The sequence below is a fragment of the Coenobita brevimanus genome, chromosome 107 (genome assembly GCF_032717465.1).
Source record: "Coenobita brevimanus isolate Jiangsu-jjx chromosome 107, ASM3271746v2, whole genome shotgun sequence".
Taxonomy (NCBI): Eukaryota; Metazoa; Arthropoda; class Malacostraca; order Decapoda; family Coenobitidae; genus Coenobita; species Coenobita brevimanus.
In genome coordinates this window covers 5391618-5513877 of record NC_137060.1, presented here as the reverse complement: position 1 = coordinate 5513877, position 122260 = coordinate 5391618, and the positions used below count along the sequence as shown (strand labels likewise).

The 122260-nt window shown below is 41.1% G+C and overlaps 2 protein-coding genes across 3 annotated transcripts; one reads left to right on the top strand and one right to left on the bottom strand.

The window, feature by feature from the left end:
- Nucleotides 1-8796: 8796 nt before the first annotated feature.
- Nucleotides 8797-65832, bottom strand: LOC145416803 (pyridoxal phosphate homeostasis protein). Its single transcript, XM_080285728.1, has 7 exons — nt 65738-65832; nt 50885-51034; nt 41605-41673; nt 35438-35579; nt 22693-22835; nt 13738-13836; nt 8797-10810 (listed from the first exon to the last, which is right to left on the bottom strand). Exons 1-7 carry the CDS (start codon nt 65825-65827, stop codon nt 10742-10744), a joined length of 762 nt encoding a protein of 253 aa, XP_080141854.1. The 5' UTR covers nt 65828-65832; the 3' UTR covers nt 8797-10741.
- Nucleotides 65833-66215: 383 nt separating this feature from the next.
- Nucleotides 66216-99007, top strand: Ssu72 (Ssu72 CTD phosphatase). 2 transcript variants are annotated; one of them, XM_080285700.1, is made up of 6 exons: nt 66216-66270; nt 71900-71983; nt 74315-74458; nt 77670-77809; nt 96040-96158; nt 97663-99007. In XM_080285700.1, the coding sequence occupies exons 2-6, from the start codon at nt 71907-71909 to the stop codon at nt 97762-97764; spliced, it is 582 nt and encodes a 193-aa protein (XP_080141826.1). In that variant the 5' UTR covers nt 66216-66270; nt 71900-71906; the 3' UTR covers nt 97765-99007. The 2 variants fall into 2 exon arrangements, with proteins under 2 accessions (XP_080141826.1, XP_080141827.1); XM_080285701.1 differs by lacking the exon at nt 66216-66270 and adding an exon at nt 66406-66436.
- Nucleotides 99008-122260: the final 23253 nt, after the last annotated feature.

Sequence of the window (122260 nt, the reverse complement as noted above, 5' to 3'; positions counted from 1 at the left end):
AATACAATCCATCACGGACGAGGGAATCACTTATACACAAGAGAAGGATATTTGTGAAGCACTAAATAAGAATTTCCAATTAGTTTTTACAGAAGAAAAAAATTTTGAGAGGGACTATGTGGAACATGCATGTCCACAGATACTACCAGATATACAAATAGCACAAAAAGTAATATAGGAGGAGTTAAGTAGATTAGACAGAGGAAAAGCAAGTGGTCCTGATGAAATTTCATGTTGGGTACTACGAGAATGTGCAAAGGAGTTAAGTAAACCATTATTTTTAATTTTCAAGAAATCCTTGAGTCAAGGTAAACTACCTGATATTTGGAAAAAGGCAAATATTGTCCCCTTATTCAAGAAAGGAAATAGACAAAATCCACTCAACTACCGACCAGTATCACTGACCAGTATTGTAAGCAAGGTATTTGAAAAGCTTTTAAGAAAAGCTTGGGTAAACCATCTAGAAGAACACAGTATGATAACAGAAAGACAGTTTGGTTTCAGAAAAGGAAAATCATGTGTTACTAATCTGCTGAGCTACTATGACAGAGTAACAAACACAATACAGGAAAGGGAAGGATGGGTGGACAGTATCTATTTAGATTTCAAGAAAGCTTTTGACACAGTACCACACCAAAGACTTTTATGGAAACTGTACCATCAAGGAGGAATTCGAGGCAAACTGTTTTGTTGGATGCAAGACTTTCTCATAAAAAGAGAAATGAGAACAGTACTAAGAGAAAACTACTCATCATGGAAAGAAGTGACTAGTGGAGTACCACAGGGTTCAGTGCTGGCACCAATTATGTTTTTAGTGTATATAAATGATATAAACAGTAACAATGGAAATGAGAGCTATCTGAATATGTTTGCAGATGATGCAAAAATACAAAGGAGAATTACTAACACAGACTCTTATAAAGAGCTACAAGAAGAATTAAATAAACTTCATGAATGGAGTAGTACATGGCAAATGGAATTCAATGTGGACAAGTGTCATGTAATCAAGTTTGGTAAAAGTGGAAAAAGACCTGATTGGGATTATAAGTTAGGAAATAAAACCCTATACACATCAGAAAGAGAGAAAGACCTAGGTGTGATTGTCAATAACAGATTATCTCCGGCTGACCACATCAGCGAGAAGGTACGGAACATGTACACTATCTATCTATCTATCTATTGCCAGACGCCTCAATCCCGTTTGGGGTGGCCACAAACAAATCGCCTCCAAGTCGCCCTGTCCCCCGCCATTTCACTCCCCTGCTCCCAGCTCACACACCCTTCTCTCATATACCTCTCCACCCCACCCCTCCATCTCATCCTCGGCCTCCCCCTCCCTCTTACCCCTCCACCTCACTCACATACACTCTCTTCGTCAGTCTTTCACCCTCCATCCTCTCCACATGGCCAAACCACCTCAGTGTGTTCCTCACAACGCTTCCTATCACATCCACATCAACACCACAACGCTCCTTTATATCCTCATTCGTCAGCCTGTCTCTCCATGTGACTCCACAGGCTCCTCTTAAATAACTCATTTCCACTGCTCTCACTCTTGACTTGTGTCCTTCCAACAACGTCCAAGCTTCACATCTGTACGTTAGAGTTGGTATCACAATACTGTCATGTAGTAACTTTTTCACTTCCATGCTCACTTCCCTGTTTCTTATCACTGCTTTCAAGGAACCAGCAACCCCTGGGGGTAGGGGGGGTTTTCAAGAATACTCCCCCAGTATCCCTGCTTGTCGTAAAAGGCGACTAAAAGGGTTGGCGGAGGGTTAGTGCCCCTCCCCGGAAAACAACCAACTAAAAAAACAAACAACATGTACACACTGCTTGCAAATATGAGAATAGCATTCACATACATAAATGAAGACATGCTAAGAAGGATAATAACATCATTCATCAGACCAACCCTGGAATATGCATCAGTAGTCTGGAGTCCTCATCTCAAAAAGCACATAGACAAGATTGAAAAAGTTCAAAGGGCCGCTACAAGATGGATACCAAGCTTAAGGGACCTAAGATACGAAGAAAGACTAAACTGAATCTACCATCACTACAGGAGCGAAGGAAAAGAGGTGACATGATAATGCTATATAAGTGCATATCAGGGAAGGAGAAAATAGACATAAATGATTACTTAACATATGGAGAAGCATCAGCAAGAGGACACTGCAAAAAACTGCATAAGAAGAGAGGTGATAAAGACGTAAGGAAATTCAGTTTCCCAAACAGAGCAATTGATCAATGGAATGCACTACCGAATGAAATAGTGTGTGCCAAAACAATTCACAAATTTAAGGATATGTACGATAAATATGGTTTAAGACACGGGACAGTACGAGCTTGACTCATTCCTGTAAAGATACAATTAGGTAAGAACAATTAGGTAAGAACATATATATATATATATATATATGGTATACCATATAGAAAGTCCTTTTTGTTGCCTTCATATTCTGCTTGTCCTCAAAAGCTTACAGAAAAATGACCTACAAAAGTTACACTGCTACTTAAAGGGCTGATTTACCTCAGTTTACAATATCAGTTGCTTGGATATACGGTACTTGGAATATTTGGAAAAACATTAATAATGAGGATTTACTGTTTTGCACATCATAATGAAGCATTATACTTCATTTATAAAAATACAGTACTGTACTGTATATCCTAGATGCTATACTGGTTTGTACAATATAACAGAGTACAATGCCTGTAACAGGCTACATTGTTATATATTAAACAATCCATTAACCACTTCAGTCTGACAGCATGCCTTCTGCTGTATTCTTGCCATCTCCAAGTGGTTTTATTTAGCCAGTGAGAGACTTTCTGAACTAGAAGGGTTAGATATAGCCCTTGAAATAGAGGGGTTAGATATAGCCTCAATCAACTCCATCCGTAACCTAAGTTGGATAAATACCATCTGCTGGTAGCAACAGTGAAATGCATAATACATTATCAGACTGAAGGGGTTACTACAGAGGGCTGTGATGTACAGTAATGGACTAACAACCACTGTCAGAATCAGCGAAGCTGAGAGAGGCCTTAATTCTGCACTGCCATTATCTGTCCAATTTACAACCGGATGTCCTAATCCCATATGGATGGCTGTTTGTCTTGAGTTATTTGTTTTACAGGAGGGGAACTAACCCTCTGCCAACCCACTTTTTGACACACAAAGGAACACATGGGTTGGCTATATGGTTATCACCCAGCATTACTGTAAATGGTTTCCTGGCTTATAGGAAACCATTTGGCTTATCACTCAGTGTAAGGCCACCTGAAAAGGGGAAAAAAAAAAGAGAGTAATAAAAGTGACAGGAAAGATGGGAGAAATAGGAAGTGAAGAGGGCAGACACAGAAAAAGAATGATAAAGGTGAAGGAAGAAGTGGGCAGCATTACATTGAGTGTGGATGATGGACTTCCATCATCATCGTTATAGCTTATTCATTTGGGCTGGTAATGTCTCCCATTTATTGCAGGAGATGGTTGTCCTGTACCTGCATATACTGATCAGCATTCAGTATCATGTTTTTAGAAAGGAAGCACAGGCATCCCTGCCCACTTTCCCACTAATACAACCCACACTGTCACTGTGTTTGACTAACACTGCGAGGCCTCCTTATCCGACTAATATGAGGTACTCTCATCAGACAACATTGCTGTCCTCCAATCTTCTGAGGTCAAAGCTTTGTATTTCTTGCAAAGTCAAGACATTTCTGGCACATTTATTTGGTCAGAAGTGGTTTCTTGGCTAGAAAGCATGATGGCTGGATCAGGCCTTGCTGCTGCCAGTGTTGGATGGTGCTGATAGACACACACTGTAGGATCTTGGGACAATTAACCTTGAGATGTGCAGCCATAATATCAGGAGTTTTAAGCACCTCCTGTAGAAGACTGTCTGTAGCCTTAGTTGTCTTGTGTTGTCATTCTGGATAAGGTTTTCTTGACAGAGCATTTGGTGGGAGGCCAAGGGTACTATACTCACTGATCATTGCAACAATCTGGTTCATTGTGCTGTTTCTTTGGTAGGGATGTTCTCCTGCTTCCTGGCAAGAATACAAGCCTTTTCCTCATAGTTAGGTCAGTAGCACCTATATTTAATCACTTCAGTGCACACAATAACATCAAGTACGGAAGGAAGCAATATCCAAGGATTCTGGCTAAGAATGAAATCTGCAGTACTATCCAAGGTACCTCAGCTAGTGGGTGACTGAGTTAGGTTGAAATGCAGCGTTCACTTGAAGCAAGACTAGAGGGAAGCCAGATGTCACTAGAGAGAAATTAAGCCGATAGCATGGCGTGCATTGGAACTGGAACAGGCCGCTCCTGGCCACTGTATTTTGAGGCAGAATGGCAAGTGTCTTGTGTGAAGTCTGAGTCCATAAATTCTGGGATCTCTCTCAGCTTGGCTTAAACCATACACTTTAACTGAATATAATTTGTATTCTTGACTGCATGTTTTAGTGTACATATTAGCCTATACATAACTTAGAGACCTCATTAGAGCAAAAAAATTATAAGATGGTATTATATTCTTCAGAATGTAATTAATTTGATATAAAATACATTTATAATGTATGCAAAGAGACAGAGTGCCAAGAAAAGTCTTTGACCAATATTCTCACTGGTTAACCCGCCGCATGCCAGTGCCGTTTTAAACCGGTTTAAAATGAAAATATTCACTGTGACCACATTTTTCAAGATTCGCGGGTAAAAATTGGCAGGCATGTATGTTAACTGTTCCTCTATCATGCCCCAGATGGTCAAGGCCAAACACCCACTCACTTCCCCCCTCACACTCACTCTGCCTGTGAGTCTCACCCAGTGCTGTACATAGTGAAGGCATGTTGTACATATTTTCACGTAAGTGAAGGGACTATACACCGTGAAATCAAGTTGTAAATATTTTCTTATAAGTGTAAGAACTATACATCAGTCAGGCTGTAAATACCTTCTTGTAAGTGCCAGGACTGTTCATAGTGAAGTCAGGTTGTACAGTCAACAAGAGTTCCACCTGGACCACCTTGTTGCGGGATATGGCTAACGTGGCAACAGCGCGTGTGTGTGAGTTCGTGTGTCCATGTCTGAGAATTTATTGAATTATCAAGCTTCATCCTCTTCTCCGTATTATTATATGGTCATTGTATTATGCTGTGATATTGGCTAATAATTACTGTGTGATTGGGATACTGAGCTGTGCACTATGCTATTTATAAAGTCTGATTTATCTAAAATAATTCTTTTATCTTGTAGCGTGAACCACGATACAGGTTGAGTTGTGGTTCAGAAACAGTGAGCAAGTTCACCCATAAATGGCGCGCTGTTTCTGAACCACAACTCAACCTGTATCGTGGTTCACGCTACAAGATAAGAGAAGAATTATTTTATATAAATCAGACTTTAAAAATAACATAGTGCACAGCTCATTAACCCACTCACACAGTGTTTATCAGCCAATATCACAGCATAATACAATGACCATATAATAATATAATATGGCAAAGAGGATGAAGCTGATGATTCAAAAAATTCTCAGGCATGTACACAAGAACACACACATGCGCTGTTGCCACATTAGCCATATCCCACGACTAGGTGGTCCAGGTGGAACTCTTGTTGACTGTACCTATCTTCAGATAAGTGTAAGACAATGCATTCACAGTGAGAGAGACACGCAAATTGTGGTAGATGCTGAAGTAATAAGTAATCAGAAAAGTGTGCTGAACATTGCTATACCTTCCCAACTTAAATACCTGAGTCTACCTTACACAGAAAACGGCTTTCTCTCACCTACAGTACGTGGCGAGTGTGAGAGAACAGGAATACCTGCATACAAGTATGCAGGACTCAGTAAAACCCATTTCTGAGCTTTGGTGAGTATTTTGATGGTGAAATTCGTTGTTTTCACATCAAAATCTATCATTATAGCCAATTAAAAAAAAAAAAGGTAAAAAAATGGCCAGTATAGGAGTGACCAATAGGGCTAAAAATAGCTGGCACGCGGCGGGTTAAGAAAGCTCATTATCACCTTTTCCTAAGTAATTTATTTTGCTTATTTCACCCTTCTGTCCATCTCAGTGTCACATAAATCATTCTAATACACTAAGCACAGATAACATACAAAAGAATATTAATCATCCATATCCAGAAGTAAATTGCTAAGGAAGAGGTGCTACGGAACATCCATAACAAGTAAGAATATGGGCCTTTGGGAGTGAGACTGAGGGAACTGTTGGAAGAGGCAGACCAGATGTGGTACGGAAGAAGAAAGTGGAACTGTTCACTGGTGAAAGAAGAGAATGAGGAGTATTTGAGAAAGTGAGAGAGGTATGTGAGGATAGAGTAGCCTCGAAGTGGTTCTCTAATGGCCATCCTTTGTTGTGGGGTTCCTGGGAGGTAGCAAGACATCAAAGATTACAATGACAATGATAACACTGAATTGCTGAATCTATCTATAGCCACATGCCTTAATCCTGCAAGGAGTGGTCACAAACATATTATCTCCATGTCACCTTGTCATTTGCCACTGCTGCCCTCTCTCCAACTCACATCCCTCTCTCTCATTCTTCCATCTCATCCTCAGTTGCCCCATCCCCCTCCTCACCACCTCACTCACATCACTCTTCTAGCCAGTCTCTCATTCTCCACTTGATACAAGATACTAACATGTAGAGAACTGAGGTTAATACAAAGCACTGAATAAAACTTAAGATTAAATATGAAATAAACAATTAGTGTACTGTATTTACACATCTTCAATACAGTCATACTGCAAACAAACTTAGTCATTATCATCATCATCTTGACCTTGTTTTTCCAGCTAATAATGCCTGGAGTAGCTATAATTACAACTCTACCAAAAAGTATAAAATATGCAGTATCATCTTTGGTTAAGACAAAGAGGATTTGAAGGCATGTTAGCGGTGAAGTCTATTTCAGAAAATGCTAAAATTTATTACAGTACAGTATTAAACAATGATGATGATGATACAATGGTAATCTACCTCTCTTGAGCCAGACACCTTAACCCCATAAGAAGTGGCCACAAACAGGTAGGGGAGGCAGTAGCTGAATCAGTAGAGAGTAAGCCCGCAGTCCTCATGGACCCAGGTTCAAATCCCTGCTGGGGCAGGGAGCAGTTTAAGGATTTATATATCATTAAAGCAGACAATACTGATCTCCCAGATGACCCACCAACGTGACAAAAATACCCCCGCTAATACCAGTACACCAGTCCTGCATGAGACAGCCTTAGCATGTATTCAATATGGACGGTGGGTGTTAGTGCCGAAGTGGTGACATGTGGAGGTGTGTGGACATAGGAGAACTACTGAGCTATGGTTGTGGGCTATGAAGCCAATGCCCAGAGTCGCCTCCATGTCACCCTGTCCCCTGCCATTTCACTGCCCTACCCCCAACTTATAAACCCCTCCCTCCATATACAGTACATCTCCACTCCATCCCTTCACCTTCTTCATTGGCCTCCCCCTCCCTTTGCCTCACTTCCACCTCACTCACATACACCCTGCTCATTAGTCTCTCACTCTCCATATAGCCAAACCACTTCATTGTGCATCATCATCATGATCCGAGCCTCCCTTCTCACCCTAGGGCAGGGTAAGGAGTAGCAACATCCAGATAGCCAAAGTTTGCCAAATTCAATGGGCCACGCTTCCATTCACTCATCATTCAAGCCCTCGAAATCCTGGCTCCATAATAATATAATAATGTCTGGTCTTTTCTTTCTCAAAAGAGCCATTCTTCCAAAGTAATTTACTAATTCTCAAAATACGTTTACATGTTTTGTTTACACCTTTAAAATGACAAGAACTGTAGCATTATTCATATAAAATACAAACTTCATTTGCATGAATGGCAGCATCTAACCCTGTACTCACCCAATAAAACATCTTACCCAAGACTGTAGCATCCTGAGAGGAGAAAGACTCCTTAAAACATTCAACAGAAATTACAGAATATTATTTAATATTAAATAATGGATTAATACAGGTGAACACATGTTTGATGACATTAAATTTATCCCATACTTGAAGTGTTTTGTCAGATATGCAACATATAATAAAACAATGTTATTTTCTGGTGAGGATTACTTTTTGTATGTGTATAACTAAATCTCTAGTTAATCTCAATACAATGACAATAGAGAAAAAGGATTCTATATATAGAACAATCCCAGATACCCATTATCCAGATAACCAGGATTATCAGACAACCAAGAAGATTCATGGACTGGCAAATACGAGTTTATAAATAAAAATATAAGTGTGCACCACTCTGAATGCCCACCCCTGCACAAGATAGTCATGTGTCACGTGAATCTGAATTAAGTTGGGCGATTTGAAGTGAAGACATTTCTGGTCAAGGTCATTTCCTAGTTACTCCTCTTCCAAACCCTCCTCCCCCCTCTTTCCTACCCTCTAATGCAGTCACTCTCTATACCTCCACAAATCACCAGTCAGCTTACTGCCGCCAGTCAGTAAAAAGGAACTCTTGCTGTCGTACTGTTGTACTCTGGTAGTGATTTGTACACTCCATGATTCCTCAAGTGCAAACTAAACTTAAGCAAACTGTGTTCACCTTGAAACAGAAGCTGGACATATGATGTGAACATTATAAGACACTTATAACAGAATTTAACACAGAAAATTCAAGACTTTTGATATCAAGTCCCAGGGTCCTAGGCTCATGGAATTTTTCATGAAAAGCAAGACAAATAAATCCATTAAAAAAAAAAAAAAAAAAAAAAAAAAAAAAAAAGAGCATACTTTTCATCAGCCAAAAATGTGTGGTACCAGTATGGTTTTTTACCTAATGAACTGACTCTAACTAGCCACGTGCATGCAGTATCTTACAATACTGGGGTAAGTCCACTTTGTTAAATATTATTATTTTATTGACAAAAACATGGAAAAACAAAGTAAAGAAATAAATCGAGCCTTTTTTGGTGAACTGATGACTTGGAAAGAAGTGGTGTAAGTGAAATTATCATGACTCCCTTGTTCACTGTTGCATATACAACCATGACCCACCTACTTCTTCCTCACCTGACTGCTGTCGCTCTGCCCTTTACTCATCATTCAGCTGTTTTGCAGATAATAAAACAGATATGTAGGAACTGCAAGCACAGTAATTTTATCCAACAACACAAACCTTTATTTCTGTCAGCTAGACTTTATCTTCTCTACCAGTGAAAATGCATTCTAAGATGAGGTTTCTGCACCTCAGAAAATGGACTTGCACTAATGCAAGACTCTCCAATCACGTGTATTACGTCTACGGGGTGTGTTGAACAAGGTTATGTTTCAAATGGTATCTGTTAGTTAGGGCCTGGATACAAATGGTATTGTATATACTGTAATGATATAGCCAATGTACAGATAAGAGAATACAGTATATCAGATATCCAGGAAAAATTGGTAACCAGGAAGGTACTGTATATTCCCCAAGCTTTTTTTTTTTCTTTTTTTTTTTTCTTTTTTTTTTATGTGTCCGACTCTGGGCAAAGGCTGTAGGGCCTATCCCAAGGCCAAGTAGGCCTCCTACACACCTCCACATGTCACCACTTCAGCACTAACAACCACCGTCCATACTGAATACATGCTAGGGCTGTCTCATACAGAACTGGTGTACTGTACTGCTATTAGCGGGGATGATTTTTTTACGACATGTCAGCGGGTCTTCTGGCAGATTAGTAAAGTCTGCTTTTATGAAATTTAAATCCTTATACTGCTCCCTGCCCCAGCCTGGAGTCAATCCTGGGTCCATTAGGACTGCAGGCTGCCTCTCTACTAATTTGGCCACTGCCTCCCCCAAATTGTACTGTAATATGTTGTTGTTGCCTAACCCCAGTCTGTCATGCCAAGAAGAGCAGTCAACAACAGGGATGCAACTGATGCTGTGAGGCTGTTCTGCAAGTACAGTACAGTACATAAGTTGTGCAGGGAACCAGTGCCCCTTTTTGACAGACTGCGTCTCACTAGGGTTGGCCCAAGGTTCTTTCCATGGCAGTGTGCAAGGAAATATGAAAATGTTTAGCTCTGGGTAAGATGCTGCAGCTGCTCCATCCAGGGTGCACAGCACCAATATGTGTACACTCCTCATCAGCACCACTCCATATACCTTAACTAAAAGCCTCTTGCTGTGACTACATTCAGTGACAAAATCTACTTAATCTCAACAGTAATGGGAAAACATACACTGAGAATGCAGTGACTGTGCTGGACTCTGCCTCACCTGGTCTGATGGATCCTATAGCATCCATACTTCTCTCTCTCTCTCTTGGAGGCATGTACACAAGCATGCACTTATACACACACAACAGTTTCTGACTTCTCATGAGTACTGTACAATATGAACCCTTGTTACCCTCTACTGATGATCTGGCACATTAATTTCATAATACAGAATCTATCTATCTATCTATCTCCAGACATCTTGATCCCGTAAGGGGTGACCACAAACAAATTGCCTCCATGTCGCACTGTTCCCTGCTATTTGCTGCCCTCCCTCCAGCTCACACCCCCTCTTTTATATACATGTTCACTCCACCTCTCCACATAAATTAATACAATGTACATCATACTAAGTGACACACTATATAAATTATCCAAAGCTGATATGTAATGCTGGACTATATTTACACTTAAAATTCCATTAAAATATTCAGTACTGTATATGAAGTTAAATCTTGCTTAGAACACACAAACATGATTATTTCTTGACTGCCCGAGCACCAAATATTGTGCTTCCAACTCTCACATTGGTGCTGCCAACATGAATCTGAAAAAAAGAAAATCACCTTTACTTTTTATCGAGTTGTTGTTGATGCTTTACATAGGTCTAGGTGGCTGACAGCCATCAATTCACTCTCACTCACTCACTCACCACTCTCACTCACTCACTCACTCTCTCTCTCTCTCTCTCTCTCTCTCTCTCTCACACACACACACACACACACACACACACACACACACACACACACACACACACACAGCTCGGTGTTGGCGCCAGTAATGTTCCTGATTTACATAAATGATATGGTAGATGGAGTGAACAGTTACGCAAGTCTGTTTGTTGATGATGTAAAGATCTTGAGGAAGGTAGAGGTTGAGGAGGATTGTAAAATGCTGCAGGAGGATCTGGATAGGATACATGATCGGAGCTGGATGTGGGAAATGAAATTTAATGTAAAGAAATGTAAAATATTGGAAATGGGTAAAAGTACCAGAAGGCCATCACTGAATTATTTGTTGGGTAATGAATTAATCACAAAAAGTTTGAGCAAAGAGAAAGATCTGGGAGTGCTGATCCAAGATAGTTTGTCACCTGAAAAACATATTAACAAGACAGTTAGAGAGACATATAAACTCTTGACTAACATAAGAGTGGCATTTCGTTATATGGATGAGGAGATGATGAAAAAATTGATTGTGGCCATGATCCGTCCCAGGTTAGAATATGCAGCGGTAGTGTGGTCTCCACACAAAAAGAAAGATACAAACAAGATTGAGAGGATACAAAGAACAGCAACCAAGAGAGTCCCCAGTCTGGCAGATCTGTCATACAGAGAGAGGCTGGAAAAGCTGGATTTGCCTTCCTTAGAGGAAAGGAGAAAGAGGGGAGATATGATTGCAGTGTTCAGGACTATGATAGGAGTAAAAAAATTGACCGAGAAGATCTGTTTATATGGGAAAAGAGAGCAACAAGAGGACACGGAATGAAATTGAAGTCAAGCTGCTTGAAGGATATCAAGAAATATAGCTTTCCTTATAGAAGTATAGACCTGTGGAATAGCCTGGACAAAGAGATTGTCCAGTCTAAAAACTTAAACAAGTTTAAAACTAAATTTGAGTTACTGAGAAACAGCGATGGGAACCCACGAGCACAGCACATTTCGTGTATGTCACAATTAGGTATATTAGGTAAATACATAAATATTTGGAACGACTAGACGAAGAAGTGGTGCAGGCGAAAAACATTCATGTGTGTAAAAGTAGACTAGATAAATGTACATATGGAGACAGGACAACACAAGCATTGCTCAATTCCTGTATACTACAAATAGGTAAATACAAATAGGTAAATACACACACACACACACACACACACACACACACACACACACACACACACACACACACACACACATACATAAATACAGTAGAACCTCTCTCATTCAGACTATATGGGGGGAAGGGTTGTCCGAATTAGCAGATTGTCCGGACCATCAGGATAATCTCCAGTTCATACCAAACTCTATCTACATATGGTATGTTTGTTAATTATTAACATATGTGGCATATGTCAACCCTACGTAACTGCAAAAGATGAAAGGATACCGGTACTAAAATAACAAAACTAATCATGTAAGATAGTTTTGTATTGCATAATTTACAGGTAAGGCCATGACAAGAAACTAGCCTACATTTTAAATTGTAGTAAGTGACTAAGGCCCGTGTAGGCAAAAAAATAAATAAATTAATTAACTGTAATATTTGGAAAAAAAATAAAACTTATGTAGGCAAAAAATACATTGTCATCTTTGGCATATTGATAACACCCATATGGGCAAGAAGCTAATGTTTGATGTACAAGTAAAGCACATTTAAGTACAAAAAATAACCTACAGTAATCACTAAACACTGCAGAATATTCTGACCCATTTTTGTGTAAGCAAACTCCTCCTTTTAACACCTTTATTCATTACAGAAGCTACACTTACATTCAGGGGCACGGTAAGGAGGATTAACTTTTGAAATACAGCGTAAAAATATAAATGGTTGGTGAACTAGTTGATGGAACAAATGCTAGCGTGTGTTTAAACAGGCGCCCATGTAGCGACCTAGCGTGATCCGAGACTAAACGAATGACGATCGCTTTCCGCGCTGATACTGAAAATGACTTTAGAATTACTTTCAACATATTTTTGGAGCTTATTATTTTTAAATTTTGTCCGGATTAACAGAAATCTGGATTAAAGGGGTCCGGACCAAAGAGGTTCTACTGTATATTTACTCATGTCTTAGTCCCAAGGGGAGAAGGGAGAGATCCTCAGTGCACCACATCGCACGAGGATCAACTGCGCAGTGCAATCAACGACATTTGCAGCAGCGCCCGACAGCAGAGCTGGTATACCCTTGCCACATTATAATGGACCCATCCCCTTACCCGCACCTGAACTGATCAGCTGATCAGACCAAGTGCGAGAGAATATCCCCTCAGGGCTGTGTCACCATTTATTCATTCACAATTTCTCTCCAATCATTCCTATCGTGCACAGGCACTATTTAGTGAAATAAAACTACTATTTCATCATCTTCAATACTGAGCTGCAAAACAGATTAACACTACAATATGATGCTAGTCATGAGGATGTGATATGAAAACAATGATAACCCTCGGTATGTCTTATTCTACCACTAAACTGCAACACGAGGCTAACATTAGAATATAGTGCCAGTCATGAAGAAGTGCCATGAAAACTATGATGAGCCTTAGAATTCCTAATTCTACCAATGCACTGTAGCAAGAGGTTATAACACACAGATAAGGTGACAATCATAAAGAAGCACTATGGAAATGATGCAGTCTATCTAATTCAGCCAATGAGCTGCAAAAGAACAAAAAAAAAATCTCTGCCAAATTAAAATTAGGTGTACAAACAAGAGCAAATCCTACAAAACTAAGTGCGATAGTATAATACTCACAGCATGTTCAAAATCATTAGACATCCCCATTGAGAGCTCTATTTCCTTTGGCTCCTTACACTGGGCCTCACATACAGTAGCACGGCATTTCAGTAGCGTCTGTAAATGTGTATATAGCATTACACTTTGTTCTTTTACATAAAGACAAAATTTACATCATGCTTTCCCTTAACAAATCCCCATATTGGGGTTGGGGTTGGCCATGGTACAACTGTTTTCTATGGAATGGAAGCTACAACAAGTGCAAAAACCAGCCAATTACTTCTAAACTGTTGCTGGAAGCTGTTAGGGAAAAAAAAGGAACATGAAATGCTTAATAAAATTTGTGACAGGGTGAAAGGCTCTTGACTTTGACTGTGAAAAGTCACTCACAACAAAGATCACTGTACTTGTGGCTGAATGTCCACTGCCTGCATTACAGAACATCCTTGGTATAAGTCACACTTTTCTATATTATTTGGTATGAACCCACTAAATTCAGGGATGTCGTTTTCATATTAGTCTTGCCATCTGATAATTCTATTCAGTCTAGGATATATTTTTCAAAATGGAGGATTACATCTATCTATCTATCTATATACCTAGGCTGCTTCCTCCAAGGAAAGGGAGGTAGCCAAGACAGGACGACACACTCCCAATTTACTCATCCACTCAAACACATTCATTCGCATCTTAGCCCCAAAGGGGAGAGGGGACTGATCCTCACCGCACCACACCGCACAAGGGTCAACTGCACAGTGCAATCAGTGACATCCGCAGCAGGTTCCGACAGCAGTGCTGGTTTACCCCAGCCACTTCATAATAGACCCATCCCTTTGCCCGCACCTGACCTGATTAGCTGATCAGACCAAATGCAGGTGAATATTCCCTCAGGGCTGTGTCATCATTTATTCATTCACAATTTCTCTCCATTTATTTCTGTCACGCACAGCCACTCTTCCTTGCTCAACAGACATCCCTCTCCCATCCAATGCTCTCTCCACACTGTCCATCCATCCTATTCGTGGTCTCCCTCTCAGCCTTACACCTCTTACATCAGATCTAGTTATCTTTTCACCAATCACTCATTATCCATTCTCTCCATATGCCCAAACCATTGCAACACTCTCTGCTCGACACGATCAGCCATCTCCCAAACAACTCCAGTTCTCCTTCACACTTCATCATTTCTCACTCGATCCATACGCATCACTCCACACATACTCCTCAGACACCTCATCTCCATTACATTCAAACTTTTCCTCTCTGCTACACCCATATTCCACGTTTCAGCCCCATATAACGCAGTCAGTACCACAACACCCTCATACAGCTTCTCTTTACATCCATTCTAAGGGAACGACATCTAAACACTTTTTTCATTCCTCCAAGCACCTTTCCTACATATAACTTTAATATACCCTTTCAATAAGTGAGGATTTTCCTACAGTTAGTTCCATAAAACTGTCTGGCAACAGCAAGAATAAGTTGTTAAGCCCTGTGAAAATTACAGTATCTAAAGGTATCTCGGTTGTTGATGACTGAGTGGGAAATGTTGTCTGTGGAGACAGATGCCTGAAATGTGTGAAGGAGTGTTACTACCTGGGAGATAAAGTCTGGCCCCATTTTGCAATAGGGTTGTGTCAAGAGAAGACCTATTGCATTACGAATTATCACACAGCAAGGTCAATACAGCATGGGTTCAATGGGGTTAGGGAGGATGATCTCGACTACCAAGTCTAAAATATCATCATCATCATCATCCGCACCTCCTTTCCCACCCTAGGGCAGGATGCAGAGTAGCAATGTCCAAACAACTCAAATCTGTCCAATCCAATGGGCCACATTTCCATTTACTCATCATTTAAGCCCCTGGAATTCTGGCTCTATCGGATATGCCAAAAAATTCACCATGTTCTGTAGTTTCACATAAACGTATCCGACAGAGTCAATCCAGACGTCGCCACATTAAAAAGGGGTGCCAAAATCCCTGATCATGCACTTTTCCTCACAATATTCATCCCGCCAGCTCGATCTCTTGTCAGTTCCCTACCCTCACCGACTTCCAAACCTGTCTTCCTCACACACTTATCCACCATATCTATCCACCATATCTCTCCAACTTCTCCTTGGCCTACCTCACCTCCTTCCTCCTTCAAATTTGCTCAGATATACCTTTTTCACCACTCTACTGTTATCCATTTTCTCCACATGACCATACCATCTCACTACACTCTCTTCAATTCTGGTGTCCACCAACTTCCTCACTCCGCATCTTTCACGAATCACTTTATTTCGTATCCTATCCACCCTCTGTACTCCATATACATTCCTCAGCAGTCCTATCTGCACTGCTCTTACTCTAGACTTTTCATTTTCATGCCAAACCATAGTCTCACATCCATATGTTAAAGTTGGCATTAACATTCCTTCATGTAAGCCTCATGCAGCTGCAACATTCAAGCCTCTGTTCTTATCAAGGCCTTCACTGCACCAGCTACTTTTCTTCCTTGTGTCACCATACTTTCAATTTCTTTGCTCATTTTCCTCTCTTTTCTATCACAGTACCCAGATATTTGAACTCTCTCATCAATCCCAGTCTCTCTCCATTCACTGTAACATCATACTGGGAGTCACCTTCTCTCTCTATAACCATCACTTTACTCTTTTCTACATTTACTCTTAACGCATGACACTCACAGACATTGCAAAACTCTGCATTAGCCTACCAAGTTCCTGTCCGGTACTTGCAAGCAGTACTGCATCATCAGCATACACCAAATCTGAGATTTTACCTCCATCACCATTCATTGCCAAAGCAATCCCTCTCTCCATTACTCGTGTTTTTACTTCTTTAATCACCCCATCCATATATACACTAAACAACCGTGGGGACAACACACAACCTTTGTCGCATGGCCACACTGATCGTGAACCATTCAGTTAGATGCCCATTAACCCTTACACATGCTTCAATGCCATTACAAAAACTCTTGACGGCACCTAGCAGCTTACCATCTACACCGTACATGCGTAAAACTTTCCACGATCCTTCTCTATCCACTTTGTGGTATGCTTTTTTCCAGATCCATGAATGCCATAAACACCTTATGGTTCTTCTCACAAGCCTTCTCTGCTATCTGTCTCACTGCAAATATTTGATCCACACATCCTCTGCCACTCCTAAAGCCACCCTGTTCATCACTCACTAGGACTTCTGATATCTCTCTTACTTTCTCTATAATAATTCTTCCATATACCTTCCCTACACTCAATAAACTTATGCCACGATAATTCTTGCACCCACTTCGCTCACCTTTATTTCTGTACAGGGGTACAATCACAGCCTTTTTCCACTCTGCAGGCATAGTTTCACTCATCCATGTCTTCTTACATATCTCCAACAAGCACTTCATTCCACTCTCTCCACTACACTTAAGCATCTCTGCATACATCTCATCAATCCCAGCTACTTTCCCATTTTTCAGCTGCTTCACAGTGCTCTTCACCTGTGCCAGTGTCATGTCTCCCAGCACTGCATTCCTTCTCTGCACACACCCCAAACCAATCATGTTTACAGCCGCTCTGCTCTCTCTATTCCCATTCATCAAGTTTTCAAAATATTCTTTCTAAAATAACCAGAAAAAAAAAAAAAAAAAAAAAAATCTGCCACCCATCTGAAGTTTTTCCTATGCCAGTAGGCCTGTAAGATGTCACCAAATCCCCCCCACCCTCCGGAGGCTGGGGGACAGTTGGAGGGCGTGGATGACCATTCAACATGAAAAGATACAGTATCACTTCACTTAATATCACAAACCTCACTATTTGTTAAGTACCTGTGCTGTTATTTGGCGACAGCAATGGTGTTTCAGTGGCTTTTCATGCACAAAATAAAATGAAAGGCTGATGATCACAGCCAATGTAAACACTGGGCAACCATCTTGGCCCAGGCAACTGAGTAGAAGCCTGTTATGGGGATGATGGTTAGGTATGGCTGACATGATTTCCAAGTCAAAAGTTTCAGTACTTCACATACAAAAACGCATCACTTCACTTAATACTGCACAGTGCACTATTTGTTAAGCATTTGCACTGTTATTTGGCAACAACAATGGTGTTTCTGGGGCCATTCATGCACAAAATAAAACAAACGGCAACAATCACAGCCAATGTAAACACTGGGCAGCCATCCTGACTATGCCACTGAAACGAAATCGTGATCAAATTTTTTACGTTGTACTGAGACATGGTATAATTCTTGAATTATCACAGTAGCGATTTATCACATGAAGAGGCTGAACTGTATGCTGCGCGTAGAAGGAGCACAAACAAATTCCAAAGCTTAAACAACAAGTGGTGTGAAGAGGCTTAGGGTACTGTAGTCTCCTGACAAGGAAGGGACTCAGTTTTTTGTGTAAAGGGAACTGTCACAAATTTGCAAGATTGTGAATTTATACAAATTTGTGACATTGTACTTTGGTGGGAAGCCACGAACTCTAGTGGACGACCCACTGTGTATCACTCAGTTTAACCGTCCTTGAATGCACTTTGATTGGGATGGTTTTTCAGAACATTCGTCACTGCTTCAAAAGTGAATGTTCTTAGTCATTAGTGCTTCGCTGAGTGACTTTATTGCGTGTGTATATCGTTCGCCCAGTCTCTGTTGTCCACTGAAGTTAGGCCACGCACACTTCCGGTGAACATGCCCATTTCTTACGCTCTTGTACCCGACTTGGTTACATCAGTTAGTGTTGGACAAACATGGGAGTAAGGTGTCGAGCACAATGCAGAGACCAGGACCCCCATTGTAGCGGCTAGTCTCCAGTTCGATTTCCCACATCTCCCCACTGAGTTGGTGATCGGCTGTAGTTGGACCTTAGCAGTGAATTGCAGCGCCTTAGCAGTTAGAGACATCCAGCCTCTTTGCAGCTATAGCTCTGTTTCCTCCACTGACCAGTATTTTCATTCTTTTTCCTAGACTTAAGAGTATTTAGCTATTTGAATGCGAGTGAGTGAGTGTATTTCCTTTGCTTTGATATTGAATTCACTTTGAGATTCTTGTAATGTAAATTTTTGTTGAAATTAATAAATTTACAGTTCCTTTCTTTGAGCTTAATGTAAATGTAGACTCGTGTCTGATTTCTCCACATTGTGCTTTCTGTAATTTGCTTCTCTCAGTTTGCACAAAATTCCTATATTAATCACAACTGGTATTTAGGCCAGTTCTTTGGTATTAATTCTTAAATCCGTTGTGCCAGCTAGGAGTTCGCACTGGCAAGATCCTGATCATTATTACTGTATTAGTATTAGTTATTGACTGTCAGAGGTAAAGTCACTTTCTCAGAGGCCAACAATACTAATCATACAGCATTCATGAATGATTTAGTCTCCACTGTGTACTGTTGAGAAAGTTTATAAAATTCTCGTCTTTACAGCATCGGCAAAGTAAGCCAGCATAAAGTAAAATTTACTACTTGATTTCACAAGTCAATTCCTTGTGTCAACCGATGAATATAACGTATCAGCATTTTATTCGTATTTCCACTTCCTCCCGTGACAGGAACTCCCCACAAAATCACGTGTGAGAAGTGTTATGCTGAATGACATTGAGAATTAGCCAATGAAATCAAAAGATGCATGCACACTGAAAGGCATTGAAATCAGAATGTTGAGATGAATTAGCACAGCATCATTATATGACAATTGTATCAACAAGTGATGCAAATCGGCAGGTTAAGATGGTTTGGGCATGCTGGGAGGAATGGAGGGGGTGACTGGCTGACAAAGGCTACAGTCATCAATGTGGTAGGAAGAATGCTGAGAAGCAGACCAAGGATGACTTTGAATGAGATCCTGCAGGGGGATCTTCAGGGCAAGGGTTTGAGAAGGGAAGTGGCTCAAGATTGGAAAATACAGACAGCTGTCATCAGGCGAAAAAACCTACACAAGCTAGCATGGTCCACGGTCTCTAAGGTAACACAATGTAAGTACTGGATTCATTCACTGGTACTTTCCATTTCTAGTAAAACACTATAACGGTATACAAGTTGTTAATCTTAGTGTCACAGTAGCTCTGAGCAAGATTCAGGCAGGTCTTGCTTAAGTCCAGGATAAGTGCAGACAAAACTGCAATAAGTGAGACTCAGACAAACATCCTTCTGGTTCATGACTGAGGAAATGTAAGCACAAAAAAACTGATAAACAAATATGAACATAATATACATAAATCCATCCATTCATCATCCAATCCTATGTTGCCCCATGAGGAGCGGAGGAGCCTGGGGTTAGGCAAGTTGGTCCTGACATTTAAGATGAGAGTGACTGGCCTCACTCATCCCTGGGTGGCATTACATGAACAATAAACCCCAACCACCCCTTGGATATAAACCTACACAGGCTCAAACTGACTGGGGCGCTATAATTACCCACTAAACTACCAGGCGCCACAATTTGGTTATATGGTTACAACCCTGCACAGTAAATGGTTTCCTGGTGTACAGGAAACCATTTGGCTTATCACTCATCAATACAGTAAGTAAATACATACATAAATAGAGCAAATGACTTCAAACACTTTTACAATCAAGTGAAAAACAGTGTTAATTCATCAGCAACAAAATAAACATTTACCAAATACTGCAGGCAGATGGTGAAGAAAAAGACCTATGCTCCTAGGAGGAAAATATGAAAGTTGAACAACCATGTAATATGGAATACATTCTATGGTGAGATGAGCAGAGTTGTGACTGAACAGGGAGCTCCTGACAAAAGTATCAATGAACAGTACAGCACCATGAACAGTCTCCTCAGATTTACTGATTTAGTGTGTGGGAAGACAAGAGGCCCCCCAAGACATATGGTACATGGTGGTGGGATGGGATGTAGATGCCACAGTTAAGGAGGCAAGAAGACTTTTCTGGGAATGGAAAAGGGCTGGAAACAGAGAGGAATACTTGGCTGCTAAGCAAAAGGCTGGAAAGGAGGTACACATGGCAAAATCTTAGTCTCAGAGACTTTAACTGGATAGTCTAAATAGTGATGAAAGGAAGAATATGTCATTTAAGATAGCAATTCAGATGATGGGGAAAAACAGGAATATCATATGTGAGCAGTGTGTGAAGAATAATGAAGGAAAGATAGTGCTTAACAGTGAGGATATTAAAGATGACTGGAGAAAGCATTATAACCTGTTGCTGAGTAAGGAATCTGACTGGAACAGGGAAGGTTTGGAGTCAGCAGATCCAGTGTCTGGTCCTTGACCTTTGAATGATGCTGTTACTGGAAGCAAGGCAATAGGTATGACACAGATGAGGAAGAAGGCATGTGTGTCTGAGTTAACTGCTGAAATGCTGATGGCCTCAGGAGATATGGGAGTGGGTATTTTACTAATTTGATAAATACAATTATAAATGAGTGTGTTGTTCCAAACAACTGGCTGAAGAGTGTGCTGTGAATGTGTACAAGAGGAAAGATGATGCCCTAGAAAGAGGAAATTATAGAGGCATGAAACTTTTGGACCAGATAATGAAGGTAATGAAGAGAGTCCTTGAGGGTGTGACTGGGAAGGTACTGAATGTTGATAAGATGCTGTCTGGGTTAGTGGCAGGCAAGGGGACCACTGATGCCATATTCATTGCCCAATGGCTTCAGAAAAAATTATATATGAGGGAAAAGGGAGCTGTACTTTGTTCTTGTTGACTTAGAGAAGGCCTTTGACAGAGTCCCTAGGGAGGTGGTGAGGTGGGCAATGAGAGCCTGGGATCAGGGAGTGGCTGGTTGCGGTGATTATGGCTGTGATGTGCGTGCTTGCACCCAGGTGAGGGTGACTGGAGATTTGAATGATGAGTTTTCTGTGAATGTTGGCATGCATCAGGGGTCAGTCTTGAACTCATTACTGTGTGTCATGGTGCCTGAAGCCCTCTCATATGACTTCAGAAATGGACCCATGCGAAATGTACAGTATGGTGATGATTTGGTGCTGATTGCAGAGAATGAAAGGGAGGTGGAGGAAAGATTTAGGATGTGACAAGATGGAATGGAGAACAAGGTTTTAGAGTAAATGTGGATAAAACAAGTGATGATATCTAGGGCTGGTGGCAGTGCTTTCAAAGCAGTGGGAAAGTGGCCATGTATGGTCTACCACAAGGGTGTGGAAAGTAACTCCATCCTGTGCAGTATTTGTGATAAATGGGTGCATAAGGGATGTGGTGGTATTAGAGGTAGACTACAAAATAATGCTGGTTTCATGGATATGGTGTGTCGCAGAGAGTATGTTGAGATTGTCAAGTGTGAAAGGACTGATCTTGCTGTAAAGTCTCTTGAGTGTGTGGAAGAGTTTTGTATTCACGGGACATGTTATGTGCTGGAGCTAGCTCAGTGGCAAGTGTAAGGAGTGGTTGGAGGAACTTCAGGGAGCTGCTGCCTCTCCTGACACTGAGAGAGCTCTCTCTCTGTGCTAGGGGATCTTTGTACTGTATATAACATGTGTCAGGAGTGTAATGCTGTATGGCAGTGAGACCTGGGCAGTAAAACATGAGGATATTTGTAGGTTCAGACATACAGAAATGACAACAATTAGAGGGATGTGTAATGCGTCCTTGAATGTGAGGCCTGGGGGGATGGGGAGCTAGGTTTATGACTGAAGAGCTCAGAGGAAGCATGGAACTGGAGTGTATTGTTGTTGTGATCAGATGGGGTTAACTGAGATGGTCTGGGCATGTGGAGAGGATGGAGGACAGTAACTGAATGCAGAAGTGAGAAGTGTGAATGTCCGGGGTATGGCCATGAGAGGCAGACTGAAAAAGACCGGGAATGAGGTCCCAGAGTGTGATTCAGGGATAAAGAATTGAACAGGGAGGCTGCCAGAGATGGAGTAGCATGGAGAGCAGCCATTAGGTGACCAAGGCTGGTACATGCAAGCATGTTGGAATCTTTACAAACAATACAACAACTAACTGTGCATGGTGTATTTGTTACCTGAAAGTCTGGGTTAGGTCCCTGAGAGAGGTCATGGTCAAATGCTCCGATGGTCATGATGCCAAGCAGCTCCAGGTGTGGGCATGACTCGGTCACATGGCTTACCAACTTGTTCACCTCATCAGGCTTCACACCACTCTTATCTGGGGAAGGACAAGACTTGTACTCTGTTGTCGTTGTTAAGGCCCCAAGTTCATCTGATATGTGAACCCAGTGGACTGAAGGCTAAAATTACCCTTTTGCAGTCTATCAACCTCATTTTGGGGAAACAGGAAAGTATAGTAGTTGAGGGATGTTAGTAAAAGTAGACAATGAAGCCATCTGGTTATATCAGTGCCAGTGCATTAAGGCATCCCTCCACAGCACAGCCCAAAGTCTAAGTGGTCAAGCTAGCTTTGTACTGCCTCTTCCTAAGTTATTTATTTTCCATATTAAAACTGAATATGCTCTTTTCAATTTAACTTGGCCCAGATATTCATCATTTTGCAACTTATTTCACGTAGCTCAGTGGCAGAACAGGACAATATTATGGCTCCACATTCCTTCCATTGCACTTCTTCATGAGTACCATCACTTTCTAGTGACAATACAGTAAAACCTCGATATAACAGACTTCAACAGACTGCAATTCGCTTTTACTGAAATCGAGGAGCTACCAGACTAAATCCTTATACAGTCACTGCTCACATAACATGCGATCAGAGAGTGCGAAACTAGTAATAACAAGGCCCTTTTTTCTTTAGTCCACGAAATGGTCAAAATGCGATTTTAACAAATATTACACGGGTGAAGAAATTGCCCATTTCTTAATCCGCCCCGTCCCGGAGACGTGAATTCACGTCCTCACGTGATGTGCACTCATATCCCGGTGACATAAATTAACGCGGCAACATTGCAAGGTCCCTAATTTGCACAATTTTCAATTTAATTTGCACAATTTTCAATTTTCACGAGTGATTTTTGGCACGTATACACGGGACACCTTCCTCTACAAGATGCCAGGCAGGGACAATGCCTTACCCAGCATGACCTCCTTCCCCCCTTGCATGCCCTTTTCTCAGCAATTCACCTGTTATCAGTGACCTGGCCAGTAAAGCCATGTCATGCCACGGTACGAAATTCAGGGCCAGAGTGATTCCCCAATCGATGACAATGTGGAGGACAAACATTAGAGGAAGAAACAGTCAGAAATGATGATCAGGTAATGTGGCAAAAAAAAAGGTCAGGAATGGTGATGAGTTAGTGAGTGAAACAATGCTCATAATGCCTATATTACCGTTTGAAAACCAATATACTCTCGTACTACATATAAATTCGTACCAAATAAATAAATAAATATCATTTATGAGTGGTGTGGAATAGTTATCCTACCATAGAACTCGTTTTCTTTGCAGCCAGCCTGATAGAAAACCCTGTAAGGTAAGGAGGTACTCCTACCTGGATCGAGTATTTTAAACCTCAGGTGAGAGATTTCTCTATGAATTTTCGATGTTTCTCTCCAAAAGCGGATGTTTGAGCCAAAAAAAAAAAAAAGGTCCAAAAATGTCAGGACTGGGGCGTACCACTGCCCAGAAAACGTCGGGATGGGGGGTGTTAAAAGAATGTAGTAGGCTGCTACAATAATGAAAACGCGGCCTGAGGCCAAAAATTATAGAATATTTAGTCATTACGCGAGAAAACTGATCAAAACACGGTAAAAAACAGACAAAACGCGGGCAGATTTAGTCAGAGTGCGCGTTGCATCTGCCTGTGATGTATCCCCTGATCCTCCCTCCCTCTTGGCAGTTTGCCCAGACCAAGCCACAGGTTATGCCAATTTTGCCAGGTACTAAAATATGTGTATGAGATTTGGTACTTACAGTAGTGCTAAGCACGTGTGGTAACACTTAGAAAAAAAAAAAATGACAATCAATTTTCTGTTACTGATCTGTGATGAGCATAACAGAAATAAGCTATTTAACTTTAAGAAGTGGCACCAGCGACCATACAGGACTTGTCTTCACGAAACTCCAGTACGTATTAGACCTACACAGTGCACAAAACGCACTCAGTCACGAGTCTACTACGAGCCCAGAAAGAAGTGCTTGGATTTACTTACAAATGGGCAAGCCACAATATTCGCAGAAATTTAGAAAAGCGTGGCTAAAAGATGAAGAATACAAAAACTGGCTTCTCAAGGTCCCTGGAGATGACAGAAATGGATTGTAAAATTTGCATGTGTACGTTGCAAAATTGTGTGACCTTGAGAAGCACAGAAACACAAACAAACATAAGAAAGCTGCAGAGCCTTTTAACCATTTAACCGCGGGCTTGTTTTGCTTTTTCTTGCAGCTCCCGCGTGCATATTCGCGCTTCGATAGACTCTCTAAAAATATTTGCCAAAAATCAGTTATTAGTCCTAGAATAAAAAATCATATATGCTTATGGCACATACCTTCAGCTTTCTCCTGGGGTGTTTGTTGAGCCTTTGTCGAGTACCACGGGACTTGTGGAGACCTCTGAAGTTGGGTAACAAAGCCTCCACTTTACACTTCCCGACAACCTGTAATATGATTACCACAGTCTGATATTATCACTAGAAACACTATTCTATGATTCTCAAATAGTTTGGAATCCATACTCCAAAAAAAAACACTGTGTAAGCAATGAAAATTACGAGGGCGTATGACCTTCCCACTTGTGTTAGTTCACCGCTGGTGTTCTGTCATTTATTATTCATAAAAACACTCACAGTTTATATTTCTATTACTATATAACACTTATATATATCTACAGTCTTTATCCATAAGTTTCCTTCAGTAATAGTAGTTTATTGTCACTATAGGCACTCAATTTCTTTCAGTAAAATACGTAGCATTCACTTTCTCATCCTGTATACTAGCATTGAGAGTGAATGTCATTTTCACCTTCACTCTCATAACTCATAGTATTCATACATGCTAGAGTGAAACTTTCACTTTCATTACTCCTAGTATATATACTCGTATTCTTATAATACTACTCATTTACATTTCTATTTACGTTCTCTATTTTATTTACGTTATTTACATTTCTATTTTATTTACACTGTGTTATGCACTGTCACTTGAAGTAACTTATAAAACTATTTTCCACTGTTCACATATAATTACATTCATTCCTTTCACTTGGTGTTTACACATTATTTACAATTCCACTTGCACTGTTTTACTCAATAGAAAGATCGTAGTCACTCTTTTATCAATTGTCAGCCCTTTACCTCTTTCCACACGAGGTTTAATAGGGGGTAAAGGTCACAGGGCCCTTTGCATGGGGCTGAAAAGCGGCGGAAGTTAGCAGGAGCAAACAGACGTACCTTCACTTTCAAAGATGACAGTGAACTGATAGTGGTGGCCTCCTGCCGCCTGGCTTGGGTGAGTGCAATACTACCAACTTTAGCCTTGTAAGACCTGCTAATATATAGCAATGAAATGACTGGCAGGAGACCAAGACAATACATAATAAATTAGGTAGTTCCAGGTGAATGTAAATATCACTTAGGCTTCTCCCTTCCCTCCTTATATGTATATTTATTATGAAAATATATTATACGGCATATTTCAAGGGGAAATAAACAGCGAAAATTAGCGAACGAGTGCACGTGAGGTGTTGTCAGGTGATAATTAGCCAATTCCAGGTGTATGGCACTATCACTTACCTTATTTCTTTTTTGTATATATTATTTGGTATAAGAATAGGGCATAGGGCTTATTTCAATGGATGAAATCAGTGGAAAATTCCAGGGAAGATTTACTTAGCGTAGAATACAGTGTGGTGGCCTGCAATAATTAGGTAGTTCCAGGTGAATGTAAATATCACTTAGGCTTCTCCCTTCCTTTCTTATATATATTTTTATTACGAAAATAGATTATACAGCATATTTCAAGGGGAAATAAACAGCAAGAATTAGCGAACGAGTGCACATGAGGTGTTGTCAAGTGATAATTAGCCAATTCTAGATGTATGGCACTCTCACTTACCTTATTTCTTTCTTGTATATATTATTTGGTATAAGAATAGGGCATAGGGCTTATTTCAATGGATGAAATCAGTGAAAAATTCCGGGGGAGATTTACTTAGCGTAGCACGGCCGGGCAGGCGAGAGGATAGGGTAATGGAGGGGAGGTAGGGAGGGGAGTCAAGAACGGGGAGAAATGGCTAAACTTTCAACAATGGATGGGAGTACAGATGAGATTAGGAGTGCTGACTAGTGTTGGACATTGGCAGTACTGATAGATGATACAAGCCACCACTTGAAAGCCCGGGTGAATTCAAAATAACACAGAATCACAAAAGTGACCCCCTGCGGTATGATCCCTTGCTCCCAAGCGTCACGAAAGTGACGCCCCGCGGTTAAGGGGTTAATAGAGTGCGACACACAGTTCTCCCATTTAAGAAACTTGGTGAAGCAAAAAAAGTGGAAGGAACTCTGGCCATGTTTGACCAATTGATTAATATTGACCTATTTTTTCAATACAGTGTACAAAAAACCGCTATAACTTGATTACAAAAATGGGGGGGGGGGGGAGAGTAATATCAGCGACTTTTGATGGAATGGTTAGCGACATTTTAACAACTTTTAGGCATGAGCATAGTGACATTTGAAAATATGGGTCGGCAACCCTGATTCCTGGGCCACTCCAGCAAACCCTCTGCTCATTCTCTGCCTCCACACGTGCTTTGTGTTAACTTTGCTCTTTTTTTTGGCCACCTGACCCAGCCTAACAATGCAACCCTACTGTGACTTAACAAGACGGTGGAAGAGTTTGACCATGGAGCAGATGCATGATGTGATCAAGTGGAAAGAAAGAGGAGAACGTAATTGTGCCATCGCCAAAATGTGCCAAGTCAACAAGTTAACTATTCGTCTGACCCAGCTCGTTACGATGAAAAGGTCCCTGGTCACGTACTGCAACCGATGGGAGAGGGAAGCAACTCCAACTGACTCTATAAATGTACAAAGGACTCTGTGGGGCCAGCATGGCCAGAAGACCGTGCTGGGTCCTTCCCTGCCTTGGAATCCCACTCCCCCTCCCCCAAGGAAGCCCACAAACTCTTCAATTCAAGGTAAGGAATCCTCCAGTGTTTGTGTGAACTGAAGTAATTTTTAGGTAGGCAAATGTCCCAGGAAAAATCCCAGAATTGTCCCAAAAGGTGAAGCTGGGGCTGGCTTGGGTACCATGAAACCCTTTAACATGTAAACATATAGCTGTATAATGCGGAATTTTCACAAAGCGGGATCTACCAGGAACAACATTCGCGCGTTATGTGAGCAGTGACTGTACGGTCTATTGGAAAAAGTCCGATAAAGCCAGAAGCAGTCCGGACTGCCTGACCACTTCAGCTATGTTCACCACAAAATAAGGTAAATAAAGACATGTTTATCAGTGTACAGTACAGTATTATTATATATATTATATCATATGATCATTGTAGTGAATGTATAATACAGTACAGTACTGCAATGGTAGTGAAAACAGTTTAACCCTTTTGTGCGCGGATAAGTTAATAGTTTTGTGGGACATGACACGCTGGCTTTTCTCCCCTCCGCCCCTGCCCGCTGCGCACTCCAAAAATGTGTATTCTCGGCTTATTTTCACCACCAAAACATATTTATTTTGCCACAAAACCCACATATTCCTATTCGTTAATGTTTGTTCTACACGATAAGCAAAAAAAACACACAAACAAAAAAAACACACACTATACGTACGTTAGGGCTGTGTGAATAAACATTCCAGAGAATACATCTCACTTCCCAACATCATAAGTCAAATGTTTACTAATCAATCTCCACATGTTATACATCATTGGAAAGAGAATTTTGTTTGTTTTCGAATGCCAGAGGTCCCAATTTGATACGAGGTATGGTGTTCGAGTAATAAGCGAAAAAGTAAAACCCATTTCTGACAGACAACAGATTTTTTAATTCAGGGAGCTCTAGCAAAAAACTTTTCTTGCCACTGTTATGTTTTTATCATCCTATGCAGAATTTAACTGGCTTTCGTTTGAGCCCACAATGGTGATCCTAGGCCTCATAGTTTTCGAGAAAAATGAAAAAAACTACAGTGTACCCATGCCGTGTCGTGACTGAAGGACAGTTTCCTGCCTTCCTCTAAGCTACTGCATGTATTTTACCAATTCTTTGTACATTAGATATGCACACTACATTCACATGATTCACTGTCACTATACTTATAGATGAATACTCACATTTGGTGCAGGGTAGAGGCAGTGTAGTTGATTAGAAACAGTAGCATAATCTTCGTTGGGCCAACGGCTGATAACGACCAGGATTGCTTCACAAACACCAAATTCCCTATTGCAAACATGAAATCTAATCACAACAGTGCCCAAACACTATACACATGCACTGCTGGTACAGGGAAATATGTTGCATAGGGACAGAATTGGGCAGTACCTTCCCCACTCACGCCTCATTTGGTACTGAACAACCTGTCCGCTCTCTTACTGGCATCAGGACCCGCAGTTGCCAACTCATTACTTCTGATGAGGAGCAGGGAAGCTATGACGCCTCCAAAAATGACGTCGATCGGTTGAAAACTTTTCCTCTGATGAAAGTTTTTATGCTTTAATGACACCAAAAGCGTCAACAAGTATAGTTGCAGCCACATCCATATGACGACAAATGCATCATTGTGCACGGAGGGGTTAAAAACTGTTGATGCGATCCAGACTAATGTCAGACATATTGGAAAAAGTCCGGGTTAGCAGGGGGAAGTCCAGATGTCCCTTTTATTGGAATTTCACTTTTTTCGGAATGGTTTGGGCCCCAGTTAGTCCATTATAGTGAGGTTTTACTGTACACTGTTAAAACTCAAAATTTCAGACAGGGAGATGGCAATATCAGGCTAAGTCAATGTAAAGGGAGTACAGGAAAGCAGCCAAAATGCTATGAGGCTCACCCCCAAGTAAAAGGGCAAGAGGGGGCAAAGGGAGGAAGTGAATTTCAATGGGAGGAACACATGCTGGGGCTTAACCCAACATGCCAGGTCAGTACTTTGTGGAGAGGACAATCATTATCACATACAAGCTTGACTGACAAGGAAAGCACCCAAACATCCCCCTAGACTGAACAGTACAACTGTCAATTTATGACCATGTCCCTATTTCAGTTCTAGGAATAAACAGACTGAGGCAAGGAGACTATCAACATAGTCAGCATAAGTGCCAAAAGAGTATACTAGTAGCTATTCTGATTTTATGCTACTAAGGCCTAGAAGCCAGGCCCACTTTCTGTGGAAACTGGTGATTGGTTGATATCAAATGTTCAGGTGGCTACCCATATATTCATACTAAATGTGTTCTTAGTTTGTAATCAGGCCTGTATTACCCTTCAGTAATGTTAATAATCAAGAAAATGGACATAAAAATAATATGAAGGAATTAGCATTTCACAGAAGATGCCAAAAAAGTTAAATATGTACTAAAAACTGTCAAAGTCAAGGATACAATTCGTTTTTGAATGAAGCCTATTCACTATTTCTTTGTTTTGTATCAAACATAAATTTACTATAAACAAATGACACCAAACATAGAGTACAATAGTCTGTGAAAAACAGTGTGTGTAGTCTAGCTATATCCCAAATCATTATATAACTGATAAAAGTCAATATCATTATAGCAATCCCTGGGAAGGATAAATGCTCAGGGGAACAGCCAATCACTCGGCGGGAAATTAAATGTATACCACAAGCCAGCTGATGTCATCCTGCAGCTGTCAAGTGTCAAAACCTGATTAATTTCTTTAATTACCCAGTTACATACTGTACATTGCAGTACCAGTAAGCCTATACTGTAATTTAAAATGCATGGTAGCTTATAATTATGAAAGCCATATAATTAACGACTACCTAAATGACAGGGAGTGGAAGTACCGACAGTGAGTGTGTATGTACAGTACCAGGCTGCAGTGATACACCCCTGCTCATCATGGAGAGAGAAAGAGAGAGACAGAGCGAGAGAGAGAGACAGAGTGAGAAAGACCTGGGATAGCAGCAGGATGGTGAGTAGGGAGGGTAAGTTGCCTGTCTGATTTTGCGATACACTGCTTATAATGATATTTATAATATGAGCAGCAGAAAAATCTACATTTCAAAACCGTCATCACTGTGGCTGTTCCTTTTACCACCCCATGGACTCCTGAATATATAAATGATTTTTGTGAGTTATACAATGATTTGGGATATATATTGTCGTCCAAACTGTAGTTCACTGAATATTGTACCTTACGTCTGGTGTCATTTGTTTGTTCCTACAATTAAAGAAATTAAGAATAGGCTTCATTCGAAAGTGACCATGCATCCTTGACTTTGACCGTTTGTGGCACCTATTTTTTTTTTTCATTCATTCATTGCCAGACGCCATGTATCCCAAACGGGGTGGCCAAAGGCTTAGAGTTAATTGTTTTACAGGGAGGGGCACTAATCCTCCACCAACCCCACTTGACACGTACGGAGAACGCACCTATTTTACATTTTTAATATCCTCTCTAACATGCTAATGCCTTAAAATAATTTGCATTGTCATACTCCTAATAAATAACATTACTGTAGAGAAAATCTGATCAGTTTATGAACCGTCAACTCATTTAATACAAATAAAAGGGGAGCTGCATGAGCATTTTGTATGGACCAATCAGCTGTTTTCAGACAGAGAAAGTGGGCGTGGCTTCTAGGCCTTAGTAGCGTAAAGTAGGTATAGTAGTTGTAGTCTCTGGTTCATCTGGATGTAAATCTGGTGGACTACAGACTGAAGTCACTCCTCTCCTGCAGCCCATCATCCTTCTGTCGGGGGACATGGATGGAGCTAAGAAACGTTTGTATGACCAGGCAGCTCCAATGCCAGGGTATATCGGTGCTATCACATGAAGACATCACTTTCCAACACCATGAAAGAGGATACTGAAGCGTAATGGCAGAATACATCACTAAGGAAGAGGTGCTAAGATGTCTCCAAAGCCACTTAAAATACTACCTAGATTCTACTACAGTCACAACTCACAACATAATGTTTATTAACCTCTTGCTGGCTATGCAGATGCAGTTACATGAAATATTTTTTGTGATAGTACACCAGGAAACCATTTACTGTGCTGGGTGGTAATCTTATAACCAAATTATGGCACCTGGTGGTTTAGTGGGTCATTAAGATGCTCCATTCGGATTAAGCTGGTGCAGGTTTATATCCAAGGAATGGTTGGGGTTTACTGCTCGCATAATGATACTCAGGGATGAGTGAGGCTGGTCACTTTCATCTTAACCCGCCCCATCCCAATGTTTTCTAGGCAGTGGTACGCCCCAGTCCCGACATTTTTGGACCTTTTGTTTTTAGGCTCAAACATTCGCTTTTGGTGAGAAACATCGAAAATTCATAGAGAAATCGCTCACCTGAGGTTTAAAATACTCAATCCAGGTACGAGTACCTCCTTACCTGACTGGGTTTTCTAACAGGCTGGCACCAAAGAAAACAAGTTCTACGGGAGGGTAACTATTTTATCCACTCATAAACAGTATTTATTTATTTACTTGGTACGAATTTATATGTAGTACAAGAGTATATTGATTTCAAACAGTAATAGAGGCATTATAAGCATTGTTTCACTCACTAACTCATCACCATTCATGACCTTTTTTTGCCACATTACCTGATCATCATTTCTGACTGTTTCTTCCTCTAATGCTATGTAAACTTTGTCCTCCACATTGTCATCGATTGGGGAATCACTCTGGCCCTGAATGTCTTTATTGGCCAGGTCACTGGTAACAGGTGAATTGCCGAGACAATGGCGTGCAGGGGGGGGGGGAGAGTTTATGCTGTGTAAGGCATTGTCCCTGCTTGGCATCTTGTAGAGGAATAGAGGAAGGTGTCCCGTGTATACATGCCAAAAATCACTCGTGAAATCACTCGCGAAAATTGAAAATTGTGCAAATTAGGGACCTTGCAATGTTGCCGCGTTAATTTACGTCTCCGGGATATGAGTGCACATCAGGTGACGACGTGAATTCACGTCTCCGGGACGGGGCGGGTTAAATATCAGGACCAACTTGCCTAGCCTAGGGCTCCTACGCTCCTCATGGGGCAACACAGGTTTAGATTATGGATGGATGGATGGATAGCAATATGAAGCACGGCAACAAAAAAGTATGGGAAGGAAGGATATTCTCTGATGTTTGGGAGGAATGAAAAATATGGAAGGCAGGAAAGAATGCTGGCAGGGGATTGTCATCAGACTTCTGCTTATGACAGTGTGGATTGATAAGGAAAGTGAATAATGTGTTTGTCCTGATACTGTATATTACTGTTCATCTGGTTTATAAACCTGCAAAAAACAGTATTTTTTCCATAACTCAAAACATAATTTCACCATTACACCATCAGAAGGGCACCCGGAGGGAAGAAGCTTCCAAGCAGAAATACCACAAATGAAATGAGGCACACACTCATTTACACTCTAGTTCATGGAATCTTGGCTTCATCTTGCACACTTACTTATCAGCACATACTGTATTTTTATGGTAATTTTTTAAACATGTGTTTTATATATACCTCCCAAAAGGTGTCTAGAAATTAAGCACCTGGAAGAAAAGCACAGTAGCCTCGCGTCCAGTACAGTATTTTTGTCAGACAGTATTACCATACTGGACTACATTCGTACTGGACAAACAACAGACCTTATGGCAAAAATGAATAATGTCAGACAAGCCTTGAAAAAGTTCCCCCCAAATTCAACTTAACTACATTTTGACACAACTAATATTTTACCAACCTTTAAGGTGAGTGGTGATGGGCTTGGAGGGGGAAGGGAGAAGGATTTCTGAGGCTGTAAAAGGTCCAATTGACCCCCTGGAGGAGGGCCTTCAGGATCCTGAGGAGGCCTCTCTGCCTCAACCTCCCTCATAAATCCCTCGTATTCACCCACTGACACATCGTCATCTTCGTCATCAGGGGGAAGTGCAATACTGCAATTTGACTGGCACACGTCATGAGTCACAAGGAAGGCGTACTGGACTGGCCCAGCAGTGCTAGGGAAACATTCTTCGGTGTTGGCCATCTTCCCAAACGCGCGCGGGTAATAGTACTGGACACAGCACGTCAGTACTAGAGAAGGACTCCTCGAATTTGGCCCACTTTGCGCAGCCGATCCGTACTGGCCAAGCAAAATCCATATTACAGTAATAAATGTATCTGTCTATCTATCTATTGCCAGACGCCTCAATCCCGTTTGGGGTGGCCACAAACAAATCACCTCCAAGTCGCCCTGTCCCCCGCCATTTCACTGCCCTGCTCCAAACTCACACACCCCTGTCTCATATACCTCTCCACTCCATCCCTTCATCTCATCCTCGACCTCCCCCTCCCTCTTCCCCCCTCCACCTCACTCACATACATTCTCTTCGTCAGTCTTTCACCCTCCATCCTCTCCACATGACCAAACCACCTCAGTGTGTTCCTCATAACGCTTCCTATTACATCCACATCCACACCACAACGCTCCTTTATATCCTCATTCATCAGCCTGTCTCTCCATGTGACTCCACAGGCTCCTCTTAAATAATTCATTTCCACTGCTCTCACTCTTGACTTGTGTCCTTCCAACAACGTCCAAGCTTCACTTCCATACGTTAGAGTTGGTATCACAATACTGTCATGCAGTAACTTTTTCACTTCCATGCTCACTTCCCTGTTTCTTATCACTGCTTTCAAAGAACCAGCAACCTTTCTTCCCTGCTGTACCCTTTCAAGCACTTCACCCTCCAAACCTCCATCCTTACTCATCACACTACCCAAGTACTTAAACGTACTCACATTTTCCAATTCCTCACCATCCAACCTCGCTGTACATTCACTGACTTCACCTCTCTCAAAGACCATCACTTTACTCTTCCCTACATTCACCTTTAGATTCTGTTTCTTACACACTCTCCCAAACTCATCCACCAAGCCTTGTAGCTCCCCTTCGTCTTCACTCAACAACACAGTATCATCTGCAAACAACAGTACAGGGAGTTTCCAAACACTATCCTCTCTCACCAGGGCCACTCCAACATCCACTACCCTACCTTGTACCTCTTTTATTACCCCATCCATGTACAGATTGAACAACCATGGGGACATGACACATCCCTGTTTAAACCCAACTTTCAAAGAGAAAAATTCACTTAGTTCACCATCCACACGCAGTGCAGCCTTTGCACCATCGTACATACTCTTCACAGCATTCAACAACTTCCCATCTACTCCATATATTCTTAACACTTTCCACAATCCTTGTCTATCCACCCTGTCATAAGCTTTCTCCAAATCCATGAAAGCCGCATACAACTTCTTTCCCTTCTCTAGAAACTTTTCCACTAAAGATCTAAGAATGAATATCTGATCTACACAACCTCTTCCCTTCCTAAAGCCTCCCTGTTCTACTCCAACTAATTTCTCTGTTCTTTCTCTAACTCTGTCAATAAGTATCCTACCATACACTTTTCCTATTATACTAAGAAGACAAATGCCCCTATGATTACCACACAGTTCATTTTCCCCTTTTGCTTTGTACAAGGGAATAATTATACCTGACTTCCAATCCTCCTACCTTTTTTGCCGACTCCACTGGACGAGAATAGTACTGGACAAATGCGTACTGGATGTGAGGGTACTGTATAATTTAGCCTTGCAATCCTGTCATTCAAGACCAGCTTAATAAGATACTTACTCTCTTCTCCACTGGTGTTGACTTGAACAAATACTTTTAATTTCTTGCCTCTTAGGTACTTCTCAACAGAGCTGTTAACTGCTGATGCAATCTTGTCATTGTGTATTGTTTCAATGCAGAACAGATTTGGTATTTCAACAACCTGCAAAGTGGACAAATAATGTTTTGTTACATGTATCAAGAAAATGTCATGTTCCTACTTTCATTATTCATAAATGACCTAAAGCATATAAGGCCTAGGTACAGTCATGACCAAAAGTTTGCTGCCACCTCTCTCTGCCAGCTGTGGCAGTGAATGGTATTATATGAACTATTTTTATGTGACATCAACATGAAGCACACACACACACACACACACACACACACACACACACACACACACACACAAAAGTATGAAATGCACGAATACTATCTGTATTTTGGGAAGGAACAATGAATATGGAGGGCAGGACACACTGCTGAGAGTGGACTGTCAGGGAACTTGTACTCATGGTTGGCTACCACAACCTGAAAATAAGTTAAATAAGGCCAGAAAATGCATCTGGAATTGTCAGACCTAGGCAAAACTCATGGCTGTCTACCATTACCTAATGCACAAGCTAAATAAGGTCAGAAAATGCACCTGGAAATGTCAAACCTAGACATTACATTAATTAAATTCTATTTTTTTTTTTTCTTTAATGCAAACAATAATGGGCATGAGGCTTACAGCCTGTAACACTGGTTCCTTTCAAATTTAATTAAAGGAAAAGATCTGTTTATTTTGAGATGCCAGGATACATTTAGTTTAAATGACTGTACATCACAGGCCGTGGGAAAACAGTTCAGAAGTTGGAGAGAAAAGGACTGACTTATTTATTTATTTTTTCTTTAACGCAAGAAAGAAGGAATGAAATGCCAGGAACCTGCTGACTGTTCCCCCCAAGAAAAACACAAAAACAAGATAATAACTAGATGCCCCTCCAAGGAGGGGGAATCAAACCAGCCGGGAGCCGATACATACCTAATGCGGCTCAGAATATGACCTTTACCTTGACCTACTTTCGTCAATTTGGAACTCACAGGAGATTTTCATCCCTACTACACAACAGTAAATTCTGTGATGATATCTTAAGCCGCTGTGAAGTTATCGTGCGAACAGACGCACAGACCTTGACCTACTTTCACCAACTTTGAACTCGTAGGAGATTTTCATCCCTACATCTAGTAGGGATCTGTTATGATGTGGCAGGGGTAAACCAGTTCTGCTGTCGGGCCCTGCTGCGGATGTCACTGATTGCATTGCGCAGTTGACCCTTGTGCGGTGTGATGTGGTGAGGATCTGTCCGTTCTCCCCTTTGGAGCTAAGATGCGAATGAATGTGTTTGAATGGATGAGTAAATGGAGAGTGAGTCGTCCTGTCTCGGCTACCTCCCTTTCCTTTGGGGGAAGCAGCCTAGGTATATAGATAGATAGATAGACTACATACCAGTAAATTCTGTGATGATATCTTACGCAGTTGCGAAGTTATCATGCTAACAAACACACAGACCTTGACCTACTTTCACCAACTTTGAACTTGTAGGAGATTTTCATCCCTACTACACACCGTAAAATTTTATGATGATATTTTGATCGGTTGCAAAGTTATCGTGCTAACAGACACACAGACTCTGACCTACATTCACCAATTTTGAACTTTTAGTTGATTTTCATCCCTACTACACACCTGCAAAATTATGTGATGATATCTTGAGTGGTTGCAAAGTTATTGTCCTAACAGATAGACAGACAGACTGACAGAAAAATTGAAAACAATACTGTACTAGTTTTGCTATCGCAGCTGGTAAAGAGCCAAATTAAAGATACGTTCAATGCGAGATGCCTGGACATATTGCATTTGAAAGACTGGAGATCATAGGCAGTAAGAAACTCAGACAGAGGGAGACAGGTCCAGAGTTGACCTGTTGCATACATGAAGGACTGGGAGTAACGGTAAACTCTTGCATTAGAGAGTTGGACAGAAAAGGGATGAGAGTTTGTTGCTAGACGGGTGCTATGTGCCCACCACAGTGGTGGAGGGATGCAAGCAGACAATTCAGAGGAGCAGTGACCAATGAAGTGGCAACAGAAGTGATAATGATGCAACAACATGGCGAAGAGAGAGAGGTTGAAGGGGGCCAGTAAGCGGAGCAGAGTTAATGAGATAAAAAGCCTTTAACTCCACCTTGTTGAGGATAGTTGTATGTGGGGAGCCTCCACACACACAAGAGCTGTACTCAACACAGGGGCCAAGAAAACCAGTGCATAAAGTCAACAACTGTGCAGGTGTAAAGAAGTCATGGAGTCGGTTTAGCACACCCAATCTCTTGGAAGCAGATTTTACAAGAGAGGTAATATGTTCTTTCCAAGATAAATCCCAAAAGAAAGAAACCCTCAATTCTTTTAAAGACGATACAAGCTTGAGCTGGATATTGTTAAAAATTAGAGGGTGCTCCTGTGGAAGATTCTGTCGGGTTGATGGATCTAAGAACTGAGTTTTTGATGCATTAAAAACAACAAGATTATTTTTATCCCAATCTGAGATATAAGCCAAGTCAGATATTTTGTGTGCCATAGCCTCATCCCTTGTCTGTTGAAGTAACTGCTAAGATGGACGCTGCGGGAAGTGAATGGAAAGGTGGAGGGTGGAGCCATCAGTGTATGAATGGATAGGGTTAGATGTACAGCTTAGATCACTGGTGAATAAAATGAAGAGAGTTGGTGATAGGACACAACCCTGAGGAACACCATTATTGATACTTCTAGAAGAATGATGGCCATCTACAATAGCTGCCATAGAACAACCAGAAAGCAAGCTAGATAGAAGAAAAGAAACTGTAAGGGGGCAGTTTGGAAACTGAAGATTTATGCCGGACTCAATCAAAAGCCTTTGAGATGTCAGGTGCAACTGTAAAGCTTTCACAAAGGTCCTGAATCGAGAATGACCAGGAGGCTGAAAGGTAGGTGAGAGGATCACCAGTGGAACATCCCTGGCAGACCCCATACTGGTGATTGGAAAGCTTATGACAGGAAAGGTGCTTTAAAGTCATTTTGTTGAGAACAGACTCAAAAACTTTTGAAACACAGGATGTTGAAGCAACTGGGCGATACTTAGAATGATGGGAGTAGTCACCCATCTTTGAGACAGGCCGAATGAGAACAAACTTCCAGCAAGAAGGAAAGGTGCAAGTTGATAGACAAAGGTAAAAGAGTTTACCTAGGCAGAGTGTAAGCACATAAGCACAGTTCTTGAGAACCACAGGAGGGACCTCATCAGGCCCATATGCCTTACTAGTATTGAGGCCAGTGACAGCAGAAAATACATCAATTGAAGAAATTTTAGCATCAGCCATGAGGAGGTCAGAGGGCGGAAGTGATGGAGGAACAGCACCAGAATCGTCTAAGGTGGAATTGGAGGAGAAAGTCTGAGTAAAGAGTTCTGCTTTATCAGTAGAAGAATAGTTACAGAGCCATTAGTATGGAAATGAGGAGGGAAGGATGATGAGGTAAAGTTGTCAGAAAGGTTACTGGCAAGGTGCCAGAACGAGAGGGATGAACTCGAGCTGGAGAGTTCAGAATGTATTAGTACGAGTGAAATTATTTTTAGCAGAGCAAAGAACAGACTTAGCATAATTCTGGGAAGAAACATAAGAGAGGTGAGATTCTGGGGGGGCTGGCTCCATTACCATTTGTAGGCCTTCTCCCTGTTGTGGACAGCATTAAAACAAGTGTGATTAAACCAAGGTTTTTTTGCATTAGTCAAGGGATATGAAAAAGGACTGTATGCTTCCATGGACTAGAGAATAACCTTTGCAATGCACAGGGCACAATCAGATGGCTCTCAGCCATGGAAGCAATAATCATTCCTGGGAAAATCAAAGTACTGTACTGCCTGAGGGCCACCCAATCAGCAGCTCCCAAAGTGCCACAACCGACTCTTCTTTGGAGGGTCCACAGGCCTTACTGGAGTGATAGGACAGGTTTAAGAGGATAAGGTTGTGATCGGAGGAGCCCAACAAAGAGGAAAGATTAATAGTGTAAGCAGAAGGATTAGTTGTAAGGAAGAAGTCAATTATGTTGGAACTCTCTCCAAGGCAGTCAGGGATATGGGTAGGGTGCTGTACAAGCTGCCCTAAGTCATTAAGGAGAGAAAAGATGTAGACTGGTTCGCCAGGTGAATCAGTGAATAGAGAGGAGGGCGAAAGGTGGTGCTGAACGTTGAAATCTCCTAGAATGGAAATTTTGGAGAAAGGAGAAATGGACAGCATGTGTTCCATCTTAGAAGTAAGATAGACGAAGAATTTTTCAGGAGAATTAGGGGATAAGTAAACAGCATAGATATATTTAGTCAGAGAGTGACAGGAAACCCAGAGCCAGAGAGTAGAAAATTAAGAGAACACAAGAGCAAGATCTGTCGTTGTGTACATATACACAACAGCCACCTTTGGCTTTGAAATGAGCATAGAGAAAGTAGGAGGATAATGAGAAGGGTTTGCTATCAGTCGTCTCAGACAGCCGAGTCTCAGTGACGAAGAGAATGTGAGGTTCAGAGGAAGAGAAATGGTGTCCAGTAGAGAGAAAATTAGAGGAAAGGCCACGAATGTTGCAGAAAAGAACATGAAATGAGTCAGACAGCGGTTCCATGCATCTCACTTGGCCGTCACAGGGAGGTGGGTGGATGGTGGGGGCTTTTATGGTCCCTCCTCCCACAGGACTTTAAGGTTGGGTGTTGCGATGCCATTTTTGCTGATGTTGGAATAGGAGGTGTGGTGTGTAATGTGTGTGAAGTTTGGTGCTGACAGTTTGAGGAAACTCTATAGGAGAGTATACTGGCCTGCTCTCTGTGTTACAGAAACACTGAAAAGTTCAGCAAAGAAGTACTGTCAGAAGCTAGTACTGGGGGATGATGAAATGGGAGCTCCAGTTCTCCCTGTCTTCAGCATTCCATCCACTTTGGAAGTACCACCCTGTGTGAATGGTGCAACAGCCTACTCCATATATGTGTTCCTTACTTCAATATATGTGCATTTCATAACAGAGAAGATCATCCCCATCTTGCACAAGAGGTTGGGTCCCTATTATTTCTGTTCCCACCAACAATAAGCTTTCACAGAATGGAAGATCCTCGAGAGATATGAGCTGGAAAGATCAGTAAAATTTCCAATGTAACATCCGTCTCCAGTCTTTCAAACGCAGTGTGTCCAGGCATCTCGAAATGAATGGATCTTGAATTTGGCTCTCTCTTGTATTTTGTTTTTCTCTTGGAGGGAACTCTATTGCGGGATCATGGCCTCTGGTTCCTTCTTCCTCGCATTAAAAGAAAAAAAAAATGGCTATAGTTTTCCACCTTAGCTTGGGATACATTTTTGTCCTTTTGGAGCCTATTTCCTGTTGCTCAGTGACTGAATACAATGATATACTGTCCTATGCCTGTATCCTCCTCATAGCACTATTTTGTGCATAGCATCATATTCTAGTGCTGCAGCTCAGCATTCTAGATACAGTACAGTGAAAGGATGGCAATATCAGGCCAAGAAAATTGGACAGCATATATTGTCGTTCTGATGCAAAAACTTTACAGTAAATAGAACCTGCCTGATAATTAGGTGCAATATAATTTTATCTGTAAGTTTTTACCATAATGTCTATCTATCTGTCTATTGCCAGATGCCTCAATCCCGTTCAGGGTGGCCACAAACAAATCGCCTCCATGTCGCCCTGTCCCCTGCCATTTCACTGCCCCGCTCCCAACTCACACACCCCTCTCTTATATACCTCTCCACCCCAACCCTCCACCTCATCCTTGGCCTCCCCCTTCCTCTTCCCCCCTCCACCTGACTCACATACACTCTCATCGTCAGTCTTTCACCCTCCATCCTCTCCACATGGCCAAACCACCTCAGTGTATTCCTCCTAATGCTTCCTGTCACATCCACATCCACACCACAACGCTCCTTTATATCCTCATTTTCCAGCCTGTCTCTCCATGTGACTCCACAAGCTCCTCTTAAATAACTCATTTCCACTGCTCTCACTCTTGACTTGTGTCCTTACCATAATGTACTAATGAAATATACAAAATATTACTGCACAGCTCAATATTTAAAAAATATTAACACATTATTAATACGGTACTAAAATCTTACTTTCTTAACTTTGTTTCTCTGGAGTGGACCAATCATGTGCCATTTGATGTCTGGACATTCAGCCAGTATCTGAAAGAGGACAATGGCATACTATGAGAATGAAGTGCAATACTGCACTGTATCTTACACACACACACACACACACACACACACACACACACACACACACACAGGAAGTGTATAAATTACTGGAAACTCAAGATGTAAGGAAAGCCCCAGGACCTGATGGAATTTCTAATTGGGTACTGAAGGAATGCAGAGAACAACTGGCGGATAAAATTCACAGCTTAATTGTATGCTCACTGGAAGAGGGGAAAGTGCCAAAAGAATGGAAGAGGGCAAATGTGGTACCAATTTACAAGGGAGGAAACAGGGAAGAACCCCTGAATTATAGACCAGTGTCTCTAACCAGCATGGTCGCAAAATTGTGTGAGAGAATCCTGAAAGACAGATGGATAAAATATCTGGAAGAGATGAATATTTTGGCTGAATGTCAGTTTGGATTCAGAAGTGGAAGGTCATGTGTTTCAAACTTGTTGAGCTTTTACTCAAGAGCGATTGATGCGGTACAGGAGAGAGATGGTTGGGTGGATTGTGTGTACTTAGACTTAGAGAAGGCCTTTGACAAGGTACCTCATAAGAGACTAATGTGGAAACTAGAATATATAGGAGGACTAAAGGGGAAACTTCTGGAATGGATGAGAGACTTTTTGAGAGACAGACAAATGAGGACAGTAATAAAGGAAAAGATGTCTGGATGGAGGGAAGTAACAAGTGGAGTCCCTCAAGGCTCAGTGTTGGCGCCAGTAATGTTCCTGATTTATGTAAATGATATGGTAGATGGAGTGAACAGTTATGCGAGTCTGTTTGCTGATGATGTAAAGATCTTGAGGAAGATAGAGGTTGAGGAGGATTGTAAAATACTGCAGGAGGATTTGGATAGGATACACAATTGGAGCCGGACGTGGGAAATGAAATTTAATGTAAAGAAATGTGAAATATTGGAAATGGGTAAAAGTACCAGGAGACCATCACTGAATTATTTTTTGGGTAATGAATTAATCACAAAAAGGAGAGAAGAGAAAGATTTGGGAGTGCTGGTCCAAGATAGTTTGTCACCAGAAAAGCACATTAACAAGATAGTTGGAGAGACTTATAAGCTCTTGACTAACATAAGAGTAGCATTTCATTATATGGATGAGGAAATGATGAAAAAATTGATAGTGGCCATGATCCGCCCCAGGTTAGAATATGCAGCGGTAGTGTGGTCCCCACACAAAAAGAAAGATATAAACAAGATTGAGAGAATACAAAGAACAGCAACCAAGATGGTCCCCAGTCTGACAGACCTGTCATACAGAGAGAGGCTGGAAAAACTGGATTTGCCTTCGTTAGAGGAAAGGAGAAAGAGGGGAGACATGATTGCGGTGTTCAGGACCATGGTGGGAGTAGATAAAATTGACAAAGAAGATCTGTTTGTATGGGATAAGAGAGCAACAAGAGGACATGGAATGAAATTGAAAAAGTCAAGCTGTTTGAAGGATATCAAGAAATATAGCTTTCCTTACAGAAGTATAGACTTATGGAATAGCCTGGACAAAGAGATCGTCCAGTCTAAAAACATAAACGAGTTTAAAGTTAAATTCGACTTATTGAGAAACAGCGACGGAAACCCACGAGCATAGTACATTCCGTGTATATCACAATTAGGTATATTCTTAAATATTTGGAACGACTTAGACAAAGAGGTGGTGCATGAGAAAAACATTCATGTGTGTAAAGGTAGACTTGATAAATGTGGATATGGAGACAGGACAACACGAGCATTGCTCAATTCCTGTATACTACAAATAGGTAAATACAAATAGGTAAATACATGCCTCCTCTCAAGTATAACTTTTTACACACTGGTCAAGAATGCATTAGAGATGTGTCTGAATAAATCAACTGTGAGATTCCTCTGGCATGACTAAATCCTTGTGGAGTGGAGCAGCTCATGGGAGGGAACAATGCATCTGCATGACAGAGAGCTAGATGGATTAAAACTTATATAAAAAGGACTGATTACTGCTCATCCACCTTAATTTGGCAACAGATTTCCATTTTTTTGGCTTACAGTATTTCCTTTTGGTCAATGGCAGACTATGATACAGAAGTACAGAACATTGTTATCATAACATTTTTTCATGAGATGCACCATATTCTCCTATTCATCTCATTACAATTCAGAATTAGAGAAAGACGTGGAAATTTTAAGCCAAGGTAAGGTGAACTTATAGTCGTTACACCAGATTCATCTAAATGTGAATCCAGCAAACTGTTCAGGTTGAAGCTGCCCCCCCTCCTCCTGTCCACTATCCCCCTTTCAGAGGACAGGGGGTGAGGCAAGAGGTATCTGTATAAATGAGCAATGGAACCACCCAGTACTATCAGTTTCATCTCAAAAGGGTGCCCCTCTCCTGCACCTAAAGTGACTTGTAAATGCCACATACCGTATGCTTTACTTGTTCAGATAGGTCACATGGAGGTTTTGTGTACAGCCATGACCAAAAGTTCACCAGGTGTTAACAATACCAGTAATAATAATGATAACTGGGCTATCCTTGGTTGCATAACTGAATAAACGTATTAATATTACTAACACTTCTCTGCCATCATCTATTTATGTGTGATAGTGACACTGTATTAAGTACTCAATAAATGAGAATGAGAAAGAAAAACTATCTATCTATCTATCTATTGCTAGATGCCGTAATCCCATAAGGGGTGGCCACAAACAAATCACCTCCATGTCGCCCTGTCCCTCACCATTTCACTGCCCTGCTCACAACTCATACACCCCTCTCTCATATACCTCTCTGCTCCATCCCTCCATCTCATCCTTGGCCTCACTCTCCCTCTGCCGCACTCCACCTCACTCACATATACTCTCCTCATTAGTCTCTCGCTCTCCATCCTCTCCACATGGCCAAACCACCTCGATGCATTTCTCCTAATGCTTTCTATCACATCCACATCCACACCAAAACTCTCCTTCACTTCCTTATTTGTCAGTCTGTCTCTCCATGCAACTCCACATGCTCCTCTCCAATAACTCATTTCCACTACTCTCACTCTTGACTTCTGTCCTAACAAGGTCCAAGCTTCACTTCCATATGTTAGAGTTGGTATCACAATACTGTCATGCTGCAACATTTTTACTTCCATGCTCATTGCTCACTTCCCTGTTTCTTATCACTACTTTCAAAGAACCAGCAACCTTTCTTCTTTGTTGTACTCTTTCAAATACTTCACTCTCCAAACTTACATCCTTACTCATCACACAATCCAAGTACTTAAACACATTCACATCTTCCATTTCCTCCTCATCCAACCTCACTGTACTTGCAGTAACTTCAATTCTCTCGAAGACCATAACTTTACTCTTCCCTACATTCACCTTTAGATTCCATTTCCTACACACTCTCCCAAACTCATTCACCAAGCCTTGCAGTTTGGCTTCACCTTCACTTAACAATACAGTATCACCTGCAAACAATAGAACAGGGAGTTTCTAGACATTGTCCGCTCTCACTAGGGTCGCTCCAACATTCATTGCCCTACCTGTATCTCTTTTATAACCCCATCCATGTACAGATTGAGCAACCGTGGGGACATGACACATCCCTATTTCACAACACTGAAATACAAAAATTCACTCGGTTCACCATCCACACACACTGCAGCCTTAGCACCCTCTTATAAACTCTGCACAGCATTCAACAACTTCTCATTTACTGTTCTCCATATATTTTTAATCGTTTCCACATTCCTTGTCTATCCACCCTGTCATATGCTACTCTAGATACATGAAGACTGCATACAACTTCTTTCCCTTCTCTTGAAACTTTTCCACTAAAGACTTAAGAACATCTGATCAACACAACCTCTTCCCTACCAAATAAAACCTCCCTGTTCTTCTCCAACTAATTTTTCTGTTATTTCCCTAACTCTGTCAGTAAGTATCCTACCATATACTTTTTCTATTACATTAAGAAGACAAATGCCCCTATGATTACCACACACTTCTTTTTCCCCTTTTCCTTTGTACAGGGGAATAATTATACCCAACTTCCAATCCTTCGGGACACTATCTTCCTCCCAGGCCAATCTGCACATCTTCCATATCCATTCTAATAATATCTCTCTCCCATGCTTCAGCATTTCACCACACACTCCATCAATTCCTGGGGCTTTCCCCACTCCCTGTTATTTGTGGACGAATTAAAGACAAGGAAGGGAGGACACAAATCTAGTGGAGGACTGTTGGAAAAATTTTGCTTACTGCTGTACCGGTACACCTGTGGATAAAACTATAAATTTCATTCTCATACAGTACGTTGGCAAACTGCTTAATCTATGAATGGAAAAATCAGCCTAACTACATTATAAACTGGGCAAATAACCACCAGTAGCCAGCTTTATCCACATTGACACTGAAGCTAATAACACTCTTCTCAAACTCCTTCAATCTGACCATGTACAACTGTATGTGTCACTGTATTCTTGCTATCTCCAGACAGTTTTATTCAGCATGGAAGAGACTTTTCAAAATGGAAAGGTAAGATAGGTCTATAGCTTTCACAGACCCCTTCACTAGAGTCATCCCACAGATGAATAAAACTGTCTTGAAGAACAAAGAATAAATCAATAAAATACCTCGTTGGACTGAAGGGGTTAACAGCACTGGCACATGTAAGGCTATGCTGTCAAGTAACATCAAACAACTCATAACCAATAAAGGGAGAAAATGGAGCACAGACATTTTTTTTTTTTTTTTTCCCCCCACAGACCAGCATCATGAAAATAATATGAGGAACTCTACTGAGGCACTTTGAAAAGCCATATGTACCATATCGCATCATTTATAACTGCTCCAACAAGCTTGCACGCATTGGCCTTGGTCACCTAATGGTAGCTCTCCATGCTGCTCAATCTCTGGTAGCCTCCCTATTCAGATCCCCGAGATCACACTCTGTGACCTCATCCCAGGCCTTTTATTGCTCCGCCTCTTGCAAACCTACCCCCGACGTTCACACTTCTCACTTTCTGCACCCAACAGTCATCCTCCATCCTCTTACCATGCCCAAATCATCTCAATCTACCCCTCCTCATCACAACACATATATTCCAGCTCCATCCTTTCTCTCAACTCTTCAATCGCAATCCCTGTTCCCCTAGGCCTTGCATTCAAGGATGAATATACACTGATCTAATCATTATCATTTCTGTATGTTTCAGCATACAAACATCCTCTTCGTTTACTACCCATGTCTCACTACCATACAGCATTACATTCCTAAAACATGCCACATACAAAGATTCCTTAGCAAAGAGGGACAGCCCTCTCTATTTTAAGAGAGGTAACAGCTTCCTGAACTTCCTCCAACCACTCCTTACCCTAGCCACATGGCTAGTTCCAGCTGCACCTCTAGCACATAACATGTCCCTCGAATAACAAAATTCCTCCATACACTCAAGAGACTCTCATGCAAAATCAGTCCTTTCACACCTGTCAATCTTTACATGCTCTCACTGATACACCGCACAAACAAAATCAGCACTATTTCGCAGACTACCTCAAATACCAGTACATCTCTTATGTACCCACTTATCATAAACATTGCAGAAGAGTTATTTGCCACACTTTTGTGGCAAACTGCACACAGCCTCATGGGTATGGGAAGTAACTTCATCTTGTACAGTGTTTATGGTAAGTAGGAGGAGATGTAGCTGCAATAGAAGTAGGCTGTGAAATAAAGCATATTTTGTGTGTGTGGTGTATTGGGGAGAGCATGTGTCCAAAATTCATTAATTAGGCTCAATTATATCAGTTTCCAGCATTAGTCTGTGCAGCTCCTCATATTATTCAAGGCCTGGACCTGGGACTGTGCAGTGAGTGGGACCTGTGCTGTGTCTGTCCCCCTTTATTAATACTGAAGATGACAAAACAAAATAAGTTTCAAAGCAAGCCTGAGGACAGTAAATCACCCATGGGGATGAGGGTAGGTTCATGGAATGTGGGAAGTTTGAGGGGAAGAGAGGGGGAAGTCGTTGAGGCATTCAGTAGGAGGTGGGTGGATGTGGCGTGTTTGCAGGAAGTCCGGTACAGGGGTGGATCAACCAGAAAGATTGTTGGGAAGGACTGTTGCTATAAGTTGTTTTGGCAGGGGGGGACAGACAGATATGGAGGTGTTGGTGTGATGGTTGCAGAGAAATGGGTGGAATATGTTATGAATGTTTTGAGAGTAAGTGATAGGATATTGGTAGTGAAAATTCTGTTGGGAAGAAAGATAGCTGTGATTATATCAGCATATGCTCCACAGGCAGGATTGGATGAATCAGAGAAAGATAGATTTTGGGATGATTTAATTCGTGTAGTGGGTGGTATGCGGGATGATGAGATAGTGATTTTGGGAGGGGATTTAATGGTCATGTAGGTGAAGCAGCACAAGGTTATGAAGGAGTGCATGGGGGATGTGCGTATGGTCTAAGGAATGCAGAAGGGGAAAGGATACTCGAGTTTGGGGAGGCAACAGACATGACTGTGTGCAACACATATTTTAGGAAAAGAGACAGTAGGTTAATTACGTATGAGTCTGGGGGAAATAGCAGTCAGATAGATTATTTTCTGGTTAGGAGGGCCGATAGGAGGTTAGTGAGGGATGTTAAAGTTACAGGAAGTGAGGAGTGTGTGCAGCAGCACAAACTATTGATTTGTGATATGGTGTTTAAAGAACAAGTGATGAAAAAGAGGACTTATGTACCTAGGAGGAAAATATGGAAGCTGAAAAACCAAGTAGTAAGGGATGCCTTCTATAGCGAGTTGAGGAGAGTGGTGGCTGAACAGGAAGCTGTAGACAGAGGCGTTAATGAACAGTACAGAGCCCTCAAGAACAATTTCTTGAGAGTTACTGATGTAACATGCAGTTGGACAAGAGGACCACCAAGACAAAAAGTAACTTGGTGGTGGGATGAGAGTGTAGAAGCTGCAGTTAAGAAGAAAAGAAGGCTTTTCCGGGAATGGAAGAAGGGTGGTAGCAAAGAAAAATATTTGGCTGCCATGCGTAGGGCTAGAAGAGAGGTATACAGGGCAAAGTCCGAGTCACAGAGACAATTACTTGATAACCTAAATCATGGGGAAAGGAAAAATATATTTAGGGTGGGAGGTCAGGTGAAGAAGGATAATTGGGATATTATAGGTGAGCAGTGTGTAACGAATGATGAAGGAAGGGTAGTGGTGAACAGTGAGGATATTAAAGATGCATGGAGAGAGCATTATAACCGGTTGTTGAATGAGGAGTTTGACTGGGACAGGGAAGGTTTGGAGCCAGCAGATCCAGTGTCTGGCCCTTGGCCCTTCATTGATACTGCTACTGTGAGTGAGGCAATAGGCAGGATGAGGGTGGGGAAGGCAGCGGCCATGTCTGGGTTGACTACCGAAATAATAAAGGCCTCAGGCGCTATAGGGGTGAGTTTAGTCACTGACCTGATAAATAGGATTATTTATGAGTGTGTTCTCCCAGATGATTGGCTGAAGAGTGTAATTGTAAATGTGTATAAAGGGAAGGGTGATGCCCTGGAAAGAGGAAATTATAGAGGTATAAAGCTTTTAGATCAGATAATGAAGGTAATGGAGAGAGTTTTACAAGGTATGATTAGAGAAAGAGTGAATATTGATGAGATGCAGTTTGGGTTTATGCCAGGTAGGGGGACCACTGATGCCATATTCATTGTTCAACAGCTTCAGGAAAAATATATTGGTAGGAGAAGGGGTCTTTATTTTGTTTTTGTTGATTTGGAAAAGGCCTTTGACAGAGTCCCTAGAGAGGTGGTGAAGTGGGCAATGAGAAAGCTTGGCTTGGAGGAGTGGCTGGTTAGGGTGGTTATGGCCATGTATGTGGGTGTTCACACCCAGGTGAGAGTGAATGGAGATTCGAGTGATGAGTTTTCCGTGAATGTTGGCGTGCATCAGGGGTCAGCCTTGAGTCCCATGTTGTTTATCATGGTACAGTACTTGAAGCCCTTTCACGTGACTTTAGAAACGGACTCCAGTGGGAGTTGTTGTATGCTGATGATTTGGAGATGATTGCAGAGAATGAAAGGGAGGCAGAGGAAAGGTTTGGAAGTGGAGAGATGGTATGGGGCAAAAGGGTTTAAGGGTAAATGCAGATACAACAAAAGTGATGATATCTAGGGTTGGTGGCGGTACTGTCAAAGACGAGGGAGAGTGGCCATGTGCAGTTTGCCGCAAGGGCGTGGGAAGTAATTCCATCTTGTGCGGTGTGTGTGATAAATGGGTGCATAAGAGATGTAGTGGTATCAGAGGTAGACTGCGAGATAATGCTGATTTTATGTGTATGGCATGCCGGGGTGAGCAGGTGGAGATTGTCAGACGTGAAAGGATTGAACTTGCTGGTGAATCTCTTGAGTGTGTGGAAGTTTTGTTATTTGGGAGACATGTTGTGCGCTGGAGGTGGGGCTGGAGCTAGCTCTGTGGCTAGGGTGAGAAGTGGTTGGAAGAAGTTCAGGGAGCTCTTGCCTCTCCTGACATTGAGAGGGCTCTCCCTACGTGCTAAGGGGTCTTTGTATGCAGCATGTGTTAGAAGTGTAATGCTGTAAGGTAGTGAGACCTGGGCAGTGAAGAAGGAAGATATTCCCCGGCTCAGACGTACAGAAATGACAATGCTTAGGTGGATGTGCAGTGCGTCCCTGCGTCCAAGGCCTGGAGGGGCTGGGTTTACGATGGAAGAGTTGAGAGGTAGGATGGGACTGGAGTGTATTGGTGTTGTGATGACGAGAGGTAGACTGAGGTGGTTTGGACATGTGGAGAGGATGGGGGATGATAATTGGGTGAGGAAGGTGAGAAGTGTTAATATTGGGGGTGGGGTTATGAGAGGTAGACCGAGAAAAACGTGGGACGAGGTCATTAAGTGTGACCTTAGGGTTAAGGGACTGAACAGGGAGGTTGTAATGGATCGTGCAGCATGGAGAGCAGCCATTAGGTGACCAAGGCCGACACATGCAAGCATGTTGGAACCTTTAAAAACGAAACGAAACGAAACTACTGTATGGCATATGTATGTAACAAACTGCTTCCCTCAAGAGAGCAATTGACTCAAGTGACCAGATATTATTAGGTCACTAAATTCAAGGGCCGCTGCCACCACCGCCACCACCACCACCATAACAACAGCAATAATACCAATAACAACAACAACAAGTATTGGACAATACACACCTGCTGATCATTGGCCTTCTCCACCAACTCCTGGACATAATTCTCTCCAAAGTGCCGCTGGCCAGCACTGTATGCCTCAATGATCATTTCCTTGGGTTTGGTCTTGGATACAGCAACTAAGCGAGGTTGTGAACACAGTGAGGCCACATCCTGAAAGGTACATAATTCTTAATAATAGGTCCTCCATGGGATACTCAGTAGGCACATGCTATCATCTACACTGGTTTTTTTCCCCGTTCATTTGGGTTCATTTAGGCAATTTAAATATTTAGACTGCTTAGGGTCATTTTTCTTTTTTACTTTTCTATTTTCTATTTTTTTTTTTTATTCCATTGCCAGATGCCTTGATCCCATAAGGGGTGGCCACAAACAAACTGCCTCCATGTCGCCCAGTCCCATGCCAATTCACTGCCCTGCCAGCTCACACTCCTCTCTCTCAAATACCTCTCCACTCCATCCCTCCATCTCATCCTTGGCCTCAGCCTCCCTCTCCCCCCCCTCCACCTCACTCACATACACTCTCCTCATTAGTCTCCCCCTCGCCATCCTCTCCACATGGCCAAACCACCTCAGTGTATTTCTCCTAACGCTTTCTATCACATCCACATCCACACCACAGCGCTCCTTCACTTCCTCATATGTCAGTCTGTCTTTCCATGTACAGTAACTCCACATGCTCCTCTCAAATAACTCATTTCCACTGCTCTCACTCTTGACGTGTGTCCTTCCAGCATGGTCCAAGCTTCACTTCCATAATTTAGAGCTGGTATCACAGTACTGTTGTGCAATGACTTTTTAACTTCCATGCTTACTTCCCTGTTTCCTATCACTGCTTTCAAAGAACCAGCAACATTTCTTCCTTGTACCCTTTCAAGCACTTCACCCTCCAAACTTCCATCCCTACTCATCACACTACCCACTACCCAAGTACTGAAATATACAGCAAACCCTTCATAAGTTAAACTACATGGAGCTCTAAGGTAGTTTGACTTAACGAACTTTCCAACTAACCAGAACTTTATTGTAAAAAAAAACCTAGCGCACATTACTATCTCCAATAGACAAAAATTATAAGTGACTACTTGTTTATTAACATTAAACTAATGAGGCATTTATAAAGCAATAAAAATAAACAATAAAAGCAATTTGGTGCATGTCACTGACTAAGCTACGATAGGAGGTTGCACAAGTGGGGGAGCAACAGTAGACTGTAGCACCAGTCGAGCAGGGCAGTACTCCCAAGGTGGATGGAAAGCTGATGACAGGGAGAGCTGGAGCTCCCGTTTCATCAGCCCTTGGGACTAGGTCCCGACCATCCCCCTTTGCAGAACTTTTTCAGTGTCTAAATAACACAGAGAGTAGGCCAGCATGCTCTCCAGTACAAGTTTCTTTAACTATCAACACAAAACTGCATGCACAGTACACACTTCACTTCCTTTCCCAAAATCAAAAAATCATGGCAGCACTACACGTGGCCTCGAAGTCCCCGAGGGGGTGGGACCATAAATGCCCCCACCTTCCGCCCCTCTCCCGGAGACGACTTGAGCTGCCTGGAACCACTGTCTGACTCTTTTCTTGTTCTTTTCTGCAACATTCACGGCCTTTCCTCTAACTTTCGCTCTGTTGAGCACCACCTCTCCTTCTCTAAACCTCACCTTCTTTTTCTAACTGAGACTCAACTGTCTGAGGCAACTGACAGCAAATCCTTTTCTGTATTCTCCTACTTTCTCTATACTCATTTCAAAGCCAAAGGTGGATGTTGCGTATATGTACGCAATGATCTATCTTGTTCTCGTGTTCCTGAACTCGATTCTTCTGAATTCTCTACACTCTGGCTTTGGCTTTCCTGTAATTCTCTGACTAAATATATCTGCGCTGTTTACTTATCTCCTAATTCTACTATCAAAAATTCTTTGACTATCTTACTTCTACAATGGAACACATTCTATCCATTTCTCCTTTCTCTGAAATCTCCATTCTAGGAGATTTCAATGTTCACCACCACCTTTGGCTCTCCTCTCCTTTCACTGATCTACCTGGTGAACTAGCCTACATATTTTCTATCCTTAATGACCTAGAGCAGGTTGTACAGCATCCTACTCGTATCCCTGACCGCCTTGGAGAGAGCTCCAACATACTTGACCTCTTCCTCACTACTAATCTTTCTGCTTACACTGTTAATCTTTTCTCTCCGTTGGGCACCTCCGTTCACAACCTTATCACCTTAACCTGTCCTATCGCTCTGGTACGGCCTGTGGACCCTCCAAAGAAACGTCGTCTGTGGCACTTTGGAGCTGCAGATTGGAAGGTCCTCAGGCAGTACTTCTTTGATTTTCCCTGGAATGATTATTGCTTCCATGGCCGGGAGCCATCTGAGTGTGCCTTGCGCATTACGGAGGTTATTCTCTCGGGCATGGAAGCATACATTCCTTTCTCATATCCTCTGACTAATGCAAGAAAGCCTTGGTTTAATCATGCTTGTTCTAATGCTGTCTGCAACAAGGAGAGGGCCTATAAGAGGTATCAGAGCCAACCCACCCCTGAATCACATCTTTTATACGTTTCTGCCCAGAATCGTGCTAAGTCTGTTCTTCGCTCTGCTAAAAATAATTACATCCGTACTAAATGCTCTCAACACTCCAACTCGAATTCTTCCTGCTCCTTCCGGCACCTTGCCAAAAACCTTTCTAACAACTTTACCTCATCATCCTTCCCTCCCCTTTTCTACTCTGATGGCTCTGTAGCTATTTCTTCCACTGATAAAGCAGATCTCCTAGCTCAGACTTTCTCCTCCAATTCCACCTGACGATTCCGGTGCTGTTCCTCCATCACTTCCCCCCTTTGACTTCCTCATGGCTGACATTAAGATTTCTTCAGTTGATGTATTTTCTGCCATCACAGGCCTCAATACTAATAAGGCATATGGGCCTGATGGAGTCCCTCCTGTTGTTCTCAAGAACTGTGTTTCTGTGCTTACACCCTGCCTAGGCAAGCTCTTTTGCCTTTGTCTGTCAACTTGTGCCTTTCCTTCTTGCTGGAAGTTTGCTCACATTCAGCCAGTCCCAAAGAAGGGTGATCATTCCCAACCCTCTAACTACGTATCGTCCAACTGCTTTAACATCCTGTATCTCAAAAGTTTTTGAGGCAATTCTTAATAGAAAAATTTTAAGGCATCTTTCCTGTCACAACCTTCTTTTGATCGTCAGTATGGGTTCCGTCAGGGACGCTCCACTGGCGATCTTCTCAACTACCTATCAGACTCCTGGTCATCCTTCTTTCGGGACTTTGGTGAAAGCATTGCCATTGCACTTGACATCTCTATGGCTTTCGATCGAGTCTGGCATCAATCTTTAATTTCCAAACTGCCCTCTTACTGTTTCTCTCCTTCTATCTGTGCCTTCATCTCTAGCTTCCTTTCGGGTCATTCTATAGCCGCTGTTGTAGACGGCCATCGTTCTTCTAGATCTATCAACAGTGGTGCTCCTCTGGGCTCTGTCCTATCACCAACTCTCTTCCTTTTATTCATCAATGACCTTTTAAGCTGTACATCTAACTCTATCCACTCCTATGCTAATGACTCTACCCTTCACCTTTCCATTCAGATCCCGCAACGTCCATCTCAGCAGTCACTTCAACAAACATGGGATGAGGCTATGGCACACCTAATGTCTGACTTGGCTCATATCTCTGACTGGGGTAAAAATAACCTGGTTGTTTTTAATGCATCAAAAACTCAGTTTTTACACCTATCAACCCGACACAATCTTCCACAGGTATACCCACTAAAGTTTAATAACATTCAGCTTAATCTTGCATCATCCTTGAACATGCATGGGGTTTCATTTACTTGGGACTTATCTTGGAAAGATCATATTACATCTCTTGTAAAATATGCTTCCAAGAGTTTAGGTGTGCTAAGCCGACTCCATTCCTTCTTTACCCCAGCACAATTGTTGACTCTATACAGGGGTTTTATCTGTCCCTGTGTGGAGTACAACTCTCATGTGTGGGGAGGCTCCCCACATACAGCTCTTCTCAATAGAGTGGAGTCAAAGGCTTTTCGTCTCATTAACTCTCCTCCTCTTACTGAATCCCTTCAACCTCTGCCTCTTCGTCACACTGTTGCATCTTTATCTCTTTTCCATCGCTACTTCAATGGTCACTGCTCCTCTGAACTGTCTGCATGCATTCCTCCACCTCTATGACGGGCGCGTAGCACCCGTCTAGCAGCAAACTCTCATCCCTTTTCTGTTCAACTCTCTAATGCAAGAGTTAACCGTTACTCCCGGTCCTTCATTTATGCAACAGGTCAATTCTGGAACTGTCTCCCTCTGTCTGTATTTCCTGCTTCCTACGATCTCCAGTCTTTCAAACACACTGTGTCCAGGCATCTCGAAATTATAGGATCTTGAATTTGGCTCTCTCTTGTATTTTGTTTTTCTCTTGGAAGGGACTACAATTGGGGGCTCGCGGCCTTTGGTTCCTTCTTCTTTGCATAAAAAAAAAAACATAAAGTTCTGCACTTATTTACTTCCCTTTACAATCAATTAAACTAAAATATAAGACTTTGAATATATTAAACTAAACTGCAGCACTTGGAATATAAGAAACTAAAACTTATCCCTTCGAATAAACACTAAGTCACACCTCTGTCAGAAGTGTGACTTAGTGTTCTGCAGGATCGACTTATTGAGGTTTTATTGTACAGTACTAACATTTTCCATTTCCTCATCATCCACCCTCACTGTACATCCAGTGACTTCACCTCTCTCAAAGACCATAACATTACTCTTCCCTACATTCACTTTTAGATTCCGTTTCCTGCACTCTTCCAAACTCATTCACCAAGCTTTCCAGTACCCCTTCGTCTTCACTTAACAAAATAGTATCATCTGCAAACAACAGTACAGGAAGTTTCCAAATGCTGCTCTCTCTCATTAAAGCTACTCCAACATCCACTGCCCCACCTTGTATCTCTTTTATAACCCCATCCACATATAAAATGAACAGCCATGGAGACATGACACATCCCTGTTTCAATCCAATATTCAAGCAGAAAATTTCACTCAATTAGCCATCTACATGCACTTGCAGCCTTAGCACCTTCATACATACTCTTCACAGCATTCAACAACTTCCCATTTACTCTATATATTCTTAATACTGTATTTTCTACATTCCTTGTCTATCCAACCTGTCATACACTTCCACAAATCCATGAAGGCCACATACAACTTCTTTCCCTTCTCTATAAACTTTTCCACTAAAGACCTATGAATGAATATGTGACCTACACAACCTCTTCCCTTCCTAAAACCTCCTTGTTCTTTTCCAACTAATTCCTCTGCCCTTTCCCTAACTCTGTAAATAAGTATCCTACCATATACTTTTCCTATTACACTAAGAAGACAAATGCCCCGTTCATTTGAGTAATTACTGGTACAGCAAACTCCCAACTGTCTATTGTAATCTAGCCAAGCCCTGTGTCGAATAAAGTGAAATGCCGGACATTGCACAATACCCCTCCCATCGGCTCAACATTCGGCGTCAGGCCAGATACTGTATTGTGATATTATCCATCCCGACCCTCTATCCTAAAAACTTCTTGGTGTGCCCTACTACAAAAGGTTTCAGGCGATGGGAGCCTGTTGCATTGGCACAGCACAAAACAGATATGTCTTATTTGCTTCCCTTACGAGCAGGTAAAGACTATTCCTTCACGTCAGCCAAAGTATTAGTCGGGACAGACCTGAAGAACTGACCAGTTTCATCAGCATTATAAACCTGATTGAGATATAACCCTTCTTCATTACTCAGGTTTTTGAGCTTGGTGCAAAACTCATCAATTTCTTTGCTGTCTGCATCCAACGATTCACCACAGGTAATCTTGTTAGACAGCCCATGTTGAAGCTTGAACTGAGTCAACCAACCTTCAGATGCCTTGAAATCCGTGACCCCAGCTGCTCAGCAAAGCTGGAGGCTACAGCCTTCAGCTTGATGGGACACAATCACGCCACTGGCACGCTGTTGTTGGAACCTCTTCAGGCAGGCCTGGTTGAATTCATCAAAGCATGGCTTGGCCATCATTTTGAGTTCGTGCCATTGCACAGTTGTGCCATGTTCACCCTGGAAGAGCATCTTGATGGAGTTCTTGTTCTTCCACAGATCCTGCAACGTGATCCGGGGCATGTGATAGTGCTCCATTAGCCTTGCGTTGGTCCAGCCTTGTTCCACCTTCTCGATTATCTCCATCTTTTATCTCCATGGAGAAAACAATACCATGCCTCTTAGCAGATGGTGGAGGCACCATGGAGACAACAACCAGGACAATACACAAGGCCAGCAGGACCTGCAGCAGCCAGGGCAACACCAAAAAGGCCACAAACTCAGCCATCACACAGGACTAGGGTCAGGTATAGTAGGGAGCACTAGGGCATGGAGCACTCTGGGGCCACATATTGAGGCAGGTGGAAAGCAGACACAGCACTGGGGGTTCGCACCATGTGCTGTCATACAGTACAGTATTTTCTGGATCACAACAGAGCACTAGGACATGAGTACTGTCAGGCCATAGGATCTGTAACAACAACGAACATAGGATGCCACAGAGTTAGTCACAGCACTACCGTTTCACAACTGCATGGTAAGAAGAGAGGAGCATGCAGACATGTCCTTAATACATGACATCCATGGACAAGAACTAAGGTTTGAAAAAAAGCAATTTCTAGGAAATTGCCTGTAGTGAGGTGACAACTGCATTAAAAATAGCCCAGCATTTGGGGCTTAATAGAACTGAGCCAGCAGCACTGGATACTGTGATGACGGATAATCTAGAGTTTGCTGTACAGCACTTAGTTTATTTCTCCCCTTCATTTGGGAATGGGGAACTTGTGGAATTCGTCTGCCACCAGATATCTCTCACTATTTAACGGCTTCTCTGCCCCTAGTACGTGTTCAATTACCGTGAGTTTTCTTTGCTGATGTGAGAACCTGTGTGGCAAAATACCATCATACACCACTGAAGTACAGGCAGACCCCGAGATAAGATACCCCTAGATGCAATACCCTGGCATAGCGATGCAGGCAGAAATACCACCCTACCCTGCCGAACGATGGCCAAAACCCTGTAAAACAATTTTTTTTTTTTTTTTTTTTTTATAACAATTTTGATGATATTATAGACTTGAATTTTGTGTTTAGGTTGATTTATAAACTGTTTTTAGACAAAGATTAAAGTGTTTTTAGTCATAGGTGGGGTGAACATTGATATTCTGGGGTACTGTTTAAGTCTGATTTTTTCCAGACCTATTTTTGATGATTTTCAGATTTTATTTTTGGGTATAAGAGAGTTATAAATTGCTTTTAAGCTTATTTTAGTTTGTTTTAAAGCTATCTGGGGGTTTAAGTTAGCTAGAAACTTATTTTTGGACTCATATGGGTGGGTTTAGGACTTGGTTGGGGGGGAAACCCAAGACTAAAAAAAAATGCATCCTTATACTGTACTTTACATGTTAAATCTACCTCAAGATAAGACACCCTACCTAGCAATGTTTTTTTATCTAACCAAATGCATTGTTAAACTGGGGTATGCCTGTATCAAAAAAGCTTCATAACAAAAATATGACAAGAGGAGAATACATAGTTCTTGTTGTTGTATTTCAGTGAAAACGAAGCCCAAATCTTGAACACCTGCCACTTATACATTTCTTCTTGTCATTTTTAATGATGTTGTTACAAAGCTGAGTTAAATTTTGCCTCCTGAAATGTTTGACTGATACTGTAGTTATAGCCATGCACTTTTGTTTGCATCAATCTCTCTTTTGGTGGAAATTTAATGGTAATACATTAAAAAATTCTACATCAGCCATCCAAGCTCAGAGACAGTGTCTGTTCCAAGATTTGATATGACTTGTCCCCCGAAGAAAATGCACTACCACCACTTTCAAATAAGTCATATCAAATCTTGGAATGGGGACTGTCTCTGAGCTCAGATGGCTGATGTAGAATAATTTAATATATCATCCTTATATTTCCACCACAAGAGAGAATGACAAACAAAACATGTGCTTGGCTAAAACTACAATATAAATTGAACATTTCAGGAGGCAAGAATTAATGCAGCTTTGTAGCAACTTCATTATCAACAACAACAAAAAGAAAGAAATAAGTGTCAGGTTTTCAAAATTTGGGTTTCGTTTTCAAGGAAATAAATCAATGAGAACAATGTATTCTCCTCCGTTATATTTTTGTTATGAAGCTTTTTCAATACTTCAGTAGTATGATGGTATTTTGCCACACAGGTTCTCACATCAACAGAGAAAAATCAGAGTAATTTAACACGTACTTGCAGCAACGAAGCTGTTAACGGTGATGGCCTCTAGTGGTAGGTAGCTTCACAAGTCCCCCAATTGGGTTCACTTGTGCTTTTCTCTCTCATTTTGTTTAAGTTAGGAATTTACTTTGTATCATTTGGGTTATTCCTCTTCATTTCTTTTTTTCATATGCAAGGAAGAAGGAACCAAAGGCTAGAAGCCAACAAATACAAAAAATATAAACAAGACAACAGAAAACCAAATTCAAGACTTTGAGATGCCTGGACACACTGTGTTTACATGACCGGGGATTATAGGTAGTAGGAAAAACAGAAGAAGACAGTTCCAGAGTTGACCTGTTGCATACATGAAGGACTGGGAGCAATGGTTAACTCTTGCATTAGAGAGTTGAACATAAAAGGGATGACACTTTGCTGCTAGAATGGTGCTATGCACCCACTGTTGTGGTGCCGGGATGCAAGCAGGCAGTTCAGAGAAGCAATAACCATTGAAGCAGTGGCAGAAAAAAGATGAAGATGCAACAATGTGGTGAGAAGACAGATGTTGAATGGAGTCCATAAGACGAGGAGGGCTGATGAGACAAAAAGCCTTTAACTCCACCTTGTTGAGAAGAGCTGTATGTGGGGAGCCTCCCCACTCATGAGATGTACCCTACACAGAGCAGTATAAAACCCATGTATAAAGTCAACAACTTGGCAGGGGTACAGAAGGCATGGAGACAGCTCAACACACTTAATCTCTTAGAAGCAGATTTTACATGAGCAGCAATATGATCTTTCCAAGATAAATTCGGAGAGAATGACACCCCAAGTACAGTACAGGCATATCCTGGTTTAACGATCTACAGTAACTAGTTAGGCAAAACCCTATCGTTAGGCGGCATATCGTATATCGGGGTACTTTCAATATATATTTCAATGTGGACTGTTTACTAGCCTTGGGTTTCCCCCCAAACCAAGTCCAAAATCCACCCAGATGAGCCCAAAAACAGGTTTAAAGGCAATCAAAATTGCCTAACAGCTGTCAAGGAAGCTAACCAAAGTCTAACACCTGTAAATAACTCACCCATACCAACAAATATAATCTGACTATCGTCAAATATAAGCCTGGAAAAAAATCAAGCTTAGTAAACTGTACCCCAAAATGACAATGTTCACTCCACCTGTGGCTAAAGCACATTAACTGAAGTCTAAAAGCAATTTATAAATCAACCAAAACACACAGTTTTAGTCTAAAATATCATCAAAATCAGCAAGAAAAATCAAAACCCATCATTAAACCAGGGTTTGGCCATTGTTAGGAGGGGTATGGTGCAATTTCTATCCCCAACGTTAAGCCACAGTATTGCATGTAGGGGTATCGTATATCGAGGAATTACTGTATGTTCAAAGATGATGCAGGACTGAGTTTGGTACCTTATGTAAGAACTGAATTTTTCTATCTATCTATCTAATGCCAGACACCTCAATCCCGTTTGGGGTGGCCACAAACAAATCGCCTCCAAGTCGCCCTGTCCTCCGCCATTTCACTGCCCTGCTCCAAACTCACACCCCTCTCTCTCATATACCTCTCAACCCCATCCCTCCATCTCATCCTCGGCCTCCCCCTCCCTCTTCCCCCCTCCACCTCACTCGCATACACTCTCTTCGTCAGTCTTTCACCCTCCATCCTCTCCACATGGCCAAACCACCTCAGTGTGTTCCTCATAACGCTTCCTATCACGTCCACATTCACACCACAATGCTCCTTTATATCCTCATTCGTCAGCCTGTCTCTCCATGTTACTCCACAGGCTCCTCTTAAATAACTCATTTCCACTGCTCTCACTCTTGACTTGTGTCCTTCCAACAACGTCCAAGTCACTTCCATACGTTAGAGTTGGTATCACAATACTGTCATGTAGTAGCTTTTTCACTTCCATGCTCACTTCCCTATTTCTTCTCACTGCTTTCAAAGAACCAGCAACCTTTCCTCCCTGCTGTACCCTTTCAAGATCTTCACCCTCCAAACCTCCATCCTTACTCATCACACTACCCAAGTACTTAAACGTACTCACATTTTCCAATTCCTCACCATCCAACCTCGCTGTACATTCACTGATTTCACCTCTCTCAAAGACCATCACTTTACTCTTCCCTACATTCACCTTTAGATTCTGTTTCTTACACACTCTCCCAAACTCATCCACCAAGCCTTGCAGCTCTCCTTCATCTTCACTCAACAACACAGTATCATCTGCAAACAACAGTACAGGGAGTTTCCAAACACTATCCTCTCTCACCAGGGCCACTCCAACATCCACTATTCTACCTTGTACCTCTTTTATTACCCCATTCATGTACAGATTGAACAACCATGGAGACATGACACATCCCTGTTTAAACCCAACCTTCAAAGAGAAAAATTCACTTAGTTCACCATCCACACGCACTGCAGTCTTAGCACCATCATACATACTCTTCACAGCATTCAACAACTTCCTATCTACTCCATATATTCTTAATACTTTCCACAATCCTTGTCTATCCACCCTGCCATATGCTTTCTCCAAATCCATGAAAGGTGCATACAACTTCTTTCCCTTCTCTAGAAACTTTTCCATTAAAGATCTAAGAATGAATATCTGATCTACACAACCTCTTCCCTTCCTAAAGCCTCCCCGTTCTTCTCCAACTAATTCCTCTGTTCTTTCTCTAACTCTGTCAATAAGTATCCTACCATACACTTTTCCTGTTATACTAAGAAGACAAATCCCCCTATGATTACCACACACTTCATTTTCCCCTTTTCCTTTGTACAAGGGAATAATTATACCTGACTTCCAATCCTCCGGGACTCTACCTTCCTCCCAGGCCAATCTACACATCTTCCACATCCATTCTACTACTATCTCTCCCCCATGCTTCAGCATTTCACCACACACTCCATCAATTCCTGGGGCTTTCCCCAATTTAACTTTCTTCATTGCTTCCACAATTTCTATGCTACTGATTACTTCATGTCTTCTCACTTCCCTCCTTCTCCCAGCCATTCCCCAGCCACTTATACTGGCATTACTTCCATCCTGTATGTTCAACAATTCCTTAAAGTGTTCTCTCCATCTGCTCACTTTTTCTCCCTTCTCCACTAGTAATCTACCATTTTTATCTTTCACTCCCCTGCTAACCTCACTTCTACCCTGTCTTACTCTCTTCACCTCTTTCCAGAACATTTTCTTACAGACCCTCCACTTTACACTCAAATTCCTTCCAAATTCCTCATCCACTCTCTTCTTACTCTCTCTTACTAATCTTTTCACCTCTCTCTTTCTTTCTACATATAACTCTCTCTTCCGCCACTCAACTTCTTTCACGTCCCAATTTCTCATCCATTCATTGTATGCTTTCTTCTATTGTACCACAGCCTGTCTCACCTCTTCAGTCCACCACGCTGTTCCTTGCACCCCCCTCCGTCTTCTCTTCCTCCCACACACCACATCACATACTGCAAATATTTCTTCTGTAAATATCCTGCACACACCTTCAACGTCTCCCATCTGCTCCAATTCATATTTGCCCAATCGTTCCTCCACTTCTCTCTTATACTCTGCCCTTTTCTCATCCTCTTGTAACCTTTCCACTCTCCTTGTAACTACTCCTTCCTCTCGTCTTTCCCTTCTTCTATTTCTCCATCTTACTTGGATCCTAATTCTGGCCACCAGCAAGCAGTGGTCAGAAAGTCCACTCCCCCAACCTCTATAAGCTCTTGCGTCCATTACACATCTTTGCATCCTTTCATCCACACATACATAATCAATCATTGCCTTCCCTTCATTCAGTTCACCACCCACCCTTCTCATCACTTGCCACGTATACCTGTGGATCATTTTATGCCTGAAGAGGGTATTGGCTATCACCAACCCCCTCCCAGCACAAATGTCCACTAACGCACTACCATTCTCATCTATCTCAGCAGGCACACCCCACTCACCAACTATTCCATCCACCTTCACATTCCCTACTTTACCATTCATATCACCAATCAAAAACACTCTCTCATTCCTTCCAAACTTTTCCACACACACTTCCACATTTGTCCAGAACTCTTCTCTCACTCTGCTAGCACGATCTTGCGTTGGCGCATACGCACACACAATCGCCCACATTTGTATTCCAACTTTCAACCTCACCCACACAATCCTTGACCCAAGTGATCCATACTGTCTTATGCTTTTCTTCCATCTTTTACTCACAACTATACATACTCCTTCCTTTGCCCTCTCATTCTCACCTACTCCTGCACATATACCCCATCCATACTCCCATTCTCTCACACTTTCTCTTCTCCATTTTGTTTCAGTTATTCCACATACATCCACTTTTGCACCTTCAAGCACCTGGAAAATCTCTCTCTCTTTCACCTCACCATTCGCTCCTCTTACATTCCATGTTGCCATTACCAAGTCCTTTGTCCGGTCCTGAGTCGTCATCGTTTGGTCAGTCCTTGTCTGAGGCTTCTTGTTTGTCTTTTTAGTTAGTTGTTTTCCGGGGAGGGGCACTAACCCTCCGCCAACCCTTTAAGTCGCCTTTTACGACAAGCAGGGATACTGGGGGAGTATTTTTGAAAAAACATCCTGCCCCCAATCAGGGATAAGAGCCAAGTCAGACATTAAGTGTGCCATAGTCTCATCCCTTGTCTGTTGAAGTAACTGCTAAGATGGATGCTGTGGAATGCGGATGGAGAGGTGAAGGGAGGAGTCATCAGCACAGGAGTGAACAGGGTTAGATGTATGGCTTAGGTCAATGATGAACATAATGAAGAGAGTGGGTGATAGGACAGAGCCCTATGGAACAGCATTACTGACAATCCTAGGAGAAGAAAAGTGGCCATCTTCAACAGCAGGTATAGAACAACCAGAAAGGAAGCTAGAGATGAAGACACAGATAGAAAGGCAGAAACCGTAAAAAGGGTAGTTTGTAATTTGAAGAATTATGCCTGACTCAATCGAAAGCCTTTGAGAGGTCAAGTGCAATGACAAAGCTTTCACTGAAGTCCCGAAGGGAGGACGACCAGGAGTTCGATAGAAAAGCAAGAAGACTGCCAGTGGAGCATCCTTGGTGGAACCCATACTGATGATTGGAAAGGTTATGACAGGAAGGGTGCTTTAAAATTTTTTTGTTATGAACAGACTCAGAAACTTTAGTAATCATCATTAGGGTGGTTCAAAAAAACAAAATGTTTTAAACTTGTAGGTGATGGTATATTTTCCCATTCTTTGGTCCAACAGAAAGTCAGTGACATAATTTTTATTAAAATTAAATTTCGTCCTGGGGTTCCTCATCGAGCTCAAAAATTAAGCTAATTTTTTTGTGATTTTAGTTTACTGTGTGAATTTTTTTCAAACCCCTTCAACCTGCATCTCATTTTGTTCGTCTTGATAAGAAAATGAAAAGTAAAGGAATAAATATCACATACTTTGTACCTAGACAGTGTCTAGGTACAGTGGAGCACAGACAAGCAGTCCTCATTTTTGGAGGTCCCGACTACATAGAAGGGAAGCTACTAGCAGTGGCAGAGCTCAAAGATGGGACTGGTATATCCCAAGCAAAAGTGACAATGGATGCCCTGAACAATTGGGAAGTAGGTGATGCTGTTGTAAGACTTTGCTACATCACTACTGCCAGCAACACAGGACGAATTCAAGATGCAGTAGGTAGACTTGAAAGGATGTTGGGGAAAAAGCTGCTACGACTAGAATGCAGGCACCATGTCCCTGGGGTAGTGATAGGTGCAGTTTTAAAAAGACTTTTTGGAAGGATTACAAGTCCATTTAAATCAGACTTCGAAGATTTGAAAAATAGCTGGTCGACGACAGATAAGCAGAAATACATAATACTTCCGGTTAATGACAAGTGGTTAATTGACATCTGAGGTGAAGTTATCGCTTGCATTCAAGAGCTGAACCAAAACAAATGCTTTTTGCGGGATGATTATTGGGAGGTAGGAGAACTGACACTGACGGTAGTCGGAGTCATTGACATTTCAGAAACCAAGTTCCGCCATCCAGGTGCCTACCATCATGCACGCTGGATGCCCATGCTGATATATTGTACCAAAATATATTTGTTTGGCGACCAACTGAGCCTTGAACAGGAATTGAAAGTGTCTCTGAAAAGAATGGCACAATCTACCAGTTTAGTGTATATGCAGCCCTAGCTCAGAGCTCCAGTCGCTGCAGAATAAACAAACTGGAGTAATATGAATTGAATTAATAAGGACTATCTGCTGCTTAGAGTATATTTACCACGAACAAATATGATGGTTACTGGAGACTTATAATGGTATGTGCACAGACAAATTTAACACACTTGACCTGATATTTAATACCATTTCCAAGGTACTATGTGTAAGGCAAGCCTGAAATTGTCACGATGACAAACTAATCCACCAGGCAAGACATTTTCCACGGTCTTGGAGATGGTGTCATGTCACGAGAACTTGATGATTATATACGCAGGTAATATTTAATGTTTCTACTAACTGGACTTCTAGACTTGGACGCCGCAGAAACTCGTTCCAAGACACTTATTAGTGCCTTTGCCACCTCGCCGTCTGCCATAGCCCGTAACATTTGTTTACTTTGTCATGGTGTCAGGTAGGATCTTTCTCAAGGAACTTTCAAATAATAATGCATAGAATGTGCATAATGAAAAATATAACTAATCAACAAATGAAAATAAATTGATCAATTATTTTTGTGCAAGAAAATAACACAATATTCTAAATCCTTGGGAATATCGTGATTTACAAAAGTTGAGATAAACTATTGAGACTGCTCGTTTCTCTTGTCTGTTCTTCCATTGCGTATGTTGTACCAAATGTTATAAAATACTCTAGCAGATTGAGAGAAACAATTCACTTTTTTTATTGTAATACGTATTGATGCAATGCAAGCTGTTTACTCATTATAGCATTGCAGACCGTCTGAAAATAATTTACCTAAAGTTTGAGACAGTTCCATTGGGTTGTGGTTTGAGTGTTGCATTAGCCTATGTATTTAGCTATTGTGTGGAGGTAAATGGAGAGTTTGCATGGTTGGATGGCGTCTCAAGTTATGGTTTTATGACTGACGTGTGGTACTGAAGTACTGAGTAATCGTGTGCGTGTGTGGTGTGGAGATTGACTTTCAAGTTTGTTACCTAAAGGGTGTTGTGTCTGGGTCACATGTTGCACTGTTATGGTTTATTCGTTTTAGGTGGCTCAGGTGAATGCTCGTTTTTTCTCAGGGTTAATTAGAAAAATCCACCTGAATTTCCCAGACTGAACTGCAGTTTTTTTTTCAAAAACTGATAGCCTACCAGTAATACTTTGCTGATAAAGTCTGCTCCTCAGCTTTCTAGGTTAAGGCATCACCAGTGGGATATGAATCATTGAGCCTAAGTATTTGTGCAAGTGGTATGTGCTGGAGCTGTATTGTTCCCTCACCCTGCTCCATCCCATTGGTACTGAAGCTCAGCAAACATGGTCAGGGTGCCGAAGAAAAGAAAACACTTGGGATGAAAATCAGTGGGGGTCTCCTACCGGTAATTTGAATACAGGAACATTGGCACAAGGCATAATATAAAGACCAGCCTTGATTAAAGAGGTTTATGTATCTTTCAACAAATCAATGCCATAATCACATAAGGGGGTGGTCATTTGTCTTTGAGTTACTGATAGTTGTTTTATGGGGAGGGGCACTAATCCTCTGCCAACCCAGATGGGCTGGATATACGGTTTAACCCAGCATTGTAAATGGTTTTCTGGTTTACAGGAAATCACTTGGCTTGTCACTCAATGGAAAGCCACTTGAAAAGGAAAGATGAGTACTGGTAATAAAAAGTGACAGGAAAAATCTGTGCAACAAAGTACTGAATCAGGACCTTTAATAGGAAAATATTAAAATCTTTATCACCATATAAGTTCATATACGGTACACTAATTATATGAAGTCCAGTCAAAAAATTATGCATAATTTAATCGTTAATGAAAAATCAGGGTTCAGAGTGAAAACATGCTAAAGTTAGTAGGTATTTCCCCTTTCGATAGCCAACACACCTTGACAGACTTCTGTTTTGCATACTTATTGATTTAGCTACAGTGGAAATAAATGTATTTACATGTTAATATTTATACAAAATAGAAGTCTGCAGAGGCAAGTTGTTGAGGTGAAGGCATAAAGCTTTTGCTATCTTTAACAAAAATTTTTCTCTGAATCCTGGCTTTTTATTAATGGTTATATTAAACTCAAAATTTTTACAGGATTTTAGATAATTAGGTATGTATGAACTTACTGGTATATATATGATGATAAAAATTATTGTTTTCCAATTAAAAGTGCCGATTCGGTAAATGAACGCTGATTAGGTATTTCATCGTATCATAGGAAAGATGGAAAAAGTAGGAAAGGAAAGAGGGCAGACACAGAAAAAGGGTGATAAATGTAAAGGAAGAAGCAAGGAGCACTACATCAAGTAGGTGGATGATGCTCACCACCACCTACCGGTACCAGCTAAAGGGATTAATAGTCTTTATTTATTTTTATTTATTTATTTATTTACTCTTTGGCCATGTGGAGAGGATGGAGGGTGAAAGACTGACGAAGAGAGTGTATGTGAGTGAGGTGGAGGGGGGAAGCGGGAGGGGGAGGCCGAGGATGAGATGGAGGGATGGGGTGGAGAGGTATATGAGAAAGGGGGGTGTGAGTTGGGAGCAGGGCAGTGAAATGGCGGGGGACAGGGTGACTTGGAGGCGATTTGTTTGTGGCCACCCCAAACGGGATTGAGGCGTCTGGCAATAGATAGATAGATAGATAGACTTACTGTAATGCAAGGAAGAAGGAATGAAAGGCTAAAATTTCTTAATAGTTGTTCCCTCCAAGGAAAAAGTAAATAAATGTGCTAGAATTAAGATTCGTTCATTTTGAAATTCATGGACACATTTAAAGGACTAGGTGGTAAGTGGTGGCGACCATCATCCACTCACTTGATGTAGTGCTGCCTACTTCTTCCTTAGCCTTTATCATTCTTTTTCTGTGCCTGCCCTCCCCTCTTCCTATTTCTCCCATCTTTCCTGTCACTTCTTATTGCTTTTCTTTCCTTTACAGGTGGCTTTATATTGAGTGACAAGCCAAATGTCTTCCTGTAAGCCAAGAAACCATTTACAACGCTGGGTGGTAACCATATAACCAAACCATACGTGCTCCCTACGTGTCAGCAAGTGGGTTGGTGGAGAGTTGGTGCCCCTTCCCGTAAAACAAATAACTCAGTTAAATGGCCATCCCTTACAGGATTATGGCATCTGGCAATAGATAGATAGATAGAGATTTAAAGGACTGGAGATCATAAGTAGAAGGAAGTACAGACTGAGGAAGACCCAGAATCTTGGATAAACTAAATAAAACTATCCAGCATTTGCCAAAAACAAAATATAAAGCTGGTTATATTCTTAAGCTGAAAATGTTTAAGGGTGTCAATGGAGAAATCAAGTGCTACAGCACTATGCTTTCCTCGCTGTTGGAGGGAGTTTGACGTGTATTGGAGGAAGTGTTGACCTGGAAAATATATTTCAGAGGGGCACTCACCATCCATTCACTTGATGTAGTGCTGCTGTCGGGTGTCTGCCCTTTTCTCTCCTCCATTCTTCTTTTCCTTCCATCCTCTTCTGTCTTTCTTTCCTTCATTCCTCATCTTTCTGCCTACAGGTGACTTTACACTCCCTCTTCCGTCTTTCTTTCCTTCGTTCTTTCCTCTTCCTTCTGCCTATGGGTGACTCTACACTGAGTGACAAGCCAAATGGTTTCCTGTACACCAAGAAACTACTATGCCGGGTGGTAACCATGTAGGCTAACCAAATTTTGGCACCTGGTGGTTTAATGTGTAATTGCGGCGCTGCAATCAGATTGAGCCGGTGAAGGTTTACGTCCAAGGGGTGGTTGGGGTTTATTGCTCACATAATGCCACGCAGGGATGAGTGAGTCTGGTCAGTCTCATCTTAAATGTCAAGACCAAATTGCCTAGCCCCGGGCTGCTATGCTCCTAATGGGGCAACGTAGGATTGGATGATGGATGGATGGCATTTTTATTTTTTTCTACATTTTGCTTTGTCTTACGTGTTATTAACACCTGTTCTTTACCCAGGTGAGTGTGGCTTTAAATGAGAGAGAGAGAGATTGTTAGGTAAAATACTAGTTCTGTAACAAGTAACAGCACAGTCTGATTAGGCTTGATAAAGTCTTGTATAGCTACTGTAGCCATATTTTATTTTACTGGTAAGTGTTACCGGTACATCAAAAATAAACACTGTACAGCCGGAGCCCCTCTGTTTCTGTTTTATTCTGAGTTCTCAGCTTTACTCATATGTTTTTTTGTTTTTTTTATCAATTTTTTTTTCTCTGTCTTCTTGATGATCATCATTATCTTTAATATCTTGCTTCTTTTTGGGAACGCTGGGGATGGATATAACAAAACTACCTTGTGGCAACTTTGTCATTACTTAGTTATTTCTCTCATTCTGTGCCTTCTCCTCTCCTTCCTGCTTTCTCACTGATGTACTGGGCAGCTACTGATCTGCTCTGTTTTGTATCACATAAAGGCTCTGTCTTTCAACATTTATCCTCTCTTATTTGCATATAATTTCTTTGGCACTGTTTGTATGATTTAAGTGCTGGCATGTTCATACCTTGTCAGTTGGTATTTCTTTTCTATTCAGAAATACATCTCACTCCTGTAGCCTTTCCTTCCATTCATGGGTATGGTATGGCATCTCCTTGCAGATTTCTGTAGTTATACGTATTTCATCAGTCCTTCATATACCTACAGCTGTTCTGTAAAAAAGTTAACTTCTTTGACCTGTGATCTTGAGTGTTGTCAGTCACCCAGGCCTTGATTTCTTTCCAATGAAGATGTTGGGAATAGCCTAACACACTTTCATATGGGGTCTTCAGCACCACCAAATCCACCATCTTACCTACTGTTGGTACTCTGTATTCTTTAATTCAATTTCATTCATGAACCTATTGTACTTGTGATTTAACAAGATGACATAACACATCCTTGTCTTACACTTACATTAACACCAAGAGAATCATTGAGCAAGTCAGAGGATGCTTTAGTGCATTATAGCAAACAGAGCAGCACTCCTGAGATGGAATGCTGGTGACCATGGCAGCTTCTAGCCCTCTTCCCTTGCTGATCTTTTTCCTCTGTTTACACCAAACTACATACCGTACATGTGAAGTGATATATAGGCATCCCCACAATGTCATCCACTAACCATTCTTCACAGTCATCAAGGGAGGAGACCAAATATACAGTATAATAACTATTCCCATCCATGGGCCATATCCTGAAGACAACCACTCAGGATGTCCTGGGCTGTTGTTTGACTCACTTTTCATCAGTTTCTCCAATATTCATAACCTTCCCTGTCCTTTCTTTTTTATTTAACATGACTTCTCATCTAAACCTCACCTTTCCTCACCTAGACAGTCTCTCTCTCTCTCTCTCTCTCTCTCTCTCTCTCTCTCTCTCTCTCTCTCAAAAAATTGTTAAATTTAAAAACTAAGGTGATATTTCATATAAGTGTGAAATAGTTAAAAGTGGTCTTTACTTGAACTTCTCTTGAATTCTCTACACTTTGGCTGTGGATATCCAGTCAGTCCGTAACTAATTGCTCTCAAGCTGTGGTATAGGCTTTTCCTCTAACACTAATTAGTAGACTTACCGTATCCTTCAGTTCTACAGACCATCCAGAATTTTCTGACTGTCTATTCTAGAAAGTGGGACACTTTTTTTTTTTTTTTTTTTTTTCTGAAATTCTCAATTTTAGGAGGCTGCAGTGTTAATCACCACCTATGGCCCTTTTCTTTGTTCACTGATTCACCTGATGAACAAGCCAACATCATATCTGTAATGACTTGGATCAGCCTGTATTTACAATATCATTCAATTGTCATTTTAGGATATTACATTGTCAGTGCTAACAGCTATTGTAGATGTCATACACGGACAAATGTACTGTACAGTACAGTACAGTACACCCTCAATATAACGAACTAATTGGTACCAGACCCTTGACGTTAAAGACAATAATTTGTTAAAACTGAACACCATGCTGTTTGGTTTATTTCCCAGGCATCGTGGCTTTTACTGAACAAAGATCATTAAATATAGTGCATCGTTCAGCCATACAGTCATACACAGCAACATACAGCTAGGTCTAAATAGCTCTTTTTCTCAGTAAATGCTCTATTTATGTCTTCTCTCACAATGCTGGTCACCCAGAGACATGCGGCATTTTGCAAGGTGCAGAGGAGCGTGTGTGTGTGTGTGTGTGTGTGTGTGTGTGCGTGTGTGTGTGTGCGTGTGTGTGTGTGCGTGTGTGTGTAGGAACTCCACACTGGTCAGTGTTTCCCATGCCATTGTTTTACCAAATGAAAATTCACTAAATGAATGTAACGTTCGGCCAGCTCAAGGTGGTCGTTAAAACCAAAATTCATTAAAAGAGGGTTCTGTATTTTGAGGGTTTACTGTATTTGATTGCAAATTTGTAATGAAATATCGGTACTCTTTTTTTTGTTTTACGGTACACTATTTGAGTGTAGCTGTATAGATGTTCTCAAAATTACAAATTTTAGTAACTGCTTAATGTTTTTATTTTTCAGGTAGCTAATGATGGCGGAACTCACATTTGCAGTTATATGCTCGAGCAACATGAATCGAAGTATGGAGGCTCATGCTTTCCTTAGGTAAGTACAGTATAAAAGAGGGAAGGGTTCCAGTGGACTGGAAATCAGGTATAATTGTTCCTTTATACAAAGGAAAAGGGGAAAGAGAAGTATGTGGTAACCATAAGGGTATTTGCCTTCTTAGTGTGACTGGAAAAATATATGGTAGAATACTCATTGATAGGGTTAGGCATATGACAGAGGAGCTAGTTGGAGAAGAACAAGGGGGATTTAGGAAGGGAAAAGGGTGTGTAGATCAGATATTTGTTCTAAGATGTTTAGTGGAGAAGTATATATCTAGAGAAGGGAAAGAAAGTGTATGCTGCTTTCATGGACATGAAGAAAGCATATGACAGAATAGATAGGCAAGGTATGTGGAAGATATTAAGAATATATGGAGTGGAGGGGAAATTGTTGAGTGCTGTGAAGAGTATGTACGAAGGAGCTAGGACTACAGTGCGAGTGGCTGGTGAGCTGAATGAGTTCTTTGATCTCAGTGTGGGACTGAAACAGGGTTGTGTGATGTCTCCATGGCTGTTTAATATATACATGGATGGGGTTGTAAAGGAGGTGCAAGGTAGGGCAGTGGATGTGCGGGTGGCTCTAATGAATGAGGGTGAGATTTGGAAGATTCCGGTGTTGCTGTTTGCTGATGATACAGTATTGTTGAGTGAAGATGAATGGGAGTTGCAGGGTTTGGTGAATGAATTTGGGACAGTGTGTAGGAAGAGGAATCTGAAAGTTAATGTAAACAAGAGTAAAGTTATGGTGTTTGAGAGGAATGAAGTCATAGAATGTACAGTGAGGTTGGATGGTGATGATATGGAGAATGTGAGTGCATTCAGGTACTTGGGTAGTGTGATGAGTAAGGATGGAACGTTGGGGGATGAAGTGCATGAAAGGGTACAGCAGGGAAGGAAGGTTGTTGGTTCACTAAAAGCAGTGATGAGAAATAGGGAGGTGAGTATGGAAGTTAAGAAGTCACTGCATGATAGTATTGTGATCCCAACCCTGACGTATGGAAGTGAGGCGTGGACCTTGCGAGAGGGGAACAAGTCAAGAGTGAGAGCAGTGGAAATGAGTTACTTGAGAGGAGCATGTGGGGTGACATGGAGGGACAGGTTGACGAATGAAGAAGTGAAGGAACGTTGTGGGGTGGATGTGGATGTGGTTGAGAAGATTAGGAGAAATACACTGAGGTGGTTTGGACATGTGGAGAGAATGGAGAATGAAAGACTGACTAAGAGGGTGTATGTAGGTGAGGTGGAGGGAGGGAGAGGGAGGGGTAGACCGAGGATGAGGTGGAGGGATGGAGTTGAGAGGTATATGAGGGAGGGGGGACTGAGTTGGGGGGAGGGTAGTCAAATGATGGGTGACAGAGCAACTTGGAGGCGTTTTGTCTGCGGCCACCCTTTGCGGGATTAGAGAGTCGGGCTATAGATAGATAGATAGATAGATGATTATCCCTCATTTTCCTGCCATGGTGCATGGGCCTATGTGAGTACGGTACTGGTGCTCTTCAGTAGTTTTAAGGATTATCCCCATCTTACCTTACAGATCTCTTGGAAGCTGAATAATCTCATACAGTACTATATTAGGGAAATAAAGCCATCTTTGGACAGAAAGAGATAATGGATAATTTTGTAAGCCATTGAACCAGAGAAGTCGCTCATAATCATCATCTCTGACACCTAGCTCCCCTCTTAGAACCCTCCAACTGTGGATGACCAGGACAAAACCACTTTTAAGTTAATGTTTGGTACTTTATCCAAACGTAATGCTCTCTTTCTCAGTCATCATCATCTTCTTCCTTCTCTCTCTTCAGAGTATTGTCTTATTCCATACTTTTCCACATAACTTGCTTTCTCCTCTGGTATTCTGAACAGACTCATTTCTGCTGATTTTACACTCTTTCTTGTTACCCATCCCATTGTACAAAGGAAGTATGGCTGCCTTTCTTTAGTCTTGTTGTAGTTTTCATGTATGCCTTACCAGTTTGCACACACTCACTGTCCATGGCTAAGGAAGTAATGACAGCAATATGATCACTTTTGAGACTCATACACCCACCATATGGCACTGACCTGAGAGCCAAACTTCTTCATATTTCCCTGCACCTTGCCATGAGGAAGGACCCTGGTCCAGCTGTGGTGATGCACTGTCCACCGTAGGGAGGTGCCAGATCCCTACATGTATGTACTGTACAGTACCTGTTTGATGGCCCCACAGAAGGAGTTGTTTATCTACCATGTGTTTGATGAGTCAACTTGGCCAGAAGGACCATGGTTAAGCAACAACATAACAACAAGTTGCATATTGCACAAGGTCTAATTTATTGTATTTCTCCCACAGCAAGAAGGGGTTCAGTGTGCGGTCATTTGGGACAGGAGACAAAGTGAAGCTACCTGGACCTGCTCCTGACAAACCCAACTGCTATGAGTTTGGAACGTCCTATGATGACATCTACAATGACCTGTTGCGGAAGGACAAGACTCTGTATCCTTTTCATATTGATGTATGTAGAGTATACTACTGGGGTTATCCCGTGATATCTGTGTAAAACCCTGTGATCATGCCTGGTGGCATTGTCTGGGTCCCTGGATGGCCACTCGTGGGAGATGACCCCTGGGGTCCCATTTTACCCATTGGACCTATATTCCGTCTGTGGCCCACTTCCCCAGGGATATAATTCCAATGAATGTATTTCTACCATGGACCTATTTTTCCTCTACCCATCCACCCATGAACCCTGCCTACCCAACCAGTCCATCCACCAATCCAGCCTGTTGTAGCTAATACTTATATAGTTGTAAAAGTAAAAAACTGTATGGTAACTGACTGCCATGTCCCTCACATTGATCAGTTATTTCTAATTAGTTCCAGTCTTGGTTGTTAGAGGCACCACTTCTTTAGTGGTGAAATATGCTTCTAAATCCGTCGTAAATAGTTGTATGTGTTGGAGCTGTTTAAAGAGTTCTGTATCCATCCCCCCCTCAATTTTCAGAGGACAGACAAACAGACATTCTCTTTTAAATACATATGGGTCAGTATCTGAATAATCTTCATTAGTTCCAGTTACAGGATTCATCCGTCCATCCATCCATCCATCATCCAATCCTATGTTGCCCCATGAGGAGCATACAGTAGGAGCCTGGTGCTAGGCAAGTTGGTCCTGACATTTAAGATGAGTGTGACCAGCCTCACTCATCCTTGAGTGGGATTACTTGAGCAATAAACCCCAACCACCTCTTGGATATAGCCTAAACCTGCACTAGCTCAATCCAATTGGAGTGCCTTGATTACTCACTAAGCCACCAGGTGCCATAATTTGGTTATATGGTTATCACCTAACATAGTATGTTGTTTCCTGGTGTACAGGAAACCATTTGGCATGTCACTCTGTGTAGAGTCAGTCATAGGCAGAAGGAAGAGGAAAGAAAGACAGAAGAGGGAGTGTACAGTCACCCATAGGCGAAGAATGAGGAAAGGATGAAGGAAAGAAAGACAGAGGAGGATGGAAGGAAAGAAGGGGAAGGAACCTATAAGCTTCGCGACCATGAGCTGACAGGTGGAGGGCAGTACGCCTAGCACCCTTCCAGCAAAATCCCCCGCACAGGAACTCTGGGAGCCAGTGGGTTAAACACTGGCAAATCTATCAGTTTCATTAACCCATTAGCACCCAGTGTCCTCAGTATAGGATGGAACTGGTCATTTTCAAAATTTGATAATGAAAGGAACCCCAGGGAAGGGGCCTGTGAGCTTCGCGACTATGAGCTGACAGGCAGAGGGCAGTACGCCTAGCACCCTTCCAGCAAAATCCCTTGCACAGGAACTCTGGGAGCCAATGGGATATGCATCTCCCTTGGTTTTTATAGAGGACAGACAAACAGACATTCCCTTTTATGTATACTGTATGTGGGAATTTGCTTGTGATTCATGTAGCAGCCGTGGCTCAGTGGGTTAGAGCGCTCTGCTCTGACCGAAGGGTCGGAGGATCGAATCCACCCAAGGGTCATTGGTAGACATCAGGAAGGGCATCCGGTCATAAAATGCTACACGCTCCAGTACAAAGTCCTCTACCCAGGGGCAACGCCTTAGCCCTTCGGGGATACCTGGCGTAAAACCAAATTATTATTATATATTTTTATATTCATGTAATTTTTAAATTTATGTATTACAGTACTGCAGTACAGTATAAGATTCGTGGATTTCAGCAAGTACAGTTCTCTACATGGAAAAAGTTACTTTTGAGATATGCAGAATTCAGTGTTTTTGCATGTTGCTTGTATTGATGTCAGTGTTAGTAGTTGATGTTGTTGCTTAACCACAGTCTGTCTGACTGAGCAGACCCATCAGCCAGAGGTATACATTTGCTTCTGCAAGTCTGTCCAACAGATACAGTACAGTACATATACTGTGTAGGGATTCAGGAAGTTTGGCTCCCAGATGGATGCTGCAGTTGTACCACCCACAGTGCACAGCGACACCACATATAGGCTTCTAGTTTGTATCATCAGTATTAGTAAAACTTCAGAATATCCCTAGTGTATTCCTTGAAATGTTAGACCTGTAGCAAGAGTAGTGAAGTTAGTGTCTGATGGCATCACTGACCACATTAATTAACATACCTACAGCACTTCTGGGTTGTCAAGTTAAGATGCCAGCCACTTTTCCACTGTACATTTATAGCTGTAATGTATAGTTTATAAGGGCTCCAACATGATTGCATGCATTGGCCTTGGTCAGTTGACGGTTGCTTTCGACTCTACTTAATCTCTGGCAGCACCATACATTTCTGATATCATACACTTAGATGTTTCTGTTAAAAAATCCCATGAATTTTTGTCTCAGAAGCTGACACTTCTATACTCTAACTTCAGGCATTGTGGATCTTGATGATGATGATGATGATGATGATGATAGATCCCTGTTATAACAGTTACTCTGTTCTCCAATAATGTTTTTGTAAGAATAGTGATATAATAAAAGATAATACCAGATAAAGTGACTTTTGTATGAAGGATGTGTAGGTATATATGTCTCTTATTGCAGTGCCATAACAGAGGGTATATACAGTCATACAGTAAATGCACACTTTTCTTTTTCAGGCATGCCATAATCACAAAGAAGTGACATCATGGTATACATAGCTATACAGTACATAGGGACATAAGACTGTGTGTTCCTTGTTCTATGTAGTGTGCTTCAGTGTAGAAAATTGCATATTTTCATACCTTAAAACTGCAGTCCATCTGGCAGCACCAAATAGAATTTTTGCTCCAAATTGCTCTGTGACACAATATACTTTAGATGGGTACTGGACTCATTCATGTATGGTGCATTAGCTCCTACATACAGTCGTTGAGTAATGCCATACCACCATACACCACAAAGCTTGTGTATGGACAAAAGCAGTGCATTCCTCTCCTCACACAGTCTATTATTCCAAATTAAATATAAATGCATGCAGAACACACTGTCAGTTACACTTTGCAAAACAAATACAGTATAGATACTCATGGTTAGCCCAGCCCCCTTTCATGAAGTGATTAAGGAGAGAGAGAGAGTATGTTAGCATATTGCATGTTGTCAAAAAAGTTTCTCATTACAGCACTGTCTTACTGGCAAATGTAGTTTGATTGAAGAACATAGTAAACTCTGTTATTCATACTTAAGAAGGTGTACATTCCTTAACCAGTTGTGTCAGATACACTCAGAATGGCCTACTACACATGCTGGACAGAAACCGACGCATCAAACCTGAGCCAGAGAGGTTCCAAATATGTAAGGATAAGTTTGATATCGTCATCACATGTGAAGAACGAGTTTATGACCAAGTTCTGGAGTGTGAGTATGATTGAATTACAGTTTGAGTATTTGTAGTTTGATATGTGTTCACGTTTGTCAAATGAAAGAATTTAATGGGTTTTAGTGTAAAACCCTCTGTTTACAACAGTCCTTTTTTATCCGCCACTGTATATGTATACAATGATCCCTTGGTTATTGTGCATAATTGGTACTGAACGTTGTGCATGACAGTGGAATTGCGCAGTACATAGAAACCATGGGATATATCCTAATTGGTACCAGGCACCCTAAGTCCAAGCCCAAATTTTCTCTTTCATGATAGTTTGGCCATGTGGAGAGGATGGAGGGTGAGAGACTGACGAGGAGAGTGTATGTGAGTGCGGTGGAGGGGGGGAGAGGGAGGGGGAGGCCAAGGATGAGATGGAGGGATGGAGTGGAGAGGTATATGAGAGAGGGGGGTGTGAGTTAGGAGCAGGGCAGTGAAATGGGAGGGGACAGGGTGACATGGAGGTGATTTGTTTTTGGCCACCCCGTACGGGATTAAGGCATCTGGCAATAGATAGATAGGTAGACAATATATACTTACTAAATACAGTGTAGTACATACATACTCTTATGGTAAATACCAGAAACACAAGTAGGCATGGTTAGGTTAAGAGAAAGTGATTAGAAGGGCATAGTAAAGGAGAATATTTAATTCCATTACTTGGTCCTTGTACCTCATCAAACCCTCAACCAGCCACCAACCTTGCACCTACCTGCAGACTCACAGAGGTAAATGTATGGTTTAGTTAAGTGGCAGCAAGACCTTACCACTTTTTTTATTCTTAAAGTTTGTTTTCCTTGTATTTCTTATTATGGTGGTAAACAGTTGCAACAATGGTGGTAAACTATGTTTTCATTCCCCAACGGCATCAAAGATATGGACACCTGCTGAAGACAGACAGATGCCATCTTAGAGCGCTATTTTTGTTGGGTTAGGTCTACAGATTGAGACGACTGGTACGAAGGCCACCAACAGTCAGAAGCAGATCACTTGATGGCCTTACTAATTATTGATAAAAATTTCAGTAATGCAGACTTAGATGAGTGTGCATTATCATAAATATGCTGTAAACAAAACATTCTCTGGGACAGATAGACATACAGATTGGCGATTGAATACAGTATTTCGCGGCATATAAGGCAGTCCACTGTGTAAGACGCACCCTGATTTTGGAAGAGCAGGTTTAAGGAAAAATGTTTTTGACTCATAACTCATGTCCACTACAACCTTAGCTTGATATTAGAGATGTGCCGATACCAGGATGTTGGCCGATACCGATACCGATACCCACTTTTCAGCCGATACCAGTACTCCGATACTAACAAATGGCCAATACTTTGCTGATACCGATACCGTTCGCTTCGTTTCGTTACGTTTTTAAAGGCTCCAACATGCTTGCATGCGTCGGCCTTGGTCACCTAATGGCGGCTCTCCACGCTGCACGATCTATTGCAGCTTCCCTGTTCAGTCCCTTAACCCTGAGGTCACACTTAATGACCTTGCCTTATGTCATTCTCGGTCTACCCCTCATAACTCCACCACCAATATTAACACTTCTCACCTTCCTCACCCAATTATCATCCCCCATCCTCTCCACGTGCCCAAACCATCTCAATCTACATCTCCTCATCATAACACCAATACACTCCAGTCCCATCCTACCTCTCAACTCTTCCATCGTAAACCCAGCCCCACCAGACCTTGCACACAGGGACGCATTACACATCCACCTAATCATTGTCATTTCTGTATGTTTGAGCCTGCGAATATCCTCCTTTACTGCCTAGGTCTCACTACCATACAGCATTACACTCCTAACACATGCTGCATACAAAGACCCCTTAGCACGTAGGGAGAGTCCTCTCAGTGTCGGGAGAGGCAACAACTTCCTGAACTTCTTCCAACCATTTCTCACCCTAGCCACAGAGCTAGCTCCAGCCCCACCTCCAGCACAAAACATGTCTCCTAAATAACAAAACTCTTCCACACAGTCAAGAGATTCACCTGTAAGTTCAGTCCTTTCACGCCTGACAGTCTCCACCTGATCTCTCTGACACGCTGTACACATAAAATCAGGATTATCTCGCAGTCTACCTCTGATACCACTACATCTCTTGTGCACCCATTTGTCACAAACACCGCACAAGCTGGAATTACTTCCCACGCCCTTGTGGCAAACTGCACATGGCCACTCTCCCTCTTTGACAGTATTGGCACCAACCCAAGATATCATCACTTTTGTTTTATCTGCATTTACCCTTAAGCCCTTGTGCCCCATACCATCTCTCCTCTTCCTAAATCTTTCCTCCACCTCCCTTTCATTCTTTGCAGTCAACACCATATCATCAGCATACAACATCTCCCATGGGAGTCCATTTTTGAAGTCACCTGAGAGGGCTTGAAGCACCATGATAAACAACATGGGACTCAAAACTGACCCCTGATGCCCACCAACGTTCATGGAAAACTCATCATTCAAATCTCCATTCACACTTACCTGGGTGCGAGCACCCACATACATAGCCATAACCACTCTAACCAGCCACTCCTCCAAACCAAGCTTTTTCATTGCCCACTTCACCTCCTCTCTAGGGACTGTGTCAAAGGCCTTTTCCAAATCAACAAAAACAAAATACAGATCCCTTATCTGACCAATATATTTTTCCTGAAGCTGTAGAACAGTGAATATGGCGTCAGTGGTCCCCCTATGTGGCATAAACCCAAACTGCATCTCATCAGTATTCACTCTTTCTCTAATCATACCTTGTAAAACTCTCTCCATTACCTTCAGTATCTGCTCTAAAAGCTTTATACCTCTATAATTTCCTCTTTCCAGGGCATCACCCTTCCCTATCTATCTATTGCCAGACGCCATAATCCCGTATGGGGTGGCCATTTGACTCTGAGTTATTTGTTTTACAGGGAGGGGCACTAACCCTCCACCAACCCACTTGACACGTAGCGAGCACGTATGGTTTGGTTATATGGTTACCACCCAGTGTTATAAATGGTTTCTTGGCTTACAGGAAACCATTTGGCTTGTCACTCAATGTAAAGCCACCTGTAACGGAAAGAAAAGCAATAAGTAGTGACAGGAAAGATGTGAGAAATAGGAAGAGAGGAGAGCAGGCACAGAAAAAGAATAATAAATGCTAAGGAAGAAGTACTTTATACACATTTACAGTTACACTCTTCAGCCAATCATCTGGTACAACACACTCATAAATAATCATATTTATCAGGTCAGTGAATAACCTCACCCCTATATCTCCTGAGGCCTTCAGCATTTCTTCCCCACCTTCATCCTGCCTATTGCCATACTCACAGTAGCAGCATCAATCAAAGGCCAAGGGCCAAACACTGGATCTGCTGGCTCCAAACCTTCCCTGTCCCAGTCAAACTCCTTATTTAACAACCAGCTATAATGCTATCGCCATGCATCTTTAATATCCTCATTGTTCACCACTACCCTTCCTTCATCATTCTTCACACACTGCTCACCTGTAATATCCTGAATATTCCTCTTCATCAGATTTGCCACCTTAAATATCATATTTTTCCTTTCCCCATGATTTAGGTTATCAAGTAAAAGTCTCTGTGACTCAGACTTCGCCCTGTATACCTCTCCTCTAGCCCTATGCTTGGCAGCCAAGTATTCCTCCTTGCTACCACCTTTCATCCATTCTCAGAAAAACCTTCTTTTCTCCTTAACTGCAGCTTCTACACCCTCATCCCACCACTAAGTTACTTTATGTCTTGGTGGACCTCTTGTCCAACCACATATTACATCAGTAATTCTCAAGAGATTGTTCTTGAGGGCTCTGTACAGTTCATTAATGCCTCTGTCTGCAGCTCCCTGTTCAGCCACCACTCTCCTCATCTCGCTATAGAAGGCATCCCTTACTGCTTGGTTTTCCAGCTTCCATATTTTCCTCGTAGGTACGTAAGTCCTCTTTTTCATCACTCATTCTTTAAGCACCATATCACAAATCAATAGTTGATGTTGATGCACACACTTCTCGCTTCCTGTAACTTTAACATCCCTCACTAATTTTCTATCAGCCCTCCTGACCAGAAAATAATCTATCTGACTGCTATTTCCCCCAGACTCGTATGTAATTAACTTACTCTTTTCCTAAAATATGTATTGCACACAATCATGTCCGTTGCCTCCCCAATCTCGAGTATCCTTTCCCCTTCCACATTTCGTATCCCATATGCACGTCCCCCATGTACTCCTTCATAACCTTGAGCTGCTTCACCTACATGACTATTTAAGTCCCCTCCCAAAACCACTAGCTGATCATCCCCCGTACCACCTGCTACACCTATTAAGTCATCCCAAAATCTATCCTTCTCTACCTCATCAAAGCCTGCCTGTGAAGCATATGCCGCTATAATTGCAGTCATCATTTCACCGAACTAAATTTTCACTACCAGTATCCTATCGCTTACTCTCATAACATTCATAACATATTCCACCCATTTCTCCGCAACCAACACACCCACACCCCCATATCCGCCTGCCCCCCCCTGCCAAAACAACTTATAGTAGCAATCCTTCCCAACAGTCTTTCTGGCTGATCCACCCATGTACCGGACTTCCTGCAAACATGCTACATCCACCCACCTCCTACTGAATGGCTCAGCGACTTCCCCTGCTCTTCCCCTCAAACTTCCCACATTCCATGAACCCACTCTCATCCCCCTGAGCAATTTAATGTCCTCAGGCTTGCTTTGAAGCTTATTCTTGTATTAGTCATAGTCAGGTAACAAGTGCTCGTGGGCTCTTCGGGCCCCTTGCACTTGCTCCTGCGGAGGGCTCTCGCGTTCATGTGCTGTTCTAGTGTAACATTGTCACTTGGATTTTTTGCAGCTACCCTGTTGATCGTGTTATTTGCAGCTTCAGGAATGAAACCCAAGTTGTCCAAATGCAAGTCCGAAATACACGCACAGACACACAGCTACTGCTATAGTATATTTTAGTTGTACCTATGGGCAAAAAATTCTACGGAGATCCTATGCCGGGCACCGGGAGCGGCGTTTTTTTGGTCAAAATGTGATTGCCCATTAAATATGGTTAAAGTTATGTGATTGCCCATTAAATATGGTTAAAGTTTATCAGTCGTGATGGGACCAAGTTTTTTCGGATCAGCAAATTTTTTGCAATTTTTGTGCCAATTTTGGTGCGATTTGAATGTGTAGTTTCGGCTGCCCAAAATACACACACACACACAAACTGGTTGAGTGTATACACAGGCTTGAGACTGCTTTTCAAAATGAAATTGATAAAATTATGAAACAGATGCACTTGCAAAAGGAAGAAATAGAAAAATTAGGAAAGGAAGTCAACAAGAAAGGCATGATTATAGGAGAGCTATCACTTGAAGTGGGTACACTTGTGAGAAAAATTAGTGAAATGGCAAGTACAGTAGTCAACCACGAGGGTATTATGGAAGAGTTCAAAAGTGATACAGAGATAATTAGGCAAGTAAGCAGTCTGATAGATCAGAGCAGTGATACTGAGAAGAGAACACAGGTGAATGAAGCTGTGCAAAGCTACAAAAATGATGTGGAAACCACGTATGCTGAAATGGTGAAAGTAAAGAAAGACTTAGAAACAAGGGTGGAAGAAAAAAGCATTAAAAAGGAAGTGAAAAGAATAATCCAAAACAATCCCAAGTTAGTCAGAGATTCAGTAGATATTAACAAATCTATAGTAATCACTGGTATAGAAGAGAAAGAAGTAAAAAACAAGATCTCAGGAGACAAAAAGGAGATGGCAAATGTAATGGGCATATTGAAAGAAGAATCAGAGGAAATCTGTAGTAAAGACATAGAGGAACACAAAAGGTTTGGGAAATACGAGAGAAGTAAATCAAGACCCCTAAAGGTAACCTTCCAGAGTGTAAACACCGTGGAGGAGATACTAAAAAATGCAAAGAATCTTATGGAAAAAGAGAAGTTCAAAAATGTATGGATAAAAAGATGCCTAACACAAGAGGAACTGGAATTACTGAAAGAGAGGAGGGAGGAAGCAAAAAACAAAAAATGAGGGAAGATCAGAGGAGGAGGAGAACACATTTTTTTTACAAAGTAATTGGATTGCAGGTACGAAAGTGGTACATAAACAGGAGGGAATAAAAAGGAGGAAGGTAGTAAAACCAAATCATGACAAGGATATAAACAAGATGATTAAGTTGATGTACTCAAATGTGGATGGAATGGTATCTAAATTATTAGAGATGAATGATTGTGTCAGAGAAAATGAACCACATATTTTATGCCTAACTGAAACAAAATTAACACCAAGGATATCGAATGACATCTTAAACTTAGAGGAATATAATATATGGAGAAGAGACAGAAATTTAAAAAAAGGAGGAGGAATTATAATATTAACTAAGAAAAATCTAAAAGTCAAAGAAATAGAATTAGATATACCCTCACAACTAGAACTGATTGCAGTAGAGATCAATACATCTGAAGGGAAAGTAATCGTAGCCAATTTGTACACGCCACCCAGATCAAACACATGGGAAAGAGACGAATATGAGGACTGGGCGGAGAGTACAATTCAGAGTTTAAGAGCATTACTACATAAAATGGAAGAGAAATAAAAAAGAATTATACTAACTGGAGATTTTAATACAAACATAAATTGGAATACTCTAGATATGATAAGCCAAGAAAGCTGTTGGGACCAAAAGCTCCTGGATCTTGTGCAAGAGTTTTTCCTAATGCAACATGTAAGGGAAAGCACCAGAAAAAGAGGACTTGATGTACCCTCAATGCTAGATCTCATATTTACTAGGCAAGAAAACGATATTGACAATTTAATATATCACCCTCCATTCAGCAAAAGTGACCATGCAGTACTAAATTGCAACTTCAGGATTGCATATGACATAGATAACAGCAATGAAAGTTACAGAAAGAGCCTAAACTATAAAAAGGGAAAGTATCATGACCTAAAGAAGTACTTCTTAGAAATAGCTTGGAAAAAGGAGCTTAGAGGATAAGATTTAAATGCTATACTGTATATGAAAAATTCTGTGAACTTTATGATATAGGACTCCAAAAGTACATCCCACAGCACAAAGAAGCAGTAAAGAAAATAAAGAAATGGTTCAATACAGAATGTAAAAAATCAAAAGAAAAAAAGAGATTTGTTGTGGAATAGATACAGAAGACACAATAGTGACAGGGCATATAATAATTACAAACAGACAAGAAACTTTTATACAAGAATAAGGAGGGAAGCCCAGAAACAGTTTGAGGAGGATATCAAAAATAAAGGTAGTGATCAACCAAAGCTATTTTACAGCTACATCAGAAGCAAAAGCAAAGTAAAAGATAAAATACAATTCATTACTGATGATGGAATCACCTATACACAAGAGAAAGATATCTGTGAAACACTAAACAAGAATTTCCTATCAGTTTTTACAGAGGAAAAAAAATTTGAGAGGGATTATGTGGAACATGCATGCCCACACATACTACCAGATATACAAACATAAGAAAAAGAAATACAGGAGGAGCTAAGTAAATTAGACAAAGGAAAAGCAAATGGTCCTGATGAAATTTCATGTTGGGTGCTATGTGAATGTGCAAAGGAGTTAAGTAAACCATTATTTTTAATTTTCAAGAAATCCTTGAGTCAGGGTAAACTACCTGATATCTGGAAAAAAGCAAATATTGTCTCCTTATTCAAGAAAGGAAATAGACAGAATCCACTCAACTACCGACCAGTATCACCGACCAGTGTTGTAAGCAAGGTATTAGAAGAGCTTATAAGAAAAGCTTGAGTAAATCATCTAGAAGAACACAATATGATAACAGAAAGACAGTTTGGTTTCAGAAAAGGAAAATCATGTGTTACTAATCTGTTGAGCTACTATGACAGAGTAACAAACACAATACAGGAAAGGGAAGGATGGGTGGACAATATCTATTTAGATTTCAAGAAAGCTTTTGACACAGTACCACACCAAAGACTTTTATGGAAACTGTACCATCAAGGAGGAATTCGAGGCAAACTGTTTTGTTGGATGCAAGACTTTCTCATAAAAAGAGAAATGAGAACAGTACTAAGAGGAAACTACTCATCATGGAAAGAAGTGACTAGTAGAGTACCACAGGGTTCAGTGCTGGCACCAATCATGTTTTTAGTGTATATAAATGATATAAACAGTAACACTGGAAATGAGAGCTATCTGAATATGTTTGCAGATGATGCAAAAATACAAAGGAGAATTACTGACACAGACTCTTCTAAAGAGCTACAAGAAGAATTAAATTAACTTCATGAATGGAGTAGTACATGGCAAATGGAATTCAATGTGGACAAGTGTCATGTAATCAAGTTTGGTAAAAGTGGAAAAAGACCTGATTGGGATTATAAGTTAGGAAGTAAAACCCTATACACATCAGAAAGAGAGAAAGACCTAGGTGTGATTATCAATAACAGACTATCTCCGGCTGACCACATGTTTTAGAAGGTATGGAACATGTATACACTGCTTGCAAATATGAGAACAGCATTCACATACATAAATGAAGACATGCTAAGAAGGATAATAACATCATTCATTAGACCAACCCTGGAATATGCATCAGTAGTCTGGAGTCCTCATCTCAAAAAGCACATAGACAAGATTGAAAAAGTTCAAAGGGCCGCTACAAGATGGATACCAAGCTTAAGGGACCTAAGCTACGAAGAAAGACTAAATAAACTGAATCTACCAACACTACAGGTGAGAAGGAAAAGAGGTGACATGATAATGCTATATAAGTGCATATCAGGGAAGGAGAAAATAGACATAAATGATTACTTAAGATATGGAAGCATCAGCAAGAGGACACTGCAAAAAACTGCATAAGAAGAGAGGTGATAAAGACGTAAGGAAATTCAGTTTCCCAAACAGAGCAATTGATCAATGGAATGCACTACCGAATGAAATAGTGTGTGCCAAAACAATTCACAAATTTAAGGATATGTACGATAAATATGGTTTAAGACACGGGATAGTACGAGCTTGACTCATTCCTGTAAAGATACAATTAGGTAAGAACACACACACACACACACACACACACACACACACACACACACACACACACACACACACACACGGGAGGCGGCGAGGATTCGTGGGGCACTCTATTATTAAATATTGTATAATAATGAATAATGTGATGACGCAATGGGTCAAAGAAGAGACACGGTTTCGAGGTGAGTACACACCAGCAAGGTTAGATTTACTGTTTACAAAAGAACCCGATGTAATAGAATCACTGAAATATCTCTGTCCTTTAGGAAAAAGTGATCATGTGGTCATTGAGTTCTACATGATAATAGGGAACGTCAAGCCAAGAGACGAGCTTCATAGACAGGGAAGATACAACTTTGGGAAAGCAAATTTTACAGGACTGAGAAACTTTTTTGAAAATGCGGATTGGAGAAAATTCAGAGAAACAAGAGAGATACAGAGGAAGTGGGATATCTTTCTAGACCTTTATAATTTGGGAGTGGAAAAATTTGTACCAAGAGTAAGAGGGAAAGAAAACAGGAAAAAGGAGTGGTTTAATAGAAGGTGTATGATAGCAAAAAAAGAGAGAGATAAGGCGTGAAACAATTGGAGAAAGAGAGGTAACAACAGAACAAAGGAAGAATATAAAAGAATTAGAAATGAATACACAAGAATACGAAGAGAAGAAGAAAGGAATTTTGAAAAAGGTGTAATAGACAAATGCAAGGATGAACCCAAACTGTTTTATAGATTTGCTAATGGCAAACTGAAACAAAAGGAAGGAATCACCAGACTGAAAATAAAAGGAGAGGTCTATAAAGATGCAGCAATGCAAGCTGAAATAATGAACAAACGTTTCCAATCGGTTTTCACTAATGAAAAAGAGTTTGTGGAAGTGGAGGGACTGATTAGAAATGTACAGGTGATGAAAGATATAAAAGTAGAGGTACAGGAAGTGTATAAATTACTGGAAACTCAAGATGTAAGGAAAGCCCCAGGACCTGATGGAATTTCTAATTGGATACTGAAGAAATGCAGAGAACAACGGGCGGATAAAATTCACAGTTTAATTGTTTGTTCTCTGGAAGAGGGGAAAGTGCCACAAGAATGGAAGAGGGCAAATGTGGTACCAATTTATTAGGGAGGAAACAGAGAAGAACCCCTGAATTATAGACCAGTGTCTCTATCCAGGATGGTCGCAAAATTGTGCGAGAGAATTCTGAAAGACAGATGGATAAAATATCTAGAAGAAATGAATATTTTGGCTGAATGTCAGTTTGGATTCAGAAGTGGAAGGTCATGTGTTTGTAACTTGTTGAGCTTTTACTCAAGAGCGATTGACGTGGTACTGGAGAGAGATGGTTGGGTGGATTGTGTGTACTTAGAGAAGGCCTTTGACAAGGTACCCCATAAAAGACTAATGTGGAAACTAGAATATATAGGAGGACTGAAGGGGAAACTTCTGGAATGGATGAGAGACTTTTTGAGAGACAGACAAATGAGGACAGTAATAAAGGATAGGATGTCTGGATGGAGGGAAGTAACAAGTGGAGTCCCTCAAGGCTCGGTGTTGGCGCCAGTAATGTTCCTGATTTACGTAAATGATATGGTAGATGAAGTGAACAGTTATGCAAGTTTGTATGCTGATGATGTAAAGATCTTGAGGAAGATAGAGGTTGAGGAGGATTGTAAAATGCTGCAGGAGGATTTGGATAGGATACATGATTGGAGCCGGACGTGGGAAATGAAATTTAATGTAAAGAAATATAAAATATTGGAAATGGGTAAAAGTACCAGGAGGTCATCACTGAATTATTTTTTGGGTAATGAATTAATCACAGAAATGAGAGAAGAGAAAGATTTGGGAGTGCTGGTCCAAGATAGTTTGTCACCAGAAAAGCACATTAACAAGATAGTTGGAGAGACTTATAAACTCTTGACTAACATAAGAGTAGCATTTCATTATATGGATGAGGAGATGATGAAAAAATTGATAGTGGCCATGATCCGCCCCAGGTTAGAATATGCAGCGGTAGTGTGGTCCCCACACAAAAAGAAAGATATAAACAAGATTGAGAGAATACAAAGAACAGCAACCAAGATGGTCCCCAGTCTGGCAGACCTGTCATACAGAGAGGCTGGAAAAGCTGGATTTGCCTTCTTTAGAGGAAAGGAGAAAGAGGGGAGACATGATTGCTGTGTTCAGGACCATGATGGGAGTAGATAAAATTGACAAAGAAGATCTGTTTGTATGGGATAAGAGAGCAAGAAGAGGACACGGAATGAAATTGAAAAAGTCAAGCTGCTTGAAGGATATCAAGAAATATAGCTTTCCTTACAGAAGTATAGACTTATGGAATAGCCTGGACAAAGAGATCGTCCAGTCTAAAAACTTAAACGAGTTTAAAGCTAAATTTGACTTATTGAGAAACAGCGACGGAAACCCACGAGCATAGCACATTCCGTGTATATCACAATTAGGTATATTAGGTAAATACATAAATATTTGGAACGACTTAGACGAAGAGGTGGTGCATGAGAAAAACATTCATGTGTGTAAAGGTAGACTTGATAAATGTGGATTTGGAAACAGGACAACATGAGCATTGCTCAATTCCTGTATACTAAAAATAGGTAAATACACACACACACACACACACACACACACACACACACACACACACACACACACAGACGCACGGCTAGTGCTGTAGTATATTAGATAACAAAGGGGGTAGACATACCACAGGCCCCACACACTGCACAGTCCCAGGTCCAGGCAATGGATCTGGGACCCCTGGCCCACCAGCTTACCAGTGGCAATGGTAGTGGCCTTGTTACACTACGAGCTTGAATCATTCCTGTAAAGATACAATTAGGTAAGAAAAATTAGGTAAGACCACACACACACACACACACACACACACACACACACACACACACACACACACACACACACACACTCACACACACACTCACACACAGGGGGTAGACACACAGAGCAGCTATCAAGGAGAACAGACGTGGGCCGACAGTGCTCCACGGTCAGTGGCATTACCTAAATTAATATCTTTATATGAGTCAGGCTCTGTACCAGGTTAGACTAAATGGTTTTTATTATTAAAAAAAAAAGAAAAAAGTAAGAAGTTTAAACAAGACTTGTTCAAACAGAAAAGAGAACCGAGTAACGAAAGAATGCGCTCAGTCAGCTGATTATTTGTTTTGACTACAACTACCCCAGGGCATGTAAGTACTCTGTGCTTTTAGTATTGCAAAATGGCCACATACTTTAGTAAAGCAAATTTGGAAAAGAAAAGGGATAAAGGTAGAAAGCAGCATGATGATTTCTACCAAGAACTGGATGAAATGGAGCAATAGACTGGTTGAACGTGTACACAAACTGGAGATGGCTTTCCAGAATGAAATTGATGAAATAAAGAAGCAGATGGACTTGCAAAAGGAAGAAATAGAAAAACTAAGAAGGGAGGTCAACAAGAAAGACACAACCATATGTGAACTAACAGTGGAATTGAGTACACTTAGGAAGAAAATGAGTGAAATGGCAAGTACAGTAGTCAATCACGAGAGTATTATGGAAGAGTTCAAAAATGATACAGAGACAATGAGGCAAGTAAGCAGTCTGATAGACCAAAGCAGTGATACTGAGGAGAAGATAACACAGGTGAATGAAGCCGTGCAAAGCTACAAAAATGATGTGGAAACCACGTATGCTGAAATGGTGAAAGTAAAGAAAGACTTAGAAACAAGGGTGGAAGAATAAAGCATTAAAAAGGAAGTGAAAAGAATAATCCAAAACAATCCGAAGTTAGTCAGAGATTCAGCAGATATAAAGAAATCTATAGTAATCACTGGTATAGAAGAGGAAGAAGTAAAAAACAAGATCTCAAGAGACAAAAAGGAGATGGCAAATGTAATGAGCTTATTGAAAGAAGTATCAGAGGAAATCTGTAGTAAAGACATAGAGGAACACAAAAGGTTTGGGAAATACGAGAGAAGTAAATCAAGACCCCTAAAGGTAACTTTCCAGAGTGTAAACACCATGGAGGAGATACTAAAAAATACAAAGAATCTTATGGAAAAAGAGAAGTTCAAAAATGTATGGATAAAAAGATGCCTTACACAAGAGGAACTGGAATCAATGAAAGAGAAGAGGGAGGGAGCAAAAACAAAAAATGAGGGAAGATCAGAGGAGGAGAAGAACACATTTTTTTTTACAAAGTAATAGGATTGCAGGTACGAAAGTGGTACATAAACAGGAGGGAATACAAAGGAGGAAGGTAGTAGAACCATGTCATGACAAGTATATAAACAAGATGATAAAGTTGATGTACCTAAATGTGGATGGAATGATATCTAGATTATTAGAGATGAATGATTATGTCAGAGAAAATGAACCACATATAATATGCCTTACTGAAACAAAATTAACACCAAGGATATCCAATGACATACTAAACTTAGAGGAATATAATATATGGAGAAGAGATAGAAACTTAAAAAAAGGAGGAGGAATTATAATATTAACTAAGAAAAATCTAAAAGTCAATGAAATAAAACTAGATATACCCTCACAAGTAGAACTGATTGCAGTAGAGATCAACACATCTGAAGGGAAAGTAATTGTAGTCAATATGTACATGCCACCCAGATCAAACGCATGGGAAAGAGACGAATATGAGGACCTGGCGGAGAGTACAATTCAGAGTTTAGGAGCATTACTACATAAAATGGAAGAGAAATCGGAAAGAATTATACTAACTTGAAAAGATTAGGAGAAATACACTGAGGTGGTTTGGGCATGTGGAGAGAATGGAGAATGAAAGACTGACTAAGAGGGTGTATGTAGGTGAGGTGGAGGGAGGGAGAGGGAGGGGTAGACTGAGGATGAGGTGGAGGGATGGAGTTGAGAGGTATATGAGGGAGGGGGGGTGAGTTGGGGGGAGGGGAGTCAAATGGTGGGTGACAGAGTGACTTGGAGGCGTTTTGTCTGCGGCCACCCTTTGCGGGATTAGGGCGTCGGGCTATAGATAGATAGATAGATAGATTTTAATACAAATATAAATTGGAATACTCTAGATATAATTAGCCAAGAAAGCTGTTGGGACCAAAAGCTCCTGGATCTTGTGCAAGAGTTTTTCCTAACACAAAATGTGAGGGAAACCACCAGAAAAAGAGGACTCGATGTACCTTCAATGCTAGATCTCATATTTACTAGGCAAGAAAATGAAATTGACAGTTTAATATATCACCCTCCACTCGGCAAAATCGACCATGCAGTACTAAATTGCAACTTCAGGATAGCATATGACATAGTAAACAGCAATGACAGTTACAAAAAGAGCCTAAACTATAAAAAGGGAAATTATCAAGACCTAAAGAAGTATTTCTTAGAAGCTGATTGGGAAAATGAGCTTAGAGGACAAGACTTAAATGCTGTATATAAAAAATTCTGTGAATTTTATGAAATAGGAGTCCAGAAGTGCATCCCACAGCACAAAGAAGCAGATAAGAAAATACAGAAATGGTTCAATACAGAATGTAAAAAATCAAAAGAAAGAAGAGATTTGTTGTGGAATAGATACAGAAGACACAATAGTGAAAGGGCATATAATAATTACAAACAGGCAAGAAATGATTATACAAGAATAAGGAGGGAAGCCCAAAAACAGTTTCAGGAGGATATCATAAATAATAGTAGGGATCAACCGAAGCTATTCTACAGCCACATCAGAAGCAAAACCAAAGTAAAAGATAAAATACAATCCATTACGGATGAGGGAATCACCTATACACAAGAGAAAGATATTTGTGAAGCACTAAATAAGAATTTCCAATCAGTTTTTACAGAAAAAAAAAATTTTGAGAGGGACTGTGTGGAACATGCATGTCCACACATACTACCAGATATACAAATATCAGAAAAAGTAATACAGGAGGAGTTAAGTAAATTAGACAAAGGAAAAGCAAATGGTCCTGATGAAATTTCATGTTGGGTGCTACAAGAATGTGCAAAGCAGTTAAGTACGGTAAACCATTATTTTTAGTTTTCAAGAAATCCTTGAGTCAGGGTAAACTACCTGATATTTGGAAGAAAGCAAATATTGTCCCCTTATACAAGGAAGAGAATAGACAAAATCCACTCAACTACCGACCAGTATCACTAACCAGTGTTGTAAGCAAGGTATTAGAAAAGCTTATAAGAAAAGCTTGAGTAAATCATCTAGAAGAACACAATATGATAACAGAAAGACAGTTTGGTTTCAGAAAAGGAAAATCATGTGTTACTAATCCGTTGAGCTACTATGACAGAGTAACAGACACAATACAGGAAAGAGAAGGATGGGTGGACAGTATCTATTTAGATTTCAAGAAAGCATTTGACACAGTACCACACCAAAGACTTTTATGGAAACTGTGCCATCAAGGAGGAATTCGAGGCAAACTGTTTTGTTGGATGCAAGACTTTCTCATAAAAAGAGAAATGAGAACCGTACTAAGGGGAAACTACTCATCATGGAAAGAAGTGACTAGTGGAGTACCACAGGATTCAGTGCTGGCACCAATCATGTTTTTAGTGTATATAAATGGTATAGGCAGTAACACTGGAAATGAAAGCTATCTGAATATGTTTGCAGATGATGCAAAAATACAAAGGAGAATTACTAACACAGACTCTTGTAAAGAGCTACAAGAAGAATTAAATAAACTTCATGAATGGAATAATACATGGGAAATGGAATTCAATGTGGACAAGTGTCATGTAATCAAGTTTGGTAAAAGTGGAAAAAGACCTGATTGGGATTATAAGTTAGGAAGTAAAACCCTACACACATCAGAAAGAGAGAAGGACCTAGGTGTGATTATCAATAACAGACTATCTCCAGCTGACCACATCAATGAGAATGTACGGAACATGTATACACTGCTTGCAAATATGAGAATAGCATTCACATACATAAATGAAGACATGCTAAGAAGGATAATAACATCATTCATCAGACCAACCCTGGAGTATGCATCAGTAGTCCTCATCTCAAAAAACACATAGACAAGATTGAAAAAGTTCAAAGGGGCGCTACAAGATGGGTACCAAGCTTAAGGGATCTAAGCTATGAAGAAAGACTAAATAAACTGAATCTGCCAACACTACAGGAGAGAAGGAAAAGAGGTGACATAATTATGCTATATAAATGCATATCAGGGAAGGAGAAAATAGACATAAATGATTACTTAACATTTGGGGAAGCATCAGCAAGAGGACACTGCAAAAAATTGCATAAAAAGAGAGGTGATAAAGACGTAAGGAAATTTAGTTTCCCAAATAGAGCTATTGATCAGTGGAATGCACTACCGAATGAAATAATGTGTGCCAAAACAATTCACAAATTTAAAGATATGTACGATAAATATGGTTTAAGACACGGGACAGTACGAGCTTGACTCATTCCTGTAAAGATACAATTAGGTAAGAAGACACACACACACACACACACACACACACACACACACGGCTAGTGCTGTAGTATATTAGATAACAAAGGGGGAAGACATACCACAGGCCCCACACACTGCACAGTCCCAGGTCCAGGCAATGGATCTGGGACCCCTGGCCCACCAGCTTACCAGTGGCATTGGTAAACTACGAGCTTGAATCATTCCTGTAAAGATACAATTAGGTAAGAAAAATTAGGTAAGACCACACACACACACACACACACACACACACACACAATTTGTTTTTAATGGTTTCCAACTGTTGAATGGTATGGTCTAGTTGTAGCAAGAACAACAAAAATTTATGAGTTTACAATGGGAATGGGGCATTCACCATCCACTCACTTGATGTAGTGATGCTCTTGGGTGACTGCCGTTTCCATTCTTTCTTCTCTCTTTCCTTCCTTCCTTTTCTGTTTTTCTTTCCTCTATTCTTTCCTCTTCCTTCTGTCTATGGGTGACGTGTACACTGAGTGATGAGCCAAATGATGTCCTGTACACCAGGAAACCATTTACTATGCTGGGTGGTAACCATATAACCAAATTATGGCACCTGGTGGTTTAGTGGATAATTAAGGTGCTCCAACCAGATTGAGCCTGTGTAGGTTTATATCCAAGGGGTGGTTGGGGTTTATTGCTCACGTAATGCCACTCAGGGATGTGTGTGGCTGGTCACTCTCATCTTAAATGTGACGACTAACTTGCCTAGCCCCGGGCTTCTACGCTTATCATGGGGCAACACAGGATTAGATGATGATAGTGATGATGATGATGATGATGATTAACCCACCCCATCCCGACGTTTTCTGGGCAGTGGTACGCCCCAGTCCTGACATTTTTGGACCTTTCTTTTTTTTTGGATCAAACATCCGCTTTTGGTGAGAAACATCGAAAATTCATAGAGAAATCGCTCACCTGAGGTTTAAAATACTCGATCTAGGTAAGAGTACCTCCTTACCTGACTGGGTTTTCTAACAGGCTGGCATCAAAGAAGATGAGTGCTATGGGAGGGTAACTATTTTATCCACTCCTAAACAATATTTATTTATTTACTTGGTACAAATTTATATGTAGTACAAGAGTATATTGGTTTTCAAACAGTAATATAGGCATTATAAGCATTGTTTCACTCACTAACTCATCAACATTCATGACCTTTTTTTGCCACATTACCTGATCATCATTTCTGACTGTTTCTTCCTCTAATGCTATGTAAACTTTGTCCTCCACATTGTCATCAATTGGGGAATCACTCTGGCCCTGAATGTCTTTATTGGCCAGGTCACTGGTAACAGGTGAATTGCCGAGGCAATGGCGTGCGGGGGGGGGGGAGAGGTTATGCGGTGTAAGGCATTGTCCCTGCTTGGCATCTTGTAGAGGAATAGAGGAAGGTGTCCCGTGTATACGTGCCAAAAATCACTCGTGAAATCACTCGCGAAAATTGAAAATTGTGCAAATTAGGGACCTTGCAATGTTGCCACGTTAATTCACGTCTCCGGGATATGAGTGCGCATCATGTGAGGACATGAATTCACGTCTCCGGGACGCGGCGGGTTAAAATGGGAGGTGTTTGTAATTTTTTATTTAAAGTATTTAATTATTTTTTAACCTATTATTTATATTTTTACTGAATTATAGTGAAACACTTGGTATAATGTTGGTGTGTTTGTCAGGTTTGGAGGCACGGATCCCCGAGGAGAACACCCCAGTGCATGTGATAAATATTGACATCCAGGACAACCACGAGGAGGCCACTATCGGTGCCTTCATGATCTGTGAGCTGGCTGCCTTGGTGAGTGCTTATTTATGTATGACTGTTTAACCAGATGCTTTAGGCCATGCCCATACCAAATACTTACTGGTGCAAGTGGGAATTCTGCATCACTGTAACCCATTGAAGTTCTTGTCTGCACCTGGCCACATTCAGTATGGCCTCTTGTATGGGTTACAGTGATGCAAAACTCATACCCCCATCGTCCGCTATACCAGCAAACATTTGGTGTGGATGCAGCTTTTAGTCCTGGGGGGATGGCTACCGACAGAACAATGCTATATCACCCTGACCACCACCATCAGGCTTCCCTCTCTTCAACTGACACCTGCTTCATTCATATACCTTTGCATGTCATCCTTGGTGTCCCTCTCTCCCTCATCCTTGGTCTCCTTTTCCTGCTGTGTTTGTCCACCTCATTGATACTTCCCTCATTCATAGACCTCTCCACCCCATCCCCTCACCTATCCATGGTCTCTTCCCCCACTTCATGCATATGTATTCTACGTAATTAGTCCCTAATTAATCTTGTGAATCCAGTGATGTAGTTTTTGCTTAATAATGTACCTTCAGATCTTATTGGTAGGTGATGATGGCAGTAGGTTGTGGTGACCATCATCCAGTCACTTGATATTGTGCTACCTACTTCTTCCTTCCCCTTCCTCATTCTGTTTTGTGTCTGCCCTCCTCCTTTTTTAATTCTCCCTTTCCTTCCTGTCGCCTTTTATTATTATCTTTCCACTTCAGGTGGCACTATGCTAAGTGACCATCGTAATGGTTTCCTGTTACCCAGGAAACCATTCACAATGCTGGTTGGTAACCACATAACTAAATTACTTGGTGAAGTGGAGCCTACTATGGTGCCCCTGGTACATGGGTGGAGGCACAAATGTGGTGTTTTTTCAGGAACCAGATTTCCACACTATTCCCTGTCCCTTGCCACAGCGAGCTGCTGTGACCCACAAGGGGACATCGGTTCATTGCATGGGTGGTTTCTTGCCTGTGGTTGATGGTTCTGCTCAGCCAGACAGAGTGGGGTTGATCAGGGGACATTGGTTCACTACATGGGCAGGTGCTTGCCTGCAGTTGATGATTCTGCTCAGCTGACAGGCTAGGGTTGATGAGCAACAACAACAACAGTGACAACAGCAGCATAAACAAACTCCTGATAAGGCATTGATGAGGAGCTTACATGTGGTAGTGTTATGCTTCCTGGGTGGAGCAGCTGCAGCGTCCACTCCAGAGCCAAACCTCCTCATATTTCCCTGAACCTCACTGTGGGAAAGACTCTAATATGATCCTAGCAAGTTCTACCACTAGAGGGTGCCGGATCCCTGCATGGTGTATGTATTGTACTGTGCCTGTAGGACAGCCCTACAGAAGCAGTTGCTTACCTGAGGTTAATGGATCTTCTTGGCCACACAGACTGGGGTTAAGTATCAACAACAACAAAATCATGGAAGCCTTCATTATATTTATTGTGCATTGCAATTTTATAACTGATATACCTGTAATCTCTTTTCAGTTGTCGGGAACAGAAGACTTGGACAACGACATAGATGAACTCCTACATGAATTTGAAAATAAGTGCCAAAGGAATGTTCTTCACTGTGTACAGTTTTATTAAAAGTTAAGTATAGTATGACTCGTTAATCACAACTCACATACTTCATTCCACGAGGCTGGACTCTGCTAATAGTTTTTAACATATATTAGAAAGTCCTTGCTAAGTCTTTTTTTTTTTTTTGTACTGTTAAGTCCACAGTGATGTACAGGTAAAATACCCATTGAAGTTCCACTTACAAAGCTGATTTGCCAGGAGAATGGCTCTGATCTAATCCTGGTGAGGGACTGTCTACCACATGGTGGCACTGGATCCCATCACAGTATTTGTACTGTATTGTACCTGTAGGATGACCCCACAGAAACAGTTGCTTACTCGTGGTCAGCTGGTCTGCATGGCCAGGCAGACTGAGGTTAAGTAACTACAACAAGAACAGTAACAACCCAGTTGGCAGTGCCATTTGTATAGTAAAAGTTGTGATATTCTGTAAAGCTTCACTAGCTTATAGCAAGGATTGACTGTACAGTATTTGTGTATATATATATTCAGTACATTTTAGCCTGGTGCTGGAGAGGAACACCTTCATGTGGTGGCACTGGTATGACTGGGTGGTGGAGCTTCCCATTTATACAAACATCCCTCATTCCCCTGCCTATTCCTTGAAAGGAGGATGTTGAACTGTGGAAGGAGGGTACCTTTGGGTTTGCAGTCCTCTTGGTTCACATTCAGATAAGAGTGAGGTTGCAACTGCTTATACTACTGCCAGTACATTTCAGGCCATATAGCCAGGGTGACCAAAGTCTGGCATATAAGATGCATGTGGGCTTTTGGTTGACAAAGTGTGGCTTACAGGACAACATGGCTACTTTACATTCTTGTTGTTCTGCCAGTGCTTCTGCTGTTCACTTAATAAGAAAATTTTTTCAATGTTGTAAGTTGTCTTTTGACATCTTTTTTATTTTTATATTAGGCCCTTGGTCAATTATTGAAAAACTGTTTGTTAAAATTACATTACTACTTATGAATTTGAATTGTCAGTTACCCTAGTTTACACTACCAGTTGTATGTAAAAAAGGTGTGACATTTTGGAAGAAATTCTCATATATAATAAGTACTTCCTGTATTGGTCCATACTTCTCGTGAAACATTCGGACACCCCAGGTGGTGGATGTTCTAAAATGCCTGATGATTATACTCCATGTTGATAGACTTGCTCTCATGGGGATGCCATGTATAACTCACATGACATATCTTCATGAATATTGCTACCATTCACACATTCAGATGAGAATAGATTAGCCACTTGAATCTAAGCAACATCTTTTAAAATTTATTCTTGCAGCTACTGCATGAGTTTATGCAGCTTAGGAAATGCCTCTGGTAATGAAGGGGTTTATTAAGGCAGTATGTACTGTATCAAACTTCACAGGTTTAAAAAATCTGTTCTAAGCTGAATGACCAGGTGGTAGCATGTATAAGATGGAAAAGACATCCCGATGTTGAGTGAAATAATAATCTTGGAACACCATGATCATGTGTAGTGGATCACCTCACATTATCTACCACTTCATTTATTGCAATGATATATTGCAGTTTGCTCTGCCCCTAGAAAAATTACATATTGGTTCTTAGTTGTAGCAGTATCACAGCACAGGTTATAACTTAGAAGGCAACAGGCATATGCACTAATAATATGAATTTAGGTCTGCATAGTCTCAGTATAGGCAGTCAGTTCACCAATAGCTGTCGAGGGTGAAGATGGTGCCAAGCCCTATTATGGGGGGTGTAGGGTGGAGTTGCCTTGGCCCATATGAGGTGATGTAACATACAAATCCTCCAAAATCACAATACTGTACCATATAAGCAGTGATACAAGTGAAATCAGTAGACTTGGCAGCACTGTGAGAGCATCAGTCAGGTCACCACACAGTGTGTGTCTGCCTGCTGCAAGTCACGTTGGCAGGTAATATTTTTGTTTCCTCTCCCCTATCTGATGTAATTTTTTTTTTCAGTACAGTATATTTATCTCCTCACGTCTATAAACTACTCTATATCACAGTCTTATGGATAAGGATGGTGAATAGTGGTAATAAGTAACAGTAAAAACAAATATAAAAGATGTGGCCATGGTTATAATGTAGTGTCATGTAATGATGTAATTTATTTCTTACCCTACAGATTAGTTATAACCTGTATGTGATGATTTAGGAATGTATGATACATTACGTTGTACCCATATATGGTACGTCATGCCCACACTAATGTGTGTATGATTTTCATTGTTTAGTTGTAAGAAGATACATGGTTATTTATTTATAACTTGATACATATTTAAATGCAGGTACAGCAATGTAGGGCAATAAACCACCCAAATAAATTGTACAGGGAAAAAAAAAAAAAAAAGAGTTGAAGCATGTGCTTTGACAGATAATGAATCTGAAAGAAAGGGAAAAGGTAAAATGAAAGAAAATTTACAAGACCATGGGCAAAAGAAAAGTCACTTGTGAATAAGGTATCTCAGATTCAACAATAGGTCAGGGGGAAAGGATACTTTTGTATTCCCATCTGTTGCAGAGTAGGGAGTAATTACAGGCAGTAAGGTAAAAGGTCTCCCATAGCCTACCAAAACACTTGTTATTGTAATAAAATGTCCCTTCTCTCTTTCTCAATTTAGTGTTCATTAATGTCCAGGAATATGAGTTAGAAACATGATTTTCCAATCTAATATTTTCTTCCTGTCTGCCAAGAAATTAGCATAGCAAATGCAGGAAACATTTTCATTACTTTGTGTTTATGTGCCCATTTAATATTAATTTGCCTGGTGCCCTAACGTCTCTATGGACCATCATCTCCAAGTGATGGTCCATACAAAACACTTTTTTTTTTTTTTTTCATTTTGTTTTAAATATTGCATGTACCTTAATAGCAGTTCTAAGATGGGCAACTATCACAAGTTTCATCAGCAGGTGTTGTTTTGTATTTCCAGTGTTTTTCACATTTTATACAAATATTTATCCACTAGTAGTGTGATCCAAGGCAACTCCACCTTACCAGGTGTACTGTGTGTTTTAATTTAAAATCAGTTTCACACCTGTGCGGCTGCACTGTGTGTACATTATAAATAGATTTAATCTTTAATTTTGAGTGTAGGGGCCATGGGGGAGAGGGTCTGACTGGGGGACCTCGGTCTCCTAGCCTTACCCATAGCTATGTCACTTGTTAAACTGCTGATTGAGTAACTTCTTTTGTTGACTTAAAGTTGCTTATCATTCATTATCAGGTTGGCTTCAAGTTAAAGATTAGTATTTTTTGTGCTTTTAACATCTCACTCATCAACTAGAAGCATGTTTAGTAGCTTTCTGGCTATGCACATTCAAGACTTCAAGCAAAGACCGAATGTAATATGATACTGCAATTGGTTGTAAATTCAAATATCCATTTTTTAAAATGCTTACATAAAAGAAAACATACGTGTACTATTAAAATAAATTTTGGTTTATATAGACCCACTACAGGCAGTTCTGTTGTAAATACCTTTTTGTATTTTGTTTTTTGGTATTAGATTCATTGTAAGTTTTAGGGAAAGCTTATTAAACTTCCAATCTGTCTGTCCATTTGTCTATCTATCTGTCTGTCTGTCTGTCTATAGCCATATTACTTAATCCAGTAAGGGTTGGCCACAAGAAGATTACCTCCATTCACCCTGTCCTTTGCCATTAAACTGCCCTCTTTCCAACTCACACCCTCTTCTCTCATATACTTCTCTACCCAATCTCTCCATCTCATCTCCAGTGTCCCCATCCCCCTCTGCCCCTTCACCTCATTCTCATACACTGACCCAGAGGGTTTCTCATTTTCCATCCCCTATTGCTACCAGTACCCTTAAAGCTAATTCACCAATTTCTATAAAGTCATGTCTCCATGGATGTGTCATGTCTTCATGGTTGTTCAATCTGTATATTGATGGGGCTATAAAAGAGATACAAGGTAAGGTAGTGGCTGTTGGAGCAGACCTAGTGAGAGAGGGCAGTGTTTGGAAATTCCCTGTACTGTTTGCAGATGATACTGTGGTGTTAAGTGAAGACGAAAGGGAGCTGCAAGGCTTGGTGGATGAGTTTGGGAGAGTGTGTAAGAAATGGAATCTAAAGGTATATGTAGGGTAAAGTTATGGTCTTAGAGAGAAGTGAAGGCAGTGAATGTACAGTGAGGTTGGATGATGAGGAAATGAAAAATGTGAGTGTGTTTAAGTACTTGGGTAGTGTGATGAGTAAGGATGGAAGTTTAGAGGGTGAAGTGTTTGAGAGGGTGCAACAGGGAAGAAAGGTTGCTGGTTCCTTGAAAGCAGTGATAAGAAACAGGGAAGTGAACTTGGAAGTAAAAAAGCTACTACATGACAGTATTGTGATACTAACTCTAACGTATGGAAGTGAAGCTTTGACCTTGCTGGAGGGACACAAGTCAAGTGAGAGCGGTGGAAATGAGTTATTTGAGAGGAGCATGTGGAGTCACTTGGAGAGACAGGACAGACTGACAAATGAGGAAGTGAAGGAACATTGTGGTGTGCATGTGGATGTGATATGAAGTGTAGGAGGAGAAACACATTGAAGTGGTTTAGCCACGTGGAGAGGATGGAGAATGAGAGACTGATGAGGAGAGTGTATGTGAGTGAGGTGGAGTGGGGGAGAGGGAGGGGGAGACCAAGGATGATATGGAAAGATGGAGAGGTATATGAGAGAGGGGAGTGTGAGTTGGGAGCAGGGCAATGAAATGGCAGGGGACAGGGCGACATGGGGGCGATTTGTTTGTGGCCACACCATATGAGATTAAGGCGCCTGGCAATAGATAGATAGATAGACTGTAAAGTCACTATGCCAGTTACAGCATACAGAAAAGCTGTGATATTTTGAAACATACCCCTGACTTGTAGTAAGGACTGTATGTTTATACTGGTGTAGTTGTCCCAGGCTTATCTGGATTTGAACCCAGTGGACTACACGCTGAGGATGCCCTTCTCATGCAGTCCACCATCCTTCATTCTGAGGATGGAAAGGGAGCTGAGGGATATTTTTATAGCCAGGCAGTAGCTCTGCCTAATTATATTGGTGCCATCACATGATGATATCCCTTTCCAGCACCTGTATTTACTGTACTGTAATTATATGCTTAAAAAACAGCAACAATAACAACAACTTGTGGTTCTTGAACACTCCCAAATTGTTGTGTGTGTCACTCTTGGGTCATGAAGGTTTGGCCACCCCTGCTATAGAGAAATATAGATCACTCATGTTAACTGGCCACTGTATAGGTATTAGAATATTAGAGAGTATAAGCATAAGGACCTGCACTTTTTTTTTTTTTCCATTATGCTATTGCTTGCTGGTGGTGCATCTGAATTTATTTATATGATACTTCACTCATATTTTTGTATTTGCCAGTTCATTCATTTAATTACCAGTAGGTATAGCACATTACTTATTAATTAACATTTTTTCATAATTTTGTTGAGATTTGGCCTGCAGTCCTAACAGACCTGGGTTCAAATCCCGCTGGGGTAGGGGACAGTTTAAGGATTTGAATTTCATAAATATCAGACTTTACTGATCTACCAGAAGACCTGCCGACATGTCGTAAAATACCCCTGCTAATACCAATACACCAGTCCTGTATGAGATAGCCCTAGCATGTATTCAATATGAATGGTGGGTGTTAGCACCGAAGTGGTGACATGTAGAGGTGTATGGTATGTAGGAGGACTACTGGGCCTTGAAAGCAGGCTGTATAGCCTATGCCCAGAGTCAGTCATTAAAAAAAAAAAAAAAAGCTCGCCATGGGGAAGACCCTAGTCTGACCCTGGTGAGGCACTGTCAGCCACAACAGGGCACCAAATCCATACATAGTATATGTACTGTAGTGTACCTGTAAGACAGCCCCACAGAAGCAGTTCCTTACCTTTGGTTCATGGGTCTGCTCAGCCAAATAGACCTGGGTTAAGCAACATCGCAGATGACATTTTTTATATTATTATTGTTACCACCATATAATTTTATCCATCTTAGGAGTGGGTTTTTAAACAGAATTGGAGGTTAAATACTGCCTTAACCAGCACCTTCAGTATTGGGGTTGGATAAATTTGTAGAATAAAACTTCATAGTGGTTTTGTGATTCAAATGTAAAAATGTCATCAGACTGAAGGAGTTAAAGAAGATGTCTTGTTACGAAGAGGTGTATGAAAGCTGTATCTAACTCCTCATTTCAAAATATCTCACAGCTTCATCATCATCATCATCATCATTGTCACTGTCAGCACTATATCTCTTTTCCCACCTTTGGGTGGAATGAGTTAGGGGAAAAAAAAAAAAAAGTTAATAAAAAATACAAGGAGAGACTAAGTGAGGTCTGCCCAGTTGAATGACCGACACTCATTCACCCACCATTCAGACTCCTGGAATCCTGATTCCACCTCACGGGCATACACATCCACTCTTAGGTGCTTCCTACCAAGATGTTACATGAGAGAGTATTAAGTGACAGCAGAATGAAACACACATAATAAAAAGAGTGTGAGAAAGAAGGGTACACCGTTGCTTGTGGAGGAATGTGTAGCAGTAATACTAGTTGCAGTTCCAAGTTGCTTTAAAACATCTTCTTAGTGAAACTGACCTTATCTTGTAGTTCACCACCCTCTTTTGGGGAGATAGGGAAGTAGTTAAGAGATGTTTGTATAACATGGCAGTTGAGCCCTTTGGTTATGTCAGTGTCATCACATGAAGGCATCCCACACTAGCACTTGGGAGGAATGAGAAATATGGAAGGCAGGACACAGCGCTGGCAGGGGATTGTTATTAAACTTTTGATTGTAAATATACTTATGTTTGGCCTGTAGTATATTTGTAAGGTATTGTTTGGTAATTATAAAACAGTGCTTTGATTAAAGGGTCTTTGATATTATTTTGCTTGCACAAACTGATTACTGGTAATTACTTGTATACTGAACCATACAAGTAATTACTTGTAAGTAATTATAAGTAATTACTTGTAAGTAATTATAAGTAATTACTTGTACTGTATACTGAACCATACTGATGTTGTAGCATTTGTACAGGTGTGGACAATAGGAACAGAGACACTGTCTTAGCCAAAGCACTCAAAAACTGCGTCATTTCTGGTTGATGAGTCACAGTGGTACCATTCCTCCCCTCTTCCTGTTGTAACTAATTCCCTCTATTCTCCCCACAGTAATTTAATCCCCACTCTCTCCACTGTAACCCATCTCTTCACTCTACCCACTATAACTCATTCTTCCACTTTCCATACTGTAATCAGAAATAACCCAGTTCCTGTGCACCTTGGCTGTGGCATTGTCCTTGTTCCTTTTGTTCACACCTGTACCTCTACTATACAGTATTTATGGGTTAAAAGTAGTGCACACATATTTTTAAATGTATTTTCTTGTCATGGATAATTTGATATACTGTATATAATATTTTTGACAAATTATAACATGAATGCGGTGTTAATAGATGACATAACACATCACATAGAATGCTGATAGTTGTGATGCAAGCTTAGAACTGTAATGACTTGCAGTATAAATAACATGGTAATCTTATTTTTATGTAAAATATTTTATCATTGGTGAGTGCCAACTTACTGGAGGTATTATACTGACACAACAGTTTTATGTGAAGATGATCTGGATCTAAATATCCGGGTATAGACAATCATCGTCATCATCATCATCATCATCATCATCATCATCACCTGGATCTCCTTTCCACCCTAGGGCAGGGTGAGGAGTAGCAATGTCCACACAGCCTAAGTTTGCCCATTTCAATGGGCCACACTTCCATTCACTCATCATTCAAGCCCACAGAATCCTGGCTCCATCAGATAGGCCAAAAGATTTCACCACATTCTGTAGCTTCACATATACCTATCTGATAAGAGTCAGTCTGAACGCTGTCATGTTAAAAAAGGGTGCTAAATCCCTGGTTACGTGCTTCTCTCCACAAAATTCATCCAGCCAGCTCAGTCTATTGTCAGTCCCTTAGCCTCATCAACTTCCTTACCTTTCTTCTTCTCACACTCATCCACCATATCCCTCCACCTTCTTCTTGGCCTACATTGCCTCCTCCTTCCTTCAAATTTGCACCTTTTTCACCACTCTGTTGTCATCCATCCTCTCCACATGACCAAACCATCTCAGTACACTCGTTCCCCTGCTATCACGCCTAATTGGTCACAGGAAACGCGCGTGATAGCTGAATACGCGATAGCTGAACTGAACAATCAATGGGAAAATTTCTAATTGGTTTTTCGGTGGCCCATTTTTCTAACTTTTAACCTCTTTATGCCTACAATTTCCTGCCAATCTCTCCTCTAACATGAAATAAAGCATTATTATATTAATAATAACAGTATAATGAATAAATAGAAAACATAATCAGGAATTTGACCACGTTACAGTTCCAATTAACCATCGTATCCTCTGCAAACCTCGTATGAAGTGCCGTGTGAATAAGTTTCGCTTAGCCTGTCTTCAAACTCGACTCGTGATAGCGGTCTTGGGGTGCGTGATAGCATGTATGGTTGTGCATTTGATGTGTGTGTGATAGCAGATAAACATGATAGCTGAACGCACGATAGCAGGGGGTTGAGTGTACACTCTCTTCGATTTAGGTGTCCACAGACTTCTCCATTTCACATTTTTCACGTATCACATTATTTTGTATTCTGTCCACTCTATGTACTCCGCATAAATTCCTCAGCAGTCCCATCTCCACTGCTCTTACTCTTGAGTTTTCATTTTCATGCCAAACCATAGTCTCACATCCATATGTTAAAGTTGGCACTAACACTCCCTCATGTAAGCCTCATGCAGCTGCAGCACTCAAGCCTCTGTTTCTTATGAAGGCCTTCATAGCACCAGCTACTTTCCTTCCTTGTGTCACTGTACTTTCCACTTCTTTTGCCCATTTTCCTCTCTTTTTCTGTCACTGTACCCAGATATTTGAATGCTCTCACCAATTCCAGTCTCTCTCCATTCACTGTAACATCACACTGGGATTCACCTTCTCTCTGAGTAACCATCACTTTATTCATTTCTACATTTACCCTCAAGGCATGATGCCCACAGACATCTGCAAAACTCTGCACTAGTCTCCCATGCTCTTGTCTGGTATTTGCAAGCATCACTGCATCATCAGCATACAACAAATTTGAGATATTCCATCCATCACCATTCATTACCAACACCATCCCTCTCTCCATTACTCATGTTTTTACTTCTTTCATCACCCCATCCATATGTATATATACTGAACAACCATGGGGACATCACACAAACACATGCCTCACTACCATGATAAAAACTTTTGACGACACCTAACAGCTTACCATCTACACTGTAAATGCACAAAACCTTCCCCAGTCCTTCTCTGTCTGCTTTGTCAAATGCTTTTTCTAGATCCATAAATGCCATAAACACCTCATAGTCCTTCTCACACGCCTTCTCCATTATCTGTCGTACTGCAAATATTTGATCCACACATCCTTTGCCACTCCTAAATCCACCCTGTTTGTCTCTCACTAGGACCTCTGATCTCTTTCTTACTTTCTCCCTAATAATTCTTCCATATACAGTACCTTTTTTACCACACTCAGTAGACTTTTGCCACGATAATTCTTGCACTCACTTGACTCACCTATATTTTTGTACATGGGTACAATCACTGCCTTTTTCCACTCTGCTGGCACAGTTTCACTCATCCATCCCTTCTTATATATCTCCAACAAACACTTCATTCTGCTCTCTCCACTACACATAATCGTCTCTGCATACACCTCATCAACCCCAGCTGCTTTCCCATTTTTCAGCCGCTTCACAGCATTCTTCACCTCTGTGAGTGTCACGTTTTCTGGCACCGCATTCCTTTTCTGTACACTCCCAAAACCAATTATGTTAACAGTGGCATAGACAAAATTGTCCATATTTTTGCACTGTTTTCCTTCACATTTAGGGGATATTGTATGGAAGAGTGTATGACAAGGGTTTGGCAACCCTCTTCTTTTCTGGTGATGTGATGGTCAGTGGATTGACTCAAGCTGGTAGGTGGTATGAAGCCAGTGGTATGAAGGTACAGCCAGCAGAGGGTAGGGAAAAGTAAAATGGATGAAATAGTAGGTGAACTTTTGTCCCTAAGAGCACCACTGACCCACAAAAATTAAACTTACATAAGATCATTGAAATATATCTAATAATACATTCTGTTGAGTGTGGGCAGAGAGTGGACTGATGACAGAGTAAGCTGTAAAGGTAGTGTATGTGTATGAGTGTGAGATATGTTGCAGTGGTGGCTAGAAGCAGGGAAACAGTTCAGCATGAGTGAGAAGCTAATATTGTAGATTGATTCCAATGATCTCCAGTAAGTTCTGGCACTGACAGGGAGCTTACATGTAGTGGTGCTGTGCACCCTGGGTGAAGTTATGGCATCCACCAGGGAGCCAAACCTCTGCATATTTCCCTACACTTAGTCACTGAGGAGGACCATGATCCGACTTTGATGAGGTGCCGTGTACCTGTGGTCAACAGGTCTGTTCAGCCAGAGAGAATGGGGTCAAGTCCTCATTTTATGCTAGGAGTATGATCCAAAATATCTTAGATTTTATTTTTCCATTCTGCTGGTACAGTACTGTAAATTGGGGGACACTGGTGAATTAGCTTTTATAATTTATGCAGCAGTGGATCTTTAAATGCTATTCTTCTCATAATTTGCTGTGGACTTACATGTCAACAGATAATAAAGATGGCAGTACACACAACTGTACTGTATTGGTATTATATTCTACAGTTTTTTATTATGGTAGACAAAAGAATGTATATTTAAGTATCTAAAACCTGCTGAGTTCAGTTTTTATATTTGAGGACTGTATATAAAACTTGATGAGTCCAGATTACATTTCTCTTATCACAGAAGATGATTGTCTGATGTAACTTTTTAACAGGTGTACAGTAGGGTAGAGTGCAAAATAGGGGCTTTGCACTTTCTTTCAAAATCTGACTTCCAATAGTGAAAATATGGGGATTGACTGAAACTAAATGGAAAGGTGAAAGGGTGAGAGAATGGGAATATGGTTTAGGTATATGTGCGGGAGTTAATGAGAATGAGAGGGCAAGAGAGGGAGTATGTCTGATGATAAGCAAGAAGTGGAAGGAGAGTATAAGAGAGTATGGAACAGTGGGTGCAAGGATTGTATGGGTGAGGATGAAAGTAGGTATAAAAGCATGGGCGATTGTATGTGTGTATGCTCCGACAGAGGACCAAGTGGCAAGAGTGAAAGATGAGTTTTGGGCGAGAGTAGAAGCATTTATGGACAAATTTGAGAGGAGCGAGAGAGTGCTTTTAATTGGAGACATGAATGGCAAAGTTGGGAATGTATGAGTGGATGGAGTGGTTGGTCAGTGGGGTGTGCCAGCTGAAGTAGATGGGAATGGTAGTACTTTGGTGGACATCTGTGTTGGTAAGAGGTTGGCAATAGCAAACACCTACTTTCAGCATAAGATGATCCACCGGTATACATGGAGAGTAATGAGGAGGATGGATGGTGAACTTGTTGAACGAAAGGCAATGATAGACTATGTGTGTGTGGATGAGCGAATGAGAAGACAAGCGTTGGATGCAAGAGGGTGGAGGAATGGAGCCTCGTACCATCACTTAGTGATGGCCAAGGTAAAGCTACAAAGAAAATGGTTGAGGAGACGAAGGAGAAGACAGGAGGAAACAGCTCTTGTGAGAAGAGTGGAGAATTTGCAAGATAGTGAGAAAATGGCAGAGTATAAGAGTATAGTGGAAGAAAGATTGGGAAGGTATGAGCTACAGCAGATGGAAGGTGTGGAAGACGTATGTAAGATATTCATGGAAGAGATAGGTGCAGCATGTGAGGTGGTTTGTGGAGCGAGGAGGAGATGCAAGGGACAGCATGGTGGAATGATGAGGTGAAACGAGCTGTGGAACAAAAGAAGAAGGCATATAGTGAATGGTTAGCGAGTATAGGTAGGGGAGGAGATGAGAGAGAGAAGAGAGAGGTATATGTGAGCAGGAGAAGGGAGGTGAAGAGACTGGTGAAGGAGAGTTAGAAGAAAGTGGATGAAGAGTTTGGGAGGAATCTCAGTGTGAAATGGAGGGAGAGTAAGAAATTGTTTTGGAAGGAGGTAAGGAAAGTAAGGCAGTGTGAAAAGGGAAATAGTAGGAGAGTGAAAGATAGGAATAATAGATTGTTGGTGGAGAAGAGAGAGAAATTGAGGAGATGGAAGGAGCACTTTGAGGATTTGTTGAATGTAGAGAGTGAGACCAGTGCGAGTATAAGTGGTTGGGGAATGGCTGGGAGAAGAAGAGATGAGAGGAGGGAGGAAGAGATCAGTAGGGTGGAAGTAGTGGAAGCAATGAAGAAGATCAAGTTGGGAAAGGCCCCAGGAATTGATGGAGTGTGTGGTGAAATGCTGAGGTATGGGGGTGAGATTGTTGTGGAGTGGATATGGAAGTTGTGTAGATTGGCTTGGGAAGAGGGAAGGGTTCCAGAGGACTGGAAATCAGGTATAATTGTTCCTTTATACAAAGGAAAAGAGGAGAGAGAAATATGTGGTAACCATAGGGGTATTTGCCTTCTTAGTGTGACTGGTAAAATATATGGTAGAATACTCATTGATAGGGTTAGGCATATGACAGAGGAGCTAGTTGGAGAAGAATAAGGGGGATTTAGGACGGGAAAAGGGTGTGTAGATCAGATATTTGTTGTAAGATGTTTAGTGGAGAAGTATCTAGAGAAGGGAAAGAAAGTGTATGCTGCCTTCATGGACTTGGAGAAAGCTTATGACAGAATAGATAGGCAAGGTATGTGGAAGGTATTAAGAATATATGGAGTGGAGGGGAAATCGCTGAGTGCTGTGAAGAGTATGTACGAAGGAGCTAGGGCTACGGTGCAAGTGGATGGTGAGCTGAGTGAGTTCTTTGATCTCAGTGTGGGACTGAAACAGGGTTGTGTGATGTCTCCATGGCTGTTTAATATATACATGGATAGGGTTGTAAAGGAGGTGCAAAGTAGGGCTGTGGATGTGCGGGTGGCTCTAATGAATGAGGGTGACATTTGGAAGATTCCGGTGTTGCTGTTTGCTGATGATACTGTATTGTTGAGTGAAGATGAATGGGAGTTGCAGGGTTTGGTGAATGAATTTGGGACAGTGTGTAGGAGGAGGAAGCTGAAAGTTAAACAAAAGTAAAGTTATGGTGTTTGAGAGGAATGAAGTCATAGAATGTACAGTGAGGTTGGATGGTGAGGATATGGAGAATGTGAGTGCATTCAAGTACTTGGGTAGTGTGATGAGTAAGGATGGAACTTTGGGGGATGAAGTGCGTGAAAGGGTACAGCAGGGAAGAAAGGTTGTTGGTTCACTGAAAGCAGTGATGCGAAATAGGGAGGTGAGTATGGAAGTCATGAAGTCACTGCATGATAGTATTGTGATCCCTACCCTGACGTATGGAAGCGAGGCGTGGACCTTGCAAGAGGGGAACAAGTCAAGAGTGAGAGCAGTGGAAATGAGTTACTTGAGCATGTGGCGTGACATGGAGGGACAGGTTGACGAATGAAGAAGTGAAGGAACGTTGTGGGGTGGATGTGGATGTAGTTGAAAAGATTAGGAGAAATACACTGAGATGGTTTGGACATGTGGAGAGAATGGAAAATGAAAGACTGACTAAGAGGGTGTATGCAGGTAAGGTGGAGGGAGGGAGAGGGAGGGGTAGACCGAGGATGAGGTGGAGGGACGGAGTTGAGAGGTATATGAGAGAGGGGGGGGTGAGTTGGGGGGAGGGTAGTCAATTGGTGGGTGACAGAGCGACTTGGAGGCGTTTTGTCTGCAGCCACCCTTTGCAGGATTAGGGCGTCAGGCTATAGATAGATAGAAAATATGATGCTATGTCCTGTCACAAAACATATGTTAAAATTGCAGATGCTTACGTTAATATCTTGAGGTGCCCCCCAAATAATTAAGATTTAGAAATAAAGCTAAAATATTATTTACAAATTTTATTGTGAAGCATTATTAAGCTAATTTCCAGTTTCTAAAAGCAAAAAATGTTATTTTAAATGCACTGTGATGGAAAACAAAATGACTGCAATCAAAATGACTGATTGCAATAAATATTCATGTGACCCAAAGCAAACAGTTTAAGGATAGCTCTTATGGCATTTAAAATAGCATATCAAATTTGTAAAAACAATAGGAAATGGGACATATTTTTCTCAGTAGTTACATGTTATTAGCACAATATTATATTAAATCTGCAGTTGCATGTTGTTTATTTTATGTACAGCTCTTAGTTTATTCTGCATTTATTCAATATTTAACAGAATAATCCAGAGCCCACCATGAGGAGGTGGCTGTACTTTGGGTTCCACCCAAGCCCAGCCCAACCACCCATCCATTTGAGTTTGGTCATTTCAGTCTTTCATATTCTTATATGCAAAATTCAGCTTTTGTTTCAAAGGTAGGCATCTTTTGGCGAGATTCAGTTCTTGCACGAATGGATCCATCTCTAGATTTGGATCCATAAACTGAGGATGAAGCTTCAGTCACTAGCTTCATACATCTTTCCACAGCTTGAATGTGGCAAGGCAAATGTTCAAGAGCTTTCTTCTGCTTAGATTTTATCATATCATCTACTTTTGTTAGTGAGCTTGCGGGTTAATGGAGGCTCAGTAATTTCACCATTTTGCCAGCAAATCAGTGTAGTATAATCTGTTGCTTCAAAATTTAGGACTGGAATCTTAAAAATCCTAACTGCTTTATCTTTGTATTGCTCCCTTGCCTTTTTAATGCGCCTCCAAGGAAGTTCTCGACCGTGGCTTCGTGCATTATTAATCATGCTCAGTAAATATTTTCATGGCATAAAAGGCATTTGCGCTGAATTTGCTGTTGTGAGCCAACAAGAATGAGCCAACTTTCCAGGATTTCGTGAGAGCTAAATCTGTAGAACACTTACCTTTTGACACAGAATGATGAATGTCATGCCAGTATTTTTGATCTGTCCTTTTCTCTGTCTGCAAATGGTAAATCAGATGGAATTCTCTCAGATTCTACAATGCTCAGCTTTTCACATCCTTGAAGTCTTTTACCAATTTCTCCAACAAAATCTCTAGGTTCTCCTGTTTTGCCATCGATTTAGCCATTGAGATGGCGAAGAGAAAGCTCATTGGCATGTAACCGGCATACAAACCAATGCAACGGTTTGATTAGCTTCAGTTCTAAGAGTCTAATAACACCTCCTGTTGGTCCTGTGTTAACAGCGGTACCATCACACCCTCAAGCTACGATTTCACGTTGCTGGATTTGGTTTGTTTCAGGGAAGTCTGAGATACCATCAGAAATTGCTCTTGGAGAACTCGTGTGAACTTTGATATGTACGAGGTATTTTGTTCCTGGTTCTTTTGCTAATGAGATATGCTCTTCTTGGATTCTCTTTCGACAACATTTATTTCCTATCTGTTCTTGGGTTAGCGTGGTATCCTTTCTACCATCAAAACAAATGCTGAGCAGAGATTTTTTAGATCTGACTTGTTTTTGAAGAGATCTTCGTTGTCATTGTCTTTCTCGTCGAACTCTGGAACGATCTTTTACAAAAGAAGAGCTTGCCATAGAAGAGCTTGCCATATCATGCAACACAGAACTGGAAATGATGGCAGCAGCACGATCTGATATACCAGTATGATCACAAGCAGATGCTAGAGCAGGAAAATGTGTTACTGTAATGAGGGAGAGGAAGGAGTTCTTTTTCTTTGTTTCAGTGACCTTGGAGTGGGGAATTCTTGGTTTTCTCCATTATATGTTTCACTTTCTGATGGTGATGATGATCCAGAAGGTAAAACAGGTTCATCTGTTTTCTTGTGTTCTGTTGTTGGTCATAAAAATGTCTAGCCTGCTTTTCCTTTCAGAAGCGACCTTGTTTCTTTTTGAAACTACAACATCAACTGAGCTTATCACCATTTTCTTTTCAGTGCATTGGTCTGTTAAGAATTGCTGTTCTCTTTGAGGCACTTTTTTTCCTTTCTCACAAACAGAGAAAGATTTGCATGTACAGCATGAAACATCAAATAATGTGTCTCTTGCCTTGTTTCTAAATTCATCACATTTAAGTTTATATGATGGTGCATCTCTTCTGCCTTTCATTGGTTTTGGAATACATCAGTACTTTTTATGATAGTCTGTTATCATTTGTTCAATGAGGTCATGTGAAACACATGGAACTGAGACTTTCTTCCATACAGATTCTGTTTTGTTAGTTACAGTGTTTGCAGTTTCATTAACTGACGGATCTTTATTATTAGTCTGTTTAATCTGGTGTCTTTCAAATAAGTAGCACTTCATCATATCCTCATAAGTGGGAAGCATTCTACCACTAAGCTCACTGAAGCTGACAAATATGGGACAGTCTGTCATTTTCCGAGTCACTGACATTGTGGTTCAGTTTTTTGCTAAATGAAACACAAACAGTACAATGTCTTTATAATAGTGAATCAATAATTTCTTTACAATTCACAAGTTTTACAAACACTTGTAAAAGATTAATACAGACAAATTATAACAATGGCAAGCTGAGCACAAGGAATACGTCAACTTCTTACAAGGTCCTTCTTATCACTGAGGGAAAAAAACAAGTTACAACACTAGACACTGAGATTTTCCAGAATTGTGCCTAAAGATAATGTTTCACAGACAACTGTCTTTGTGTTGGTATTTAAGAGTCTAACTGAGATATTTATGTCATTGTACACTGCTGACCTGAAATGATCATATGGTAGGAAACATATTATAGGAACAAGTAAATTATGTAGAAAATCCCATTGTTTTACCTTTACCTCTTCTGGGGCACCTCAAGAAACTGTTAAAACTCAATATGCTGTTAACACATGTAATTACAGCCGACACATAAAGGAAAAAACGCTATTGCACATTAAATTTTGAAACTTTTGGATATTGCTCCACCCTAGTGTACAGTGTCTAGGTAACTTTAGGTTACTGTAGAAGAATATGGAACACAGCCTTCAGGTTTTCAGTCTGTAACTGATAAAGCAAGCATCATTGCATACAGTGCAGTAGGCTGTCACATTAACCTTTTCAGACTCTGTGACTTATTCTCTGATGAATAAAATTAGTGTCATCTCAGACTGTGTAAATATTGTCATTAGCAAAAGTTTGCCAACAATCCCTGGTAGGCATTGTGTCATGCTTTCCACATTTCAGACTTTCCTTCCCATATGCTTTTGTTTGGAGCTTCATATGTCTGTCATGTATATTTTCATGTAGCAAGTTCTGTTGCCAAAGACAGCAGGGAAGTATCAGCAGACTTTTATGATAGTACATATCCAGTACTCATTGTGCAGAAGGTAATGACTTGTTCTTCTTCATCACAATCCATCCGCAACAGAAAGTTTTTGCCATCTCCAGCAGAAATACACAATCAGATATATCTTTATTCACAGTGCTGGCAAGTGTTTAAATGGAAGAATCATGCCCACAGATACCAATTTTATGTATGGCAGAGGCACAGTACTACAATTTCAGCATGACCTAGTTCCACATCCGATGTCGGCAGAGCCAGAACATACATTTTGTGTGTGTGTGTGTGTGTATTTACGTATTTGTAGTATACAGGAATTTAGCAATGCTCATGTTGTCCTGTCTCCATATCCACATTTATGTAGTCTACTTTTACACACATGAATGTTTTTTGCCTGCACCACCTCTTTGTCTAAGTCATTCCAAATATTTATGTCTATCTATCTATCTATCTATTGCCAGACGCCTCAATCCAGTTTGGGGTGGCCACAAACAAATCGCCTCCAAGTCGCCCTGTCCCCCGCCATTTCACTGCCCTGCTCCCAACTCACACCCCCCTCTCTCATATACCTCTCCACCCCATCCCTCCATCTCATCCTCGGCCTCCCTCTCCCTCTTCCCCCCTCCACCTCACTCACATACACTCTCTTCGTCAGTCTCTCACCCTCCATCCTCTCCACATGGCCAAACCACCTCAGTGTGTTCCTCATAACGCTTCCTATCACATCCACATCCACACCACAACGCTCCTTTATATCCTCATTCGTCAGCCTGTCTCTCCACGTGACTCCACAGGCTCCTCTTAAATAACTCATTTCCACTGCTCTCACTCTTGACTTGTGTCCTTCCAACAATGTCCAAGCTTCACTTCCGTACGTTAGAGTTGGTATCACAATACTGTCATGTAGTAACTTTTTCACTTCCATGCTCACTTCCCTGTTTCTTATCACTGCTTTCAAGGAACCAGCAACCTTTCTTCCCTGCTGTACCCTTTCAAGCACTTCACCCTCCAAACCTCCATCCTTACTCATCACACTACCCAAATACTTAAACGTACTCACATTTTCCAATTCCTCACCATCTAACCTCACTGTACATTCACTAACTTCACCTCTCTCAAAGACCATCACTTTACTCTTCCCTACATTCACCTTTAGGTTCCGTTTCTTACACACTCTCTCAAACTCATCCACCAAGCCTTGCAGCTCCCCTTCGTCTTCACTCAACAACACAGTATCATCTGCAAACAACAGTACAGGGAGTTTCCAAACACTATCCTCTCTCACCAGGGCCACTCCAACATCCACTACCCTACCTTGTACCTCTTTTATTACCCCATCCATGTACAGATTGAACAACCATGGAGACATGACACATCCCTGTTTCAAACCAACTTTCAAAGAGAAAAATTCACTTAGTTCACCATCCACACGCACTGCAGCCTTCGCACCATCGTACATACTCTTCACAGCATTCAACAACTTCCCATCTACTCCATATATTCTTAACACTTTCCACAATCCTTGTCTATCCACCCTGTCATATGCTTTCTCCAAATCCATGAAAGCCGCATACAACTTCTTTCCCTTCTCTAGAAACTTTTCCACTAAAGATCTAAGAATGAATATCTGATCTACACAACCTCTTCCCTTCCTAAAGCCTCCCTGTTCTTCTCCAACTAATTTCTCTGTTCTTTCTCTAACTCTGTCTATAAGTATCCTACCATACACTTTTCCTATTATACTAAGAAGACAAATGCCCCTATGATTACCACACACTTCTTTTTCCCCTTTTCCTTTGTACAAGGGAATAATTATACCTGACTTCCAATCCTCCGGGACTCTACCTTCCTCCCAGGCCAATCTGCACATCTTCCACATCCATTCTACTACTATCTCTCCCCCATGCTTCAGCATTTCACCACACACTCCATCAATTCCTGGGGCTTTCCCTGATTTAACTTTCTTCATTGCTTCCACAACTTCTATCCTACTGATTTCTTCCTGTCTTCTCACCTCCCTCCTTCTCCCAGCCATTCCCCAGCCACTTATACTCGCATTACTTCCATCCTCTACGTTCAACAATTCCTTAAAGTGTTCTCTCCCATCTGCTCACTTTTTCTCCCTTCTCCACTAGTAATCTACCATTTTTATCTTTCACTCCCCTGCTAACTTCACTTCCACCCTGTCTTACTCTTTTCACTTCTCTCCAGAACATTTTCTTACAGTCCCTCCACTTTACACTCAAATTCCTTCCAAATTCCTCATCCACTCTCTTCTTACTCTCTCTTACTAATCTTTTCACCTCTCTCTTCCTTTCCACATATAACTCTCTCTTCCGCCTCTCAACTTCTTCCACGCCCCTATTTCTCACCCATTCATTGTATGCTTTCTTCTTTTGTGCCACAGCCTTTTTCACCTCTTCAGTCCACCACGCTGTTCCTTGCACCCCCTCCGCCTTCTCTTCCTTCCACACACCACATCACATGCTGCACATATTTCTTCTGTAAATATCTTACACACACCTTCCACGTCTCCCATCTGCTCCAATACATATTTGCCCAATCGTTCCTCCACTTCTCTTTTATACTCTGCCTTTATCTCATCCTCTTGTAACCTTTCCACTCTCCTTGCAACTACTCCTTCCTCTCGTCTTTCCCTTCTTCTATTCCTCCATCTCACTTGCATCCTAATTCTGGCCACCACCAAGTAGTGGTCAGAAAGTCCACTCCCCCAACCTCTATACACTCTTGCATCCTTTACACATCTTCGTATCCTTTCATCCACACACACATAATCAATCATTGCCTTCCTTTCATTCAGTTCACCACCCACCCTTCTCATCACTCGCCATGTATACCTGTGGATCATTTTATGCCTGAAGAGGGTATTGGCTATCACCAACCCCCTCCCAGCACAAATGTCCACTAACGCACTCCCATTCTCATCTATCTCGGCAGGCACACCCCACTCACCAACTATTCCATCCACCTTCATATTACCAACTTTACCATTCATATCACCAATCAAAAACACTCTCTCATTCCTTCCAAACTTTTCCATGCACACTTCCACATTTGTCCAGAACTCTTCTCTCACTCTTCTAGCACGATCTTGAGTTGGCGCATACACACACACAATCGCCCACATTTGTATTCCAACTTTCAACTTTACCCACACAATCCTTGACCCAACTGATCCATACTGTCTTATGCTCTTCTTCCATCTTTTACTCACAACTATACACACTATATACATAATTGTGATATACACGAAATGTGCTATGCTCGTGGGTTCCTGTCGTCGTTTCTCAGGATGTCAAATTTAGCTTTAAACTCATTTAAGTTTTTAGACTGGACGATCTCTTTGTCCAGGCTATATTCCACAGGTCTGTACTTCCATAAGGAAAGCTATATTTCTTGATATCTTTCAAGCAGCTTGACTTCTTCAATTTCATTCCGTGTCCTCTTGTTGCTCTTTTATCCCATACAAACAGATCTTCTCAGTCAGTTTTATCTACTCCTATCATGGTCCTGAACACTGCAATCATGTTTCCCCTCTTTCTTCTTCTTCCTAAAGAAGGCAAATCCAGCTTTTCCAGCCACTTTCTGTATGACAGATCTGCCAGACTGGGGACCATCTTGGTTGCTGTTCTTTGTATTTTCTCAATCTTGTGATATCTTTCTTTTTGTGTGGGGACCACACTACCACTGCATATTCTAACCTGGGACAGATCATGACCACAATCAATTTTTTCATCATCTCATTCATATAATGAAATGCCACTCTTATGTTAGTCAAGAGTTTATACGTCTCTCTAACTGAATTGTTAATATGTTTTTCAGGTGACAAACTATCTTGGACCAGCATTCCCAAATCTTTCTCTTCTCTCGTTTTTGTGATTAATTCATTACCCAACAAATAATTCAGTGATGGACTCTTGGTACTTTTACCCATTTCCAATATTTTACATTTCTTTACATTAAATTTCATTTCCCACATCCGGCTCCAATCATGTATCCTATCCAGATCCTCCTGCAGCATTTTACAATCCTCCTCAACCTCTACCTTCCTCAAGATCTTTACATCATCAGCAAACAGACTTGCATAACTGTTCACTCCATCTACCATATCATTTACGTAAATCAGGAACATTACTGGAGCCAACACCGAGCCTTCAGGAACTCCACTTGTTACTTCCCTCCATCCAGACATCCTATCCTTTATTACTGTCCTCATTTGTCTGTCCCTCAAAAAGTCTCTCATCCATTCCAGGAGTTTCCCCTTCAGTCCTCGTATATACTCTAGTTTCCACTTTAGTCTCTTATGAGGTACCTTGTCGAAGGCCTTCTCTAAGTACACACAATCCACTCAACCATATGTCTCCTGTACCACGTCAATAACTCGAGTGAAAGCTCAATCAGTTGGAAACACATGACCTTCCACTTCTGAATCCAAACTAACTTTCAGCCAAAATATTCATCTCTTCTAGATATTTTATCCATCTGTCTTTCAGGATTCTCTCACACAGTTTTGCGACCATGCTGGTTAGAGACACTGGTCTATAATTCAGGGGTTCTTCCCTGTTTCCTCCCAAATAAATTGGTACCACATTTGCCCACTTCCATTCTTGTGACACATTCCCCTCTTCCAGAGAACACACAATTAAACTGTGAATTTTATCCGCCAGTTGTTCTCTGCATTCCTACAGTACCCAATTAGAAATTCCATCAGGTCCTGGGGCTTTCCTTACATCTTGAGTATCTAGTAATTTATACACTTCCTGTACCTCCACTTTTATATCTTTTATCACCGGTACATTTCTAATCACTCCCTCCCCTTCCACAAACTCCTTTTCATTAGTGTAAACCGATTGGAAACATTTGTTCATTATTTCAGCTTGCACTGCTGCATCTTTATAGACCTCTCCTTTTACTTTCAGTCTGGTGGTTCCTTCCTTTTGTTTCAGTTTGTCATTAACAAATCTATAAAACTGTTTGGGTTGATCCTTGTATTTGTCCATTATACCTTTTTCAAAGTTCCTTTCTTCTTCTCTACGTATTCTTGTGTATTAATTTCTAGTTCTTTTATATTCTTCCTTTGTTCTCTTGTTACCTCTCTTTCTCCAGTTGTTCCACACCTTATCTCTCTCTTTTTTTGCTATCATACACCTTCTATTAAACCACTCCTTTTTCCTGTTTTCTTTCCCCCTTACTCTTGGTACAAATTTTCCACTCCCAAATTATAGAGGTCTAGAAAGATATCCCACTTCCTCTGTATCTCTCTTGTTTCTCAGAATTTTCTCCAATCCGCATTTTCGAAAAATTTTCTCAGTCCTGTAAAATTTGCTTTCCCAAAGTTGTATCTTCCCTGCCTATAAAGCTCATCTCTTGGGTCGACGTTCCCTATTATCATCTAGAACTCAATGACCTCATGATCCCTTTTTTCCTATAGGACAGAAATATTTCAATTATTCTATTACATCGGGTTCTTTGGTAAACAGTAAGTCTAACCTTGCTGATGTCCTCACCTCGGAACCGTGTCTCTTCTTTGACCCATTGCGTCATCACATTATTCATTATTATATTTAGCAATATAGTGCCCCATGAATCTTCGCTGCCTCCTGAGTCCCATTCCTCCCAGTTCACCTCTTTACAGTTAAAGTCACCCACCAAAATTATATAGTTGCTTTTCTCAATTATTTTTTGTAAATAACTAGCCATATTTGACAACATCTCCTGGTATTTGTCATCATTCCATGCTCTTGTCTTAGGGGGAACATACACTACCGCCGTATCTTTTTGCCATTCTCTCCAGTTTCTAATCTCATATATATCACTTCAGCCCTGCCTTCTCCCATTTCCACGGTATCTACATTTATGTTGTTCTTCACTGCTATCATCACTCCTCCTCCCGTTTTTTCTTTTTTGTCTCTTCTCCACAGTTTGCATTTACCATCTCCCAAATGAACATCAATATCTTCTCTTAACTTGGTCTCTACAAAGCACGTGACATTATGTTCATGTTCCCTCAAGAAATTGTTAATTTCAAGCCTTGCCGTTATTAACCCGCCGCGTCCCGTTGACGTGAATGAACATCCACACGTTTTGTTACTGCCAATCCCGTTGGCGTACATAAATGCAAATCAATTACAGGGTCCCTAATTTGCACAATTTTCAATTTTCGCGAGTTATTTTTGGTACGTATACACAGGACACCTTCCTCTACAAGATGCCAGGCAGGGACAATGCCTTACCCAGCATGACCCCCCCACACACACACACACCATTGTCTCAGCAATTCACCTGTTACTAGTGACCTGGCCAGTAAAGACATGTCGTGCCACGGTACGAAATTCAGGGCCAGAGTGATTCCCCAATCGATGACAATGTGGAGGACAAACTTTACATAGCATTAGAGGAAAAAACAGTCAGAAATGATGATCAGATAATGTCGCCAAAAAGGTCAGGTATGTTGATGTGTTTGGTGAGTGAAACAATGCTTATATTGCCTATATTACACTGTGAAAGCCAATATACTCTCGTACTACATATACATTCGTACCAAATAAATAAATGAATACCGTTTATGAGTGGTGTGGAATGGTTACCCTCCCATAGAACTCGTTTTCTTTGGAGCCAGCCTGATAAAAAACACAGTAAGGTGAGGAGGTATTGCTACCTGTATCGAGTATTTTAAACCTTAGGTGAGCGATTTCTCTATGAATTTTCGATGTTTCTCACCAAAAGCTGAGGTTTGAGCCAAAAAAAAAAAAAATCCAAAAATGGTCGGGATTGGATGGAAAAAGTGGTCGGGATGGGGCGGGTTAAACCATCAACATTAGTATATACCACCTTCAAATTATTTTTGATGTTTTTATACCCTATTCTCTCCTTCTCTCCATCGGTACCACTTCCTCAATTTCTGATCTTTCATAGCCATCCCCCTTAGTTTCCTTCACTTCTGTTTCCTCACATATCACTTCCTTACTTTCATATCCATCACTCTCCAAAAAAAAAGTTTTACATTCTTCCTCTGTCCTCTTATCATTTTTTTTCCTTTACTTGTTCCTTCAATGAATTTAAGACTTCTCTTTCTTCTTCATTCAAATCTTTTCTTATTATAATATTTTCCATCCCTGCCTCTTTGCTTAGTTTCCAGGTCACTT

Coding starts and splice junctions, on each gene's coding strand:
- LOC145416803 (XM_080285728.1), bottom strand. CDS start 65,827: ATGTTACGGGCTATGGCAGACGGCGAGGTGGCAAAGGCACTAATAAGT. Junction 51,035..65,737: donor CGTCCAAGTCTAGAAGTCCA/GTTAGTAGAAAC, acceptor TGTACCTTTCAG/GATGTGGCCTCACTGTGTTC. Junction 22,836..35,437: donor CAACACCAGTGGAGAAGAGA/GTAAGTATCTTA, acceptor GTCCTTCCCCAG/ATAAGAGTGGTGTGAAGCCT.
- Ssu72 (XM_080285700.1), top strand. CDS start 71,907: ATGATGGCGGAACTCACATTTGCAGTTATATGCTCGAGCAACATGAAT. Junction 74,459..77,669: donor TTGCGGAAGGACAAGACTCT/GTATCCTTTTCA, acceptor CAGTTGTGTCAG/ATACACTCAGAATGGCCTAC. Junction 77,810..96,039: donor TTATGACCAAGTTCTGGAGT/GTGAGTATGATT, acceptor TGTGTTTGTCAG/GTTTGGAGGCACGGATCCCC.